Raw genomic sequence first — 144,179 nt, 5'->3', positions numbered from 1 at the left:
TTGTGGAAATTTTATTAAGGGCCTACTCATATATTGTATGTTGCCACACTTATACCTTAGTGATGATTGCAAGAAGTATGGGATGGTTGATTATCATTTTGATTGGTAGGGAACTAGAAAAAAGATGGGATCCATATTGTAGTATGGCAAACATTGAGATTGATTATTTTAATTGGTATATACTTCAAGGGTAAGTGTTCTAATTAATAAGAAAAATAGGTTTTAAGGACCTGAAACCTTTACATAGGAGAATAAGAGATCATCAAAAAGTAGCCAGATCTGTTAGGAACATCATACAAAAAGACTAGAAAAAACTAGTCAATAGAAAGAACAGCAAAAGAAAGGAACAACAGAGTAGAAAAAAACAAAGAAAACACAACACAACTAAAAAGACTTAAGGAGCTCCTCCGCCTTATTCACCAACTGATCATAGTTTTCCGCGATAGCTTTGAATTCTTCCAGGTCCTTGTTTTGCTTTTTCTCCTTCTTTTTACCTCTGGTCCTTGTTCTAGGTCCTTGCACTTCTACTGTGCCATCCATATTAGGATCAATTTCCAAGGAATCCTTCTCCTCTTCCATTTTGTTGATGAGGATTTTTATGTTGCCAGCTGAAGCCTTCAGAATATTTAAGCTTTGTTCTGCAATGCTTTTGAGGCTTTCTTCAATTTTGTTGACTTTTTTATCAGTATCCTCCATTCTTTGATCCATACCAATCTCATTATTTTTCCTCTCAGTCAAGTCTTTCTCGATTTGCTCAAACCTGGGGTTAAAGGAGTCTTTGATCTCTTCAGCTTTAGCAACTATTTTAGTCAGATCCTCAACCTATTCTGCCATTGACTTGCCTCCACCAAAACTAATAGTCTCCAGAATTTGGACTTTGTGATTGAGCTTCTTAATATCCTCCACAACTTTCTTGTAACTGGAAATTACCCACTCAATGGTGTCCATAAAGCCTTTCAAACCCTCCGCAAGAGGACATGAGGAGGGATATTTCTCACCAGCATTGTCTTTTTCCATATTGGGGGGGTCTCCAGCATTATCTTTACCAACTTTTATGATTCTCTGATCAGAACCTTCCCCAATGGTCTCCTCCTCCACATTCTGGTCGAGGTCTGGGTTCTTTCTCTGCACCTATTCCTTGAGCTCTGTAATGTTGGCATCTTGTTTCTTCTATTTGTTCCTTGTCTAAATAGAAATTTTCTTTTTCTTTTTCTGGGGAGACGGAGGTTCCTTCTCAGAATCCTCAGAGACCTCTTCCTCCGAGGAGGAGCTAATTTGGAGAATTTTATCCTTATATTTATTCTTGTTCTTCAAGGAGGAAGGCTTGGTTCTCACATGTTTTCTTTTCTTGCTAGTTTCCACTCCAGATTCATCCAAACTCTCTTCGGACTCACTCATCGAATCACTATCTGACTCTTCACCTAAAGAAAAAACAAAATCCGACCCTTCCTCCTCTGACTCTGAAATAGAAGGCTGAGGGCAGGCAATTTGGTTGGCTTTGTGGTGGTCATAAATCAAAACCATGAGGCCTTGATGCATGGCAGTATCACCCTTAGGGTTTTCTTTGTGGGTCTTGATGGTAGCATTCATGGAGCATAGCAGAAAATAAGGGATATTGACTTTTTCATCATACCTAAAATGGTTCAGCAAAACAAAATGGTAGCCATACACTTTTGTGAATCTACCATCCAAAGTTACATAGTGCATTATAGAAAATAAGACCTCCCTCCATGGTTTAACAAAATCCCTAGGAGGATAGTAAGTTTTACTTAGCTTAACCAGGCACTTTTTCTCCTTTGTCATTTCAAGATATCTTTCAATGGCCTCCTTGCTCAATTTCCTGTCTCTGTAGTAATTGCTTCCTTCCCTGCGGAGAACCGTAACCTGAGCAATGAGGTCCTCATCTATGGACATTGATTGATCTCCCATCTTCAGAGTACCCTTTCTCTAGTTTTTACAGAAGAACTTAGTAACTGTGGCATCGTGCCCATGGAGCCTCTCCATAAACTTTGAAAACCCACCCTTCTGCAAAATGTTCCAGACCACCTCCTTTTGCTTCCACTCCTTGCATTTTCTAGGTTTGTAACGACGTTGGTTTCCTCCCATTTTTTCACAAACCAGAATAGAAAGTCGAGAGTTGCAAAGAGCTTTAGGCAGATTTCTCAGAACTACCAAATATACCCAAAAAGCATGGGAAGTGGTAGCGTGAGTCTTGCAATAAACGATAGTAACCTTATTATTATTACTCATAGCACTCCTTTTAATCCATTTCATCATTACTTTGTCCTTTTATGATCTTTGGGGTACTATTGTATCGATCCTTAAAAATGATTGATCTGATGTCATCAGGGATTTGTTCTTCGCCCTTCCATGTAATCATTTTGTCTTGGATTACTGCCACATTGGCTGCCCAATCAACAGAACCATTAACTTCACGATAGATATGAGATATGAAGCATTTCTCAAAAGTGTTGATGAGGTCTCTAGCATCCTTAATTATGTTATTGATAGTCCATGAAGGCTTAGAGGTTCCCTTTAGGCATTTGATGATGTTATTAGAATCCCCTTCTATCCATAGAGTGGGACAATTCCATCTTTTGGCTAGGAGAATACCTTGGAGTGCCGCCATTGCTTCTACTTTGTGGTTAGTTTGAATCCCTATAGGAATATCAATCATTTCCTTACAGTTACCATTTTCATCTATGAGGATAGCACCACATCCTGCAGGACCAGGATTGCCTTTTGCAACACCATCAAAGTTGACTTTGAGCCAACCATGTGGGGGAGTGTGCCATCTAGCTTCGAGTCTTTTGTTTAGAGTGGGCTCAGGATTTCCAACATTCTTCAAATTCCAGGAACTTAATATGTGAGTTTCCATGGGGTTGGCAGAAATACAAGGATTCCCAATGAGACCAATGTTCTCCACAATAGCCCATTGAATTTTCTAGAAAACAACATCCTGGGTGAGAGAAGTGTCCCTGAAGATACGGTTGTTCCTTTCTTTCCATAAACCCCACAGAGTATGCGGGAGAGATAGCTACCACAAAGATCTCAGAAAGGGGTTAGCCCAGTGATAATTCCAAGAATGAAACAAATCACTGATAGTGTTAGGAAAAACCCAATCAATGCAAAAATTCTTAAGAAGTCTTTCCCAAATTGAAGCAGAAAAGGAACAGTGAATAGCCAAATGGTCCACAAACTCTTCCTCCTTGAGACGGAGAACACATCTATTGGGGAAGGAAAAGCCTCTACCCTTCAGATTGTCTAAGGTTGGGATTTTGTTTTGAAGGATAGTCCAAAAGAAAAAAATAATTTTAGGGATTAAACCCTTTATCCAAGCTTTAGACCAAAAAGGATTCTTAGAGAGGGTTGGAGAAAGAACACCATACATAGAAGAGATAGTGATGTTGCCTTTAGAATCAAATTTCCAAATAAGGGAGTCTTCCTCTTTATTCAGCCAAACAGAAGAAAGATGGTTCTTGAGATTGATAAGGCTTGGGTGAATACTTTCAATGTTCTTCCATTTATCACCTATCCAATACCCTTCAACTAGAGAGCCATAGATTCTAATACATGAGGGAGCAAAAGGGGCCCATTTAGGGATATCTACGAAAGGTTTATTGAAGAGCCAGGAATCTTCCCAAAATCTAACTTTCCTACCATTGCCAACATTCCATTTAACCCCTTTGGCAATTTTGTCTTTACATTTAGAGGCATGATTCCAGATATGGGACCCATTCATACTGAAATCAGAATTGATGAAAGCAGGAAGAGAAGAAGACAAAATAGAGTACTGACTTCTCCAGATTTTACACCATTCACTGTCAGAGTGGAACAATCTCCAAACTTGTTTAGACAAGAGAGCTTCATTAAGGGTCTGAATTCTTCTTAGGCCCAGGCCTCCATTACTTTTCGGTCTGCACACCTTTTCCCAAGCCACAAGAGACAATCTTTTCTTTTCCTCAACCACTGACCAAAGAAATTTTTTCTGAATTTTCTCAATTGCTTCAGCATACTTAATAGGAATTATGAAGAGGCTAAGGGCATAAATAGGAATTATTTGAAGGGAGGCTTTTAGAAGTTGAAGCTTTCCAGCCTGACTTAAAAGGGCACCTTTCCATCCAGCAAGTTTTTTTTGAAATTTGTCCACCAGAGAACTCCAAAAGGAATCAGGTGGTGCGATTCCTAGAGGGAGACCAAGGTAAGTGACCGGAAGATCAGCAATCCAACATTCTAGAATTTTGTTGATTCTATGTTGTCTCCTCTAAGGAGCATTGATGAAAAACACTTCGCTTTTAACCCAGTTGATGAGCTGGCCAGAAGCAGATGCAAACTTACACAGGATGTCCTTGAGAGTTCTGGCTTCTGAGATTCTTGAGTCCCCCATGATAATAGTATCATCCACAAATTTTTGGTGGGAGCATGTATTATCAACTGACAAAGGTTGGAGTCCCTTGAACATTCCTCTCATCACCATACTTTTCATAGATCTGCCAGAACATTCAGCCATAATAATGAAGAGGATAGCAGAAATGGGATCCCCTTGCCTCAATCCTCTAGAAACTTGAAAGAAGGTGGAGGGGGATCCATTGATGAGAATAACAAAGGAGGTAGTGGTAATAATCTGTTGGAAAAGATCCATACATTTGGTAGAGAAGCCAAAAGCCAAAAGAACCTTCACAAGGAAACACCAATCAACCCGATCATATGCCTTTGAGAGATCAAGCTTAAGGATAAAACCCTATTTCTTAGCCATAACTAGTGAATGAATATTCTCATGAACAATTATTGTGGAGTCAAGGATTTGTATTCCTGGCACAAAACCATTTTGTTGGTGCTAGATCAAAGGAGGAAGAACAGTCAAGAGTCTGGAAGTAAGGACCTTAGAAATAATTTTATAAAAAGAGTTGCATAAGCTTGTAGGCCTGAACTTATCCATGGAGTTAGCACCTTGAATTTTGGGGATTAAAGAAATGAAGGTACCATTGATCTCTTTCAAAAGTCTTCTAGCATCGAAAATTCTTTGACGCCATTGGAGACATCTTTTCCAACAATATCCCAAAATTATTGGAAGAAGAACATGGGGAAGCCATCAGGTCCGGGAGCTTTGTTACCATCAAAAGAAAAGACAGCATTCTTGATCTCCTAGTTCGAAGGTATAGAAGAAAGGGATGAATTAATCTGCTCATCAATGAGGAAAGGGATATTATTAAGAAAAGAGCTTTGAGCATCAACATCCAGTCTATGATCCCTACAAAGGAGATCGGCAAAGAATCTTTTGGCCTCTTTTCTTATCTCTTCCTCCATAACTAGCTCCCTGTTGTCCACAACCAGTTTAGTGATTTTGTTTGCCGCTTTATGTTTAATTGTCGACATGTGAAAGAATCTAGTGTTCTTGTCACCTTCCTTTAGCCAAGTACATCTTGATCTCTGTTTCCAAAATGTTTCTTCTTTAGAAATGATTTCATGGTATTTTTTGAGGATTTCATTTTCTTCAGCAAAATTGACATAGTAGAGAAACCATCCTTCTGAATTTGAGCCTGTATTTTTTTAAGATCTTCCTGAATTTTACCTTTGGCCGCAAAAATATTCCCAAATTTGGTTTTGTTCCATAACCTTATGTTGTCTTTGATACTTTTGAGTTTCTTCACTACTCTATGCATGGTGGTGCCCTCAACTTTGATGTTCCACCATTCCTAAATTTTAAGAGTGAGGTCAGAATGAAGTGTGCACATCTTTTCAAATCTAAAAGGAAATTTCCTTCTTCTATTTATAGATTTAGCTTAGAAAGTTATAGGATAATGGTTAGACCCAACCCGGATATGAGCAGACAGGGAACAGTATAATGTTTGTACTAATCATCAGAAATGAGAGCTCTATCAAGGCGGACTTGAATAAGGTTATTTCCAGTCCTCCTGTTAGTCCAAGTATAATTGCATCCCTGAATATCCACATCATTGAGAGCCTGAGAGTTTATAAAGTCCATGAGGGCCAGTCTACTTTCCAACTGAGAAGGGCTTCCTCCAAAATTTTCCTCCTCTCTCAAGGGAGTATTGAAGTCTCCCATGACCAACCAGCTTAAATTCTTTAAGCTATCCCTTATTTCCATTATTTTTTTCCAAAAATTGCTTTTGGCTTTCAAGGTGTTAGGAGTATAAATATTAGTGAGGATCCAAGATGTTCCATCTTTGAAATGCTCAAATTTTATGCAAGAGAAATTGTTTTCTTGGATTAGAACTTGACCTTTCACACTATTGAGATTCCAAATGCTAGCAATGCCTCCGAAGGCACCTTCTGAGCTACCACCACTAATGCTACCAAATTTAAAGAACTTCAAATATTCTACCTTATCTCTACTCATCTTAGTTTCTTGAATAAGAAAAATATTAGGTTTGCTATCCCTTATCATATTCCTAATAATATCATGCTTATGGGGATTATTTAGTCCCCTTATATCCAAGAGATGATCTTCATAGTTACTTACCAATTCCTAGCTCCTTTAGAGTCTTCTGAGTCCCATCTGCTATATTTTTGTTGGCCTCCTTGTCTCTGAATTTATGGTTCGAAGGTCATCCTCGAGAAGAAGAAACATACCCGACATAAGCTTGGGCAATTCTGCTAGAGTTCCTTACTTGGGAAGTCGAGGGGGTGGATCCTTTCTTATTCCTATGTTTTGGTATTTTCCAGTCAGCTTCTTTCTCAGGATCAGCTTCAGGGTTACTGAGAATTCTGGAAATTTCTTCTTCATCACCCCATTTAGGAAATCTAGAGTCTTATGAAGTGCTATTAACTGTTTTAGAAAATCCGAGAGATTCATTCCCAATATAGCACATTTCTGGGCTTCTTGCATTTTAGAGCTGATCAGAAGCGGGGAAGAGTCAGTCTTTTCTTCTTGAGAGCCAGTAATCTCCCCTTCCTCAGGTTGTTCCTCTCCGTTGGGCACTTCCTTGCTAGCCATAGTATCAACAATTACCATCTCATCTATTTCTTTTGAGGATTCTGGTTGTCCTTTTGATTCCTTTATTCCGATCTGCCATTCTAGGGGGTTGTTCACTTTCGTTAACTCCTTCCTTAGGACTTCCTGAATGGGGAGGTTAGAGACATGAGTTGAGGGTACCACTTCCTTGTTTTCCCCCAAGGGTCCAAAGTAGTTATTATCAACAAAGTCAATTTCCTTACTTTCTGAGTTTTTTACTTGCCATACCTTTTTTCAGGAGCCTTTTTACTTTCAGCCGAGGGTTTGGCTTGCTTGAGCTCCCCTTTAGGCTTGAGAGGACAAGATTTAGCCTAGTGACCTACTTTCTTGCAGTGTAAACAAGCAAAAGGGATAGATTCATATTCTATCAGTTGCTTCCACATTCCCAGTTTTGACACAATGTCTATCTCTTCCGACATATCTGCATCATGAGTTATCCCTACACAAAATCTAGCATGAGTAAGCCTCCTTTTTTAGGTTGTAACTGGGTCTATTAAGAGGAGCTCGCCAAAGGAGCTTGCTATTCCAGAGAAAATGCTTTCTGCCCAATATTCAAGAGGCAAACCTGGTAATTTTACCCAAACTGGGACCTGCGCTAGAAGGGAATCATTCATGTTAAGATTCGGATGCCATTTTCAGAGGACCAATGTTGTCTTTCCAACCATCCAGGGGCTACCACAGAGAATCCTTGTTTTATCTTCTTCACATGAGAAAGCAAAGGTAAGAAGGCCTTTGGGCAAGGCCGAAATTTCAACATTACCTTTCAAAGCCCATTTCCTTTTAACATAGGCCCTTACCACTTCGATGTTTGGGCACGAACCCATAAACTTGCCTACCAAGGAGTTCGACATATTGCTAACATTATGATCTAGAACCAAATTAGGGATAGAGATAGCGAACTTACCACCGATAGGGTCAGATATGTTCTTGATAGGAGGTAAAGAGGATTTTCTTGTTGGTCTTGTTCCAAAAAGGGATGACCATTTTCTAGATTCGAGTCCATTCTCCAAGACCTCTTCACATGGGCTAGACCCCCCACTGGACCCCCCCCCCGGTGATTTCGGAGACCACTTTCTTCTCTAGCAGAGTACCAACAACCTGCGGAGTCTCATCCACCTTCGGAATATCCAAAGGCTTATCCTTCTCCCCCATAGGACCAGCTCCATCATTCTGGCCACTCCCACCATTGGAACCAGAGTTCCCACCTTGCAAGGAATTTGAAATTTGAATGTTGCTCTTCTCCATCGTTATTACTTCAAGGGTAAGTGTTAGTGAACCAAGAAAAATAAAATATTCTTGCGATAAGATTGGAACTGCTTTATTCTTGATATTTGGTAATTATTTTTACTTGTGACAATGCTAATTTGTTCACATGGTATATGTCTTTTGTATGCATGAGATATTTACATTATGTATATGTTATGCATGCATAAGTTATTCACATTATGTATATGTGTTTGGTACATGAGCTAGTCACCCTATGTATATATGATCAACACATGTATTGTTGTAGATATGGAGTGGTATGTTTTCATTGATGTCAAGCCAAATGGAGAAGTATGTTATCATTGATTCCCTCTGAGTAGTCATTTATTGTTGTAGATATTGAAGGAACACAATGGATCACTGAGAGGGGGGGCTGAATTAGTGGTAATCAAAAACTTTGACTTCTAAATGATTTAAGCTTTAATAACAGTAATCATAAAACCTATGAGAATAGATATTAAACACAATAGGACACACACACATAGAGAAAATACATAACACAATAATATATGAGGAAAGCCCACGATGGGGAAAAACCTCGGTAAGAAATGTTGTTGGAGTCTACTTCTCCAATCCAGCCTCAGAAGTAAAACTTTGATTACAATGTTTATGGGAACCAACCCAAAGGAGCACCTACCCTTGCTCTAAATACCCACTCAAAGACTTACAATGAATAAACATTTAAAAATAATTTAAGCGCCTTGTTACAAATGAGGTTTTGTAACACCTTACTAATTATCTTCTGCTCACAAGCTTGATCTTGTACACTCTGATCTTTGCTCTTGTTCTCTGCTCTTTGCACTTGTCTTCATTTTATCTCTGAAAACAAAATGAAGACTACTATAACCCACTGTGTTATATGCCTCGTCTCTACACTCTCTAGTTGTTGGTCTTCTCTCTTCATGGTTGCAGTCTACTATCTCTTCCTTTACTTTTGGCTCCCACACAGCTACAAATCTTTGATCTGCACACACAATTCTACCTTAGCCCTGCAATTTTGTTGCTCTTCCACCTTTATACACTCTCTACTCTTCCCTTGTAGTTTTTATCTTTTTTTTTTGTAGAGCTTCTATATTTTTGCTCATCCACACCTCTCTATGTCTTTTTCTTTCTGTTCTCTATTCTCGGCTAGCTACTCTGCAACCTATCTACCTTTTTTTCTCTTTGCCCTTCACATACTCTATAGTTGCCCATGGTTGTTTTGATCATCATCAGCTTGTCTACTTCTGTTGTCAAATGTCATCACCTATCCTCTAATCGATCAACATTGAAACCCAATAATTTTCCCTCCAAGAATAGATTCAAAATCTGATCTCCTCGGCCTCTGAGAGATCATGTCTGCAAGATGATTAGATTCTCTATACACACCACTCGGATAGATAGCCATCATTAAATGAAATCTCTTGATATTCTTCTGCATTCAGATTATATATCAGAGCATAGATTAGTATACTTAGTAACCTTCAGCTTGATATATATCCTCGAACTTCAAAAAGGCTCAACAACTCCCTCTGCAACATGATCACATTAAATGTTGCTTCATTCTTCTCAGTCAATTGATTACTATCTTTAGTAATCTTCATATGTCTGATGAGATTTGATCATCTCTCTATAGATCACCTCAAGCCACACAAATAACCTGCAATTTGGTCGCCATTAATGCATTCTCCATCCTATGTCGACCTGCCTAGAAAAGTGACAATTGCCTCATTTAAATTCATCATCACTGACTTATGCATATCAAATTTCTTCTTCCACCAGCTTGGATGCCACATGTCTTCAAAATGGTCATCCAAGTTGATTAGTCAATGTCGGTCAACTTCCACGTGGACCCCTATGTCTATCGACATGCACCCGTGGTGTCAAAGTCATCACACAGGTCTTTAGGTCAGCCATAGTAAACCATTTGTATGGATAGTTCATCTATCAAGCTGCAAACGTGGCATCAAAAATTGTCTTCAAAGTCATACAGTCAACTGCAGTCAACCTGCCACATGAACCTCTATGTCAATTAGACTGCCAACATGTCCACGGATTCATCATGACTAAACATAGTGACCTTAGTCTCTTTCACTGCAGGATGGCAAGATGCACACAATCATCCATTTATCATATCCTACAGGGTCCTCTTTCCATCCTTCAACATGTTGTGGGATAACGGGGTGCTTCTCCCTTCTCAGCCTTTCTTTCCCTTCATTATCCCACACCATCATCTACGAGCCCATCTTACTCTGTGCGTGGTAAGCATCTTCATTTACTCTTGCTATCTTGCACAATCATTTATGAGATCATCTTACTAGTGTGGGGTAAGCATCTTCAAGAGACTTCATTCACTTTTTTTAGCCTGCACAACACCCTGTACAACTTTTGGACTTGTGTGGGGTAAGGACTCCCTTACCTCTTGTAGCATCCTTCTATCCTGCACTACTATTGCTTGTTCCTTTTCACCATCATGGGGTAGCAGGTGATGTCATAGTTTTCACTTTTGAGTTATCCCGCATCATTCTTTTCAAACTACTATCACCCATGTGGGGTAAGACTTTGTGTATGTTTAGGTTCCCCCGCACTACTCAGTACACAAGCTTTGAACTCATGCGGGGTAAGAGAACCATTATCTTCATGACACCACATTATCTCGTAGCGTTGATTCACCTCTGTCCTTCATCATGCAGGGTAGCAGGGACCTATTTTTTGCATTGAGCTCACTTAGCCCGCAATGCTTCTTTTATGTAGCTTGATATCCTTGCGGGGTAAACATTTTCTTTTGAAAAAACATGACTTCCCATTATCCTGCATAGCTTGAAATTGAAGTTGGTTACTATTGTGGAGTAACACCTTAGCGAGATGATGACAGTCAATAACACGATGTGTTGTGCACATTTCTTGTCCCCTATTTGCAGTATCGTGGATGCGATAACCTGCATGTTATTGATATCTTATGTTGCAAGACCAACACGACTAACTCATTGTGTTATTGAAATTTGCAGTCACATATCCATCCTGTTATTGACATTCGCATTTATATAACCCTCATATTATTAACAACTCAGTCACCTTCTGCAGCTTTGTAGATGGCAATAACTTGCATGTTATGCACAATTTCAGCTCTACTTTTTCTATGTCAAACCAACTCACCCAATATATTTCCAACTCAATTTCATGTGTCCTCCTTATCTATTTTCATGTCCCAATGACACACTTCATGCATTCCTCCTATATCTCCTTGTGCGTATAACATAGTGTGTTATATGATGTTGCAACAACACTTATGCTCTTGGTCAAACTTTTTTGCTCCATGCTATCATAGCTCTATGGCCTTGGTCCTTTAATCACCTGCAAGTACAATATCTGACTTCATGCAACCTTCATGCATAATCATATAACCTCCAAAACTCTACCATCTTGATGCAACACCATATTATCCAATCTAATCTTCCTCTAAGACCTCATAATCCTGCATCACTATAACCATTGCAACTTCTTAACTATTGACATCAATCAACTCTGCATGCCAGCTGCATCTTTATACAGTAGGTGTCTTGTATGTCTCTCTACAAATTCATCAACTTAGCCCTGTACACACATATGTTGACATCAATGACAATCTCAATGCCAACATATATGTAGTGTATTATCATTGATATCAGCCTATGATAATACATGTTCTTGTTGGGATATTTTAATGGGGAGATTGTTGTGATAAAGGAGATTGTTGTAGTTGAAAAAATAAATTGAAGAGTTGCAATGTTGTGTTGTATCAATGTTAGATGTCAAATGTATGATGTTATGAAGTATGCTATAATTGATATATTATTGCAATTAATGTAGTGCCAATTTTTGGTGTCTCTAGCTCAAAGCATTGTTTCACATTTCTCTACATATGAATATATGTTTTTGCAATTTGGAAGTAAGACAAAGTAGGATGTGTTGTTTGCATGTTTCCCATTTTAGGTCAAAAAAGTCAATACAATTATGTTCAGGGCATGCAAAGTAAAGACATTTTTGTTGCTAATCAAGATGGGTTAAATTAATGCTCCACACTTTTTGTTCAAGGCATGCAAAGTAAAGACATTTTTGTTGCTAATCAAGATGGGTTAAATTAATGCTCCACACTTCTCTACAATTTAATATTTTCTCTTGTGGTTTTTGAAAATTGATCATTAATGTTTTTACATTACTTCTCCTCAAGCTTTTGGTGTATCGCAAGCATGAACCTAATTGTTATATCTCAAGACTATGTTTTCTAGTTTAACTGTGCTATTGTGTTCAATTTAGATTTGTTTGCACTAGATTTATTGAACATGATAATTTGAAAGAATTTATAGAAATGATGTCAATACTCAAATGATACTCTCTTGTGCTCTGCATTGTGATTCCCGATCTCTTCCAAATTGTTTATGGTCTGGAGTGAATGTATGAAAGGTTAAATGATTGTCTGGTCAACCTAGAATATTTGTGCATATGCTTTGCAGTTTGTTGTAATGTCCCTAGTGGGGAGTTGTTTATTCGAAGCTTAAGACCTGCAAACAAACGTTAGTACTCCCAAAATATGCAAGATAAGTAAACATGTGTATTTAAGTGTGCTATTTATGCAAGTAGTAAAGACATGTTATTCTACATATTCAACAATTAAATGCTCATTGATTGATTGTTAACTATACAAAATGGAAACATTCCTTAGGTTGATTTTTACCTTGATTGACCCAACCCTCTATTGAGAACTCTTTCTCAGTTAGGACAACCCAGGTAATATCTGCCCAAGGTCTCTATGGGATCTCTATTAATGAGTGAACTCATTAATGCTCTCAAAACTTGGCGGAGATCCCACCCCTGTCCAAGCTTCCCTGTCTCTGACATATGCATATGGTTAACCTCTACAATATATATATTGCCTCTAAGAGATTCATTACGAATCTCCCTCTGGATTCCTGAATTGGAACCATGACAAATTATAATTATACTTGTGAGTAACAGTGATTTTGGGCAGGCGCTAATTATTACATAAATAATAGTATCCTGATTGTATTATTAATTCTAGCTCTGCATACCTATGAAGTGCTCAACGTAGCTACGGTAATCATGCTCTTCACATTTAATACATAAGTTACCTATTGGTCTTGTTGACTTAATTGTGGATCCTGGAGATTGTGTATATCCTCTATTCCTTCCCTTGTCACTATGCTCTGGGGCGTCCGCACTAGGGGTTCTTTCTCTGTAGTTTACTGGCAGTGGCAATGCGTAGAAATGGCGGCACTCTTCCTATGTATCCACCTGTATGTTGGGGCTACACGGGGCATACAAACCCGAGCTCTTGTCGCGTGACTGCTTGCTAGCAGTGTTGACGACCTCTTGCAGTATACGCACCTCCCACACCCTTCCACCCCTTTCCCCCTCTCCGTGTTTTCTAGATGCGTTATTCGTATGCACCGTGGGATGCTTCCTTTGCGGCCATGACTCATGGTCATGACCTTTGGATGTCACGATTTTGGTTTTAATTGATATGTTCATTTTAATCGATCTCTTACGCATCCTTTGCTATTCGTTTATACTCCTCTATTCATTTTTTAATAATTCAATTTATTATGATTGTTTATTTATTAATGTCTTTTTATAATTCATTGCTTTTATTATTTAACCATTTAACTTAATTTATATTTTAATATTTAATTTTAACTATTTTATTATTTCGTGTTATTATTAGTTACTCTTTATTTAAGAAAATCATGATTTATTGTTTATTGCAAATAATGATTTATTATTTAGTATTTACTTGATTTATAATAATTATTATTATTTATCATTTATTATTATTTACAAATAACAATTTATGATTTACTATTTTAATTGGCAATGATCAATGTGTCTTTGACAAATTTAAGTACCGGGATATATTTATTAATCGGGGGTCATTGCAGTACAGTGGTATTAGAGCATAATCCTGCCATCGTGTGGAGTTTATGTTAGTCTACCAAAGGAAGAAGAAACCCAACATGAACAAATTCGCCAATGAGATAAGATCTTGTTTGAAATAAACAAATCACACCCTGATTAAGGAGATGAAAGAATCTAATCAAGCCCTCCTACAAGCTTTGAAATCTATGGTGAACTCAACCAATAAAGGGCATACTACCAATAAAAGGGATACTAGCTCTAATCATTCAGAGAATAATAATGAATGCTCAATGTCCAGGGTGCCTCAACCCCAATTCTTACCTCACGATGAACCATCTCGGGAAGAGGAGGGAGTAGAACAACACACTGAGGACATTGCAAGAGCATATGTTGATCTAGACCCTCATATCAGGGAAGTGGTATCCTTTAGAGATTTATGTGAGGACAAGCGTAGGGAAGCACCCCGGAAGCATAAAAATAAAGAACTCCAACACAAAGTGAATAAAGTATCCCTTCCCAATTTTGACGGATCAGGGAAACTCACAGCCCATGCATGGTTACAAAAGCCGAATACCTATTTCACTCTAAGCCCCATGATAGAAGAGAACACCCTCCAATTTGTGATTCTCCATCTAGAAGGAGCAGCTGATGAATGGTGGCATAATGGACTTGTTTCCTAGGTCATCAAAGTATTAACTCCTATGGGGAATTCTCTCAAAAACTTACCAGCAGATTTGACGAAAAAGACTCCGAATGGTATTTTCAAGAATTAGTGCTCCTAAAACAAACTGGCACAGTGGATGAATTTATTAGCAAATTCCAAGAATTATCTGTCATGATTGCTGACCTATCCCAGAAGCGGCTAACTCATATGTTTATAGAGGGGCTCAAAGACCTAACCAAAAATGTAGTGAAACCATTCGAACCCCAAAATTTAGCTGAGGCTAACAGAAAGGCAAGGAGGGTTGAGTCTAACCAATCCAAAGAAAAGACAAAGATCTACCCCTCCAAATTATCCTACCGAAGAGATGATTCAAGGAAAAACAATTTGGAGAAACCATGTTATTTATGTATGGAGCCCTGGAGTGCAGGACATAGGTGCCAAAAGAGGGATGAATTAATGAAGAAAAATTTATGTTTCAAATGTAGAGAGCCTTGGGAAAGAGGGCATCAATGTAAGAGAGGCAGAGTAAACCAAATAGAAGAATTTAGCAAGAGGGCTAAGACCGACGAAATAGAGGGATCACTGGTAGTCATCACTCAGAACATGAATAGACCTTTTCGAATTAAGGGAACTCTTAAAGGACAGAAGGTGGTTGCCTTAGTAGACACAGGCGCTTCGCATAATTTCATTAGCTAACACTTGGTGGCAAAAAGAAGACTAAAAACCCACAACTTTTCAGGATTTAAGGTCGCCCTTGCAGATGGATCCATAAATCAATGTACAAAAATAGTCCCTCAAGTAGAAATCACTTTTGGGAAACATACAATCAAAAGAGATTTTTATGTAGCAAACATACAAAATGATGTTATCCTTGGAATGCCATGGATAAATTATTTGGGGTGGTTCGTTATGGATAGCCCTAATTTAGAGATATGTTTTGAGCATGAAGGGAAACAAGTAATCTTAAAAGGCATGCCGGATGGGTGTCCCAAGCTAGTGTCTTGTAATAAAATTGAACAAATCCTTAGACATGATCAAGGTGAATGGGTAGCTCAATGTATGATACTAGATAAAACTCCTTCAGATGAACAAAGAATTCATATAGATGTCCAACCCATCCTTGAAAGATACAAAAAGGTTTTTGGAGACATTCCACCCGATGTTCCCCCAAAAAGAGGTTTTGAACATTCTATTGAATTAGAAGAAGGAGCAAAACCAGTGATTACCACACCTTATAGACACCCCCACAAGTTTAAAGAGGAAAATGAGAAAACCATTAAGGAGCTATTGGAAATGGGTCACATTCAGCCCAGCAGTAGTCCTTTTGCCTCATCAGTGGTGTTAGTCAAAAAGAAAGATGGAACCATGAGAATGTGTATTGATTATAGAGCCTTAAATAAGAAAACCATAAAAAATAGATATCTTATCCCTAGGATCGACAAGCTGATGGATGAACTACATGGAGCTTGTTATTTTTCCAAGATTGATTTAAGGTCAGGATACCATCAAATCAGAATGAGGGAGGAAGATGTGCAAAAAATAGCCTTTAGATGTCATTATGGGCATTTCGAATTTTTAGTGCTTCCATTTGGACTTACGAACGCTCCAGCCACCTTTCAATCTTGTATGAATCACACCTTCAGGCAACAATTAAGGAAGTTTCTTCTCATATTTTTTGATGACATTCTCATTTACAGCAAAACATGGGAGGAACATCTCAAACACATTGAGGAAGTGTTGAATATACTAGAGACAAAGTCACTATATGCCAAAATCTCGAAATGTGAGTTTGGCCTTAAGGAAATAATCTACCTAGGGCATAAAATTAATGCAAAAGGGGTAAGTGTGGATGAAGAAAAAATTAGAGCCATCAAGGAATGGCCCAGTCCCAAAACTCTCACACAACTTAGAGGTTTTGTGGGGTTATGCAATTATTACCGACGATTCGTAAAAGGATTCTCCAAGATAGCGGCCCCGCTCATAGACTTGACCAAAAAGGGAGCTTTTTCATGGGGTGACAAAGCCCAACAAGCCTTTGAACAACTCAAGGAAGCCATGAGTTCATGCCCAGTATTGGCCATTCCTGACTTCTCCATACCATTTGAACTACAGTGTGATGCATTAGGGGAAGGTATCAGGGTTGTTCTTATGCAAAGGAAACACCCAATAGCCTTCAAAAGCCACAAGCTTATAGAAACAGAGAAACATTATTCTATCTATGATAAAGAAATGCTGGCCATAATGCACGCCTTAGCAAAGTTTCCGCAATACTTGGTATGTGGAAAGTTCCTGGTGAAAACAGACCATAATAGCTTGTGCTTCTTCCTGAGCCAAAGGGACCTAAATGATAGACAACAAAAATGGGTGAGTAGGGTCCAAGCATATGATTTTGATATAGATTATGTTAAAGGAGTGAATAACGGAGCCGTAGACGCCTTGTCCCGACGACCTCACATCAACACTATCACTAAAATTACAAAGGATTGGAAAAAAGATATAATAGCAGAATACGCCAAAGACCCCCTGACCGCCGAGATTATGGAAGGGAAGATGCCTAGTGAAGAATTTAGAGTTTGGGATGGTGTTATCCTCTACAAAGGTAGGGTATATCTAACCCCTCAATCTAAAATAAAAGACACCATTCTGAGGGAGTATCATGATAGCCCTCTAGCTGGACACCAAGGGTACTATAAAACATACAAACATATAAGAGAAAAATACTCATGGAAGGGACTAAAGAAGGATGTTTACAAATATGTACGGGAATGCATGACATGTCAATAGAATTATCACATCCGGCAGGACTATTACAACCACTCCCTATCCCAAGCCAGAAATGGGAAAGTATATCTATGGATTTTATAACAGGATTACCCAAAGTTCAGGGGAAAGACATCGTTTATGTAGTGGTGGATAGACTCACAAAATATGCTCATTTTTTCCCTACCTCCTTAGAGTTTAAAGCACAACAAATAGCAGAACTATTCTTTAGAGAAGTCTTCCACCTCCACGGGCTTCCCCAGAACATTGTAAGTGATAGAGATAGTAAATTCCTTAGCAAGTTCTGGCAAGAACTTTTCAGGTTAGCAGGAACAACATTAACACCAAGCACTAGTTAACACCCCCAGACTGACGGGCATACAAAAATAGTAAATAAATGGATAGAAGGGTACTTAAGGAACTATGTCACGAGCCAACAAACATTTTGGATTAGATGGTTGCATCTGGGAGAATATTGTTATAATACCACCCACCATTTGTCTATAGGGATGAGTCCATTCAAAGCACTATACAGTTATGAGGCCCCATTTTTTGGAGGATTGAACACCCAAGATAGCACAATACCTAGTTCTCAAGAGTTTATCCAAAAGAATATTGACCTCATGAAGGCAATCAAAAACAATTTACATCATGCCCAAAATCAGGAAAAATTCTATGCAGACAAGAAACGAGTGGAGAGATCATTTGAAATAGGGGATCTAGTCTTCTTGCGGTTGCAGCCATATAAACAGACATCCATAAAAAAGAATGGGACGGAGAAACTCAAACCCCGATTCTATGGACCGTACCGTGTAACACGGAAGGTAGGAGAAGTGGCCTATGAATTAGAGCTTCCCAAAGATAGCCAAATTCACAATGTATTTCATGTATCCAGATTAAAATGAGTTTTGGGACAACAAGTGGTACCATGTGAAACATTTCCCCCACTTGACAATGAGGGACAACTTATTCTAGAGCCAGAATTCATCATTGATACTAGAGAGAAAAAGTTGAGGAATCGAACTGTGAAAGAGGTCCTAATCAAATGGAAAGGACTACCCAATGAAGATGCTACTTGGGAGAAGGAAGAGGCTCTTAAAATGCTTGAGGACAAGCAAAGTCGAGAGGGAGGGACTGCAATGACCCCCGATTAATAAATATATCCCGGTACTTAAATTTGTCAAAGACACATTGATCATTGCCAATTAAAATAGTAAATCATAAATTGTTATTTGTAAATAATAATAAATGATAAATAATAATAATTATTATTATAAATCAAGTAAATAATAAATAATAAATCGTTAATCCTAAATTATTATTTGTAAATAATAATAAATGATAAATAATTATTATTATTATAAATCAAGTAAATAATAAATAATAAATCATTATTTGCAATAAACAATAAATCATGAATTTCTTAAATAAAGAGTAACTAATAATAACACGAAATAATAAAATAGTAAAAATTAAATATTAAAATATAAATTAAGTTAAATGGTTAAATAATAAAAGTAATGAATAATAAAAAGACATTAATAAATAAACAATCATAATAAATTGAATTATTAAAAAATGAATAGAGGAGTATAAACGAATAGCAAAGGATGCGTAAAAGATCGATTAAAATGAACATATCAATTAAAACCAAAATTGTGACATCCAAAGGTCACGACCATGAGTCATGGCCGCAGAGGAAGCATCCCACGGTGCATATGAATACCGCATCTAGAAAATACGGAGAGGGGGAAAGGGGCGAAAGGGTGTGGGAGGTGCGTATACTGCAAGAGGTCGTCAACACTGCCAGCAAGCAGTCACGCGACAAGAGCTTGGGTTTGTATGCCCCGTGTAGCCCCAACATACAGGCGGATACGTAGGAAGAGTGTCACCATTTCTACGCCTTTCCACTGCCAGTAAACTACAGAGAAAGAACCCCTAGTGCGAACGCCCCAGAGCATAGTGACAAGGGAAGGAATAGAGGGTATATGCAATCTCCAGGATCCGCAATTAAGTCAACAAGACCAACAGGTAACTTACGTATTAAATGTGAAGAGCATGATTACCGTAGCTACGTTGAGCACTTCATAGGTATGCAGAGCTAGAATTAATAATACAATCAGGATACTATTATTTATGTAATAATTAGCGCCTACCCAGAATCACTGTTACTCACAAGTATAATTATAATTTGTCATGGTTCCAATTCAGGAATCCAGAGGGAGATTCGTAATGAATCTCTTAGAGGCAATATATATATATATATATTGTAGAGGTTAACCATATGCATATGTCAGAGATAGGGAAGCTTGGATAGGGGTGGGATCTCTGCCAAGTTTTGAGAGCATTAATGAGTTCATTCATTAATAGAGATCCCATAGAGACCTTGGGCAGATATTACCTGGGTTGTCCTAACTGAGAAAGAGTTCTCAATAGAGGGTTGGGTCAATCAAGGTAAAAATCAACCTAAGGAATGTTTCCATTTTGTATAGTTAACAATCAATCAATGAGCATTTAATTGTTGAATATGTAGAATAACATGTCTTTACTACTTGCATAAATAGCACACTTAAATACACATGTTTACTTTCTTGCATATTTTGGGAGTACTAATGTTTGTTTGTAGGTCTTAAGCTTCAAATAGAAAACTCCCCACTAGGGACATTAGATTTGCACCAACATGGAGATGTGTGCTAAAGTGATTTGGATCATGTTTATCTTCTGGTTTGGGCCGCAGTTACTTCTCCTTCACCGTGGAAGTTATTAGGCAAGCCTTTTGGCTATTGCATGCTTCATGTCTACACATTTCAATTTTGTTGACTAGGAGAAGGTTTTTTATTTTTTTGCACCATAGTTCTATGTGTTTGTACTATTTTAGAAGATCTATTGTGATATAATTTGGGCCTAGTTTGAACCTTGCATTGATCTATAATCTGTTATTCTTCTTGGCTTATGTGTTTTGTGGTTGATTGGTGCAATGTTGCACATTTTATCTATATGCTTGTTGAACTCAACTTGATTAGTGTTTTTGAAATCTTGTGGAGGATATAAGTGAAAGATCAAATTATGGAAAATAGAGTGGTGGTTTTTTGTTGATTAGATGTGTGCAAAGAAATTCCTAATGCTTACAAAAGGCAATGAGCCAAAGGTAGCGACATTTGAATAGGCCTAGAAGTGTGCTAGAGGCAATGAGCCGAAAGTAGTTGATGTGGTCATACTAAGTTATTGTGGTGGAGGCCAATCGATTATTCATGCTAATCTAAGGTTGAAGTCTCTTTCTGTAAGTACTATAATCATTAGGGAGTAGTGAAATTCCTTTGGTTTAAGCCATAAAAATATTATTTAGGGAGTTGTTGCTTCCTTCGATTATAGCCATAAAAATAAAGTTGTAGTCCTATTTATATTATTATGAGGCTAGATTTAGACAGTAGATCCAAGTAGCTTGCTCATCACAGTTTTTCCCTTGTTGATCAATTTGTAAACAAGGATTTTAAGTTTATTTTGAAGGGTTTTTTTTATGTTTGATTGAATACAAATTCACCCCCGCCCTCCCCCCTTCCCTACCCCCTCCCCCCCTCCCCCTATTAGTATTTAGCTATATTTAACAATTGGTATTAAAGCCAAGTTACTTGGAAGAAGCCTAACAACTTGAGGAAAATTTGGGATGGTGGAAGAAGAATCACAAAAGGCACCTTGGTTTGATGAAACAAACTACTCTTTCTAGTGGGTAAGGATGGAATCCTATCTGACCTCAATAGGGTTTGGTATTTGGTAATCTATTAAGAATGATTATACCCCTCCTTCTACTCCTTCATCTGATCCTTCTGAGATCAAGGCATATGTAAACAATTCTAAATCAAAGAATGTTATTTTGAGCGGATTAACTAACATTGAGCTTATAAAGGTAATGCATTGCTACACTACTAGGGATGTCTGAGAGAAGCTTAGTGTTATTTATGAAGGGGACACAAAAGTCAAGCAAGCCAAGCTATAGGTCTATAGAAGTAAATTTGAAAATTGAAGAATGTCAGAAGATGACGATATTGCTAGCTATCTACTCTGAGTAGATGAAGGCATCAGTGCAGTCAGAGGACTTGGAGAGGAGTTGAAAGAACTAATTGTAGTGCAAAAGGTACTTAGGTCTCTTCCCAAAGCTTACAGTCCTATTAAAGTATCTTCTATTGAGGAAGATAGAGATTTAAATAAATTTTCAATGATCAACTATTTGGTGCTCTCACTACATTTAAAATGAGAGACTTTGAAAAGGAACTCCAAAAAGAGATGCAAATTTTAAGGTCAATAAGAAGGAGAATAATGAAACATTTGATCAAAGCAATAGCTTTGATGAAGAAGAATCAAACTTTTTTAGAAATCTGAAGAAGGGTACTAGTAAATACAAAGATAGGTTGTCTTTCAAATGTTTTAACTATGACAAAATCAGTCATTATGCTTCTAAATGTCCTTTTAAAGAATAAAAATAAAGCAATAAGAATTCTAAAAGAAACAATTTCAAAATAAGTCTATATTCCCAAGAGAACTACCACTCTTCAGATTATGAGAATTCTGGTGCTCTAGATGATGATAAAGAAGAAACCGTGCTCATGGCTTTGAATGTTGGAAACAATACTACTGACCCTAACGAATATGTGAAGAAAATTGCTCTTAAAAATTCTAATCCCACTGAGTAGTAATATGTCTTGCATTCATCAAGCTAATAATAATACTCAAAAATATAATATTGTGTAGACTGCCTTCCACGCAAAAGAAGAGACAAACTCTTGGGTGATAGACAATGGTTGTGATAACCAAATGGCAAGTGATAGAAGTAAGTTCATCAATTTAAAATGGAATGAAGGTGCAACCAGATTTGGAGATGAATCCTCTAAAATGATTTGTGGAAAGGGTAGAATAACTATTGATGGGAAGAACAAGATAGAATATGTTCCCTATGTTAAAGGTATTAAGCATAATCTTTTTAGTGTAAGTCAAATGTGAAACAAAGGTTACAATATCACTTTTCATGATAAAGGTTGTAAAATTAGGAAGGCAAGATATGGAAGATTGGTGGTAGAAGGAACTAGGACTAAAGGCAATGTGTACTGTCATAAATTATAACTAGTCCAATTTACACCTCATGTTTGTGATCCTACTTTAGTGTGTCCTATCCCTATCCCCTCTCTAGGTTTGATTTGACCCTATTCTCCAACTTTGATGTCATGAACACCCTTTGGCAAGTCCCATCATGGGATCCCCTCCCCCCTTTCTCTTTTTTTTGGTCCTATTTGTAGAAGGACCAGGGTGTGGGATACCCTATTTTGGACTAGGGTGCCCCAAACCACCTTGGTCCCCTTCAAACAAGCCCCAATTTGAAATGGGCCAGGTCCTATGTCTCCCTGATGACATTTGATCCTCGGGGCTACACATGACCATTGGAGGTCGGCCTAACCGATAATTTACCTAGGGAACCCTATATATATACATCCTATCAATTCATTTTAGATCTAAGAATCAATCTAAAATTCCATTTGTATCATTTGTGCATCTATGAAGCATTCATCATTGAGCATCTTCATAAATTCAAGGTTGCATATTCATCATTCAAGCATTATGGAGCAAACTTACATTAATCTGCATGCAAGCATGTGTGTGTGATTAGCGTTTTTCATGTGCATGTGTTTGTCATGCCATTACATTCAACATTTGTGATTACATTCAAACAATATTGCATCATCATCATCAACTGCAGAGCTGAGGTATATATCCTTAATATTTATTTCAATATTTGTATTATTTCATTCAAGATTAATTCCTAAACTAAGGTTTAACGTAGGCAAACCCCTATCCCCAACATCTTTCCTTTTCTTTCTGTGTGCAGTAAATAGGTCCAAGAGTTGTACTTAGGAATTTCAACAATGTCAGTAGTGATGAATAGGTTCAGCTTTTGACGACAGAAAATTTGGAGGACCAGGGTGGATTTATGCTACCTGGCCCCAAAAAACTAGGCCAAACTTTTGGGAACAGGTTTCAAACATCTTATTTTGCCCAGATTTTAGTTGGTGGATCCATGGAACATCTAAAAAATATGTTTTCAATGGTAGACTTCAATTATTCATGGTTTTGCTCTAATTTCACAATTACATGTCAAATTCAAATAAGAAAGAGGATAACCAATATTAACCAACTGAATCCAATCAAAATCTCAGCCTCTTTCCTTACTTGGATTGAGCGTAGATCTATAGGGTTCAACCCTCTTTCAATGTATGTTGTGTTAATTGGGTTATTTAGTGGATTTATACGGTGAAATCCTAATTCCCAATTTTTAGCATATTATATTTTGGTGGATCAAAATTTTGGTTTATCAATCTCTTTAGATCCTCCTTATTCTCCTAGAGTATCTTATTTGTCAAAATATTTACAATTAAGATGATGTTATGCATTTTATTCATGAACTATCTCCTCATATAACTTTAAGCAAAGATGAAGCCTTAGATGATAAGGACCTTCCTTCCTAGCCTATCAGAGAGGATAAGAATAATGATGATAGAAAGGAAAAATTCCTTACAAAAGATATTCCTTCTTCATCTAATTCTCCATTTGATCATTTCATGTGTCCTTACACTACAAATTTTAAACAAATTCATGGTAATGGTCCTTCTTCACAATTCAAAAGTTCTTACAATAGTGGTTATAGTGTAATCTCAAAACAAGGTTATACTGGACAAGGACTTGGAAAATATGAACAAGGAATCAAAGTCCCTATAAACCATCCTTCACAAGCTAGTATAGAAGGTATATGACATCTCATCATTCACCTATGGATGATCTCCTTAGAGTGTAAAAGCTTAAGGAGTATTTTGCAAAACATAAACTCTATCGTCCATCTAAAGATGCTTCTTCCTCAAACAATCCTTTTTGCTCATATCATCAAACCCCTGATCATCATGCCAATGATTGCCCTAATTTTTAAAATAGAATACAAGGACTCATTGATAATGGAACTATCAAAATCATAGAAGACAATCCTCCTCCTTATAGCGACCGTTGTTCTACATCTCAATACACAAGACCTGCTCCGTTTGATGATCAAGAAAAGTTAGCTACTATAATATTCTAGAGATTGAAGTATGATAAGAATGTTGTTTTTCCCTTTATTAAACTTAATCACAATTATAAAAATAAGGAAAGTGATGAGCATTGTCTTTTTCATTGTGGTTATTCTCATTCTCTTGGAAATTGTAAAGCCATTAAAACATTTGTTCAAGACCAACATGATCAAGCTCACATAACTCTTACAGCTGATCTTGCACTTTTTATTGGTGAAGAGGTGGTGCCTTAGCACTCTATTCACCATATCGTGTTGCTCCTCACCCTATAACACTAGTAGTTTACTACATTGGGGGCTCTTTGTCATGAGCGTTGATGCCTTTTCAATAACGATCATCATAGGGCAGAAAGATTAATTCTTCCTTGTTTCCTTGCTTGGGGGGCAAGGATAGTAGATTCAATTTTCTCTCATTTTTAAAGATGATCTCTTCTTTTGAGTTTCATTGTGCATATCGTGATGTCTTTTCTTGAATTAAATATCACTTCATGCAAGTACATGTGTGTTCCTTGTTTAGGACCTTTCTTTGCTTGAGTTAGTGCATTTTATTATGTATAATATCTCTTCGAAGGTTGTGTAATCCTTCTCATTGTCCCTATGCTTGGGGGCATTGATCTCTCTTATCCTTTCTAAGGATCCACTTTTCCTTCATTGAGTGGTGTTTGATTATGATAAAATGTCATTCCTTGTGTGAAGTTGTTTATGTGCTCAAGGATTCTCTCTTATGCAAGAGGTGTGTATCCTTGACTACAACCTCTTCTACATTTCGCAATGTGTGTCTATTATAAACAAATCCCTCACTTTGGGTTAAAAGTGTGTCATCCTTCATCAAGAATCCATTTCACCTAGAAATAGGGGGAAGGTATGCATTCTTGTTGTCCTTCCTCTCTTTTGGCCGATGATGTTATTTTTGTTTAGGAAATCCTCTTGGAGGTATATGTCTTCGAACAAAGATCTGTTCTCCTCCAAGGATTCCCTTTACACTTGTTGTGCAAGATATCTCTTTTTCAACTATCTTGTCTTTTCTTGTAAGAGTGATGCCTCTTTAGCTTGGATTTATGAACATTGTTGCCTAATAGGATATTTCCTTGGTGTTGAAGGTGTGTATCCTTGTTTCTAGCTTCCTTAAGATATCAACATAGGACTATGTTGACATTTTAAGGGGGGGCATTGCATATCACCCTCTTTGTACTATATCTTTGTACTATTTTCTGTGTGACTTATATGAGATGTTCAGACTCGAAACAGAAAAAGATAAAGTCTTATATGAGATGCTTCATGCCCGAAACCAGACACAACATTTTTATATGTCTTATACGAGGTGCATGTTAATCCTATGAGGATTCGGTTAATACTGAGAGGGAGATGAATCAGTATTAATACCAATTGTTAAGATTAAGCCAAAATCAAACTTATATCAGATCTAAAATCATTTATCAAATATCTCAACTTCTTTTATCAGATCTAACAACCTCTTTATCAAATTTGCTAACACATTAATCAGATCATTTACCACATCTATCAATTCTTTCACCACTTAAGCAACCATATAAATTTGATCATTTACCAGCTCATTATCCTCATCTATCAGATCAAACACTTTCTCTACCAACTCTTATCAGTATCGGTAACCTTTGATAAACCTCTGATAAAAAATCATAACCGGTGTACTTAGAAATAATGCATGAAATGTAACTTGAACAAGAACATCACATGAAAAGCACTCCACACATGAACACTATAATTTCTTGACATGGAAACCCAAATAGGGAAAAACCACAGTGGGAGTTGGTACCCACGTAATATTTGCACTCTTTTAAAGTACACCCTGTTAGGAGCAGACCCTGTTATGAGTCACCTGGTTAAGGGATTTGCCTAGCAGCCCGGTTAGGAGCTTGATGATCTATTAGGATCAACCTCTTGACAGGATTTACCACTCTTTTTGAGAGTTTCCCTGTTAGGGGATTTAAATGCTTAGGACCTATTAGGACCTACTCAGTTAAGGGATTTAACCTGTTGCAACTGTTAGGGAACAACAATGAAAAAGTGATATGTTACTTTCACTTCTCATCTTGCTAGATCAGATCCAATTATGCTCAACACTCTGCAACTCTCAGGAATATCTCACACTACTCTTGGACGGCTCAACACATTCTCTTAAGACCACCGACACAATAAACATCAACTGTGGCATCCTAATAGCCATCTCAAACTAGGTCGGCCACTAAACCCTACCTACATCATGAAATTATAATACAAATCATAAGAGATCATCTCAGATCAATATATAGATCATTTCATCAAATTACAATGCAATATCAACTATTGGTTGATCAAAACCCATCACACAAATCCGATATGTATCAAAGTCAAAACCTCAAAACACTCCACTAAGCGTTTCATTGTTTCCCAAGAAATTCTTCCTTGAATCGCGCCAAAACAACAAAAAAAAATTTCATGCGGGTTGTTTAGTGTTACCACCTTCATGTAGACTCGTCGTCGATCACTGCCATATCAAAAATCATTAGCAGTTTGATGATTTCTTCATCGGTCCTTAAACCTACTAAAACCCTAGCAAAACTTCATCAAAAATTCGAAACAAGCCTTCCGGTAGTCATCACAAGTTTCGGTTCTGGTCATATACTCCTTTCCATGATACAAGCTCACATTCCAAACCGCAAAACACCAATCATCATCGATCGTCCAATTCAACAAAAACATCTCTGCTTTACCGGTTAAAGTCCTAATTCACAATCTTTTGTTCTTTGTCGGTAAACCCTGTCTTCCGGTAAACTAAATCACTTAGATGACAAAACAAAACATCAAGAACATCAATAATCATAATTTGACATCAGTTGCCATGAATGACAACACAATTAATTGATCAAGTCATCTAATCACAAAATCTCAATCTCTTCATAAAAAATGGTCTTCTATCCTCTACTGGTGCAGTCATAAGTCTTTAACTGCATCACCTCATTTGTATCAGTTATGCCAATCATGCCAACAATCTCCCCCTTTGGCATTGATGACAACACCAACACAATCAGATATACCAATCAAAGTAACATCATAATCTGCAACTTGCTTGTTGGTATCACATCATCTACCAGTCCTCCTCCTTTTGTCTTCTCCCCCTTAAACAATGCTTCTCTCAATCTGATCTTCAACTTCTCCCATATCTGATTTATTTTCTTCTCCCTGTAAATGCATCACTTGTCTTCAGTTTTTCTACTGCCTCTTCCATCATCTCTGCTAATCAAATCAGAAAAATTATATCAGCATTAAATTAGAGCTTTACATTAGACTTTCTCCCCCAAAGGAGTAGCCTGCACCTTCATCAATCCTCAATGAAAGATAAACATGAAATCCACAAGATTGATGCATCTCCATCATTGTAGTTATTTCAGTGTAGGGGTCTAACCCCTAGTTTACCTCTAAGAAACTCAAAGGTAGCTTTCGGTAAGGGCTTAGTAAAGATATCAGCTAACTGATCTTTACTCTTCACAAATTCCATTTTCACCTATTTTCATGAACTCTTTCCTTTAGGAAATGATACTTCAATTCAATGTGCTTGGTTCTAGCATGAAGTACATGATTCTTAGAAATGTTTATTGCACTTGTATTTTCACAATAGATAGTCACCGGTTCAAACATATCTATCTTGAATCCTTCTAGCACATGTCTCATCCATATTGCCTGCATGCAATTCATGGATGCAACTACATACTCTGCTTCAGCTGTAGATTGAGAAATGCATGTTTTTTTCTTGCTCGTCCATGCCACTAATCTTCCACCAAGAAGAAAATCTCCATCGGTTGTGCTTTTCCAGTCATCCACATTACCTGCCCAATCAACATCAGTAAAGACATCCAAAGTAAAATCTCCTTTATAGGGATACCTTAAACCATAGTCTACCGTTCCTTTGAGATACCAAAAAATTCTCTTCACAGCCACCATGTGACTCTCCTTAGGCTCTTTTTGAAATCTAGCCACTAATCCAACAACATGAGCAATGTCCAGTTTACTGTGAATAACATAGTGTAGCTTGCCAATCATAGATCTGTACTCTTTTTCACTAACAACAGGGGAATCATCTTGCTTTGATAACTTGTAGCCTATTACCATCGATGTTCCTACTGGTTTGCAGTCTTCCATGCGAAAAGTCTTCAACACCTCTTTGATATACTTGGTCTTACAAATAAAAATACCACCATCGAGTTGTTGGACCTGTAAGCCAATAAAGAACTTTATTTCACCAATTAGAGACATTTCAAATTCCTTTTTCATTATATCGGTAAAATTCATACACATATCATCATTTCCACCAAAAAAATATGTCATCTACAAACACTTATGCTATCAACATCTTGTCTCCATCAGTCTTCAAATAAATGTTGTTGTCCTCACTGGTACGTTGGAATCCAATTTTGATCAAATAAGCATGTAATCTCTCATACCATGCTCTCGGTGCCTGCTTTAGATCATACAAGGCTTTATGCAATTTACACACCATGTCCTTATCATCAGTCAAGGAAAATCCATCTAGTCGTTCAATGTATAATTCTTCTTCTAGAATTCCATTCAGAAAGGCTGATTTGACATCCATTTGATAAACTTTGAATCCCTTATATGCAACAAATGCCAGCAATATCCTTACTCCTAATCTAGCAACCGGTGCAAATGTTTCACCATAATCCTTACCTTCTTCTTGAGCATACCCTTTGTAGACTAACCTCGCCTTGTTTCTTACAAATTTTCCTTCTTCATCCACCCATTTTGTTCCAATTACATTCTTATCCTCCAGTCTAGGAACAAGTGACCATGTTTGATTCTTCTCAATTTGATCTAATTCTTCATTCATTACATTGACCCAATCGTCATCCTTTAGTGCTTCCTTAACTGTCTTGGGTTCTATTGTATAAATCAAACATGAGTTCTCTCAGATCTTTCTCTTGGTTTGCACACTTGCATTCTTATCACCAATTATCTGCTCTTGTGAATGGTTCAATCTGACATATCTAGGTATTGCCTGTGTCGGCTCTGCATCTTTTGCATTAGGCTCTTCATTTTATTCCTCACTATCATCGCTTACCGGCTGAGCATCTAATTATGCATTTGTCGGTTCTTCATTATTTTGTGCCTCCGGTTGAATGATCACAAGTTTTTCCTCACTATCATCCTTTTCAGGTCCTGATCTGCTTGTACTTTCAAACTTATCAGATAGATCATCAACTTTTACATTAGCACTTTCAACAATTTTCTTAGTTCTCTTATTGTAACATTTATATGCCTTACTCTTAGAAGAGTAACCGAGAAAAAATCCTTCATCAGATTTTGCATCAAATTTCTCCTTGTAGTTATCTCACTTAATAAAACATTGACTTCCAATTTTTTTGAAATAACTTACACAAGGAGTTTTTCCATACCATAGCTCATAGGGTGTCTTATTGTTACCTCTCTTCACTGGTACCTGGTTTAAAGTGTATACAAAAGTACTGACCATTTCTCTCCAAAACATTTTGGATACATCACCTTATAATAACATGGTTCTAGCAACATCAATTATTGTTCTGTTCATCCTGTCTACTATGCCATTATGTTGTGGTGTCCTTGGAGCAGACATTTGTCTCTTGATACCCTATTCATCACAATACTTAACAAATTCATCAGATGTGAATTCACCTCCCCGGTTTGATCTTAAACACTTCAGGTTCTTACTGGTTTCATTCTTAACTAGAGCTTTAAATGATTTAAATTTACTAAATGCTTATGATTTCTCCTTTAAAAATGTCACCCACATCATTTTAGAATAGTCATCGATGAAAATCATGAAATACCTATCACCGTAATAACTCTTTGTTCTCATAGGGCCACAAAGATCAGTATGTACCAAATCTAAAATATTCTCAGAAGTACAATTCTTGCTCTTGAAAGAAATAGAGGTCATCTTACTGATTTGACAATCTTTGCATATCACATTATCCAGTTTGACAATTTGGGGTAATCCTCTTACAACACTTGACTTACTTACTTTAACCAAATTATCAAAATTAACATGACAACATCTTTTATGCCACAACCAACTGTCTTCCATTCTTGCAACCAGACAATTATTAATATTACTATTCAAATGGAATAAGTTACCTCTAGTTTGCTTCCCGGTAGCAATCAGTTCACCATTACCACCAAGAATTATGCAGATTCCACTTTTAAACTCAAGCAAATAACCTTTATCATTGAGCTGACCAACACTTAAAAGATTATGCTTTAGACCATCAACCCAAAACACATCATCAACATTACTCTTCCCATTTAGAGAAATTGAACCTTTACCTTTCACCATGCAGGGAGAGTTATTTCCAAATCTAACAACACCTCCATCAAATTCATCAAGGGTTATGAACTTACTTTTGTCTCCGGTCATCTGGTGTGAGCAGCCATTGTCTATAATCCATTCATCACTAGTCTCCATGTGAGATACCAATGCCTTTTCATCTATTAGTTCCTCCTTCACGACTACAAACACAATTTCCTCGTTGTCATCTCCATCTTTAGATTCTTCATTGGTCACACCTTTGTCTACCACAACATAATAATGTTTATTGCACTTTCCTTTAAATCTCCTAAACATCTCTTTCTTATTAGTGTTAGGGCAGTTAGCAGCAATATGACCAATTTTACTACAAGAGAAACACTTCAAAGGTAGCTTTCCTTTATACTTACTGATGCCTCTTGGAAATATTTTTGCTAACAGTGCCTCAAGTTTCATCACTTGATCTTCATTGTCTTCATTTCCCCGGTAACTTCCATGACTTGACCTGCACTCATGATTTTGACATATATCTTTTTCTTTTCTAGCAGATGAACTAGTAACAGAAGCTTTAAAGGCAGATTCAATAGATTTTGTCACACTATTGTCAAAACTATTTAACTCAAAAGCTGTAAGCTTACCAATCAATGAATCAAAGGGTACCTTATCCTTTGAAATAGATCCAAGTTCTTGGATTGCAGATACTCTTATAGGATATTGAGGTTGAAGAGTTCTAAGCATTTTACTTACTATTGCGTCATCATACATTTTACCTCCAGCACTCTTTATGCCACCAACAACTTCTTTGATTCTCTGACCATACTGTGCAATATTTTCTCCTTCAATCATTCTCATGTCATCGAACTTTCCTATCAACCTTTCCTCTTTGGCTCTTTGAACATGCTCATCTCCTCCATAGATTATATCTAACTTTTCCCAAATCTCACCTGCAGTTTCCAATCTTTCAAAATCAATATATTCTGCATCAGATAAGGTACCAACAATAGCTTCTAAGTCTTGCATGTTATCTTACTGCTCTTTGAGTTAATCTGGTGTCAAGGGAGTAGTAGTAGGAGCAACATATTTTGTTTCAACTTGCTTCCAATATTGTGCACCAAGACCTTTGATGTAGATCTTCATTCTGTCTTTCCAGATCTTGTAGTTATCCTTGTTGAACTTAGGACCCTCTTTCTTCATCATCTTGACTTCCTCATAATCTTTCCCTCAAGCGGTTAGGCTTTCTGCACACAGAGGACCAAACCTCTGATACCTATTATTAATCCTATGAGGATCCAGTTAATATTGAGAGGGGGGGGGGGTGAATTTGTATTAATACCACTTGTTAAGATTAAGCCAAAATCAAACTTATATCAGACCTGAAATCATTTATCAAATATCTCAACTTCTTTTATTAGATCTAACAATCTCTTTATCAGATTTGCTAACACATTAATCAGACCATTTACCACATCTATCAATAATTTCACCACTTAAGTAGTCATATAAATTTGATCATTTACCAACTCATTATCCCCATCTATCAGATCAAACACTTTCTCTACCAACTCTTATTAGTACCAGTAACCTTTGATAAACCTCTGATAAAACATCATAACCGGTGTACTAAAAAATAGTGCATGAAATATAACATAAACAAGAACATCACATGAAAAGCATTCCACACATGAACACCATAATTTATTGACGTGGAAACCCAAATAGGGAAAAACCATGGTGGGAGTTGGTATCCACAAATATTTGTACTCTTTTGAAGTACACCCTGTTAGGAGCTTACAATACACTCTGTTAGGAGTCACCCGGTTAAGGGATTTGCCTAGCAGCCCGGTTAGGAGCTTGATGATCTGTTAGGATCAACCTCGTGAGAGGATTTACCACTCTTTTTGAGAGCTGCCCTATTAGGGGACTTAAATGCTTAAGGCCTGTTAGGACCTACCTAGTTAAGGGATTTAACTTGCTGCAACTGTTTGGGAACAATAGTGAAAAAGTGACCTATTACTTGCACTTCTCAACTTTCTTGATCATATCCAATTATGCTCAACACTTTGCAACTCTCAAGTAGATCTCACACTACTCTTGGACGGCTCAACACATTCTCTTTAGACCATCGACACAATAAACATCAACTGTGCCATCCTAAACAACCATCTCAACTAGGTCGGCCACTAAACCCTAATCACATCATAAATTACAATTCAAATTCATAAGAGATCATCTCAGATCAATACACAGATCATTACATCAAATTACAATGCAATATATACCATTGGTTGATTGAAACCCATCACACAAATCCGATCTGTATAAAAGTCAAACCTCAAAACACTCCACTAAGCGTTTCGTTGTTTCCAATCATGCCAACAGTGCACATTCTCAAAACCAGACAAAACAAAGTCTTATATGAGATGTTCTCAAAACTAGGCATATATTTGTCTTATACATGGTACACATTCTCAAAACCAAACAAAATAAAATCTTATACGAGATGTTCTCAGAACCAAACATTTTCATTTTCATTTCATGTCTTATATAGGTTGTTGCATGCAAGAAACTAGATAAAACAAAGTCTTATACGAGATGCTTAACTCCTAAAATTAGAAAACAACATATGTAGCAGGATGAGTGGAACTAGCAAAACACAACTAGACTATTCTAACTCTCCTCCCCAACATGGATCACCTAGCATAACACAACTTGCTAGCTCGTGGAATCTATTTCCTCTCTCTTTTCTCTTCCCCATGAGCTCATAGATTTGTTATTTGTGGATCATGGTTCATCATTTGATGCATGCTCTTTCTCTTTTTATGTGATTGCTTGTGTTTTTGTGATAGCATTTTGAGTGATATTAGTGGTTGAGACATTTTTATTATCAAGGTCTCTTCAACTAATTGACTTGGAGCCTTTTTGTGTTTTGTTATGTGTCTTTTGTCTTTGTTTGCCTTTTTGTCTTTGTTTTTTGTTTGTTTTATGTGTCCTTGCATAACATTGTGTGAGTTAAGATCCTAAGATTGGGTGCTTGGTTCCTCAAAATTAGTGATGTCTTATCTCCTTGTGATCTCGCTTCTAATTTCTCCTCTCTCTCTTATCTTCCCACTTTACCACACGTATTTACATAGGCTCATACTCCCGTTAAAGTGGGGGCTAAATGTAGCGTCGTAAATTGTAACCGATCCAATTTACACCTCATGTTTGTGCTCCTACTTTAGTGTTTCCTATCGCCATCCCCTCTCTAGGTCCGATTTGACCCTATTCTCCAACTTTGATGCCATGAACACCCTTTGGTGGGTCCCATCATGGGATCCCATCCCACCTTTCTTTTTGTTTTGGTCCTATTTGTAGAAGGACCAAGGCACACACCCCAAAATGTCTTGGTTCTCCTCAAATGGGCCCCAATTTGAAATGGGGCAAGTCTTATATCTCCTCAATGGCATTTGATCCGCGGGGCTACACATGACTGTTGGAGGTCAGCTTAATCAGTAATTTACCTAGGAAAGCGTATATAAAGACATCTTATCAATTCATTTCATATCTAAGAAGCAATCTATTCCATCTATATCATTCATCGTGAAGCATCTTCAAAGATTCAAGGTTACATATCATCATTCAAGCATTGTGAAGTAAAGTTATATCAATCTTCATGCAGGCATGTGTGTGTGATTAGGGTTTTTCATGTCCATGTGTTTGTCATGCCATTACATTCAACATTTGTCCTTACATTCAAAGAGAATTGCATCATCATTAACAATTGTAGATTTGAGGTATATATCCTTAACATTTGTTTTAGTATTTGTATTATTTCATTCAAGGTCAATTCCTAAACAGGGGTTTGACTTAGGCAAGCTCGAGCTATTCCTAACATCTTTCCCTTTCTTCCAGTGTGCAGGAAATAGGTGTAGGAGCTGTACTCAGGAATTTCGGCATGAATTTCTTCTTATCTTCAGTGACATTCTTCTTTTCTTTGTCCTTTTATTCATTGATATTTGTGCATTCACCAAACTTTTCATTATTCTGAAACTACAAGACAGATTCCTGTATCTCTTTTCCACCTTTCATACTTAAGCCATTACTAATATGACCTTTAGCATCTTCAAGTTCCCTTTTTAGATTCATCACTTCTTTCTAATTTTGAACATTCTTTTGTCTTCTCACCAAGCTTTGTTTCATATTCATCAATAGCCTTTTTTCCTTTGTCCAATAGATCCCTTAAGAAAGAAATCTTCTCAATTGCCTTCTTATATTTGTCTTTGCACTCATCCATATCAACCAATGCAAATCTCAACTCACCTTCCATATTGACAACTGTTTCAACATCATCCCAATCACCTTGATCTAAAGCATCCATATTATTCAGCTCTTCTTCAAACATAGTGTTCAAAACTCTGGATCTACCTCAAGCATTTAAGCTTACTCAAGAGGAACCTTGTTCTAATACCAATTGCTGAACATACATTGGATGTTGAGAGTGGGGGGGGTAAATCAGTATAAACTAAAATTCCATACAAAAAACTTTCATCAACAGTTAAATGAAGACATTATAAGATCATTCATATCTATCACACATGAACACCAAAATTTTATACGTGGAAAACCCAAACTGGGAAAAACCACGGTGAGTGCCAACTCACAGAATCAATCCAAGTTATATAGAAATGTTTTACAAAAGAGGAAGCTCATTGCTCCGGACTTGTAGACCAAGGCTATTGGCTCTTGGGGCAAAATACAATAAAAATACATGCTCACTGAAGCTAACTACAACAGGGCAAGATACATAATTGCAACCTATAGAAAAATAATTGCATGAACAAAAGCATCTCATAATGCTAATTACAATCATTGTTATAGTACAATCTCTAACCTTATTAAAATATCTAGACCACCAAATCTTTGGATCATTGCTTCCATATCAACTATCACCTCTGCACTGTAATCCCTTATGATATAGCAACTACAATCACATCGACATCCTTACATCAAGTCGCGCACACTCATTGCTAAATTCCACACTCTCATATCTCATCTTTTCTTTTCAACAAATCATCACACATATACCAAACTGGAACAAAAACATCCTCACCAAGTCGGCCAAAAGAAAGATTGTAACATGTAAGCACATTTCTGACCCAAGATATACCACCAAACCAAAATATGAAACACATAGAACATAATCTGGACCAAACCAAATCAAACTTGCAACATTGGACCAAAAGAATACTTCACACGCAATCACCAGACCAAAAAATATATGTTACATTTAACTCCAATAACATAGCCCAAACACATGTACCAATCACATCATTTCACAATTGCAAAAGTCCGGATCACAAAGATCAAGTTTCCAACTGTCCTTACAATAAAAAACAAGTTGATATCAATTGGATCAACTGCCAACGCAACTTGTTCATGTCCAAACCATAGAAACAATCATAGTGACCTCTTGTCCAAAGAAATAACTGTAAATACTTCAACACTGTAGCTAACTTTGCTGATGTTCGGACCAGAACCCATTCAGACTACACAGTTTGACATCAATGACAACAAAGCATATATCTGTAATACTAGGACGAGAGAGAATGTTTAAGATATGGTATATGTGAAATGAATGCAATCAAATGCCTTTTAATATTAGCACATAACATCAAATTTGTAAAACTTGTGTTTATTTGACCTAGGATTAGAAAATAAAAGGGATTAGTTGACCAAAATTTGAATTCTGGATATTACAAGGTTAAGTTCATCACTATAAGGTCAATCTTACAAGTGTAAAAATAATTTAGATGGACAAATAGTTGACATTTAGGTGCACACCATATGAGATGAGCTCTATAGATAGGTGTCATAAATATGTGGTCTAGGTGAATGTATTAAAATACTATGCCTGGAAGATAAATATGTGAAAATAAAAAGATAAGAATAAATAAAAGTTAAACCCAGCTGCACACAAGAATACACATGTGAAAACTTTTCTTGTGAAAAAAAAACTTGTGCCATGGATTGGGTCCCTTGCATTGTTTTGGTGTGTCGGACGTTATTGGAATCTTCTATCCTGTTATATGCCTAAAGCCTACGTTCAAGAACTAATTCTTTCTTTATAAAACTCAAATCCCACGTTTTACCCGTGTAGAGACTGCCTGGGTTGGAGCTGGTCCAAGCAAAAGTTGGCGAAGGTTAAATTGGAAAAAGGAAGAGAGACAGAATGAAAAAGAGGCAGCGGGAAAACTGCAACGGATGACAAGAATATGAAGATCTCAACATCCTACTGCCAAAGCACAAAGGAATGTTTTTATGTTGTCTTCCAAAAAGATATAACAAGAAGACAAGTAGGAAAGAAAATGACAAGGCATTTATACCCCTGAAGGGAAATTTATACGGTCAGGGGAGTTGCAGATGACTTGCAAAGTTGGCAAACAAGGAGCCGTGGTGATGCTCCACAGCTGCAAAGGGCAGGGGAAGCACAACGAGCTTTCCTCAAGAATAATGCAGGATCATCTTATAAAGACCGTGGGAGCTCTGTGGAGCCTTACCTCAGAACACGCCCACTTTTCTATACTTCATTCTTTTTTCTTTTTTCCTTTGGGGAGTAATCTCCTTGAATTGGGCTTACCATGTTTGCTGCCCAAGCACTAGCAGGACAAGCCAAACCAGCTCCTTGGATCGCTGTTCATAGATCCAGTGGATATTCGCGCACACCCAATTCCAAAACTGCTACATTTAGGTCCCTCTGTTTCCGAGAATCATATAATAATTTGGGTTATGGTGCTTATCCCACGAGTATTGGAATTGGAGGGAAAACACTGCATAATGGCAGAGTTGTTTCTCCTAGGGCAGTGTCTGATTCCAGAAACTCTAAGCCTTGTCTTGATCCGGATGTCAGCCAGGTACATTCTTTTTTCCCTTTCTTATTTCATTTTATTAATTCAGCTATAAATTTTAATATCCACATGCCTTTCAAGAATCAATTACATTCAGCCTTGAGATCATTTAATACCTTTTGTTATTGGTTGGATTTAGTCTGTATGATTATAAAGAAAAGTATTGGAGCTAATGTATTTCTTAATTAGCATCGTCCAAATATGAGATAGAGAGTAACAGCCCTTTTGACAACCAAATGACCGAGGAAATCAGTGAATCAGGGAAAACAAAATGGAAGATATCTTAGAAATAGGATTTCAATACAAAATGACCAAGCTGAAACTACTAGCAAGCCCCAGAAGATTACCTAGGGTTTAGTGGAGTTTAGAAAAGAGTAAAGGTTAAAAAACTTGAACTAATATTGGTTGCTCATGCTTCCAATTCTATTCCTTTTCCTTTTAACCAAATATAAGAATTTGTATGTTAAAAAATTAATTTTTATAACTTTATTGCCCGTTTTTGTTCAAGAACAATGGGGTAATTACTGCCGTGTTTACAGGATAGATCATAATAAGCTTAATATTTAGATTTACCGCTTAGCATCAATACTAAACAATCTCTAGGTATGCAATGTCTCGTTCTCTTAATGCAATGTACCTTTCCATATGATTCTATAGCCATGCACATGGAAATGCAGTGTCATTCAATAATCTTAATGTTTTGGTTGTCTCTTTGATATGAATTAATTGGAAAAGCTTGGTTTATTTCAAGTAGGTCATACGGTAGAAACCCAAAGGGTGTAAAATTCAAAGAAAATAAATCTATTAATAAAGGGTATGTTGGATGACATCTTTTTTACTTGAGTACAAGTATGAGTTTGTATATATATATATTATGTCACAAGGTTCATCTTGTGTTCTACTTTGACAAGGAAAAAATTCAGAGTAAGTTCGGCAAGGTAAAAATAAAAAAAGTTGTGATTAAATTTGCCTAATACAAATTTGATTTTTTTAATATAAGAAATAAATCCACAAAATCGTCAATATAATTAGAAACTACTAAACTTATTTGAAATTTATATAAAACGATGTCACATTTATAAATCATGGTAAACTTATTAAAGCGAAATCATTGTTGCTAGATGCATTACTCAATTCATCATAAAAAAAAGCTAGGCTCATTTGCAATTGCTGTATTCAGGAATTTGCTGGATTTGTGAAGAGGTGGAATTTTTTACTGATTTGTTCATACACAATTGTAAATTACTGCAAATATAAATAAGATCTGCTAACTTTTCAGCCAACAACTTGTTCCTTTTTTAGGAATGAGTATTGTCAAAGCAGCTCCAATTCCTCACACAAGTTGATAAATTTGCTTCTTAATTCAATATTTCAATAGCAAGCATTGCAGTTTGGGGGTTTGTGCTCCATAGACCATCCGTCATCTGTACTCAAGGATATTAACTTGTGACATGTCATATTTGGTTACTGACATTCCAAACATCCATTCCGTTGTCTTGTATTTCTAACAATTATATTTAATTAGGCTTGTAGCTATTAGATTTGATTCAAATTTCTCAATGGTTTCATAAAGCCCTACTATAACTTCACAATCATTTTGTCTATCAATGTGAAATATCTTAAGCTTCAAATAACAAGTTGCTGCATGTATAAATGTGTGGATCATTCTTCATTTTCAATGTTACCAAGGTAAACAATTCAATTCAATATTTAAATTTGTTAATTTTTATATATTAATAATTTAAAATCTAATTTAAATATTTTAAAATATTAAATTTTTAATTTATTAAATCTTAATATGAAAAAATAAAAGTAAAAAAATATATCAAAATAGTATTTAATATTTAAAACTTTAAATATGTTAATTTCTTAAGTTTAAAAAAAATCTTTCTAAATAAAATAATATTTAATATATAAAATGTCTATTATTAAAAATTAAAAATTAAAAATGAATGTATAAAATAAAAAAAAAGGTAAAATAAATTAATGCCTAAATATGCCTAAATTAGAAAAACATTAGAACAATCACTGCTATGCATAGCTGTGAATCACAAACCTGCAGAAATCGACAGCGACCTAAGCTTAAGGTGCCTGCAACTTGTTGATTTGTAGCTCCTTTAGATTTTTTTAGTGCTCAACTCTTGACGAGAATTTTCCTACGATCTCTCAAGGCATAGATAGCTACAATCCACAACTACTCACCTGCAATTACTGGTTCTAACTCACTTTGCAACAACTAGATGTGACTCACTTTCAACATCACTTGGAGAGCATATCAACCTGAAACAAAATATGCTTCATAAAGAAGTCTTGCCTATCATTCTTTGCTTTTTGTTTGCAAATCGCGTTTCAACTCTTTTGGATGTTAATTTATAAGAAAAATATATCAAATCCTAATAAAAACGCTTTTAAAAAATGTATTTTAATAAAAATACCTTCACCTTTTTCTTTATGTATCTAAATATGTATTTTAACAATTTTTATACCTGCGCTAAATTTGATGTCAGCGCTTCTGAGCTTTTAGCCTTGAAGGCGAAGGTCTTAGACCTTGAAAAGAAGTTGGTGAATCTCTTGAGGTTCAGCTTGAAAGTGATGCACAGGTCAATCCTTTTTACATTACACTTTGTCTGCTGCAGAAGAAGGTGCTTGGGGAGGGTGGTGATGATGATGGAAACTACAAGGACTTGCTTAAATTCCTCACTGAGAATTGGGGTGGCCTATTTGCTTAGCCACTTGTTAGCTGCATTTTGGTTTTTTTGGTCGCTTAGTTTCGAAAACCTAAGACTTTAATTACTGCTGGTTTTATTACTCTAGATTGTTTTTTGATATTAAAGATTGGGCTACTGTTATTGTGTTGTTAATGTGTTGTTGAGGGCTTGCTAAAGCTGCCTATGGGCTGTTTTGTCTAAAGGGTCAGCACCCTAGTTTTGCTCTTAATTAATATCAAAAACAAAATGTAGTGAAGCGAGGCCTCTAATCATCCCCGAACTCCTCATCACTAGAACTACTGGACTCCACATGGTCAAGCTCTGCCAAACTAATATCAGCCAACCTTGCCTCTGTAACTGTAGCATCCTCATCAACCTGTGCTAGCTCCTATCTCTACATCCTACCGTGTTGCTATGTCATGCCCTTGCCACACTAGGCATAACAGCCTTAATAAAAACAGATTTGCAGCCATTATTATAGGAAACCTGGACGAACATATATTAGCAATTCAAGGGGGCCGACCTTATAATTGAGTCTAAGCAAAATATATAAAAATAATAACTGTTCAATGTTAAGGACTGACTAGATAATTTCAAAGGAGGCAGATTGGAATTAAATATTAAGAGGGTTGACTAAATATCAAGAGGGCTGACTAAATTTGGACAGTGTGACCAGGTAAAAAGCAGTTTATCAGTTTTAGTTGTTTTCTAAGAGAATTATCTAGAGTTACAGCAAGTTTTATGACTATGATCGATAGATATCTCTAAGACTGCACGCAAAAGATTTCTGAATTTTGTGTGTCAAATATTAGGATCCCAATGTTTTGAAACATGATTTTCAAATCCTAATCTTTAGGTTTTCTGTTCCTTACATATGAAATTTGAATTATGGGTTAAGTTCTTTTATGTTTAAACTTAGATTTTTGAAGTATTCTGCATTTGATTGTTCTTTTCATTAAACAAAATTCTTGATCTCTTTCTATTAAATAAAATGCTCTAACAAGGGAACTTGTTTTTCTCTATTGGCTATTGGCACATGGCACAATATATATAGATTCATAGAACCTTCTGAGAACCATTATATGTAGTCGTTCCCAGCTATCTATTTGCCTTTAGGGTAAAGCCTTTTTCTATACCATATCCTGGATATAGTGTTTCTTTTACCAGGTAGTGTTTTTAACTTTTCCTAGTTCTTTTCAAATAAGAGAAAGGTATCAAAGTTGTCTTATAATTTTGATTTCATTTTTAGATTACTTAGAGAAGTCAAGATTTTACTTTTACAAATATACACAGCTTTCAGAGGAATGCTTCAGCATTTGAAAGACAATCAGCTCTAGGAATTTTTAGCATTCAAAATTGCCATTGCTACAACTGGGCATGCTACTGAGAGTTTACTGGTTCAGATAATTTTCTTTCCTAGGGAGTCCCTTGCTAGAGGAATAATTTATTGGGGAGAGCAGCATCAATGACATACCATATAGACATAATGCATAATTGATGAAGAATTGTTAAAGAACCTTGAGCTGTGTGTTGTTGTTCATGGGCAATTATCCATATGTCATATTCAATGTAGAAAGTTAAATAATGCTCCTATAAATGAAATGAATGCTAAATTCTAATTTTTAATTTTCAAACAGAATGATAGAGAGCATGTGTTAACTTTTAAGTTCATTATGAATATACATAAATGCCACATTGTTCAATGATCTCACTTTGACCCTTTTATCAAGCATCATGAATATATTTTCATTTCCTCATAAGATAAAAATGCAGATGCTTTAAAATGATTATAAAGGTAACTAAGGGGAGTGTTTCGTTTCCTTCCATATAATTGTTTCCAAACAAATTGTGCTGTAGTTATGTATTTCTCACCTGGATTTGGCAATGTTCTGAAATTAAGGATGCACTATGAGAGGTTTGAAAGTGGTGCATTTTCGGTACTGATATGTTTTCTTCTTCATCTAAATAAGATACTATTGTAAAAGCTTGGAGTTATAAAATTTTCACCCACCTTGTGGTTGTTTACCAGAGTGTATTGGGCATCATTCTTGGAGGGGGTGCAGGAACTCGCCTGTATCCATTGACGAAGAATAGAGCAAAGCCTGCTGTACCTTTGGGTGCCAATTACAGACTGATTGATATTCCTGTCAGTAACTGCATCAACAGTAACATCACAAAAGTCTATGTTCTTACTCAGTTTAATTCTGCCTCTCTCAACCGCCATATTTCACAGGCGTATGATGGAAACACTGGTAACTACAGGAATGAGGGATTTGTGGAGGTACTTGCAGCTCAGCAGAGTCCTGAAAACCCCAACTGGTTCCAAGTAATATTCCATTTTGTTATTTTTTTTTTATGGTCATGTAGAGATAAAAGTTATGGGAGGCACTTGCTATGTATTTACTGACATCTATGTGGATCATTGTAAACTACTTTGTATGGCAATGTTGCATTCTATAAAAGTTTTTACTCAAGAAGCATACGAGGCTTTATATTTAAGCAACAATTATGTAACTTTCGTGAACAGAAAGAGTAATCAATAGAAAGCTTCTGTGGATCTTTTGCTATGTGCACATCTGAGAAGTAAACTCATCTGAGAACAACTTTTGTATTTTATTGAGATTGCATTAAATTGATCATTCATCTTTTGACTCCCAGCAAGACAACAGAAAATGGAACAGTATGTAAGGTGAAATCTTCCTTCCAATTGGAAGGGGAAGCTCCCATGTAACTAAAACAATCCTGAAAACCTACACTTTGGACAATCTACAAGTACTCACACTGTGCACACTAACTCTTTGGGAGTTTGGATTCAAATTGAGATAGGCTAAACTTAACCTACCCTATCTTTTAGGTGTAGGCTATGAGCACAAGACTGCAATTAGCTTCTCTCTCACATGGAATTTTATATATTATGACTCTAAATTGAATAAATTAGCAGCTAATCTAAACACAGCAGTCGCTTATTTTATTGGCATTACACCAAAAATATATTGGAGTAATAATGGAGACAATTTATTTTGCATCACCCCAAAAAATATCTCTCTTCACCAAATCCTTCACCCTCTTCCCCTACTCTATCTTGGACTTAGGTCACTGATTCGATTCTGCTGTCATAACCATTAGTTGCAATACCTCTTGCAACTCAAGAATCTTTTCGAAGAATGAAATATGATGCATATCTAGTCTCTACAAATTTCAAGAATTCCTTCTTGGAGAAGGTCCCGAAGAGTGCATGTAAACTGTGGTGGTTGTAGATAAACATCTGCGCATCTCTAGCATCATTGACAATTGTTTTGATCCATTCAATCTTTCCCATGTCCTTGAGTGCTTTATTCATAGCATGCAAACAAGAAGTGTTAGCAACAATCAAGAAGGAAGTCTGCGAGGGGGGGTGGGTAATGAATCAGTCTTCACTGGATCTCAGCAAAACTTCAAAACATAAACTGATAAACTGTAGCAATAACAGATAAGCAAATCAACAACACAACACACAACACCAAGATTTTGACGTGGAAAACCCGGTTAAGGGAAAAACCACGGTGGGAACCTATCCACAATAAGATGATACTCTGAAGTAGTATGTGAAAATATTACAATGGGGAATGCACATGCATTCAGGCACACTGCCTAGAGCTCACTGCTCAAAGATATATGCCTGAAAGGCTACAACCCTCAGGGATGTCTCACTGACTTACAATATGATTCAGACTACAATCCGGAAGGAATGAACTGCAATGATAGCATCTACAAATGCCTGATCATAGTTTTGGTTAAGCACAGTTGTCTGCTCTGCAACACCAATCTCACCACAACACTTCGCTGAATGATATATCCTTTTTCGCACAATCACCTCTCTTTGATAATGCAGACACAATACCGACACCTAAATTACATAAGCATCTCACCTATATATACAAGTCATCAACCTTGATAACAAGGTCGGCTAAACCCTCAACCCTCAACTCACAATTACAAAAATTACATTACACGATACAAAGATCGACCACCGGACCAATATTATGATTTACATTACATGGCATGGACCTAATTCAAATTCCCAAATGATTACATCCATTGGAAATCCCGCCAAGATCAACCGCAACACGCTACATCGCCATAAATACTGCATAACACGCAAATCATCACTGGTTCATAGAAATCACCAAAAACTCGCACAACGATCAATGCGGATCACCAAAACAAATAGGACATGACTAGGAAACACTGACAAGCACGTTATAATCATCCGGAATAGTTGCACGAACACCTCTTTTCAAATCTTCATCGGTCAACGTCTCAAAGCTTAAGAACACAGCCAATCAGCAACTGTCACGAGGAAAGATAACTTGCGGAGCACCAAATCACGAACCATCTGAAATGAAGATACACAAGATCATCCCAAACAATAATCCAAAGTCTCAGCACAAGATCTAATCACATCGGAATATACCGGAGAAAATACTGGATTGTGATCAGCAAAACCAAACTATAAAACCGGATCAAAAACTCTTCACCGGAATAACTCACATGAATACGTTGACATTAATGACAACAACATATCCTAGCAACAACAATGAACAACCAAATCTAACAATCTCCCCAATAATCCAACAATCTCCCCCTTTGACATTGATGGCAACATATGAATGTGAAAAATAGTCAATGCAAAGAAAGAAGACATCACCAGCAAAACTCCCCCTAAGATCAAGATAGATAAAGCAGTTTTTCACATGATCTCTCTCCCCCTTTGATAGCAATGCCAAAGATTTCCAAAACAGAAAATCAAACTCTCTCCCCCTAAAACACATAACCAAAAATATCAGAAATCTCTCTCCCAAAACACAGACTACTCCAGCAGAGGAGCAACACCAACTCATCAATCCGGATAAAAGAATAAGGCTCTAAATTCCATCAGATCGATGCAACTCAATGCATCTAATTCTCATCAGGAGGGGTGGATACCCCTAACTTGTCTCTCAAATAGACAAATGTATCTGCAGGCAAAGGCTTAGTGAAAATATCAACAATTTGCTCCTTTGTAGATACATATTCCAGCTTCACCTTCTATTCACTGACTTGCTCTCTCAAGTAATTATATTTGATTGATATATGCTTAGTCTTTGAATGTTGCACTGGATTCTTAGACATGTTTATAGCACTGAAATTATCACAGTATATAACAGTAGGTTCATCATAAATAACTCTGATATCTTTCAACATTTGCTTCATCCAAACTATTTGAGTGCAATTACTAGCAGCAACAATGTACTCAGCTTCAACAGTAGATAAAGATACTGAATGTTGTTTCTTGCTAGCCCATGAAACCAACTTCTTACCTAAAAAGAATGCTCCACCGGTAGTACTCTTCTGGTCATCAACATCATCAGCCCAATCTGCATCAGTGTAAGCACACAACATGAAGTCATCATTCTTTGGAAACCATAAACCATAATCCTCAGTTCCCTTTAGATATCTGAATATTCTTTTAACAACAGTGACATGACTCTCTTTCAGATCAACTTGATATCTAGCAGCCATATACACAACATGCATAATGTCAGGCCTAGTCTGAGTAAGATATAATAGTCCACCAACCATAGATCTGTACAAACTCTGATTAGTTTTAGGAGATTCATCATTTTTAGACAATTTACAACTAGTCACCATAGGAGTTCCAACCGGTTTGGAATTATCTAATCCAAACTTCTTTAGCAATTCCTTCACATACTTAGTTTGAGATATAAAGATACCTTTTTCTGTCTATGAAATCTGCAAACTGAAGAAAAATTTCATCTCACCAATCATAGACATCTCAAATTCTTTTTGCATATCATCGGCAAACTTCATACTCATATCATCATCACCACCAAAGATAATGCCATCAACAAAGACTTCAACAATCAAAATGTTATCATTTTCAATCTTAAAGTACAAATTACTATCAACAACACCTTTGATAAATCCCAATTTTAGCAAGTATTTGTCTAATCTAGCATACCAAGCTCTAGGAGCTTGTTTCAATCCATAAAGTGCTTTCTTCAACTTACATACCATGTCTCCATCATCTGACAGTGAAAATCCATCAGGCTGTTCAATGTAAACTTCTTCTTCTAGATCACCATTCAAAAATGCAGATTTGACATCCATTTGATATACCTTGAAATCTTTATAAACAACATAAGCAAGCAACAATCTAACAACTTCAATTCTGGCAACCGGAGCAAAAGTTTCTTCATAATCAATCCCTTGCTGTGAATAACCTTTGCAAACCAGTCTGGCTTTATTTTTGACTACTTCGCCGGCTTCATTCAATTTGTTTCTAAAAACCCATTTAGTACCAATAACATTTTTATCCCTAGGTCTATTGATGTATAGCTAGGTCGGATCCCTTGGGTGGGCCGACCTAGTCAACCAAATTACTAATGGGCCTTCGGCCTTAGCAATTCCCCTTTGTATTGGCCCCTATTTGAGCAGGTAAAGTAAATTCCTATAATTATAACATGTAAAGGACTTCATGTAACGTGTGGCCCTAATTGGGTGTATGGGTTAATGTAACTTGTAATTCAATAGGTCAGGACCTATTGAATGTGTAACTTGTAACTTGGGGCAAGACCTATGTAATTTAAATTATGTAACTTGGCGCCGATCTCTCCAAGGCCGACCTAGATCTTCAAGTGTTTGAAGGCATATAAAAGGGGAGCGACTTGAGGTCACAAAGATAATCAAGTCAAGCGTCACATCTATGCTACATATGCAAATTATGTAATTGTGATCTGCACAAGATAAGCAACGAATCTGATCTTCTTATATCAATGAATCTGATCTCCTTGGTGAAGCAAATCCCCTATGCATTGAGCGAAATTGTCTTCTAGCTGGGCGGACATCGTCCTAGGTCTACCAAACTTGCTCCTAGGTCTGCTGAGCTTGCCCCAAGGCTGCCAAACCTGCTCCAACGCTGCTGAACCTACTTTAGGCTATGCTACATCTGTTCTAGGGCAAGCAAACTCCCTCACATGATATGCAATCAACAATTTGGGCGATTGTTTCAAGTTTGACTTGAACTGTGATTCAGATAAGTTCTTTGTATGCCCTAGAAGGGCAGTATTGTAATTTGCTGCTATATCTAATCTAATCAGATCTGAGATCTTTCGTTGCTGGGTTTTTCTTCCAAGAGGGAGGTTTTCCCAGGGTACATGTGTGTTATGCATATGATTTACTTTGCATTCTGATTTTCTGTTCTATGCTGCTAATCTGATTGCTAAAACTAACATGGTATTAGAGCTTGGTTCGTACTAATTGTGATCAGATTATCAGAAGCCTTCATCCTCAGTCTATCCTTCCATTCTTCAGTCAGCAGGGCATCATACATTAGAGCTGAAGATAGATTGGATGGTGCATCCAATTTCACTTCATGGAAATTCAGAATCATGATGGCATTGAATGATCTCTCTAAGTACATCAGCAAAGAGTCTTTCGAGCCCTCAGCTGAAGAAGAAAAGGAAGCTTAGAGAAAGGAAGATTTTCAAGCTCAACGGATAATAGTGGATCACGTCAAGGATCATATCGTGCCTCTCATCGCCAAGCTAAAGACAACAAAAGAAATGTTCAACACCTTGGAGAAGATGTATGAGATCAACAACACCAGTCGCATCCTATCATTGAAGCAACAACTTCGCCACATCAAGATGGCAAAAGGAGAATGTGTACCTGCATACTTCAAGAGGATATCTGATCTGAAGGATCAACTCTCTTTCGTTGGGAAAGTTGTTGAAGATAGCAACCTATCCATGATGGCTCTCAATGGTCTTCCATCTTCTTGGGAAGCATTCATTCAAGGAATCAGTGCAAGGATTGAACTTCCACAGTTTGATCGCTTGAGGACAAATTGTTTACAAGAAGAGTCATGGCTAATTGCAAGAGGACTTGAGCGTGATCATTATGATGTGGAAAATCAAGTTCTTGCTTCGCATATGGAGAAAGGTAAAGGAAGAAAGTGGGATAGAGACAGAGGTTCTGATTTTGCTCCTAAAGCAAAAAGGAAGGACGACTTATCTCACATCCAGACACTTGGTCATTTTGCTCGGGATTGCAAAATCGGGTCTTCTCTTGCTTCCTCTGCAGAAGTTGGCATAGGAAATCCTTAGAAGGAACATAAGTCAAATGAAGACTTCCTTTTCTAAAAGGGAAGAAAATGTCAGAAGGAGCTTCAGAGGGAGCTTGTTGTTTTCAGCTTCAGAAGGAGCTTGTTTGTTGTTTCAGCTTCAAAGGAAGCCACATCCTTGGTTAAGGCAATCTTCCGGGAGAAGATTGAAGTGAAAGCCCTCGGTTAAGGCAATCTTCTGGGAGAAGGTTGAGGTGAAAGCCTTCGTTCCACCCTCTGCAAGTAGGCATGGTGTGAAAGATCCCTGATGGATCCCCTTGCCGATCTGCTGTAGTTTTTAAATTAATAAACTATATTTTCTTGTGTTTCCTTTAATGGTTTTAGAGAATAGACAAAAGTTGTAGAAGGTTTGTTTATTTTTGTGTTTTTGATAGTTTTTCAGCAAGTAATAATTGAAGAACAAGTACATGAAAAGAGTACTGGAAATAAATGTTCATACACAGCCAAATCAGAATCGTACCAAGCAGATTTCTGATTATTTAAATCAAATAATTATCCAAATAGTGATTCCAAACAATTCCAGGAAGATTACAATAACAATGATTCCAACCTGGATAAAGAGTGAATACTGCAATCAAGAATGAAGCTGCTGCAAATGTCCAACGCTCTTACATAGCTCCATGTGGGAAGAGAAATGGCTGCAAGGTACAGCCGTACGGTTGTTAGGTGATGCCAAGCTGGAAACCCCAACCTCCACGCTGAACCCTAACTCTGTCCACTGAATCCTCCAGAAAGATGTCGTACCAACTCCAAGGCACTGAAACTGAATGCTAGAACCAATAACCACTGTGCTGGGGGCTACGTCCTAGACAGGCAAGACCCAGGGGTTTTCGTCCCAGATGTTGAATCGCTCTCTAGAGCAAATTCTCCAAATCAAAGATGAAAATGTGTAAAAGATACGAAGAATTAGGTCTCAACTTCCTTATAACACCTTCCCACTTAGCTCGAACCCTAAAAGTGACTCAATGTGGCATTTAGGGTTAAAATGTTATATTTCTCATTTTAAGTTGCCAATTGCATAGAAAAACGAACCTTTTTCAAATATAAAGAAATCCATTCACCGAAAGGATCTGAGTCAAAAGAGAAATATTTAGAAAAGTCCAAGACCTTTCCAACGAGCTATTACACCAAGAGATACACATCCAGATGAGGCCAAAAACCCCTTATTATACCAAAATGGCTATAAACATAGCCTTATTTAAATAATAAACGCTAACTTAGGAAATATTAAAAATATAACCCAAATAGTTGCAAAATGCTCAAATGACACCACAAACCAGAAAGTCAACCTGCCACTTGTCTGTGATTGAAGTCGGAAATCAAGGATCCACTGGCAAATTAAACTTCAAAACATAAACTGCAGCGATAATAGATAAGCAAATCAACAACACAACACACAACACCAAGATTTTGACGTGGAAAACCCGATTAAGGGAAAAACCACGGTGGGAACCTACCCACAGTAAGATGATACTCTGCAGTAGTATGTGAAAATATTACAATGGGGAATGCACATGCATTCAGGTACACTGCCTAGAGCTCACTACCCAAAGGTATATGCCCGAAAGGCTACAACCCTCAGGGAAGTCTCATTGACTTACAATATGATTCGGACTATAATCCGGAAGGAATGAACCGGAATGATAGCATCTACAAATGCCTAATGACAGTTCCAGTTAAGCACAGTTGTCTGCTCTGCAATACCAATCTCACCACAACACTTTTTTGAATGATATATCCTTTTTCGCACAATTACCTCTCTCTGAATGTAGACATGATACCGACACCTAAATTACATAAGCATCTCACCTATATATACAAGTCATCAACCTTGATAACAAGGTCGGCTAAACCCTCAACCCTCAATTCACAATTACAAAAATTACATTACACGATACAAAGATCGACCATTGGACCAATATTATGATTTACATTACATAGCATGGACCTAATTCAAATTCCCAAACGATTACATCCATCGGAAATCCCGCCAAGATCAACCGCAACACGCTACACTGCCAGAAATATTGCATAACACGCAAATCATCACCGATTCATAGAAATCACCAAAAACTCGCACAACGATCAATGCGGATCGCCAAAACAAATAGGACACGACTAGGAAACACCAACAAGCACGTTAGAATCATCCGGAACAGTTGCACCAACACCTCTTTTCAAATCTTCATCGGTCAACGTCTGAAAGCTTAAGAACACAGCCAATCCGCAACTGTCATGAGGAAAGATAACTTGCGGAGCACCAAATCACGAACCATTTGAAATGAAGATACACAAGATCATCCCAAACAGTAATTCAAAGTCTCAGCACAAGATTTGATCACATCAGAATATATCGGAGGAAATACCGGATTCTGCAAAGCAGTGATTAGCAAAACCAAACTATGAAACCGGATTAAAAACTCTTCACCGGAATAGCTCACAGGAATATGTTGACATCAATGACAACAACATATCCTAGCAGTAGCAATGAACAACCAAATCTAACAATCTCCCCAATAATCCAACAAGAAGTCCACCACATCAGCTTCTTTGTAGTTTTGCACACATTGGTCTCATCTATCACTACTTTGACCATGTTTGTGGCCCAACCTCCTCAAATGCATCTTTGAGAATCTGAAATTGAAAATCGGCATCATTGCGATGCCTTGAACAATCAACAACCCTAAAAAAATAACAACCCTCTATACATGTAACCATGATATTAATGAGTGGACAATGCCTAATGTCCGTCCACCCATCCATGACTATGCTGCATCCGCTTGTGGCCCATTATTCTTTAATTTTCTCCATTAAAATAATAATCATACTACAATTGTTATGTTGAAATCAGGGATCACTGAGAGGGGGGGTGAATCAGTGATCTACCGGCAAATAAACTTCCAAACATATTCTCATACAACCGGAAGCAAATGCAAGGAAATAAAATGCACGAACACAAGATGATCAACCAAAAAATCATAACACCAAGATTTTTACGTGGAAACCCAAATGGGAAAGCCACGGTGGGATTTGAACCCACAATATTATTCCACTATGGCCAGTAGCTGTTGATGTTATAGCTAGGTCGGATCCCTTCTAGGGCCGACCTAGCATGGTTAGGTGACTAATTGGCCCTTGGCCTTAGTCACGTCTTATATGCATAATCACATCTTGTGTGAAACATGTTGGGGCTGACCTATATTAAGGTCACTTGTAACGTGTGGAGCTAATCTAGTTTTGGCGCTAATCTTAAAGGATTAAATTGTAATTAAACATGCTCTCCTTGCTAGCCGACGTAGGTGAATTTAGGAGGCTAAGTCTCCTATATATGCAAGGTATCAATCATTGTATACACACACAATTCAGTGAACATATTCATACAGCGAATATCTTCTATGATCAGCGAATTACAACATCCAGCAATTACACTCAACATTCATCATCGAACTGTCTTCTAAGTCAGCGAACTTCAATTCAAGGACAGCGAATCATCCTTGGAGGCAACAAACTATCTTTGAAGGCAGCGAACTTCATCCTAGAGACAGCGAACCTTCTTGTAGCTGTGAACATCTTGTATTACAGATAAGTTCATCATTGTTGTAGTGTGAAGACATTATTCTATTGTGCCCTAATTGTGATTCATCTCTCTGCTGCTATTCTGCTTGCTTCAAGTGTTGAAGCATATTGTAAAGATACTTCTGATTATTGCATAATAAGATCTGAAATTTATAGCTGGGTTTTTCACCTCCAAGAGGGAGGTTTTCCTACGGTATTCTTGGTGTTCCTTGTGCACATTGATTTGTTTTCTGTTATTGCTACTTATATTGCTACAGTCTGATCCAAAATTAACATGGTATCAAAGCTAAGGTTTACTTAGTTGTGATCAGACTTTATAGAAGCGCTCCTACTTCACATTCTTCACGCCATTTCCAGCACTAAAAATGGTGTATGGTCCGAAAGTTGAGGACAAACTTGAGGGAGCATCGAATTCCACCTCATTGAAATTCAGAATCCTTGTTACCCTAGAAGAAAATGATATTTTGGAGTTCATGCAAGGAAAGGAACTTTCTGAACCTGAAGATCAAGAAGAGAAGCTTCAGTTCAAGAAGAATGCAATCAAAGCCAAGAAGATCCTTATTGATTTTGTGAAAGATCATCTTGTTCTCATCATCTCCAAGATGTCTTCAGCTAGAGATATGTTCAAGACATTGGAGGGGATGTATGAAATCAACAACACAAGTAGAGTACTTGCATTGAGACATCAAATTCATCAAGTCAAGATGGCAAAGGGTGAATTAGTTATATCCTTCTTCATGAAGATTGCAGAATTGAGAGATCAGCTCAACACCATTGGAGATGAAGTTGTGGACAAGGACCTAGTCATGCTTGCATTGAATGGTCTTCCTCACTCATGGGAGCCATTTATCCAAGGCATAAGTGGGAGATCCGAATTTCCCAAGTTTGACCGCCTTCGTGTTGATTGCATTCAAGAGGAATCAAGATTGGCTGCAAGAGGAATCATCAAGAGCTCTCATGGTGAAGACTCTCATGTTCTTGCTACCCAACCTTTTTGAAGAAAGGAGGAAATTGGAAGAAAGGCAACTTTAAGAGGAATAGAGATCAAGGGTCAACATTTGCACCTGATTCTAAGAAGAAGAAGAAAGATCTCTCTCGCATCCAGTGTTTCAGATGTGACAAGTTTGGCCACTTCGCAAGAGATTGCTTGTCAAGGCCGATGCAACAAGGGGCCAACGCAACAAGGGGCCAACATTAATGAAGTTTCAAATCAGAAGGAAGCGGAAGACAACTCCAATGAATTCCTTTTCATTTCAGCCTTGTCAAACAATGTTACCACAGATAGTGATACCTGGCTGATTGACAGTGGAGCCTCTAGACACATCACCGGCTATCAGGAGCATCTTTCAGATTTGGTGGAGAGGGAGTCTAATCTCCAAGTGATCATTGGAGATGACACACGCTATTTTGTGAGAGGATTCAGTGTTACTTCCCTCAACCTTGATTTGGGAATCTCTCTTCATCTCAGTGATGTCCTGTTTGTGCCAGGAATCAGGAGGAACCTTATCTCCATTTCAACTTTGGAGGATAAAAAGTATCAAGTGGCATTCTCAGAAGGAAGAGTCCTCACATGGACAAAGAAATCCAACATCAAATTTGCTCGTGTGATTGGGAATCGGTATGAAAGTTTGTACAAACTCTCCACTCTTCCAGTTCAAGCTCTCCTTCATGACTCTTCTAGTTCAAGCGAGCTATGGCATAGAAGACTTGGACATCTTCACTTCCGAGCTCTTCCAACATTAGAGAAGATGGTTAAAGGTATGCCTAAACTCAATCATGTTCATGATGGTACTTGTAAAGGTTGTGCTATGGGTAAAAACACTAAGAGTCCATTTCATAGTAGTGAGAGTAGGTCAAAAGAAATATTAGCTCTTGTGCATTCTGATTTATGTGGACCTATGTCTGTTGCATCCCCTAGTGGATTTTTGTATTATGTAACCTTCATAGATGACTACTCTAGGAAGACTTGGATTTACTTCTTGAAGTCTAAAGAGTCTGATGTAGTCCTAGGTAGATTCAAAGAGTTTAAGGCCTTAGTAGAAAAATTATTTGGGAAAAGAATTAAAGTGGTAAGGTCTGACAATGGAGGTGAATACACCTCGAGTAGTTTTCATTATTTTTGTATTGAGGCAGGGATCAAGAGGGAGTTTTGTGTCCTTTATAACCCACAGCAAAATGGGGTTGCAGAAAGAAAGAACAGATCTATTGTTGAAGCTGCAAAAGCCATGATTCATGATCAGGATCTTCAGAGTCTCAGACTTTTCTATGGGCAGAAGCTTCTAGAGAAGCTATGTACATTGAGAACAGATGTCCTCATTGGATATTTTTGAATATGACTCTAGAAGAAGCCTTTTCAGGGTTCAAGCCTAATATCAGTCACTTGAGGATCTTTGGATGTCCAGTATATGTACATATGCCTAAAGACAAGAGGACCAAGTTGGAACTTTCTGGCAAGAGAGGAATATTTGTGGGCTACAACGAAACTTCCAAAGCCTACAAAATCTACATTCCAGGTCAGAGGTACATTGAGGTCAGTAGAGATGTTACATTCGAGGAGGATGTTGCATTCAGAAAATCCAAAGGTTCATGCGTGGAGATAGATGATGAAGCTCATCCTTAAGACATGGATACTGATCATGATCCTGAGATTCAGAGGGAGCCTTCAGAACCTGAGGTGCATGATGATCCAGTTGAGCCTATGGATCCTATTGATGGGCCTAGAGATATTGTTGTAACTCGGAAGAGACCTCTTTGGGCAAGGAACACTATGCAGGAGGCAACACAATTCGCGGCTCCTAGAGGTACATTTAGAGAAAGTAAAAGACCTCAAAAATTCTCTTGTTATGTTGCTTTGATTTGAGACTGAGCCTACCAGTGTTGAGGAAGCCACAAATCAGCAAGTATGGAAAGATGCCATGGACGAAGAATATCAATCCATCCTTAAGAATGATGTTTGGGACATTATGCCGAGATCTAAGGGCAAGTCAGTTGTATCTTCCAAGAGGCTATTCAAGATCAAGCATGCAGCTGATGGAAGCATTGATAAATACAAGGCTAGATTCGTGGCTCGTGGTTTCTCTCAAAAGGAAGGGATAGATTATGAAGAAACATTTGCTCTGGTTGCTTGATATACTTCCATCAGGACCATTGCCATTGCAGCAGCTAAGGGATGGAAGCTAAATCAGATGGATGTGAAGACAACCTTTCTCAATGGTGTGATTGAGGAAGAGGTCTACATTGAGCAACCTAAGGGTTTCGTGATTCATGGGAAAGAGTCTCATGTATGCAAATTGAAGAAAGCTTTATATGGCCTTAAGCAGGCTCCTCGTGCATGGTATGAAAGAATTGACAAATACTTAACAGGCTTGGGCTTCTGCAAGAATGATGCTGATCTAAACCTTTACTTCAAGGTATTTAATGGTGATATGTTGATCTTGGTATTATATGTTGATGACCTATTTGTTACAGGGGAAGATCATCCCATCCACAGGTGCAAGGAGTTGACTTCAGAATTTGAGATGAAAGACTTAGGACTCATGCACTTCTTTCTAGGGTTGGAAGTATGGTAGAGGCCTAATGAGATTATCCTAAGTCAAGGGAAATACACCATTGATATCTTGAAGAGGTTTGGAATGTTAGATTGCAAGTCCATGCCTACTCCGATGGAAACTAACTTGAAGAAATTAAGAGAATCTGCAGTTAGTTCAGATATTGTGGATCCTACTATGTACAGACAGTTGATTGGATCCTTGATGTATCTAGTTAACACTAGACCAGATATTTGCTATGCAAAGAGTGCACTTAGTCAATTCATGTGAACCAAGGCAGATACATCGAGTTGTAGCCAATCATATCTTGAGATACTTGCGTGGCACAGTTGGATATGGCTTGAAATATTCTTCCAGTGTAGACCTGAATCTACAAGGCTATTTTGATTCTGATTGGGCAGGGAGTGTTATTGATCGGAAGAGCACCTCCAGTTGTTGCTTCAGTTTGGGATTTGCTATGATTTCTTGGTGTAGCAAGAAACAGTCTTCAGTGGCACTGAGCACCGTAGAGGCAGAATACATTGCAGCATGTGTAGCAACTCGCGAAGCAGTGTGGCTTCAGAAGCTCCTTGCAGGATTGTTCGGTCAATCATTGGAGCCTACCACTATTCATTGTGATAACCAAATTTGTGTGAAGCTTTCGGTTAATCCAGTATTCCATGACAAATCAAAACATGTTGAGATTCAGTACCACTACATCAGGGATATGGTACAGAGGAATGCTGTTCATCTGAGATACATTTGCACCGAGGAGTAGACGACTGACATTCTCACCAAGCCCCTTGCCAAAGTGAAGTTTGCGCATTTTCGGGACAAGCTTGGAGTCGTCGAGAATGAAGCCCTTGTTGAGAGGGAGTCTCAACATCAGTGATACATTGAGATGAATCTTCCACCCTCTGTGAGTAGGCATGTGGAACCACCCTTTGCGAGTAGGCATGATGGTAATGCACTCTTCTTTGGGAGAAGTTTGAGGTGAAAGCCCTCTTCCACCCTCTACGAGTAGGCATGGTGGATCCACCCTTTGCGAGTAGGTATGGTGGATGTCATGGAAGAAATTCCATGATTTAGCACTTGTGCTTATTCACCCTTTGGGAGTAGCCATGGTGAATGTCATGTTGAGATGACGACATCACGATTGCATGATGGGCACTTGTGTTCATTTGTTTTCCCATCCATGGGTGTAGCCATGATGGATCCACCCTTGGGAGTAGCCATGGTGGTTGTCACTCTGTGACTCAGATCTTGAGAAGGTCTCTTCCATAGCTAAGAGGGAGTGTTGATGTTATAGCTAGGTCGGATCCCTTCTAGGGCCGACCTAGCACGGTTAGGTGACTAATTGGCCCTTGGCCTTAGTCACGTCTTACATGCATAATCACATCTTGTATGAAATGTGTTGGGGCTGACCTATATTAAGGTCACTTGTAACGTGTGGAGCTAATCTAGTTTTGGCGCTAATCTTAAAGGATTAAATTGTAATTAAACATGCTCTCCTTGTTAGCCAACTTAGGTGAATTCAGGAGGCAAAGTCTCCTATATATGCAAGGTATCAATCATTGTATACACACACAATTCAGCGAACATATTCATACAATGAATATCTTCTATGATCAGCGAATAACAACATCTAGTGATTACACTCAACATTCATCAACGAACTGTCTTCTAAGTCAGTGAACTTCAATTCAAGGACAACGAATCATCCTTGAAGGCAGTGAACTATCTTTGAAGGCAGCGAACTGCATCCTAAAGATAGCGAACCTTCTTGTAGCTGTGAACATCTTGTATTACAGATAAGTTCATCATTGTTGTAGTGTGAAGACATTATTCTGCTGTGCCCTAATTGTGATTCATCTCTCTGCTGCTATTCTGATTGCTTCAAGTGTTGAAGCATATTGTAAAGATACTTCTGATTATTGCATAATAAGATCTGAAATTCATAGCTGGGTTTTTCACCTCCAAGAGGGAGGTTTTCCTAGGGTATTCTTGGTGTTCCATGTGCACATTGATTTGTTTTCTGTTATTGCTACTAATATTGCTACAGTCTGATCCAAAATTAATAGTAGCAAAACAATATTACATAGAGGGGAATGCACTAGCATTCAGGCACACTGCCTAGAGCTTACAACTCAATTACAATAAGGGCTACAACTCCAGAAGGCTCACTGCCTTACAAATCATTTACAGTGATGAATTACAATGAATGAACTCCAAAATAGCATCTAACAATTCCTGGATTAGTTCTGGTTAAATGCAAAACTTTGACTATGTCTCCTCTGGAACCCTGCTTTGTTTTCTGTTCAGTCAGCTACCGGATCAAGAATGCGCACGCGAAACTGCGTTAAAAGGGATTCTCGATCACTACTTGCTCATACTACTTCATGCCATACATCAAAAAGATCTTTTGCACTAGTCTTATATATCCGCAATCACAAAATAAACAATTATCAAGTCGGCCTGTAGTGTAATGTGTAATCATGAGTCGGCTTGAAACAGATCATCAAAAACATATGCGGATCACCCAAATAATGATAAAATGATTTCTATAAGTCGGCTCTATCATTCCAAGAGTGAATCTGTCCATCGCAATCACCGAAAAGCTTCTGGACCAAAACTGCTCTGCTCAACCTGAATTACCGGAGCTAGATTATCGGTTACCAGACCACTTCTCCAAAAACTATAACTACCGGATAGGATTCTCATGAAGAGTTGCCATCAATGACAACCCTAAACCATTAATCAAGCATCGATATCCACTGGATGAGTGTCAATTGCCAACATGTTATCCAATATTGTGGCTCTCAATTTGTTACCTAGATGATACATATGATTGTTCTGCCCTTCTATCTTCGCCACCACCTCCCTATAATATGTAGAGTGAGCCACATGGAATAGAATGCCATTGACAAAGAAGTATTTGCCAATATATATTAATCAAGCATCGATATGCACCATCATTTGCCTCATCCTTAAATTGCACATTGAATAATAATGCTGGTGGGTTTGGAGCATCACTTGTCGTCTTGCTTTCCCCCTACCCTTTGCTGCCCTTGAAGTAGGAGAAATTGGCATATGTGCAATTGGCCTTTGCAAAGTAGGAGTAGAGCCCTATCCTTGATGACCCCTCAACCTTTGAGACAAAGAAGTAGATGCAGGTGCAATGTCTTCACTACCTGGACCTCCTCATAACTTGCTTATCTCAGCTCTATAGTTCAGTCTTTTGGTCAGTTTCTCACACACTTCTAAACCTTTCTTTTGGATATGAAGTAAGTGGGCATTAACTTGAGTAATACTGCTTTGAAATTCAAGATTACAAAAGTGGCACTTCCACAACTTAGTGCCCCAAGATGCCCTAGGTTATATTTATAATTTTGTTGCAAATTGTCTTCAAGGAGACTTAGGATCAATGGGATCCTTAGCATATTTTGCCACTACTATGAAAAGGGCATTTAATATTTGCAATAGGAACAAATCTATTGTTTTGGGGTTTATGGTCACCTCTCTCTGCTTCTAGACTTTCATTAGGTGCATAATCGGATTCATTTTCCCTTTCAGTTTCAACTTCTTGTTGAGGCTCAACCTCATCCTCACTCATGCCATGGGAACTCATAATGACACTATAATAAATAATATAACATTTTTAAGTTTATTATAGTTTTAAAATTAAACTCAAATTATGCATAATGCAAGGTTTTAAGACATTTTTTTTTGTTTTTCTTCATTTAGGTGACAAAAGTTATAATCCTACTATGACAAAATAAAAAATTTGAACATGTAAAAGACCAAAACTTAAATATTAAAATATGACAGTTTTCTATTTCATAAATAAAAAATCAAAATTTCATCATGATTCATTAATATTATTTATTTAATCATTTGCAAAATTGAAAACTAATAACTATTGAATTTAAAATTTGCAACTTGGTATATAAATTTTATCAATGTTGATGACAATATACAACTTGGTATATAAATTTTATCAATGTTGATGGCAATATACAACTTGGTATGTGAATGCTATCCATGCCATGAATTCTATCAACATAAATGACAACATACAATCATGTCTATGGATTCTATCAACATAAATCATCTAACCATTTAAAAAAAAAACAAGTCATAGAAGCCTACGTCTTGCTTGAAATTTTTTTGTTTCAATCCTTTGAGTTGGCAACTTGGCGTCACTCCTCTTTTTGCTCCCCCTAAACCCTCTTGCTCTTCACTCTCACTCTTTCACCTTGCACTTGCAGGCTTGTTGCTCTCACTCACACTCGTTGCTACTAACTTTTTGATTTTTTTTTGAGTTGAAATGAGGTTAGGAGGCAGATTTATAGATTTTTTGGGATTTGGGTGGGGCCCGTAGGCCATTAGGGTTCGGCCTTGGGCACGAGGTTCAAAAAATGATTTAAAAAAAATTGACTTTTTTGGCTAATTAGCCGTGGGAGACACTTGGGTATCCCTGAGACGAGTAGGAGACTTTTGGGAGTCTCTTGGACGTCTTGGCATCCCTTGGGTCTTGGAAATGTCACTTTTGAGAGGGAGATGTATTGAAGAATCCGGAGGACGACACAACATGTAGTGGGGTAGTGGGGGGACATCCCTTCCATGTGTGGTGTCCCTGTCTTGGAAACATGGGGATTTTTTGGGGGCATGTGTCTCTGTGGTACACTGATTGAAAGAAGCACAAAGAAGTTGTAAAACATTATTGAAGAACTGCTGTGTTGTTGGAACTGAATAGCTTGCAACGAAATCAATGTCAAAGAGACAAATCTACATGAGTGACAATTGACACTACTCAAACATTGCATGGATGTTGAATTCACACCAATGTATCACAATAAGGCAATGATTTGGTAGTCAAAGATGCAAGTACTAATAGTCTAAAAAACATTGATCCAAGGAAGCATCGACACAAGTACAAATGGTAAAACATCCTTCCCATAATGTTGATGGTGGAGAGAGGAGTGATAGGTCCACTAAAAAATTGTCTCAACAAAGTAATGCAAGAAGGTAAAGAAGTAACATCATAATACCCAATATGAAGTACTTGCAACTAGAAAAGGGCATCAACAATATGACACACATGCATGAAAGTGGACAAGGTTGTGATGGTGAAAACAAGGCAGCCACAACAAACTCCCATGACACCTTAAAAGACAGTGCGAGTACAATAATGACACAAAGAGATGTGCAAAATCCCTAAAAACCAAAGACAATGACTTGTTGAAAAGAAAGTAATGAATGAGGAAGAAAAGGCTTTTGAAGATGATCTCCAAAAGTGAAAATGCAATGGAGAGGGGTTTGTACCCTAGGTGGTGCCTTGATAGCTAGTTGGTAATGGATTAGTGGTGTTGCTAGAAAAAGTGGCATCCCTGGCAGAGCTTGAGTGGTACACTAGTGGTGATTGGGTAGAGAGTAGCAGATGGATAGTGGTGTCTCACAACTAGAGCACCAAAGTTATGCTGGGGGAAAGAAGGTGGTTAGCTAAGTAGTGGACTGCATAATTTTATGCTTTTATATTTTTAAAACATATATATATGGGGTGGGGGTCGGTGAATCTTGCTACGGGTTGGTGTGGGTGTGGTCCTCCATCAACACCCCTATCATGTTAGGGGTACTATTGTATTGAGAAGGGGTGCCTCCCCCCATGTGACCCACATAATTAATTCTTTTTTAACAAATATTTACTAATGCTTTATGTGCTTACACGACATAAAACATTTATTAATTAAAAAGATTCTAATTTAATTTAATTTTTTTGAATTGCATTGTGCAGGGAGATAGTATGACATACTTGTGCCAATCTTTTTAGCCTTTTCTACAAACTGCTTTATATTAGACGTTTTATATCAATCCACATGTTTGCATCCTTTTCAAACATGATGGTGCACTTTGTCTTGCGCCAAAGTACTCTAAAAAATGAGTTCTGAAAATATACTACAGATGCATACAACCAAATAATTTAAAAAGCTTTACTTCAAAATGTTCAAATTGGATAAAATAAAATTTAATTCTTACTTTTTTGGCTGCTCTAGACATGATGGTGGGTTTTGATCTAATTCAAGAAGCTATGCTTGATCATTGGCTTGTGGCACTCCAATTGATGTAGCTTGAGATTTATAATTGAACCTTTTGCAAATAAGATCTATGGAAAAACGTAACTAGAAATGGGAAGCTCACAATGGGAGTTGGTTTGAATAAATAAACTTCAATATGGTGTAGGAATAATGAAATATTCTATAGACATAAGAAACCATCAAACCAACAAAGCTTCCACAAGTAAATATAAACAAAGCTAGTGAAAGAGGGATAGAGAACTAAGCCAATAAATTGATTGTACTGAATACTATTTAATGGTTGAATAGATGTCATAATTACAAATAAGCCTTTTCTTATATAGAGAAAAATAATACATGAAAGGTGGAAACTAACGAAATGTAGACATCCATGATAGATGGATCTAACTAAACTACACATTCATAGTAAGTGGTTATAACTAGATGAACTAGCATGATAGAAGTGTAACGTAAATTGAACTAGATAAGAATCAATCAGGTGCATAAGATGAGGGCACATGAGTGATTGACACAATTACCTATGTTAGCTTATCCATCCTAAGAGCATATAATGCAATATAATAATAAACTAAATGCAAGTAAAATAAAATGCACCAACACTAGTTGCCTTGTAATTATTATCAACACAAATTAAAATGTCATTAGTGTAATGACTATTGGTGGAGTTTATGTTAATATGACTAAAATTACACATGGACTGAATTCTACAAAAAATAAAATTCTATCTAAAAATGCTCACGAAAAAATTTCAATACTCGAAATAAGTACATGATTTAGTTGTACTTGGGGGTTAATCCCAAACTGGTAAGAATTGTATGACAAGGGTGAATTATAAGGTATAATATGGTCCAAAATCTTTGTTAATGGGGTGTTAGGACTCAATTTGACAGTGCTATATTTTCCTTGAGTCCTAGCCCCTTTGTTCACTTAGGTCTCATTTAGCCCATTACATATACCTAATTGGAGAAATCTTTGTTGGGTCTCTATTTGTCAATTTTTCTGAAGTGTTGTTCTTTGGCATCCCTCATGTGCCTATTATATGTTAGAAGTTGCAAAGATCCTAAAAAGTTCTAAATGTGGTGTGTTTTTTTATATTCAAATTTCTAAGGATTGTGCTTTCGTTGGAGTTTTATGTTAGAAGTTGCAAATATCCTAAAAAGTTTTGGAGTTTCTCTTCGTGGTATGCCTTTCTGCCCAACTACACTGTTTCCTTTACACCTACTGGGATATTTGACTTTCCCATCTGGGAATATCTTTCATTCATTTCCCACCTTTGCCCCCTTTTCTTTTCGAGATATTGGAGTTATCCTTCTTGGCATCCCTTTTCTTCAATCTCCACTTTCCCTTTCTATTATCGTTGTTTCAAACTTTGTCTTACCGACATGTTTTTCTTTCGAATCTTGACTTTCCAATCATTCAAATAAGTTACTTTTCAGTGTCGCAGTTTTGGTCATCCCATGTGGGTACCTTTGCCTTAGTATCCCGATTCTTGATTTCTAATGCTTTCTTATATACAATTTTTGGAGTTGAAGATGCAGAAATGCTTTTAATGTGGTACAAAGTATGACGTATCCCCTAACTCTGACCTCCAACAGTTTTCACTATGTTATATTTTTAGGATTGTAAGTTCGGACTTACCGCAATTTGCATACCTTAAGGGATTAATTCCTTGGTATCTTTGGTCCTCGACTCTTGATAACTTCCTTCACTTACCTTTTAAGAATTAGAGATATGGGGATACCCTTATCTATTTCTTTGAGCATGAAGTATGCCATACACCTAATCTCTGACTCCCTAACAGTGATATGGTTCATGAGGTATCCTTGATCCTTAATCCCCAAAACAAACTCTTGCGTTTTGTATTGTTTACTGCTACCTACCTCCTTATTGACCCATAGTGCCATTATAGACCTGATTTGATGTTGCAATTGGTCTAGAAGGTTTTCCGCATAGAAAAATTTGTTCATTTCAAGGGTGTGGATTCACATGTACTTTCAATGATGGAAAAAAAGGCAATCCATGCAGCCATTAGTGTGGTGTTTGAAATTTTAACTTCTGATGGCTCTTACATCAACTCCTGGTAGTCAATCATGTGGATTGCCATAAATCTAGTGGGTGGATTTGAATATTTAAATCTCCTTTGGATTCCTGCATGGATTCAGAACATGAAATACAAAGTGTTATACATACAAGTTTTTCATGCATTCAAAGGGTTGGTTGTTGAGCCAATTTTCTGGTTTGCAAGTGCCTCCAGCTAGTTCTAGGGCATCAAACATTGTCTCTTTGAGTTGTAAATGCTAGAATGCATCCTGAAAATCATAGGAAGGGTTCGTAAAGCGCATCTGCATGTAATGGTATGTCTCCATGGCACTTTGTAATGACTTGGGAATATTGTAATTGCAGTTATGTATTTCCTCTTACCACATTTGTTGGTACAAATTTAATGAGGGTTTGATGTATATGTTAGAGCATCTAATGCATGACAAATGCTTTGCAATGGTCTTTTTTGTTGTTGCATATAGGTTATTGCAATTTTTAGATGGACTATTAAGTATGTCCATTGAGTAGGATGTGATCTTTGATTTGTATGTAAATACATCTTTGGTTCTGTTGATGTTTTGTTGGAAGTATCTCCTCCCTCTTTGCTGTTCATGACTCTATTGTACAATAGAGTAGGCACTGGTCCATATTGGTGCAAGATCAAACATTCATTATTCAAAACAACCTCCAACCTTGTTAGAAGTTGGAGTAGATTAGAATTTGCACCTGTTGTTCATGATTCATTGTTACAAACTAGGGAATAATCTTAAGCAAACTCCAAACTGTCAAATCTCAAGAGAATCATGGCATCCATGTTTACACCTTACCAACTTGTCTGCAATGTCAAATGAAATTTATCTAAAAGGATTAAAATACTGCTGTTATCTATAGATGCATATGCAAGGTGTTTAATCAACTTTATAAGAGGTTTTATGCAACTAGTTGTCTTGACTTAGTGACAAATATAGGGCTCAAGTTGTTAGGATTCCCAAAGATACTGAGAGGGGGGGTGAATCAGTATCTAACCGGTTAATGGATTTTCTGAACTTATTAAATGAATTGCATTCCAAAACAATGTACCGGTAAACCAGAAATAATGCAGTAAATAAGATTAGTAATCACAACATAGAAAGCACACCATAACACAATATTTTTAACGAGGAAACCCGGTGTGGGAAAAAAACCTCGGTGGGATTTGTGACCCACAATATTCACTCACTGGCCAATAAGTGAATATTATTGATACGATAGGGGCCTGCACATGCAGGAAGGCCAACTGCCTAAGACTCACTGCTTATATACAAAAAGGAAGTCTCACTGACTTACAAAAGTGGATTATATAAATCCAATGTCATGTACTGCTTCGGATCAGCATCTACTATGCCAGGTTCAGTACCGGTTTAAGCTCTTACAATAATCATAAACCTTATTCCACAATTTGCCTTAATATTTGCACATAATATCCTTCTCTTCATAGTCCTATTTTTTTTTTAAATGTTCTATAAGATCTCATACTTATATATGAGCCTTATTACAATTCGCCTTGTCGGCTTACAAAAAGATTTTACAAATAAATACAAAATACAATAAACAAAATCTTGTCGGCCAGGGTGCCGGTGAACATCTTTGCTGCTGTCGGTGCCAGTGTTTGTGCCTGTGCTGGTGTCTGCCGGTGCCATAGGATTGTAAGGTTGCCATCAATGACAATACCTTCAATCACCTACAATTTCTCATTAGAGTGTGCATTTGCCAACGCAAGTGTACATTGGGTATAGCTGCTGATCGTCGCAATCATGCGCTATTAAAATAATATCTCTGGGAATACCCTCTTGGGCCTAGCTGAGCCCAAATTTCAGGCGAGACTACCCACTTTCATTAATTGGCATTTAATCCTCCTCAGTCTATTAATGAACCTTTGATTTACCTTCTTGATGACAAATATTTGGCTTTAAAGGAAGAAGAGTGCTAGGATTGTGGAGCAGTGGTTTTGGGACCCAACATGAGGATAAAAACTAGAGGGTGAAATGCCCAGAGTAGTGGATTACATTAACCACTCTTCACCCATTAACAAATGCTTAGAGGTGCTTTTGTTATAAGTTGTCATGTCCCCTCCTTGATCATTATATATATATATATATATCCTAAATGAAACAATTATTATTATTAATTAATATAATAATTAACAACGAATGATTATTTGAATTTTATTTATTTATTAAATATTATTTTTAATTAATATTTATTAATATTCTTGAAATATTCAAATAAAAATAAATTAATATTTTATTATAAACATAATTTATATATTATAAATTATAAACATGATTTACATATTCTTAATTGTAAACACAATTTATATTTAAAATAATTAAATAAAATAATAAATTAATTCAATATAAATACACTATTAACAGTAATCATTTATTTAATAATTTTATATTAATCAAGTAAGAATAATTATTATCAGTTATTGTTATATATATGATATATTATATAGACTCATGTTAAGTTGCCGGTTCGGGTTCGAAGAACCGGTACTGCAAAATTTTGAAAAGGGGTTTGGGTTCGTTAGCGCACACACACACACACACATGTATATATACATAGCATCATATAAACAACAAAACCAACATAAACTTGTAATCATAGCATCATGATCATACCATAACAGCATCATATACATCAAGTTTAATATCAAAATGATAAAATATTCAAGTATCGTTGTTTCAACTTTCAACAATTTAAAGTTTGATCATCAAATGCATTCTCTAATTCATCATTCCCATTCTCCTCCTCCTCATCATTGACATTGACATTAGATGAATCAATGCCAATGCTAATGCCACTTACACTTGCACTTGCACTTTAAGTTTGCTCGCTATCTGAGTCATCAAATGCAACAAGCTGAGAAGTGAAAGCATCCAAATCAGTATGTTCTGGCTCTATATCCCACATCTTCGTTTCCCCTTGCTTGTAGTCATGTTGCTTGTGTGAAATGAGCCAAGTTAATGTTTTAAAATTCACTTTTAGGGTTATATTTTAATTTTTTATGTGGTGGAATTAAAAAAAAAAATTTTGCAAAAAAAAAAAACCATTTTTGGGCTGTCAGACCCCTAGGTTCGACCTGGGTTCTCTTGGGTTTGACCTGGTTCGAACCAGGCCTGTGAATCACGGACCCTATCGGGACCACAGGCGGACTGGACTAGAACACCAGACCAGAACCGGACCGGACCAGTACTAGGGGTCGAGGGAGCCAAACCCGGTAACCTAGGTCACTCACGGATTGAAATAAACTAATTTATTAAGAAGTAAAGACAATACAAAGTATGATTTATTTACTTACAAGAACGTATATATAACAAACCCATATAATAATTATTATCTCAATTTCCATTTTTATATTGTTATTATTATTAAACCCATAAATAATTATTCAATTAATAATGGTATCTAGATATGGCTTGATGTAAGCATTACATTTGGATGTTTCAAATCAGCGAAATTCTGTGTAGGAGATTGAAAGATGCCGACTAGGAGAATGGTTCAATTCTGATTTGCTTTGTTTCAAAATGAATCTTTGACCAGCGTTTTGTAGCTTGGAGTTTTTGAGGAAGTTTTGAGTTTTAATGCGTTTTTGGGGTTTTTGGATGATAGAAAGAATAATGCAATTTGGAATTCAAGACAAGAACAAATTACAACTACTGAAACTAAATTTCAAAATATCTGATTTATTATCAGCAATTAATAAATGCAAAGAATTGAAGAATTTCAACACTAACATGCCAAATTGGCCTACCAGGGGTCCACCGCCTTGCCTGGAGGGCTTCTTTATTGACTTAATTGAAGAGAAATGCTGCTACAGGAGCTTCCAATGTGTTCCAACTGCTCCAAAGGGTTTTATTCTTCAAAACAATAATTATCAAAAACAATTGAATGGATAGCTAAGAATTCTGAAGCTTATTATGAAACCTTGCGAAGAGAGATCACCCAAATTGACCCTATTTACCCTCTAATTTGCTGATATCATCCAAATGTGTACTGAATTCACTGAAAAGATCATTGGTATGCCCTTAGTGATCTCCCAACAATGATTTTCGTACCAAAAGTTGCTGCTTATTCCCCTTTATTTATTTATTTGCATCCCACAGGCTGACTGGGATGGTACGGCTGGCATAAACAATCAGTAACTTGCAAAAAGAGCCAACCCAAATGCTCAGATCTGATTATCCCTATTGACCTTACAATCTGATACAGAAATCCGCACAATTCAACCCTTAAATGGCTTGGAATGAGATCTTACCTGAGTGCTGAAGAAGGAACATTGGTTGGGGTATCGTCCAACCTGCCTGAATCAAGGGTTTTTGTCCTCAATCTGGGCCTCCACACTGCTGTACCTGCTATGGCAGAATATTGCAGAGAAGAATGAAAAATAATCACCAACTTGCACGTACAACCTTCTTTAAGCCTCCAATTTCTAATTTGACCTCATTTGGCATCTTTTGAAAATCCCAATGGAATCTTTTCTCCCTCCAAGAGTTCGATGGGTATGAGGGTCAGCTCTTCATTAAGTTTGGCCACCTTTTTATTATAATATAATCTTTTAGGGAGATGTGCAAGGTAACTTTTAAAATAAAGTTATAACTTATAAAGTTACTTTTCTTATTTTTTTGTATAATAAATTTATAATTTCGTAAAGTTACTTTTATTAAAATTTTCTTTTAATAGAGAAAAGTAACTTATCAGGTCTTATAAGCTTTTATTATAAACTTTATTGAATAATTTCCCACCAAGGTCCAAAATTTGCTAAGTATAGCTCCTCCTGGTGAACCAAACATCTCCTAACCCCATCATTTGCCTGCGGAGACGGCTAATAGGCAAATCTAAGATTCTTGAGTGATAACTGAAAAAAATGGGGACATTACATTCCCCCCTTCTCGGGATTGCTTTCCCTCAAGCAACACCAAGCGACCCGCTGCTCTACTCTGATAAAATTTCCCGAGCAAGTCAATACCCGGATCCCATACCCAAATGAAAAATCCACAGTAGGAGCTGAAGTAGGAGAATGCGACAGCACATAAGTTATCAAACATACTGTCAAACCAACATCAATCAATGTAATACACCCCTGACTCTGTCTCTATCTCCAAAATACACCTCGAAACATTTCCATACTGCTAAAAATCTGGTGTAGTCCTTGCCAAGTCCCAAGGTGTCAAATGATCTTTACTAGAACAGTCACTAATCTCTCTGAAACCAGGGAAGGTATAATCAACAATCAGCAAGTATAACTGCTGTCATGTTAAGTGGAATCGATGACCAATCCATAGGTGAGTGATGGATACCTTCTACTATCATCAAGGGCACCTTTTGAGAAGCTAGCTCACTAAAAGTATTACCAATCACAACTTCATTCTCATTAAAAGAGTAATCAGCAATTGAGTTTTCAGAATTAGACAAACCTTGTCCATCCTTCAATATAGGATAGTGAAGGTCATGAATATGCAGGAGATTCTGATTCAATTAATAATTATTCAATTAATAATGGTATCTAGATATGGCTCGATGTAAGCATTACATTTGGATGTTTGAAGTCAGCGAAATTCTGTGTAGGAGATTGAAAGATGCCGACTAGGAGATGGTTCAATTCTGATTTGCTTTGTTTCAAAATCAATCTTTGACCAGCATATTGTAGCTTGGAGTTTTTGAGGAAGTTTTGAGTTTTAATGCGTTTTTGGGGTTTTTGGATGATAGAAAGAATAATGCAATTTGGAATTCAAGACAAGAACAAATTACAACTACCGAAACTAAATTTCAGGATATCTGATTTATTATTAGCAATTAATAAATGCAAAGAATTGAAGAATTTCAACACTAACATGCCAAATTGGCCCACCAGGGGTCCAACGCCTTGCTTGGAGGGCTTCTTTATTGACTTAATTGAAGAGAAATGCTGCTACAGGAGCTTCCAATGTGTTCCAACAGCTCCAAAGGGTTTTATTCTTCAAAACAATAATTATCAAAAACAATTGAATGGATAGCTAGGAATTCTGAAGCATATTATGAAACCTTGCGAAGAGAGATCACTCAAATTGACCCTCTTTCCCCTCTAATTTGCTGATATCATCCAAATGTGTATTGAATTCACTGAAAAGATCATTGGTCTGCCCTTAGTGATCTCCCAACAATGATTTTCCTACCAAAAGTTGCTGCTTATTAGTTATTCCCCTTTATTTATTTATTTGCTTCCCACAGGCTGACTGGGATGGTACGGCTGGCATAAACAATCAATAACTTGCAAAAAGAGCCACCCAAATGCTTAGATCTGATTATCCCTGTTGACCTTACAATCTGATACAGAAATCTGCACAATTCGACCCTTAAATGGCTTGGAATGAGATCTTTCCTGAGTGCTGAAGAAGGAACATTGGCTGGGGTATCGTCCAACCTGCCTGAATCAAGGGTTTTCGTCCTCAATCTGGGCCTCCACACTGCTGTACCTGCTATGGCAGAATATTGCAGAGAAGAATGAAAAATAATCACCAAATAACATAATCCCCAATTTGCACATACAACCTTCTTTAAGCCTCCAATCCCTAATTTGACTTCATTTGGCACCTTTTGAAGATTCCAATGGAATCTCTTCTCCCACCAAGAGTTCGATGGCTATGAGGGTCAGCTCTTCATTAAGTTTGGCCACCTTTTTATTATAATATAATCTCCTAGGGAGATGTGCAAGGTAACTTTTTAAATAAAGTTACTTATTAAGTCATAAAGTAACTTATAAAGTTACTTTTATTATTTTTTGTATAATAAAGTTATAATTTCATAAAGTTACTTTTATTAAAATTTTCTATTAATAGAGAAAAGTAACTTATAAGGTCTTATAAGCTTTTATTATAAACTTTATTGAATAATTTCCCACCAATCTCCAAAATTGGCTAAGTATAGCTCCTCCTGGTGAACCAAACATCTTTTAACCCCATAATTTGCCTGCGGAGACGGCTAACAGGCAAATCTAAGATTCTTGAGTGATCACTGAAAAAAATGGGGACATTACAGAGATACGGCTGTGTTCTAATGAATATGTTAGAAGGAACAACAAAGGTGTCATATTAATAATAGAGCCTATTATAAGCAGCAATTAATAAGAAGCTATAACTAATTTGTGAAGGCAACTTGGGAATAAAAGACAATTGTGATTACTAGGATTAAACATTTGTTTTACAGCAGGAATTTGTATTATATTAGGTGCCCTTGTAAAGCATTGGATGCACATAGTAAAAAGGCAGTAATACAATTTGTATTGAGGCATTAGGACAATGGATCGGGCAATACCAACCATTGGTATTATAACAGCAAATAAAGTTCGATTCATAATGCAAACCGATTCCTATTCAATAAGATGGTTAATATGGAGTAATACAAAGGAGTGATTTACAAAATGGCAGTTCAATTAATAAGCGAGGGTTGTCTAAAGCATAGTTGGACTAATCGCGACTCGGCTCGACTCGCCAAGCCCCTGAGATAAAATCTCGGCAAAAACTCGGCGAAAAACTCGGCAACGTAAAAACACGCTTAATTTTAAATAAAAATGCATTTTTTTTGCAAAATTTAATGAGAAGATGCATCCAATGAGTCAATAAATGATAACACAAAAGAAACAAGCTGATTCTAGATATATTTAAATACAAAGTGTCTACAAAATCGCATCCTCATGAGGAATGCTAATGGCTGGAAGCAAAATAGTAAATAGTTTTTGTAAAACCAAAAGTAAATACATCATTACAAATTACAATTACAACTTCCCCTTCCCAGCGCTAGCTAAAACTAGGGGAGAGGTAAAACTAGAGGGTCTAGTCCTAGAAGTCTGTAGTGGGCGTGACTATGCCTCCTCGCTCGGTATGGCTGGCTCATCCTCCATCCTAGATGAAGCTATGTCTCCACTTGCTTGTGGCACTGGCAATGACTCCTCATCCTCATCCTCTTCCTCCTCAATGTCATCCAGCGTGAAACCAAATCCACCCCCCTCCTCCTCCATAGCTTGCCTCTCCAAATCAGTGTTGTCATCCTCAGAAAACAATGGAGGTTGCTCCTGTGATGTCCAATCACTGTAAGGATCTATATCATCCAAGTCAAGTGGACCACCTGCTACTTCCTCTACCTTCCTTATGCGCAATCGAAGATTATATTGCACAAAGACAAGGTCATTGAGGTGTTTTTGAGCTAGCTTGCTCCTCTTCTTCGTGTCAATGGCTTCAAACAAGCTCTAATTGTGCTCACAACTGGATGAACTACAAGGTTGACATAAGATTCTGAGGGCAAATTTTTTGAGATTTGGGGTATTTCCACCCCAACTTTGCCACCAAGCATTTGCAAATTAAAATTAGGTTGAAAGTAGCACCCCTCGCCGGGGTCTGAGGGTGAGAAAAAGAGGGGTAGAGAGATAGGTCTAGATCTTGGTGGAGATCTACAAACGCGCAATATTTAAAATTTCATCATTCATACTCATAGTTTCAAACTTTCAACTCTAAAATGTATAATACCAGGATTTCTTCAAAGATAATTATGTTGTTATATGGAGCCTAATCAGACTCGGAGGTTAAATTTTCCCTACTTCCATCAGCGTAGTTTCCCCCTATATTTTTCGATGGGGGTTTGGGGGTAGCGCCCCCAAGTTGGGGTCAAGAGGCATCGCCCCTTGCGGGTGTTATAAAGTATAAGAAAGGAAAAAGACATATTGAAATGCCACTTATACTTAAATGTTATATTCTTTTTTTAGTCTAGCTGAGTTTTTAAAAGAAACTTGGCGAGTTTTTGCAAAAAACTCGGCGATTACTCAGCGAGTTTTTTGTAAAAACTTGGCGAGTTTTTGCTGCAAGTTAAAGTTGTAAAAACTCGCAGAGCTCAAAAACTCGGCGAGTTTTTGAAACTCACCGAGTACTCTGCGAGTGTTCCATCTATGGTCTAAAGAAATCTTTATAGACAATTACGGGTATATTTTTAGATTATAATATTAGTGAGAAATCATTAATAATAAACAAGCAGTTTATATCTAAAAGGATGTAAATCTAAGAAGAGTCTCAACTGGTGCAATCTGTATTTACGAACAAGTGATTACATTGTTCTAAACAATAGACCATAAAAGGCAGCAAACTTTTGCAAAAGAGGAGACACGCTTTGTTAAGCAGCAATTATCATGAAGAAAACCAAAGCATGTGATTGGTTAAGAAGAAAATAATAATTCTCTAAATGGTGTGACTTAGGATGGGGTATGATTTATTAAAAGGTGTGATAAAGAGTTATGTTATTGTGATAGGGCATGTCCTCTTGATAGGAGGCTGATACAAATAGAGATTTGGAAGATGGAATGGGAGGAGGAAATGAATCAAACAGCAGAATAAAAAGACAAAAGAACTATACAGATCAGATCAGAACTGTTATTAATTACAGGCAGTAACATCCTTGTGCTTGGTGGTATGCATGGGGTGTGCTTAATATGTTTGCTTAATATATGAAGTCCAATAATATTCTTATTAATCTAATAGTTATAAATATAGATATTACTATAATAATTATAATTATTATAATATTTTTTAGAAATTAATCTGCAGTAATGCATAATAATTCATACAATTAGTAATTAATAAATATATCAGAATAAAATTAATAATCTAGTATGATAGAGTTAATTATCCGTTGGGGTAGATGAACAATTTACTTAGAAGCGAATTGATCGATTGAACTATGGAATATCATCGATTTGATTCACGTTAAGATAGATATGTCTTGTAATCAACTTAGTTTAAGTCATAAGTATATTGAAATAGCTTAATTATGGTTAAAACAAGCTTAAACCCAGTAGGGGACATTACATAAGTGAGTCCCCTTGCCTTGTAATCGTTACGAACGTGAAGAAAAATGTTATCTGTGTAATGATTACTCATGGAGATCATCTTAGGATGAGCAGAAAATAAAAAATACACATAATTCAAGTCCAAAAAAAATTAAAACTGTTGTGTATTTGTTTTATTGGCTATAAAGTAAGTAGGTATTAAAAATTGATTTCTTAGTTTATTAATCAAGAAGGATGAGCGGTAAGCATCAATGAATACAACGACAATTTTAAAGGTAGGTATAGGGTTTAAGTATTTAGTGGTTTAAAATAAACTAAAGAGAACATTATGCTTAAAACTGATAGTTTTATGTTGTAAGATGATGTAATAAAATTAGACGTGTTATGATTTTCTGATAAGTGATGTTACTATATCCTCCTTTATTGAACTTGAAACTCTGTATTGCTTTTCATATACAAGCTTTTTTATGTCTCTATGAACATTCAGTTGATGGCTATAATATATAGTGTAGGCCTATCCTTGGTCCTAACTCAAACATGACTATACTTGGTAGTCACATTTCATAGTTTGAGTGGACCGGCATGAACACTAACACTAAGGCCTTGTGACCTAGCACTTGTATTCCTTGTTTTGCTTCAGTTTCTCACAACAAAATAACACCCTTGTCCATCAATGATAGGATATTTGTTCTTTGTTTTTGCCACTCAAGCGAAGTTTTTAGGAAAAAGCAAATACATGCGAAGCAATGCATATGGACTCAAACTCACATAAACCCATGAGGCTAGTGTCACTCATGGTTTCACATCTTATCTCATAAGTTTGATTCTGTCAATACTCATTTAACCAAAGCTACCAGTTTCAAAAGAAACAGAGAATGCATAAGGCATCATGTGTGATTTAATTTCTTCTAGATGGTGTTCGGTATCTTCTAAATACAAAATAAAACTTATTTAGGGTAAGTAAAATCTGAGAATTTTCTTGCCTGAGGTGGGGTTTAAAGTTAAAAATTGTTTTCATATGCAACAGCCTATCTATTTGGAAATGCTAAAAACTTGTTTGAAAATTGTAAATAGCAAAGTGTAAGGTGTTAGGTCCTATTCCTAACATTAAAGTTCTTTTAAATAAAGTTGATCTTAGGTGTATAAGAAATTCTCTCTCTAGAGTTTATCAGATCAAAAACTCAAATAAATAGAACATGCTAGATTCTTTATATATGATATTTTGCATATGCTTGAAATGATAGCCTGTATTACATGGTTTTATTAGGGAACAGCCGATGCTGTGAGACAATACTTATGGCTACTTGATGAACATCCTGTGATGGAATTTCTAATATTGGCTGGAGACCATCTTTATCGAATGGATTATCAGAACTTTATTCGAACTCATCGCGAAAGCCATGCAGACATTACTGTTGCAGCTTTGCCTGTGGATGAGAAGAGAGCAGGATCCTTAGGTTTGATGAAGATTGATAATGAAGGTCGTATTATTGAATTTGTAGAGAAACCCAAGGGAGAAAAACTGAAGGCTATGGGAGTATGTATTTGTTCTAACATTGTGGTAGCAAAACAAGTCTTGTCTTCTTATTTTGGTTGCTGCTGTACAAATGGTGCACCTATTTTTCTTAAATATCAGATTCATAAGGCCTGTGCAAATCTATTGATTTTTTCCTTCATTTTTTACCGTAAGGCTTTGGTCCTAATAGATATTACTAATCTTTGAACCTTATTCTCTCTACTTGATTATTGTGAATTGAACTCAGGTGGAAACCTCAGTTGTAGGTCTCAATGACAATCATCAAAAGGAAATTCATTATATTGCAAGCATGGGCATTTATGTAATTAGCAAAGAAGTAATGAAGAGGTTACTGAATGAAGAGTTTCTCCAAGCCAATGACTTTGGAAGTGAAATAATACCCAATGCTACTTCGATCGGGATGCGGGTGTGTTAGAAAACTTATTTATTGATTACTTGGGAGATTTTTTCATTTATAGATATTAGAACAATATATTAGATGATGCTACCATATTGTTTACATTCCACTTTTTTTCTATTTTGTATTGGCAATAAACTCATTAGGTTACTGCATGAAAAGTTGTTTGCTGACATACCACAATACCAAATCGTTGCTCATTTAAAGGCATGCATTTATGTTACTTTCATGTAGTTCATTTATTTTAACTTTTATGAAGAATCTTTGCAATTAATGTTTCAACAAAATAGGCATTTTAGAATATGAAAGTGGTTATTGGTCTTCAATGATAAATGGATCTGTTGTACCCGACCCAAAATTTGATTGTATTCCATGAATTTTTTGTGTTATATAATAAAAAGTAATTAATTCTCTCGATCAAGTCAAATTGTCATGTCAAAGTTTAAAAATGTTGAATTGCCAAATATGAGTAATTTGCCCATCAGTTTTAATTTTAAATTATTAATTAATAATTTTAAAATTGATATTATTATTGTTTAAAAATTAATAATGATTTTTTTTAATTTTAGTAATATTGATTATTTTTTAATTAATAAAATATTATTATTAAAAATAAAAGGGTTAAATTTAAATTAGAAAAATAGAAAATCAAAGAAAGAAATAAATAAAAGTGATAAAAAGGCAGCCATACCAAAGACTAATCTCTTTTTATAAAAGAAAAGATAGCATAATAAACAAATCACATCCAAAAGCTAAGCGCCCTTTTTATTTTTCTTGAGCATTTTTAGAAAAGCTGCAATATAAGAAGGAAAAGCATGCCTGTATAAGGTGTAATGTTCTGACCTAAAAATTTTACCACAATTTGCAGTTTTCACACTTTTTATACTGCAAACATATCATCAAACAGTTTGCTTGTAACAAGATTGAGGAAAATTTTTAAGACCAAAAATCATAAACAAACGTCATAGAACTAATTTCTCAATCTCAAACGTTGATAACATTTTCCTTCTCAATTAAATTACTGGAAATTGTGTACATCAAATATTACCTGATAAATATGTAAGCTGCTATATCAAACTGGTATATACAAAAATAACATATAGAGCTTTCATACCAACAAATTGCAGATATATTAATTGCTGACCTCTTTTGCAAACCTCATAGCAATCCAATCAGCAACTATTAATGTTTTAGACTCCTAAAAGCTGTACAACACCCAAGGGTTGGTACGGCAGCTAGTAAAAGCTGTGACTTCCTTTTTGATAGGCAGTTGCAGGTATGGTAAAGCCTTTAGAGGCTGCTTTGACTATTGACAAGGCTTTGAAAGCCAAGGTGCATCGCTCACTCCTTATGATGTGTACGATACCTTTTTGGGGGTCCTTACTATGTTATGGCTGGGTATAACCCAGCTCCAATAAAATATAATTTAAATTTTTTAATTCTTCTTTCATTTCACACACTTGTAATTTTTGCTCTTTCCAACATTCCCACACACCACAATGAAAAATTTACTATTTGCTAGTGAATGCCAATAAATTTGTACCTATAATTCTGAAACTTGTAGCTGGCAACAAAATCTCTTTTTCTCTATTTAAATGAGTCCTGTTTGAGTTCACCTCTGATTTGACTAGGAAGAAATCTTTCATCTCCGAAGCCACATGCCTGTAGGGTTTTCACCTTGGGATTTAAGTTGAACATGCAGTCCAAACTTTCCACAACATTAACTTAAGTAGCTAAATTATTCCCTTTCCAATTCCTCAAATTAACCTACTGGAATAAAATAGGCTAATGGAACTTATCTAAATGCCTAGGTCAAAGAAAGGGAAATTACAGTCCTCCCTTCCCAAAACTACTTATCCTCAATCAATTGGAGATTTGGATGTTGAAGAATCTGCTCTCCTTCGCATGTGGCATTTTTGGTAGGAAAATCCTTCCAACATACCAAGTTTCTTCTCCTTGACATCAATGATGGCTTTCGGAATCAATACCAATTTGCCCTTTTCATCCAACGGTGGTAACTTTGCAGAGGTATAATGTGCTGCCCCAACACCTTTTTAAGGCAAGAAACATGGAATACATTGTGAATCTTATTGTGCTATGGTAGCTTCATCTCATAGGAAACTTTCCCAATCCTCTATATAATCCTGCAGGGATCATAAAACTTGGGGTTTAATTTTTCTGCACCACTCCTCTTAAGTGAGGACTCTTTATAAGGTAGGAATTGTAAGTATACCATATCACCAGCCTCAATTGTCCTCTTTGCCCTATGCCTATTGGCATACACCTTTTGTTGGTTTTTGAGCTTGCTGAATAGTTTTCTTTAGAGCCTTCATAATATTATGATGTTCCTGCGTCTAGTCTCTAGCCTGAGGTGCTTTGCTATCTGCAATTACCAAGTCTATAAAAGAGGTGGTGTCACAGCCATACAAAGCCCTGAAGGGTGTCATGCCTATACTCATCACCAAGTGGTGTTGTAGTAATATTCTCTCAAATACAACCACTTGACCCAAGACTTTTGATGACCTGCCACATAATTCCTTAAGTACCCTTCAACCCACTTGTTTATTATTTTTGTGTATCCATCTGTCTATGGGTGATAACTTGTGCTTGGTGTCAACTCTATACCTGCTAATCTGAAGAGCTCATGCCAAAACACATTGAGGAATTTGTTGTCCTGATCACTAACAAAGTTTCTAGGCAATCCATGGAGGTTAAACACATCTCTAAAGAACAAATTTGCCACTTGTGGTGCCATCAGAGGATATGGAATAGAAGTGTGCATACTTGGTTAGTCTATCCATGACCACATAAATGCTATCTCTACCTCACACCTTGGGTAGCCTTGTGATAAAGTCCATTGATATACTCTCCCATTTTTTATTAGAGATAGGCAGGGGCTGCAATAAACCTTTTGGTAAATGGTGTTCGGATTTATTTCTGTTGGCATACAACACACTCCTAAATGTGTTTGAGTACATCATCCTTCAATCCTTTCTAGGAAAACCTCTCTCACTTGCCTACAAGTTTTAAAGTAGGTCTCACGACCTACTAGAGGTATGGCATGAACAACTTCGAGAATCTTGTCCATCATTATTTATTCAGACACCAAATAGATTCTGTACTTATAATAGATAATGTCACCAATCACCTTGTATTAGTCATCCTAAATCTTCCATCCATAATCTCACAAGAAAAAGTGTTCTTAGAGTGCTAAACTAGAAGATGGGATCTCCAACCCATTGAAATCTTTGACATGGCACAAAAAGTGGGTAGCTTGGATAAAGCATTTGCTACATTTTTTTTCTCTCTAACATACTCAATATCAAAATCATAAGCTTGTAACTTGGTTACCCACTTTTGTTGTCATTCATTCAAGTCCTTTTGCCCAAGTAAGTATTTCAAGCTGTTCGATCAATTCTCACCACAAACTTCCCTCCAACTAGATTGTATTGATTTGGCCAAGGCATGCATAATCACAAGCATCTCCTTGTCATAGGTAGAAAAATGTCTCTCAACATCTTTGAATTTTTTGCTTTCATAGGCTATAGGATGCTTATTATGCATAAGCACTGCTCCAATCTCCTCTCCTAAAGCATTATACTCTAGCACAAATGGTTGAGAGAAATTAGGGAGTGCTAATAGAGGACAAGTGCTCATTATCTCCTTAAGGTGATTAAATACCTATTGTGTTGAATTTGACCAAGAGAATGATCCCTTCTTAGTTAGATTGATGAGGGGTGTGGCCAGTTGTGAAAACCCCTTCATGAACCTTTAGTAGTAATTGCACAACCCAAGGAATCCTCTCAGATGTGACATGGTCTTCGGTGGGGGCCAATCAAGGATAGCGTAAGTTAAATACGGTCTTTGATAGAATAATGCCTCTCAACTTCTTTGAGTTTTTTGCTTTCATAGGTTATGGGATGCTTATTATGCATAAGAACAACTCCAATACCCTCTCCTAAAGCATTATACTCCAGCACAAAGGGTTCAGAGAAATCAGGAAGTGTTAATAGAGGACAAGTGCTCATTACCTTCTTAAGGCGATCAAATACTTGTTGTGCTGAATTTGACCAAGAGAATGGCCCCTTCTTAGCTAGATTAGTGAGGGGTGTGGTCAATTGTGAAAACCCCTTCATAAACCTTCAATAGTAATTGCACAACCCAAGGAATCCTCACAGATGTGACATGGTCTTTGGTGGGGGCCAATCAAGGATAGCTTGAATCTTTTGTTGGTCTACCTTAACTCAATCAACACCACTTACATGTCCCAAGTATAGAGTATTTGGTATTTTGAATTCACACTTCGATGCCTTAGCAAATAATGATTATGCCTCCATAATATGCCAAACCTCATCAATACGAAGGTGATCTTTACATGTTTTACTATAGATTAAGATATCATTAAAGAACACAAGCACAAACTTCCATAATTGTTGGTAAAAGACATGGTTCATGCAGAATTGGAATGTGGCAAGATCGTTGGTTAATCCAAAGGGCATGACCAAGAATTCATAGTGCCCATAATGGCACTTGAAGGCTATCTTATGTATGTCTTCCTCGCCTAGTTTGATCTATTGATGCCTAGATTGAAGATCAATCTTAGAGAAATAGACTACCCCATGAAGTTTGTCAATGCACTCAATTGATCTTGGGAATTGGATATTGGTTCTTAATTGTCTTCTTATTGAGTGCCTAATAGTTATGCACATTCTCATTGTTCAATCTGTCTTTTTGACCAGCACTACAAAAGAAGCAAAGGGACTCAAACTGGGCCTAATATGCCCATGTCTAACAATTCTTGGATGGCCTTCTCTATTTCCTCTTTGTGCCTTTTTGGGTGATGGTAGGGAGTGGTAATCACTGGCTTAGCTCCCTCCTCAAGCTCTATCACATGCTCAAATCCTCCCTCTGGAGGTTTTCTTTGAAGAATATTATTGAAAACCATATTGTTTTTATCCAATATAGATAGAATATCTACATGATGTGCCTCCTTTTTATTAGAAGAGTCCTTAGTAAAAATGAAATAATGGGCTGCCCAAGCTACATCTCGTTGATGTGTTTTTATGCACATGCGAACATAGAATAAAATACCAGGGTATCTTATCCTCTCTTGAACAAAGTTATTCGAATGCTGAAGATTTGCCTAAGGATCAATCGAAATAACTCCAAGGTTCTGGTATGTAGGGTCTCTACGTGTGGATAAGCTCTGTTGGTGTGATGTGATTTTGCTGGATTCACAAGGGGACTTACATTTGATTGCCTGAATGCTTTGATATGCTGGAACTTGAGTCCTAACTACTTACTAGGAAATAAAGAAATAGAAAAAGGTGTAGGGTTTAGAGAGTCTAATCTAAGACCTAGAATGGAAGAAGATAGATGAACGACTAGGTGGAGTCCTACTGGGCTAGGTCTCACCATCAAACTGAACAATTCGACACGAGCTCAGTGCAATCTTCTAAGGAAATTTTGAATGTTCAAATCATCACCATCAAATGCTGATCACCATTCAAGTTAATGTATGAACAATAGACGCATAACAATTCGAGATTAAGGTCATTCAATGCCAGTTGACCACGCAGGGCACCCTTACAATCAGTAAGAGGCTAGTGTTATGGACTAGGTGGATTCCACACGACTGCATTAACAATTTTCTCCATTCAATCTAATCATCTATCATCAAACTTGAAGATCCAACAAGAAACCATGCATATTGCAAGAAACAACACATTTCACCATAACTTCAATGAAAAATGAAGTTTATTTACAATTTTGGGCAACAATCTCTTGCCTTCTCCTCCCACTTTACTCTAATTGCTATTTTATTCTTTTTAGACTATCTATTAACTACTGCTATTAGCTATTCACTATTAACTATTAACCAACTATTAACCTTTACAAATGAAGAGCCAAAGCTTTATATAGAGAGCTCTTTACATTTCAATGGCTTTGATTGATTTACAATCAATGGCTAGGATTTCAGGATGAAAACCCTAATTAGGGTTTGTTATAACAAACTCCTTTAGCCAATGATAAAATTACATTCAATGCTTGTGAACCAATAAGAAACCAGGGTAGGGACATCGGAGTTTGTGCCTTCATGTATAAGCGTGGTTCATTGAATTTGGACATGCTGATGTGGACCTTTCTGACTGGAGGAATAGTGACTGGGATGCCACCTTGTCTGGTAGTTGCTTAATCAAGGAATGTTGTATCTCTTGATATTCAATATGATGATCATGAGAAGCTAATTTTGATTAACTCTTCTGAAACTATCTGCTTCTTCAACGTACCCTTGCACTGACCTTGGTTGATCCTCTTCCGTCCTTGATGTACTTGATGAATGATGTACCTCTCCTTAACTCTTTTGTGCTTGATGAGGCCTCTTCATGGTCAAGTCACTCCTCCTTTGGTAGCTCACCTCACCTTGAAGTGTTTATAAGATCTTTCTTCTTTGCCATCTTGTGATTTCTCCATGTGATAGAATGAGGTCCTTGAGGATGGTTAGCTCCATTGCTTGCAACTATTAAACACTTGAAGTCTTTAGCACTTTGAGTCTTCTTTTATGCTCTTAAGGGGCCCCTTGAGGATGATGAAGCTTCCTAATGACGTCCTCCTTGTCTTTGTCTGTTCTTCCTTCTAGCCCGACCTTCTTGATCTACAAAGAAAACAAAAGATGATTAAGAATACATGATATATATTCTAACATGGCATTTCTTACCTTAAATCATCAACAAGAAAATATTTGAATCGGTTTCCCTTGAAGCTAGGAGGAAAAGACACTCTTAGAAGAAATTCGCTCCTGTACCTTAGAGAGGGTCAGGAGTGAAATCCTTCCTTTGATGCCATTCATCTTCCATTCGTCATTACTTTGCCTTGAACTTAACTTTTCCAACCCTCCTCTTATCATGATTATGCAACTTGCCTCTATCTTAGCTTAAAATAGGGTGAAATAGGGAGTCCAAAGGGTCCAGAGCGAAATTCTATTTGCACTCAAACTCTCATCATTTCCTTCAACTTTGCTCTTAGACTTAGCTTTTGGGTCCTTCCTCCATCTCAATCGTCCATTTGCCCTCAAATCGATGTCCACTCAATACTTTTGGTGAGAAATTAGGCCTTTCTAAGGATTTCGCTCTGGACCCTTTGGAAGGGTCAGGAGCGAATTTGATCCTCTAGATTCTATTCATACTCAACTTGCCTTGGAATTGTCTTTTCCACCCTTCTTCTATCACAATCAAGTCAATTCGCCCTCAAATTTGCTCGAAATGGAATTCATTCAATTGTTTGAGTGAGATATGAGGTCCCTTGAAGAATTTCGCTCTGGACCCTTTGGAAGGACATGACCTATAATGGAAAATTTCGCTTTGGACCCTTTGGAAGGGTCAGGAGCGAAATTGGCATTTTGCTCGATTTTCCTTCATAGAAATTCATTTCTCGTCCTTTTCTCATAAAAAACAAGTCTTTTGCCTTAAAAAATGCTTAGGAATAGGTTTCGCTCAAGGGCTTAGGCAAGGTACAAGACCTCCTAGGAATTTCACTTTGGATCCTTTGGAAGGGTCAGGACCCTCCAAGAAAATTCGCTCTGGATCCTTTGGAAGGGTCAGGACCCTCCAAGAAAATTCGCTCTGGACCCTTTGGAAGGGTCAGGAGCAAATTTTGCATTTTTGCACAAATTCTTCACACTGTGACCACAACTCACTCAAATGCATGTCTAAGGATGCCTCTAAGTTCAATCAACCTCAATCAACTCTAGGCTTGATGTAAATTGGGAGCAAAAGGAAGTTTCAAGAGAATTTGCTCTTGGACCCTATGGAAAGTACAGGGGCTTAGGTGAAATTCGCTCCTGTCCCTTTGGAAGGTATAGGAGCGAAATTTATATTTTCACTCAATTTTCACATCATTGCTCATGAATTTTAACAAGTTCAAACCTTTTAAGAGAGCTTAAGCGGAGACTCCTTCAAATTTTCTTGTAAGATTCATGTCTCACCTTGATTCGCTCGAGACCCTCAGCAAGGTACTCAAGCTAAGAGAAATTCACTTTGGACCCTTTGAGAGGGCGAGGAGTGAAATTTGACAAAGTTCCTCAATTCCTCCATACTTTATCTTTTAACTTGGTTTAATTTTACTCCAAAGGTATGTATGAATCAACCTTGCCTCAATCACGCCAAAGATTTTGACCCAAACAAGGAGCAAAAAGGTAGATCTAAGGAAATTCGCTCCTATCCCTTTGGAAGGGTTAGGAGCGAATTTGGCCATCTTGGTCAAATTCGTAACATTTTCATCATCAAATCTTGTTTGAATTTGCTCACAAGGCATAGATACGTCACTCCTTCCTCAATTAGGGCTGAGAAGCAAGGGTAATGGTCTAAAGCTAAGACCAAGGGAGGAGATCTAAGGAAATTCGCTCTAGACCCTTTGGAAGGGTCAGGAGCGAATTTGAGGTTCTAGCTCAAATTCTTGACTTTCTCTCCAAATTTCCAAGTCTAAGTTTGTCCAAGGCATCTCCAAGGGTGAATTCAAGCTAGTCTCTCCCCATTTAATCATTCTAGAGTGAGATTTCATCCAAATTAGGAGGGCAAAGGGAGTTTAGGAGGAATTCGCTTTGGACCCTTTGGAAGGGTCAAGAATGAATTTGGCCTTTTAGCACAAATTCCTCTTCATCTTGTCCATCTTTCAAGTCGAGACTTGATCACTAGGCATTTTCTAAGGGTAAATAGGTCAATCTCACACCAATCAAAGCCTAGGAGTAAAAGAATTTCATCAAACTAAGTGTAGAAATCTTTAACTCCCTCCATTCTCTCCTTCACAATGGCACTTGATCTTTGCTTCATGATCCTAATTAAGACTTAACCCTAAAACTAGACCAAGGCTAGACCTAAAGAGGGCTTTCAAAGAGACCTTGACTTGGGCCACCCATTGGTTCATCTCAACCTAACGAGAGCATCCTATTCAAATAAGCTTTCTGGCAACTTTAATGCAAAGATCAATAGCCAAGACCTAAACAACTATGCTAGGAAGACTAACCTAGAAAGCAAAGAAAGGAGGGGTCCCCATTTGCAATGGGGAATGTGTGAATATGTCACAACACATCCCCATGACAAAAAACACTCCATCCTATTTGTAGTGATGATCCTGGGTGCACCATTAGACATTCTATGAAGAACGACTTTCTTCCCATGTGCTTTGACCTTCAACTCCATGGTCTAAAAGTTTTGTAAATACTTCCATAATAAATGCAACCATTGGACTCCTAAAAATACATTAGTTTCTCCCCTACCACATAAAAGTCATTTGTTAGTATAATTACCCAAAGCAATGCTCAATGAGGGAACCCTCTTGGTATAGGTCATGGTAAACCCATCTGCTACCACCGCAATAAATCCTTTGAAATCCTCTACTTGTAGGTCCCTCTTGGCCACCAAAGCCTCATCTATGAAATTGTGGGTTGCCCCACTGTCTATCAATATTGTAACTTGCTGCCCTTGCAAAACTCCTCTTACCTTAAAGGAATTATATTTGGTGTACCTAAAAGTGTAGCAATGGTACCTCCCTTAGCTTCGCCCTAAAGTGTGCTCTTTGGACTCAACGTGTTCTTCATTTGAGTCACTTTGTTCACTGCTTGACCTATTTCTTATTTTCTCTTCCTCACTATCAGAAATTACCTCAATATAATGTACCTTGCCTTTTTCTAGGCACCCATGTCCGGATTCCCATGGTTTCTTATAGGAAAAGCACAACTTCTTTCTTCTTGACTCATTCTTGGCCTCATCCGACAAACTTGGTTTCTTGGGCCACTTCTTTTGAAAGGGTCTTTTGTCCTTTGATGGAGGAAACTTAGACTAAATTTTTTCTTGTAGGGTAGGAAACTCCATGTTTCTAGCTCTCCTAATGGCATCTTGAAGTGTTGGAGAATCAAAAGCCTTAACCCTAACCCTACCACGAAGAGTTTCCGATAACCCCTCAATGAAGAGAAATATCAACCTCCTGTCAGATACATTCGGAACCATAACAGCTAGTCTCTGGAACTTTGAAATGTATGCATCAATGGTGCCACTCTCTTTCAATTGTGCGATCTCCCGAAAATGCAGCTTTGGATCTTTCTTATCAAATTTGCCTGAGTTTCTGGCTGAACTTAGCATAAGAGTTAATGAGATTATGTTCCTATGTCACTAGACCCTAAGACCAACATTCATGAACCTCTCCTTCTAAGTGCAATGTGACATACTTGATGGCTTCATTCTTGAACATGGGATAAAAAACAAGTATGTATCCAATTTCTGAATCCACGATCTAGCGGTGCATTTGCTTGAAACATCAAAAGTGGGAATGCACAACTTACCCAACCTTCTTTTTGAGTCCTAGCTGGCCTTTGTCTCTCCTGGGCAAAAGCACTATATAAGACTGAATATTAAACCAAAAGCTAAAATGCTAATAGCCCAGCTAAGAACTAGTTCACACCATCTTAGGTGTGAAACGGGGAGGTGGAAAACACCCAAAGAGGAGTGGGCTGATAGGATTTGTTGTTTTTGCTCATCAGGATCAGTGGAAACAAAATGGCATTACACCATGGATTGTATGACATATGAGGACATACAAATCAATTTTGCTAATACTCTATAACTAGAGTCTTTAACAACTTTGTTCAAGGAGGAATGGATAGCAAAATGCCAAAAACAATAGATTACGTGATCAAAATTCATAGCAAAAGATATAGCTATGATCAGCTACAACATTGGGGATAGTTAGAATGAGGTGTTGTGGTTTGTTGGTTGGGATTTTGTTTTGTCTTGGTCAGTTTAGCTCTTGGGTCTCATAGGCTGCTTGGTCTTGTGGATGTCATTAAAAAAATTTATTCATTCATTTAACAATCTTAAAAAGTGTGTGAAGGTTGTAAAAATTGCACCTTGTATTAGGTGCACAAATTAGAGGCATTTGCATTTAAAAAAAACAAAAACAAATTGCATAAGTTCTCAAAAAGGTGCACTTGTGTTAACACGTGAACTAAATATAATATGCCTATTTTTAATGCTTGAAGGTTTTAAAAATAAACAAAAATAAAGGAAGCTATTTTCAGAAATGTCTATCACTTAAAAGGTGACTACAAATGGAAGAGATTCAATGTGAAGAGGATTATCATTCTTCCAAAATTCATTTAATCTTACCTCTTGTTGTTCATAGTTCATACAATAATTATGGTGTATTTTCTGATTTTTAAAAGTTTCAAGGATTGATTTCAACATTAGAATAAAGATTTTTGAGTTCACATCTAGTTTGCATCATTCATTGTATATTTTTGTTGATCAATCAGATTTCTGGATTCAAAATTTTTTATTTTCACCAAAGAAGTGTTCACACTTTTGTGTTTTTCGAAGATTTGAGCAATCAACAAGATTAATTTCAGGGATGGAGTTGCAAAAAGGGGTGATGGAACCCAAAACAACATTGTCAAGTTCACATAAAGTTATAAATACTCTTCTTGAATACAACAATATCGTTGATTTAAAGAATGGAGAAAAAAATACAGTAGGAATTGATTTGGCCAGCAAGTTGGTTGACCCAATCAACTTCATTTCCAGTCATTTCAGCAATGGAGCGCAAAAAAAACTTGTCAAGTTCATCACATAAAGATATAGATACTCTTCTTGGGTACATCAATATTGTTGTTTTAAAGATTGGAGAAAAAATGAAAGTAGGAAGTAATTTGGCGAGCAAGCTGGTTGACCCAACCAACTTCATTTGCAGTCATTTTTCAATCCTTGGAGTTGGTAATAATGTGCACTCAACATTATGAATCAAGTGCTAGGTGGATTATGTCTTTAGATAATTGAGCTTGGATGTAGATATTTTTGATTTGATGTTAGAGTTGCAACCTTTTGAAGAGACCTGGTTAAACGATTTGGACGAATGTTTAGAATAATATAATAATAACTTATAGCATTATTGAAAGGAGATTGTTGGAAAATGAATGATTGAATCCAAAGGACCTTCATAGTTGCCCGAGTACTTGCATCAAAATGTTTTTGATAAGGAGCTTGGAACAGTCGCAATGTTGAACAAGGTGATTGGGCAAGTTGAAGCACAAATTTTAAAAAATGGTTCTATTTATAATCTCATTTGCCAAGGAAAAAGACACATTGATTGAGATTCTTTCATTAACAATTTCATCCATGTTTAGTTGGTTACTCTTACTCAGTTCAGATTGATAAATTCATATAGCATATTTGTGATGGTCATAAGTGTTTAATTGATGATTATTCAACTTATTTGGAGTGTACACATGAAACTTACTTTTACTTGGAAATAGGCCTAACGAGTTCATAATAAAGCATTCTTTCTAACTCCAAATGAGACAACTATTTAGAGCATGTTTGGGTTCAAAAGGACAACACAACATCAAAACCATTACATGCACTTTGAATGGAAGATGTAAATACCAGACAAGTATCCTTAGATGAAGTGCTACATTAATGCAAGAAATGTGGGTAAGAATTGATATACACGTAATCCAAAAAAAAAAAGAGAGGTATTTGCAAGGACAAGTATGGAATGATGAGAAAATTGTGAGCACTCATCTTTGAATCTAAACTAGGAAGTATATTAGGAGATTCATCATTGTTCATGTTTCAATTGCAAACATCTTATGAATGATTAATGGAATCTTGTGTACTAAAAGAATTTTCCCTATATCAAATTATTTGTAATGTGCTATGAGTCTAAGTCATAAAAGGCATGTATGCTTTGTATTGGCTATGTAAGAAAGTAAGAGTTATTATATAAAACCAATAGACAAAAGTTAAAGTCTAGTTAATATTGTGTCTTAGCAAAGCTACGCATAGGTGGTTCGTGAAACAATGTGGGTCTCAATATGTGAAAGTGTGAAAGGATGATCATTCAATCAATCCAACAGTTTCCTCCATTGTACAGTCTATTTGCTACTAAATTTTACACTACTAGATAATAGCAATTCATATGATATCAGAAGTATCTATATGCTATGAACATAGAATAAGCAAATATGTCATATAGGTAGTGTTTGATACAATTGATCAATAGAGGGAGGACACAAAGAATAATGCACCTCTCCTGTCATAAGACTTACAGTTATTTGTTACACAATTGCCAATAATTGAATCACAAACAAGTACATCACTAATAGATTAACTCATAAGTTAGCTTATAAATAAAACACTGTTTATTGCTACAGTCTACATTATCACCTTTTAAAAAAAATTAGACTCCTTTCTTACAACAAAAATAACAAAAGATAAAAGTTGGGAAGAGGTGGGAGAGTAGAGGACATCTTTGAAGCTCTAAGATTTGGTGAACCAGATAACCTTGTGCCTTATGCCTTGTATTACATGTTAGCCTTTTAATTTGCACCAAAATGGAATAGATGTGCAGTATAACTTTGCTTCAAATTTGAAGGGGAAGCTCCCTTGAAACCTAAAATAAACCTAAAGCCCTAATCCAAATAATACGTACTTGCTATTTACAATTTGTATAAGTATGTTTTCTGGCGTAGTTCACACATAGCAAACAAAACTAAAGGCGTGTCATTAAATATGCAATACAAACAAACATAAAATAAAAACTATTTTTTTGGTTATTAGGCTATGGCAAACGGCTGACTCTCTTCAAAAATGGTGATGACCAAAAATAGCATAAGCTGTAAATAGCTTAGGCAAAAAATAGCCAATCTAACAACTGATAGCTGGCAATGATTTGGATGAAGTTCTTTTGTTCTGACCGTCACAATTCTTCTGGATTCTTTTGAAATCTTAAGCCATTCATGGTGCTTTGACTTTGATTTCCCTTTCCTTTGTTGATCTCCACACCAAGCCCTAGCTGAAAATATGCAACTTTGAATGCTTTGAAAACCTAGAGCGCATGAAAATACTGCTTTAAAAACACACCAATATTATGAAGCTAACCTCTTTCTTTTGGTCATTCAACTCCTATTGAAACAATGACAAACTATAATCAGCACCAAAATGATCAACAATGGTATGCTTAATGTTGAAGTTCTTAATAGTTCAAGGCATTCACTGTTCACAAGTTGATATGTTCTCACAAACCTGGCTCATGATATGACTAAAACTTTGGAGAGGAAGTGCAACTTACCCCATGTCCCCATGCGGCTGCTTAAGACTATTTTCTGCTTATTTTTAAGCATGAAAGTGTTCCCATGCAATTTTTTAATTAGAGGGAAAGGAAAATTTGGAATCTTTTCCTAGTTTTGTGGAGCAGCTGTTGCTTAATAATAAAAAATAAGCTGGAAAAAAAGGAGGGGCTAGAAATAAGCAACAACTGCTTATTAAAAAAAATGACACATGGCTTCACCAATTTTTTTTCTTTCCTTTTTGTTTGCCTTAAATTTTGCTTTTAAATTTTATATGTAAAAAATATTATTAAAAATTTCATTTAAAAATTAAAAGTGTCATTTAAGAAGGCTGCTTAAAATTAAGCACAATTTTTTTATGCATGGGGTCACCAGCTCCACAAATTGTTGCACAAAAAGTGGAGCAGCAACTGCTAGCCAAAATAAGCCAAGGAGCCGCATGGGGACGTGCCCTTAGTGTTTAAATGGAGAAAAGAGCCAAAAACCCTTGGTGAGTTTGAAAATCTGAATTTTGAAAAATGAAACTCTTGCTGAAAATAAAACTAACCTCATTTGGAATTGAAGGTGGATTGGCTAAAATGAGGAATCCTTTGTTAAGAATTGATCAAGAAACATTTGAAAGATAAGCCTCTCTGCCAAGGATTGACAATGAAAACTATTGAAATTCGGCACCTATGATAATCTGGAAATATGACTGAATTTGATCACAAAAACCCCCTTCACATGAAAAGGAAATATGGAAATTAGGCACCTATTATGAAGACCACTGCTGTAGGTTGCTGGGATCCAATGAAGGCTTCTCATAAATCTGGAAATACAAATGAATTTGATCACAAAAAACGCTTTCACATAACAATGATCATTGTTGGTAATAGATATGATGAGAACTATTAAAATTAGGCACCTGAAGACCACTGCGGCAGCTTGCTGGGAACCAATGAAGACTTATCAGAAATCTTGAAATACAACTGAATTTGATCATAGAAACCCGTTTCACATGAAAGATCATTGTTGATAATAGATATGACAAAAACTGTTGCTGCTCTGTTCCACCAAACCAAAAAATGAATGAAGATGGAAGGATGAAATTAACTTATGCTTTCAAAAACGTTATTTCAGCCTCTGATTGCTCTACCAAATGAACAAATGGATGAAGATGGAAGGATGAAAGTTAACTTATGCTTTCAAAACAAGTTTTCTCAGCCTCCGATCCCCCAATGTGAAGAGCAAGCTATTTCTACTTTTGTTTTCAAATTAAAAACTGAACTGCCTCCACCATGACCACTCCTATAATAGCAGATTTCTTTGGATTTGATTTGTAATGTTTCATGATAGAGAAGTGTGCTTTCATATAGATAGGAAACATACTTATTTCGAAAACCTAGTTGGCTCCTAATCAAGTGTGTGACTATACATATACTTGTGACTTTTGTCTTGAACATTCACAATTGGCCTTTATATAGGTGCGCTTTAGCATATGTCAGTGCAAATTTTGATTTCAAAACTGTGTTACTTGTAATAGGCATGTGCTGGATGATACACATGCAACTTTTTGAAACTTGAAACATGTCTTCATGTTTTTGGGAATGCCTATACATATGATTCCAAAGTTTATGTCCAAAATCTGCTTCGTTGCTTTTCTAAGTGGTGTGTGCCATTTAACTGTCATTGTGAATTTCATATTTTAAAACCTACTTCTATGTCTATAGGTGTGCACTCATATGACAGTAACAAATCTTGACAAGAACAAAACCTCTTCTATCCTTTTGTTTGGTGCACACTTTTCTTCATGACTTGTTAATTTATTTATCAAAAATTACCTCGATGCTCTTAGATGCACACTTAATTTTTTTGCAGAGTCAATTTGAAAACATTAGTTTATATCTGTTTTGGGTGCATGCTAGTAAACTACACCACAAATTTTGAAGTAATTGCAAAAACTTGCTTCCTAGACCAATGGTGCTCGCTTTTGTATGCCTGTGCAAACTCTTGTTTTAAAAATTCAACACCTCGTTTATATAGTGTGCACTTGATTGTTGTTTAGCATTGTTTCATTTTTGCAGAATTTTTCTACCCATTCAAGGGTGTGCACCTTTCCATTGTTATGTACATTTTCCAACCACTGAAAGCTACTTCTTCATTGTTGTGGTGAACTCCAGTATATGTTCATTTTCTATCCACTTCTCATAGGCACTTCACTTAATTTGAAATGAAAATTCTCAATTCAATTGTCATAGCAAACTTCCACTGCGTCAATTGAACTCCATCCTCTACCATGATGAATGTGTTTGAGAATCCCTTTTTTGACCGTGCAAAGACATGAACAAGAGAGACAACAAAAACAACATAGATGACCATGAAGCTTTGAAATATGACTCTTGGCTTAATGAAAAGAAAATGATGTAGCTTGTAGTTTGACAAAATACAGTTTTTTTGTATGGGTACAACAATTAGCTCTACTTGGGGACCACAACATATACTTGGGGAATTGCTGTTGGCATAGTGTGAACTGTGATGGTTAAATTGTGGTGTTGTGGTTCTTGCCACCAAGGTTCAAACTGCACTAGGGTGTTGTTGTTGAGTTCTTATGTTGGCGATGAGGTTCTCCGTTTGTTTCATAGCTAAGGGATAACCCTTTAAAAAGGACATATGCTTGGGGAATTATAGAAACTCAAAATCTCTAGTTTTATAGTATATCGGTGCTTTATCAGTTGGTTATACAGTCACATTATTTTTGAACCACCTAAAAGAAGATCATCCTAGAAACAAAACCATGTTACGAATGGTGAAAAACATCACTATATAACTATCACATTACAAAAGGGGAAATATGGTACAACACAACATGAAAACAAAAACACTCTTTTACGAGTGTGACTGCAGAGAAACAAAATAGGCTATAGAAAACCATTTACAAGTTGAGAAAAATAGCAACCTCCCCTTGTAAGTTGAGAATCCAATTGTGGTAGCACATAGCTTTGCAAACTTTTCAAAATATCTATTGTGAAGAATGGCTCAGGAAGTCTTTGAAGTTCTTGCAGAGAAAACACAAATGAGAATCCATCATGCTTGTGATTTAAGATGGTCTTCCATCTCATTAAAATTTATCGACATTTGTCAGAGAGTTTATTTCCTTTTTGATATATATTTCAAAATCTTCTTGTTGTAGCACATCCTCAATGTAAACGTTATTGCAATTTCCAATTTAATAAACAAGTTATATGTTTGATGGTGTATTTAAAGTTTTGGTATTATGACTAGGACAATAATATTTTCCTTTGTTTGCTGCAGGTATGGAGGATGAACATGTATCGATTTCAATGTCATCTCCTTTCTTTTGAATGATGTATATATAGCAAGGTAGTCACGATCAAGTGGCACCTTGATCGGACATGTCCGACCAAGATGTCACTTGGTCGTGACTCTTACAAACATCAACCGATCCACTCAGTGATAACTAATCGGTGCTAGTGTAAATGATAACAGATCTATAAACATACCTGATATTGAATCGGTATCATTGTAAATGATAACAAATCTATAAACATACCCGATAATGAATCGGTATCATTGTAAATGATAACAGATCAATAAACACACCCGATAGTGAATCGGTGTCAAAGTAAACAAGCCCGATAACTAATTGCATTTCATATGCAATCGGATTAATATCCCGATAGTATATTAATGCCGATTCATTAATGAATCAACATTAATATGCTATCGGGTTACTAGCCCGATAGCATTTAGATCGACGCTTAACTATGTTAAGCAAGTCGTCGATCTAATCCATCTTTATCCAATGTCAATATCATAGTTATGATCAACGTTATATTCTGATAAACATAAAGCATGAATCAGATAATCTAATAACATAGATGAGTAAGGCAATAACAGAATAGAGGAGATTAATGAGTTAGGAGAGTCTTATCTTGCAAAAGCTACTAATGCATTAACACTCCCTCTTAGCTTTGGAAGATAGATAAAGTAACCTGCATCACATTTCTTTTCCATAATGTCAGTCTCCAAGAATATATATCATCTATACATATGATATGAAGTACCATCAGGACATAAGATACAAATATAAAACATCACTCTAAGTATGTGACATAGAGTATCACCTATCCATGTGATATAAAAGATTCATCATTTTATTATGACAAGATATCACCTGAACACGTGATATCAGTATTGCCTAAACACGCAATACTAAGGATAAACATATGAGGATGGTTAAATTCTCATCTTATCCAAGTTGTTGTATGTGCACAAACATTTTATACAAATGTTTTATCACAACACCATCATGGCACATCCATGACATACCAGAGATCCAACATGATAATTGGTTTGAGAATCATAAGATCGTCACCTTATGATGTCTGCATACAAGTGTTCACAATCTGAGAGATCGTCACCTCTTAGATATGAACACAGGGGGTAAAACCCAAAATATCTCAACATGACAAAAGAAGTTTACACATTAAACATCTTATTTACAAAACAGATTACCTTTCTATCATACCTAAACCCTTTCTGAAGTGATCAACCTTCACTCTGGAAAGTGGTTTGGTCAGAATATCTGCAGTCTGATCTCCTATACTAACATATTCCAATTTGATCACATTTTTGTTTACCATGTCTCGTACATAATGGTATGGGATCTCAATATGTTTGGATCTATCATGGAACATTGGATTCATTGAAAGTTTTATGCAGCTTTGATTGTCGCAATGGATGATAGTAGGTTTCATAGGATCACCAAACAATCCCACAAGTAACTTTTTAAGCCACACTGCTTCTTGGGCAGCCATGGAGGTTGCAATGTATTTGGCCTCGGTGGAACTTTGCGCTACAAAAGACTGCTTTCTGTTGATCTAGGATATCATGGCTGATCCCAAACTGAAGCAGCACCCAGAGGTGCTTTTCTGGTCAGTCACACTTCCAGCCCAATTTGAATCTGTGAATCCGTGTAGATTAAGATCAACCTTCTCGTACTTGAGACCAAGATTTAAGGTGCCTTGTAAATATCTCATAATGTGTTTTACTGCAACCAGGTGTATCTCCTTTGGCTCACACATAAACTGACTCAAAGCATTTACTGCATAGCAGATATCTGGCCTTGTATTTTCCAGATACATAAGAGACCCAATCATTTGCCTGTATAGAGTGGGGTCAGTAGAAGGTGATTCTGCTGCTTCTTCTTTAAGTTTATGAAGATTGGTTTCCATTGGAGCGGTCATGGGTCTGCAGTTTAGCATTCCAAATCTCTTCAGGATGTCCAAGGTATACTTGCCTTGGTTTAGAACAATGTTATCAGAATTATGCCATACTTCCAACCCTAGGAAATAATGAAGGAATCCCAAGTCCTTCATATCAAATTCTTTGGATAGCTCTTTCTTGCATTGATCTATAAGGTGATCTTCTCTTGTGATTAATAAGTCATCAACATATAAAATCAATATTAGCATATCACCTTTATTCTGTTTGTAGTAGAGATTAGGATCTGCATCATTTTTAGAGAAGCCTAGTTTTGATAGATATTTGTCAATTCTTTCATACCAGGCCCTGGGAGCCTGTTTAAGCCCATATAGAGCTTTCTTGAGTCTACACACATGAGACTCTGCATGATGAATCTCAAACCCTTTAGGTTGCTCTAGGTATACTTCTTTAAATATCTCTCCATTAAGAAAAGCTGTCTTTACATCCATTTGATGTACCTTCCATCCCTTTGCTGCTACAATGGCTAGCACAGTCCTTACTGAAGTATATCTGGCTACAGGAGCAAATGTTTCTTCATAGTCTATTCCTTCCTTTTGAGAGAACCCTCTGGCTACAAATCTTGCCTTTTGTTTTTCAATACTGCCATCTGTTGCATGTTTGATCTTAAAAAGCCATTTAGAAGAAACAACAGATTTCTTAGTTGGCCTAGGAACAATCTCCCATACATCATTTTTCATTATGGATTGATGCTCTTCAGACATAGCATCCTTCCATACTTGATGTTTAAGGGCATCTGTTACATTGTCAGGTTCGTTTTTAGATAGATCATTCATAAGAGCAACATAGCTAGTAAATTTATTAGGCTTTTTGTTTTCTCTGAAGGTTCCTAAAGGAGCAGCAAACCTCTGAGCTTCTTCTATTGTTTTGGTGGCCCATAGTGGTCTTTTCTTGAGATTTCTAGGTGAGTGTTCATTTTCATTTTCAGTTTCATCTAGATTCTCCCTCTAAAACTCAGGAGCAGGATCTTCATCTAAGTTAGAGGTAGGGACATAGATTTCAGGTTCTATGAAGCTCTGAGCTCTTTTGAAGGCTAGGTCCTTCTCAAAGATTACATCCCTACGTAGTTCAATATTTCTTTGACTAGGTACATAGATTTTGTAGGCTTTGGAGGTTTCACTATATCCTACAAGCAATCCTCTTTTTCCAGAAGGCTCTAGTTTTAGTCTTTTTTCTTTAGGTACATGGATATAGACAGGACATCCAAATATCCTAAGGTGGCTGATATCTGGCTTAATTTTAGTGAATACTTCCTCAGGAGTTTTGTCTTCAAGATGGGAGTGAGGGCATCTGTTCTGTATATATACAGCGGTGCTGGATGCTTCTGCCCAGAGATTTGTGTTAAGGTTTTGATCTAGAATCATGGCCTTGGCAGCTTCGACTATAGTCCTATTTTTCCTTTCAGCTACCCCATTTTGTTGGGGGTTATAAGGTATAGTGAGCTCCCTCTTAATCCCATTATCTCTACAAAATTCTTTAAACGAATCTGATGTGTATTCTCCCCCATTGTCGGTTCTTAGGGTTTTAACTTTGTTTCCTGAGTGGTTTTCAGTTAGTGATTTAAATTCTTTAAACTTAGAGAGGATCTCTTCTGATTCTTTACTTTTCAGAAAGTAGATCCAAGTCTTCCTAGAGTAGTCATCAACAAATATTACATAATACAAGAATCCCCCTAGAGAGGATACGGACATAGGTCCGCATACATCAGAATGAACTAACTCTAGAATTTTACTAGTTTTCCTAGTACTATTTTGGAATGTACCTTTGGTATTTTTACCTAGGGCACATCCTTTGCATGCCCCTGAATGATCTTGCTTTAACTTGGGTAGACCTGTGACAAGGTTTCCCATTGAAGATAGAGCCCTAAAATTCAGATGGCCTAATCTTCTATGCCAAACTTCATTTGCATTAGTGGCTTCGTGGATTAGGGCTAGGTTGGGTTCCATGCACAGCTCATACAAATAGCCCTATCTCTGTCCAATGGTTTTTGCCTTCTTGATGGAAGAATTCTTTGGCCAAGCCAATACTCTGTTGTCCATGAATGTCACTCTGTATCCGTTATCTTCCAGTGCCGATATAGAGACTAGATTCCTTTTGATGCCGGGGACATATAGTACTCCTTCGAGCCGCAAGGATATGCCTGTCTTCAATTTGATGGTGCAGGTTCCTATTCCTCTGACTGGATGTGTGGAGTCATCTCCGATGGTTACGTCCTCATCACTCTCCTCTGTCATGGAGTCAAGTACTTCTCTAAACCCTGTGATGTGCCTGGATGAACCACTGTCAATCACCCATGAGTTGATCTTGTTAGAAGCTTGGCTTGTGAGTGCTGAGTAGAATACATATTTTCCGGAGTCATCTTCGCCTTTAGTCTTTCCTACTTTGGCAAATGTAGCATGTTTCTTGGTTCTTTCTGGGCACTTTGCAACAAAGTGTCCGAACTGATCACATCTGTAACATTGAATGTGAGATAAGTCCTTCTTTGAAGCATTCTTGCCTTGACGACCTTTTCTCTTTCTAAACTGGCTTTTCTTGTTTTGCTTGGTGGAGTTAGTGTTTAGGACTTGTAGGTCTTCATCTATATTCTTATGTTTCATTCCCATTTTGTTCAATCTTGATTCTTCTTGGAGACAATCATCCCTTAATCTTTCAAACTTAGGATACTTGGACCTTGCAGTGATGCCTTGGATGAATGTGCTCCATCCACTAGGCAACCCATCTAGAGCAATGAGTGTTAACTCTTTGCTTTGGATCTCGTAATCCAGAGTTGCTAGTTCATCTCTTAGAATTGATATCTGCATAAAGTAGGCATTGATTGTCTCCCCCTTGTTCATGGTGATATGATTTATTTCTCGTTTTAATGCTAGAGTTCGACTTGCATTTGATATCTCAAATGTGCTTTCAAGTGCTTTGAACATTTTATAGGCTGTCTGATGTTTTCTTATGATGGGCATTATGTTTTTTCTCACCCCATCAACTATTATTTTTATTGCCTTTTCATTTCCCTCAATCCATGCTGTTTTGTCAGGTTCATTTTCAGGTTGGTCATTTTTAGTTTGAACAAATGAATCCACTTTGTTCTCCTTTAAGATCATCTGAATTATGAATTTCCAGGCTGAAAAATCATCGCCACCTCCGAGTCTGTCTTCGAATCTGATAGCGCTAACCATTGGAGAAATATGATGTAGTATATAACCTTGTTCTTAAATTTGTTTCACAAAATTGAATAGCCTCAAGTTCGATCAACGTGGCTCTGATACCATGTAAACGTTATTGCAATTTCCAATTTAATAAACAAGTTATATGTTTGATGGTGTATTTAAAGTTTTGGTATTATGACTATGACAATAATATTTTCCTTTGTTCGCTGCAGGTATGGAGGATGAACATGTATCGATTTCAATGTCATCTCCTTTCTTTTGAATGATGTATATATAGTAAGGTAGTCATGATCAAGTGGCACCTTGATCGGACATGTCCGACCAAGATGTCACTTGGTCGTGACTCTTACAAACATCAACCGATCCACTCGGTGATAACTAATCGGTGCTAGTGTAAATGATAACAGATCTATAAACATACCCGATATTGAATCGGTATCATTGTAAATGATAACAGATCTATAAACATACCCGATAATGAATCGGTATCATTGTAAATGATAACAGATTGATAAACACACCCGATAGTGAATCGGTGTCAAAGTAAACAAGCCCGATAACTAATTGCATTTCATATGCTATCGGATTAATACCCCGATAGTATATTAATGCCAATTCATAAATGAATTGACATTAATATGCTATCGGGTTACTAGCCCGATAGCATTTAGATCGACGCTTAACTATGTTAAGCAAGTCGTCGATCTAATCCATCTTTATCCAATGTCAATATCATAATTATGATCAATGTTATATTCTGATAAACATAAAGCATGAATCAGATAATCTAATAGCATAGATGAGTAAGTCAATAACAGAATAGAGGAGATTAATGAGTTAGGAGAGTCTTATCTTGCAGAAGCTACTAATGCATTAACACTCAAGAATGATGATCACCTCATGCTCTATTTCCTTCTCACCCTTGTAATTTTTCATCCTTTATAGGAACCCTTTTTAGTATAGGCTCATTGATAATTGCTAAATGTTCGACATCTACTTCTACAATGTCTACATCTTTTTTTTCTTGTTTTTCTGACTAGTGGGTCATAGCTATGCCTTGCTGTCTCACCTATTCCTTAACATTTCCAAACCATTATCATTTATTTACCAGTACAGGGACAGCCCTGGGGATGTTTCCTAGCCATCACCCTATCCCTAAAATGTCATGGTACAAGAATGACTAGATTTCCCTAGGGAACACATCTTCTTGTAACATAGGAAAATAGATGGTATCTTAGAGGTTTGGTCTTCTTGGCTTGTCCTTGTAACCTCTCTTTACTTAGAGTTAACCATACGTTATCTTTGATTTTTATGTACCCTTTGGTGCTGCGTTCATGCCTACTCTTATACTTTACTTGTGACATCTCAAGTTGCTTTTTCACCTTGAGCTGAATTTGCCAAATCCACTCAATGAACTTGGTTGCCTTTGCTACTTTTGAATCTTGCCCATCTTTTTCTTTTTTGTATTATAATGCAATATCAAGTGGATTTGAAGGATGACAACCCAAACAAGCCTCAAGTAGTGGCTGATTTATTGAAGAATCAATTACTCTATTATAGGAGTCCCAAATATAGGGCAAAGATTCATCTCAAGTCGTAGGACAAATGTTACCTAGAATAAGTAACATCTTGTTAACCACTTCCATCTGCCCATCTATTTGTGGATGGAAAGCCATATTTTTCTGGAGTTTGGTATCCATCTTTTCCACAAAGTAGACCAAAATTTTCCAATGAACTTATTGTCTCTATTTAAAACAATGGACTTAGAAGCCCAAAGTACACTTACACAAGAACAGAAAATAATTAAACTGCTTCTAATTCTTGTAATTGTCCTTTTGCCTAGAATTGTTACACACCTAGGTAATTCTCCTACAAAATCTATGGATGTACTTTCCCTGGTCTTGTTGGCACATGAAGAGGCAAATGTAGTCCTTTTTTATGCTTTAGATTTATTAGTGCTTGCAATTGTTTAAGCTTTTCCCCAAAAGTTGCATCCCAGGCATATTATTTCTCATAGACTTCTTTGGTGAAAGGCTCAAGTTGATTCACCATGGCCAAGGTTGAAATTGGTTGATTTGATAACATTTTGCCATCACATTTGAGCTTCCCTCTTTTGTATTTGGTCACTAAATGAGCTGTTATAAAAACACCGTCCGTTTGCAGTGTCTGGTTTGTTTTAATGTACTTTTAGGTTGCAAGTATTGTAGAGGTTGGTGGCCAGTGTGCACAATCGTTTCTTTTCCTGACAGATAATGTTTCCTTTTCTTAATTGCTTGAACTAATGCATGTAACTCCTTATCATCAGTTGGATGATCCATAGCTGCTGAAGTAAAAGCCTATGAATGATAACTAACATGTTACCTCCTTGTAACAAGATGGAATCCATTTTATATTCACTTACATTGGTCTCCACTTCAAAAGGCTGCTGCAAATTAGGAAGAACAAGTGTAGGAGACTGGCTGATTTTGTATTTCAACAACCCAAAAGTCTTTCCCATTGCTGCAACTGAATGTAGTGGTATGGCTATAGATGAGAAGACTGGAATAAATTACCATGTCCCTAAACCATGTTTAAAAAAAGTTCTTATTTTGGTGGCAGTTTTGGGGGTAGGCCAATCAGTGATGCCTTACAAATTTGGTGGGATCTACTCTCAACTTACCTACTCCAACCACATTCTGAATACACTAGTGATTGTTTGATCAACTTAAATTTCTTCACAATATGCAAAAGTTGTTTTGTCTGTTGCTTGAAATGAATTAGGCGTTCTTTCCCTATTGCACAAAAAATTAGAAGATCATCTAGAGACACAATCATGCATGTATCTATGAAATCTATGAATATATCTTTCATCAATCTCATAAAAGTAGTTGAAGCATCACATAAACCAAAGGGAAGAACTAATCATCCGCAGAGACCATGCTTGCTTTTGAAAGTCGCGTTCCATGCATTCTCTTTCATGTAATGATACTTAGATTTGAAACCAACCTTGTGAAAAGCTTCCATGTTTAAGATAATCCAACAAATCATCTACTCCATGGAGGGTATAGTGATTCTTTATAGTTATCTTGTTCAGTGCCATGTAATCAATGCCCCATCCTCCAAGAGCCATCTTTCTTCAATACCATGACTCTAGTTCACATGCTTGGCCTTGGCAGACCAAAAAGTTTCAGACTCAGCAAAAGTTATCAAAGTAAAAAAAACAATTGATTTCTTATTTTCTTTTAATGCAAATTATAATTACAAAATGTATCACATGAGTCTAGTGGGGTTAGTGCCCCTTGTAGGATCGAAAAAAAGCACCCCTCATGGGATATGCAGGCATGCCATTTTCAAAATTTTTAGTAAGGAAAAAAATCATGTTTTTAAATTGTGAAAATTACATTTTTTAGTGTTTTACCCATGTTTTCTATGCATGGGCAAGTTGCTGGCATGGGTTTGCTGATTTTCAACAAGTACTGGTTGTTTTCAACAGTGACTCGTTAAGTACTCAGCCCACATAGATAGTGAGTTCTCAATTGAGATTATTCAGCCAGCAAAAGGTTTTAGAAGTACTTGGTGAATTTGTATGCTATGACCATGACAATAGGCAAACCACATGGTGTAAAGCTTTGGCTGAATGACCCCTTGATCAATTAAATCTTGAAGATGTTTTTTTGACCTTATTGCTCTACATAAGTGATTTCCTATACAAGTCAATGTTAAGTAAAGGAGATTTAGGAAGCAATTTTATGTCATGCACTAACTCCCTTTTTGGTGGCAACCCCTTAGGCTCAAAGAACAATTGCTGAAAATGTTCTTAAAATCCATCCAAATCCTTCATTCACTTGTTAGTGTTAGACAATACAGAAATCCCTCGTCCACTCTCTTGCTTATCCTTAAATAAAAGTAAAACAAAATTGCCTGGTCTTTGGAATGATTTTAACATTGGCTTGGTTGGAACTTACCATTGCAACTTTGTCTTTGCTTTTGTGTCCCCTTATGATGCTTTTAGGTCCGTCCTTGAACCATTGGTATTTCATATCCCTCACAAAAATAGCTTCTCTATCATACAAGGGCTACCAAGCAATATATAAAAAGCATCAGGAGTAAGCACATCTGCATCCGCTTCATCAATGTGCAATGAGTTATATCAAACTAAAATTTATACTTCTTTGCAACTTGAATTTCCACACCATTTTTCACCGAACCTGATGGATATGGGCGAGGATGATCTTATGTTTCTTAACCATTCTCTTTAACGATGTTGGTTGAATTTGAATTTCATTGTGAACTAGGATCTACAAGTCCATTCTCCCTTGTTTTTTTGCTTGTATTTTGAAGGAAAAGTTTTTTCATTTCTTCATGCTCCTTTTTTGTATTCATTATCTTGGTGGCTATGCACCTGTTGTGACCATTTCACACATCGCCCCATTAAAATGGGGACCCCCTCTTTTTGCTTTTGTTTTGCCTGTTCTTCTCTCTGCTTTTAGGGTTTTTTGGTTAAGAGAGTGAGTTGTCTGGACTAGGGTTAAGCCTTAGGGGTTTCTTTTGGATATTTTCAAGCCGAGTCCAGTCAAATTTTGAAGATTATTATGCATCCTCCCGAGGCTTGCAATTTTGAAATAGGATGAGCCTGTCAGGAAGTCAGGTATGTCTCAGGTTAGGTCCAGTCAGGGTTTTTTGAGGGCAAATTCAAGCTATGTCTAAGTGCTAGCATTTTGAGGATGGAATTGTGCATTTTTGTCCGGGTAAATTTTGACCAAATTTTTGAAGGCTTGATAACTGGTTCCCGGCCTTGGAGATGACCTAATTATGCCTTGTCAAATGATTGAAGACCTAAATTGTGGATATTTTGGCTTATAGAGATGATATCGCTCCTGTCCCTCTCCCAGGGACCAAGGCGAAAATGTTATTTAGTGCATATTTGTCTCTAACTTCCTTTAATTGTTTTGTGCAGGGTCTCCAGGGGAGATAATTGGACGTGAATTGAAGATTTTAAGGATTTTGAAGATTTGAAAATAATGAAATTTGAAGGATTAAGACAAATCGCTCCTGTCCTCCACTGAAGGACCAGGGCGAAATGGTTTATTAGGGTCATTCTTGGCCTTGATTGGTCAAATTGAAGCATCAAGGGTGCAAGGAAGAATGAAACGAGCATAATAGAGCATCCAGACTCAGTTAAAGGCAATGAAAGGTTGAACTTTTTGTCTAGCAAGATGAATTCGCTCCTGTCCCTCACCAAGGGACTAGAGCGATTTTCTTTGTACACACCTTCTTGGACCTTTTTTGGATTTGGGCTCTCGTTCATGGATTGTAAAAAGATGATATCTTCCCTAGCAAAGGAAATTTGAGATGAAAAGTGAAGGGATTTGGCCTTGAGGACAAAAGTCGCTCCTGTCCCTCACTGAAGGACCGGAGCTTGAATTCCAAATTTGCATTATCCTTGCAAGATTTAAGTGATTTCGCGATTTGAAGAGGTCAAGGGAAGTATGTTTTGCCCGCTGAATATAACTTGAGTAGGTCACAAAGAAGAGAATCAACCCAAATGGCCATAGGCGCTCCTGTCCCTCTCCAAGGGACCAGAGCGATTTTCTCACAAGACAAATTTCTGGCAAAGGTAAAGCAAGTTTCATGTTTGAGATGAATGAAGGGAGGCATAATCGGTCCATTGAAGATAATTTTGAAAGTTAGCAAAACACAAGTGAGCTTATAATTGCAAAAGCGCTCCTGTCCCTCACCAAGGGACCAGGGCGAAAAACACATTAACAAGCCTTCCTCCCCAAATTGGGACGAATCCAAGTCGAGGCACAAGATTGGAGTGATATTTAAAAGTGCTTCAAGGAGGAATGAAGTTGCAAAGACCATAAAATTCGATGAAAATGGGCTAGGGCGCTCCTGTCCCTCACCAAGGGACTAGAGTGAAATCTTCAAGTATGCCTAAACACTTAACGTTTGAAATACTATTTCTTGTTTCAGGACTCAAGATAGAATGGAGAATCATATTTTATGCCTTGAGGGTAATTGGAGGTTGATGTGGTCGAGAATTTGTACAATAAACTAAAAGGCGCTCCTGTCCTTCACTAAAGGACCAAGGCGATTTTCATAAAATCAACAAATCCCCTCCAGGATCACGCCAAGACAAGGTTGTGCAAAGTGAGAAACATCTTTCGAAAGATGATGAACAAGGAATTGCCCCCAAGAATCAACAATCTTAGGCTCAAATGTAAAAATCGCTCCTGTCCTTCACTGGAGGACCAGGGCGAAAATCTTTGGAGAGTCTATTTTGCCTTGAGAAAACGAGTTGAACATACACTGAAGGGACGAATGAAGATCATTGTTTACCTCCAAACTTGAATTGGCGATTTGAAAGACAAAGACCAAGGACAACGGGTGAGATCGCTCCTGTCCCTCACCAAGGGACCAGGGCGAAAATGCTTTAAGGCAAGCTCCTTCCAAAGAACGAACGAATTGAACTCAAAGTTCCCAATAAAATGCCATTTTAAACACCAAAGGTGAGGTTTTGAATGTGAAAATAAGAGATGCAAGGTCTAAAATGCATGGGCGCTCCTGTCCCTCTCCAAGGGACCAGAGCGATGTTATTGATATCCATTATTTTCCCCAGGCTTGAGCGCTTACTTCAAACAAATCGCATTAATTGCCAAATTCACTAAAACCTTGAAATATTTTAATTAAATTGGCATTTAATAAGGGTGCGTTGGTATTTAATAATTAATTTAAGCCTTGGAAAATCGTTTTTTATTATTATTAAGGCATTCGAAATTAATTATTATTAAATAAAAAATTAAAAACAAGCGCTTAAGGTATCATTTTAATGTTTTGGGGCAAGTCGGCCTTCTCCTTTTATATATTTTTATTTATTTTTGGCCTATTTTCCAAGTCGGCCTATGGGAAAAGGAAGTGGTGAGTGCCTATATAAGAGAGGTGTGTTGAGCGATTTTAATCCATCATTCAATCATTCATTCAAGTGCTATTTGGAGAAGCAATAGAAGATGCGAAATCTGGTCTAAGTTGGAGCGAATTTTGTTGAAGGCTAGAGGTGGTGGAGTTGATAAAGGAAGCGCATTTTGAGAACTTCGATCTACCTTTTCCCTAGCGAATTTTCCTAATTTTGCATCATTTCTTAGAATTAATCCTCAAGTGGAGGTATGGCGAGATCTTCCTAGTCCAATGTTGAAATTTTGAATTTTGAATTTCAAATTGCGTAGTTAAATTTAGGAAATGATAATTCAAAGATTTATCATGAAGTTTCCTAAATTAAATGCTTCAATCTTCCTTTCTACTCTATATGTTTGAATTGCAAGATATATTACTCATTATGAAATGTTGTGTAGGTGTCAAGATGGCGACCCCAAAGGCAGGAGCATCCACTAGTCGTCCAACTCTCATGAAGGAAGATCAGAGGAATGAAGAATTGGAGACCAAGATCGTGTCAAAGTGGAGCAACATTGGAGATACCAACTTGGGGAACTTAAGTGTGAAGAAGTTTCGAGAGGTCCCTTATATTGGAAAACCATCACCTGTCGCAAAGAGAATAATTGAAAGTGGCATCATCAAGGCGGCCGGTTTAGTGCCATGAGTTGATGATCGAGTGTGCCCGCCATTATGACCCACAATCAAGATCAATCGTATCCAAGGAAGGGAACACTTTGGCTTACCTTTCAGAAGAGGCTATCAGTGAGGTTCTCCATCTGCCAGAACATAAAGATATGATTTACAAAAGCTTGGAAGGAGCTAGGTCCATCTACGAAGATGATCCAGACACTTGCTTGAGCATCATCAATAAGAATTGGTTACTCAAAAGTCGTCCTCGCCTAAGCAAGATTCCCAACACACCACATAGGATCGACTTCTAGGAGGAATACAGAGATTTGATAACTTTGCTCAATCGAGTTACAGGGGCTTCTCAAGCCTTCTATTTTGAGAAGTGGATGTTCTACTTCATCCAAGTGATAGTTCAAGGGAAAGGAACAATTCATTGGGCTAGAATTATTAGCCATTGCTTGGACGTGCAGTTGAGAAGACTGAAGGCTACCAAGTCCTTCCACATGAGCTCGTACATCATATATGCCTTGATCAGGAGTTTTGAATATGCAGGACTACCTCACAGAGGAGTGATCGGAAGAGGGCCTGGGGAAGTCAGAGTTTGTGAATCTTATGTTCATTTGCATCACCCACCTGGAAGTAACTACAAGTTAGTTAATGATCCCTTCACGATGAACATCACCAGGATGTTGCAAGGTGGGATTCACAATCGGATATCTCAAGATGCACAAGAGCTTGTAAAGAGGTATGGTGCTTGGTTTATCCAATTCCAGAAGTTTACATATATTAGAGTTCATGGGTGTCCTTCACCTCCATATATGTTGCCAAGATATCCGACAGACAGGATAGTGTTACTGGAGGTGACTAGGCAGTTGGCGGCTTATGCGAAGGCATTCAGACACAGGCATGGAAATGGAATTCTGGTGCCTATCATACTAGGGAATTCAGTTGAGGTATGTCCTAATGCTTTAGCCTTGGATGATGTAGAGAAAGAGTTGGCCTTATATTCATTTTCATTCTTTGCCTTGAGAGAGAATTTTGATCCTTATGGATATATAGAAGAGACAGTCGGTAGAAAGTACAAGCATGAATTTCAGATAGAGGACTTTTGGATGAATCTCTCAAGTGATCTAGAAGTAAAAAGAAAGATGCATTCTAGATTGCCTTTAGATCTCATCAGGAAATGCAAAGTTTACAAAGTGGCCGATCAAGCCCAGGACAGTGGCAGACATCTCCAATCATCTTATGACCGAGAGGACAAAGCAGTGAGGATAGATTGGAATGAACCTGAGATTGTGGACTTAAAAACTTTGATGGCTCCGGTTTTGTCATGTACTCGCAGATGGGTGGATATACAACATCAAAAGTTGAGAGAACAGAACACACCGATAACTTTTACTTTGGAGGAAAGGCCAGGGGAAGGAGGAGCAAGCACAAGTGAAGGCAATCCTCATCCTAGGAGCACAAGTGAAGACAATCCTCACCCTAGATGCGTAAGTGAAGGCAATCCTCATCCTAGAAGCGCGAAGAGGAAAGAAAGACCTGAGAAAAGGGAACCCTCCAAGAAGAAGCAAGAGGCCCATCAAGATCACTCATCTGGCACATCTTCTCGACATGAAAAAAGGACAAGTCAAGGACAAGAGAAGAGGGTACTTGAAGTTGATGAACCTATGGAATCAATGGTCCAGAATGATAAACATGAAGAAAGGCAAGCACCTCAACGTTCATCAAGTCAATCTCCCCAAGTCAATGAGCTACATGAAGACAAGAATGATGATGAAGTGACATCTCCTCTCCGAGAAGAGGGATTAGTGCCTAAAGAAATACAAGTTAGAGAGACAAGGTCCGCCATTCCAGATTGGTTAAAGGAGAGGCTAACAAGGGCGATTGTGATCGAAGATGAAGATAATGTAATTGATTTAGAAAGCCTTGTTGGAAATTCTCAGGAAGTGACAGAGAGGAGGAAGGCTACCAAGATGTCCAAGATGATCAGAGATGAGACAGGGTCCAGGAAGTTGCAGATAGCTACACCAGCAGTGGACAAATATGAAGGTGAGATCCTGACAGAGGAGTATGATGTAGAGACCTTTGAGCTTGGTCCACTCACAGCCGAGCAAACACTGGATGAGGCAGCTGATTCATTTGAGGCACTTAAAGACAAGCTTAAAGAAGAAATGGAAAAGAATAGAAAGCTTGAGCGAGAGGTCGGTGCTTGGAGAGGCTACTTTAGCCATCTCAATCAGCCTTTGGGACGTTATGATCCAGCAGTGTCTCCCGTGCAAGCACTTCCCCTTGAATCAGTTGGCGAGGCAGAAAGAGTCAAGAGCTTGGTTCAGCTTATGAGCTCTTGGATTGACAAATCCCATACCGTTGCCATTGAGTTCGCAACAAGAATGATGCAGACCACCCATCGAGCTATCCAGGTCCTTGAGATCATTCACAACCTAATGATAACAGTAGCCGCCTTTGCCCACACTAGAGATGTTATCATTCCTGTTCTGCAAGTAATCAGGCAAACACCAAGGAAGATCCTAGCACAAGAAAAGATAAGGGATGGAGGAGCTCATAATTTACTCCAGTGGTCAACTCTACTCCAAATGAAGGAAGTTCTTTTCGAAGACATCAGCACCAAATGCAATCAAGTTGAGGAGGTCATCCATCCAATTCAGGACAAGATATTTGGGGTGTTATGTTCTATTCTTGGTAGAAGGATTGAAGATGAGACAAATGTGAATCTTCAAGAGTTGGAAGAGAAGGTTAAGGTGGTCATCTTTTGCAAAGATGAAAATATTATCACAGATGAGCAAAGGGATCAAATGTTCGCTATTATGCTCCTGATTGAGAAAATCAAGGAACTCGAACCTGGATGGGATGTAGCTCTTCTCAAAGCCTTCGATCAAGTTATCCACTTGGAGGAACGAATGAGGAATCTTCCCGAGATTCCTATTGCTGAGATTGAAGAAATTGTGTCCAGATTCATTGCATATGCCAAGAAGGAGCATTGGAAAGGGAACAAGGTTCTAGAAGAGAGGTTGTTGTAGATAATGTGGCACCTTAATTATCATTGGTCTATGTTTCCTAGATTTTTGTGCCAATTAAATATTTGGCTATGCATTTAATATTGTTCAATAAAGGGAAACTTTTTGTAATAAACCCTAATTAGGGTTTAGGTGTCAAAATCTCAGCCGTTGATCTTCTTTTGATCTGGGCCGTTCATTGTAATTGAGGATGCTATATATACCCTCACTCATTTTCATTTTGACATATAGAGAATAGCAGAATAGAATTAGAGATTGAGAGGAGAAATAGATATTAGAGTCAGACAGTTAGGAGTTATTTTGTAGTAAGATTGAGCATTGAAGAGAGAATTTCAAGCAATTGTTGTCTATTTTGGCTTTGAGATCAATAAAATATTGAAGTTATGGTGTTTTATTGCAATTCTTGTGGCTACTTTCATGGTTGCTTACTTTCTTGAATCATTCTTGGTTGAAGGAGTGTTTAAATTTGAAGGACTAAGTGTTGGGCTTGATCTTTGGTGAGATTCACGTTCCAAACCACTAGCTTCTTGCTGATTGTAAGGACGCCTTGCGTGGTCAACTGGAGATATTTGGATTGCTTAAACCTTCAGTCATTATTGAACTATTGATATGTACCTTCATGGTAGTGTCTATGATTCTTGATGAATTGAAAAATCATTAGTCACCTTAGAAGATCGCATCAACTTCAGTAGAGTTGTTATTCCTTGGCAATACTGAAATTGGTAGAATCTTACCAAGTCTAGCCTACATTGAGTCATTCCTAGGATTAGATTAGAATTCATCTCTTGCAAACCCTACCTCTTGATCCTTTTTGAGAACTTGTTAGTTTTAGGAAATTCTGTTCCTGTACGGAAATGTAAGGCCCCTTGATGAAACAACATTCACAACGACCACTGGTGCTTATCCACACGTAGAGACCCTACATCAAAGAACCTTGGAGTCATCCTGATTGATCCTTTTTCGCGACATCTTCAGCAATCAGAGGCTTTATTCAAGAGAGGATAAGGTACCCTTGGGTATTTTATTCTGTGTTTGATTGTGTACAAAATACACGTCAACAGCACCCTAGCCTCTTTTTTACATCCAAAGTGTCCTGGACTTCCTCCTCTTCTTAGGAGTACCCATGGACTTCTTTGAGTCCTCTTTGGCCCTATTCTTTTGGTGTACTTCTGGATGCAATTACTTTTGGTGTTAGTATACCCATAAATATTGTAATGACTACAATGATCTTTTGGATCTTTACAATGGTGCACAATAACAGTAATCTCAATACCCTTCCTATAACTCTCCTGAGGAACTTGTCCTTATCCTTCTTGGACTGATTATTGCTTTGCCATTGTTGGGAAGGTTCTCCCTCACCTTTCCTCTTCTCCTCTTCTACATGGTATGCTTGGGCACATGCCTTTAAGGCTCTAAGTACTTTGGATTTGCATTGTTTACCTCGGTATGGATATGAGTGTGGAGATCTCCAAAATATTTGGTGAGTATATTCTCCTCCTATTGATCTATGCTGAACAATATATCTTGTTTGAATTTTGTGGTATAATCTTGTACAAATTGGTCACTACCTTGTCTGAAATGAAATAACTTGATCTTTCAGTCATTTTTATGCCAATTTGGATAAAAATTCCTACACAACAATTCTTTGAACTCTTCCCAACTAAGCACAATTGTTTTCCTCTACTTTTTAGAAGATGCCAAATAACTCTCTGACCATACAGTGGCACGACAAAACATCTTGAGGCATGCAAAAGAAATCTTTTGTGTCCCACTCAAATTATTCACACTAAAATAAACCTCCATTTGTTTTATCCATGCATCTAGAAATTCAGAGTTTACTTAAAAAGATTTAATTTCAATTTTTGCTTTAAGTCTATATGAAGTTTCCTTAGATTTGACCTAAACCTTTTCTGTTTGTCGTATCTCTGTCAAATGTGTTTCCCCAATAACCAAATTTCTTGGACCATGTACATATTTTGGTGCTCATAGAGTTGCTTTATCCAATCTCGTTGGTAATGCATATGCTCTTGTTGCTAGCTAACCCAATTATGATTTTGCATGACATTCTCCATGTTGCTTTCCAAGGCCAGCCACTTTTGTGTTTAAATTATCCATTTTCACCTCTCTATTCCACTCCTAAAGTAGAGATTGCTGGGTTGCAAGGAAGTAATTCTTTGTTCTCCAAAGGCCGAGTCACTATCATATGCCTTTCCACGATTCCAATGATTAGAAACCTGGCTCTGACACCAAAATGATTCATGATTTCCTCAAATTGCTTGTAGAATTTAACAAATCACACAATTAAACTGTTGTTCTACTTGAATTACTCATATGATAGCTCAAGAGGATTGAATATTATGAAAACATAAATAAAATGCTGAAACAACTAGAAATTTAACTAAAAAGCACTAAATTTTAATCTGGAAAATCTTGAAATAGGGAAAAACCAGTTGTTAGCAGCAATTACACATCTACCCGATCTTTCATCAGAAACAATCAAGTACATAGTAGATATAAGTTACAACAATTAGTTGTTTTTTGTTCACTGTAAAGTCGCTAATCCCTCTTACAACCAGGTTGTCCTCAAGTTGATCAGTACAACACCCTGCAAGCCTCTGATGATGTATTTACCTTTCCATGTCTTCTTATAGATATTTTATAATTCTAACAGTGCACTGAAAAGTCTTGTTGACCAGAATTTGAAGAGAAAGGGTCGTTCTGGTTGTTCCAAATTCTTGTTTCTGCTGTTATATAAAACCACCCATTTCAGATAACCAACAGTTGTGAAACTGCCCCTATAGGGGGCCCAGCAGTTCCTAAACCACCCCTTGATGGAATTGGTGGTTTTGTTCCACTGGTTCTTAAGGTGTGTTTCAAAACTGGAAACTTGAGAAAAACTTTATTTTGTTGAGGAATATTCTTCTTCAGATCCTAATAAATCAGACTTGGTTTGAAACACTACACACATGGATAAGAACCATCTTTGCTTTTGTATGCGTTGTGCTATTTTATAGTTTGGTTATATGTTTGCATTGTATCGAATTTCAACATTGGTACCTTTCATAATGCTGGAAAAAGAGAGAAGGAAATATTCCCTTGGCAAGTTCATTACAATTTCAAATTAACATTTTTATGAGGAGCTTTTTCTCTTTGATGCAATTTTCTTCATGTTTGTGTCTTTTGCCATTTTTCCATAAAGATTAGGAATATGATACTATTATATTTGCATCTAGGTTCAAGCTTATCTATTTGATGGATACTGGGAAGACATAGGTACCATTGATGCTTTCTACAATGCAAACTTAAGGCTCACCATGAGGCCAGTCCCTGATTTCAGGTATTTATTATTGATTGAAACCATTTACATTAAAAATGTTATCATTTTTTATAGTTTTATCATGATATTCATTCTTCTTGAGTACAGAGGCTTTTGGTTTCCCTTTTTCTTAGATGTAGGAGTAAGATGACTGAGATATGCCCCTGGCTCGAGTCTCATCTGAAATTTAAAATGCTGTCAATTTTGCAGTTTCTATGACAGTCTTTCTCCAATCTATACTAAAAAGCGATTCTTGCCACCTTCAAAGGTGCTCGATGCAGAGTTGACTGACTGTCTCATTGGTGAAGGATGCATCTTGAAGGTAATGCTGCTTGTCGTAATTGATCTCAGAATTTTGCATTCGCAGATGATGTAGTAACAGTATCTGTCATGCAAAGTGCATCGTGTTAAGGCTCCTAGTTTACATTTTATTTACAGAAATGTATTTGTATTAAATCCATTGTACAGTTTCGGACCAGATATCCTGCTCTGGTAGACAATATATTGTAGTCTTTGGCATTGCTCATGATCAATAAGATCTGAGCTCTCTGATTGTTGATACACTCAGTCAAAAATTTATTTCCCTAACTACTGGATTCTCAATAATGCAGAATTGTAAAATTATCCACTCAGTTGTTGGGTTACGTTCTTGGATTGAAGATGGTGCAATCATAGAAGATTCTCTACTTATGGGTGCTGATTACTACGAAGTATGTCATTCTATACTGTTCATTGCATGGCTCTATTTATCTATTTCTTAACAAGAAATGTAGGCGGGAAACAAATTAAAATTGGCACAAGAATATGAGAGGACTCATTTTAATATCCATGTTGGACCCAAATTTGCATGTCTTACCTTTATATTTTAAAAATTCAAGTATGTTGAAATGGCTCTTTTCTGTCAAGACTGATGAAGAGAGAAGTGCAATAGTGGCAAAAAATGGTGTCCAAATCGGCATTGGAAGAAATACACATGTAAGAAGAGCAATAATTGACAAAAATGTTCGTATTGGAGACAATGTTAAGGTAATGTCACACAACCCAAAGTGACAGGGATTCTCTGATAAATATCAGTTTGTTTTCCTTCAAATACTAATTACAATTGATGTATTGGTTCAGATAATAAATGCTGACAACGTGCAAGAAGCAGATAGAGAGATTGATGGATACTTTATAAAGAGTGGCATTGTCACTGTAATAAAAAATGCTTTAATTCCTAGCGGAACAATTATTTAGGATGAGTATAGGTATATGCAGGAACTATTTTTAAGCCTAAAATTATTCTTTCTTATTTCATTCTTTGAATTTGTGTATATTTCACATAGCATGTCCAGGCATTAGATCATTTTAAATGTACGGATTTCTCAATACTTGAATTACTACCAAGGAGAGTTCAGAGCAGAGAAACCTTCAGTTTGTACTTTTTTTTAATTGAGGTCATTCTATGGGAAATAATGCTCATTCCCATGGTTTAATGCATCTGATATATCTGGTTAAAATTAAAACAACTTTAAGAAAAACCTTTCCAGATTCTTACTATGCAATTATTGTGTTTGTCACTCTTGAACTGTTTCTTTTGTCGTTGAATGTAAATTTGATTGCTTTGGGTGAGCATTACAGAATCAAGTTCAAGAATCCAAATTTGTATATGGCTCATGCTATGTAAAGAATCTGCTATATTGAAACAAGTACATGAGGCCATAAAAGATGTATTTTTAAATGGTTTAAAAAAAATATATATGAATTATGAAATTTGCATATTTGAATAGAGGAAAACATCATTCCATTTTAAACATTTATAGTAAAAGTATAAATAGAATTCAATTTTTTGGGTTTAAGATATGATTTGAGAAATTTAAAAATAATGTAATATTCTAAAAAAAATATGGAGAAATGTATTTGATTGATAAACAGTGATACAAAGATCTTAGTCCCTTACAAAACCAAAGAGTTTAAGAACAACAAAACAAAATACCCTGTTGCAAGTAGCAGTACACAAATAGCACAAGGAACAATGAAAAAACCAACAGTAGATAAAAAGGTCATAACAATAACCAGTTAATTAAATATTGAATAATCTAAGCTTTTTGGGATTATTCGTATTTAATTAATTAAGTGCTGAACCATGGTTTTAATAAAGTGCAATGGAAATTATAAGAGGGTCACTTTATTAGGGAGAAAAATGGAATAAAAGTTTCATAGGGCTTTATAAGGAGATTTGAGAGCTCACTTGCATTATACAATATTTATAAGAAGAGCTCTGAGAGTTCTACTTCCTTTTCAAGAAGCCCTAGAATAGTAACCCTTGGGTTTTGGTGGATTAGACTGAAATTCAATTCCATCTTTGGAGTGGATTTATTTCATGATTCACAGTTGCACTTCATTGTTCATTTTGGAGTTGAAGGTTTTATCGTTTTCATAGTTTTGCCAAGTTTGTACGTACAGTTTGTGAAAGATTTGCATACAATAAATGTTTTATTAACTGTATATGCAATTGATTTGGAATAAGAAGTTTGTGCAGTGCCTGTGATAAAGGAAAATAATAAAATAAATATTTAATAATTGCTAGAAATACCCAGCTGTATCTCTTATTTTGGCTCCAAGAGGTTGAACTACTTTCTAAGGGAGTATTAATGGTTCATAGCTTGTATAAGGCTCTAAAGCTTTGAGGAGAGCCTAATGCGGCTTTGGGAGGCCTAACGTGGCATTACAAGAGAGTCCAAGCTTGTTTGAAAGGCTTGAAAGCCTTCGGAAATCTGGCGTAGCCTTTAAGGCTTCACAAAATCCAAACGCAACACCAAAGGAATTGATAAATAAACTTCAACGCAGAAAAAGAAAAGGCCAACTCAACAATTAGAAAAGAGACGCAAGCTATAAGGAGGTGTTGTAATATTTTATTTAATATATCAGCAGGGTATCTAAGTCTGGAAATTAATCATTGGCCAGTCAACAGCAGATTGCCAAGCACGCCAAGCATCTCAAGCACGTCAAGTATGTGAAAGCTATTGGGAATATAAAAATATTGATATCATGTGATCTAATGACTGTTATTTTTCGTATGTGCCTTGTGGAGCTATTGTTTGTATCTGGAATTTTTCCATTGGAATTATATTGCATTAAATTTGGTGAAGAAATGTCAATGTTTGGAGAATTGGAATTCAATACTACGATTCTTAATGTTTGAAAGCGAAATAACAATCCAGAATAACTTAATGTAAGTTGTATGATGAAATACTAATGTAAGTTGTATGATGAAATACTTGCGTAGTTAATTGTGGAAATATTGAAAAAAATAAAATAATAATAATAAGGGTGGCCTCTTACAGTGATATCAGAGCTAAAATCCCGCCAGCGTATTGAAAAGAAATTTTTTGTTGCATATATTCAGTGATCTTATCACGGAAGGCAGAAATTCAACAAACTTTTGACTAGAATCTATCAGACAAATTTGTGCTGAAATTGAAAGGAAGTTGAAATTATGAAGTCACCGAAGGAAGAAAAGGATGATAGGAATAGACTTATTACAATTAGTGCTTCTAAAAAGAATCAAATGAAGGAAGAGCAACATTCCAACACAGGTTTAACTCAACAGGGTGATAATTTGAAAAAAGACGTTTATCTCACGTGATACATCTACAGTGAGGTGACACGAGTCTCTATTTTGGTGATGTAGATATTGTTATTGACAAGTCATATGAAGAGATGGATTCTCTTGGTATCATAAAGCTGACCTACCATTCACACACAAGGATTGCAAGGCATCGTCAACTAGCAAGTTAGTTGATTGTGATGGTGAAATGATTCCTATAAATAAAGGCAAAATGAAAAATCTGTTGTATGATAGGTTAAGTCTGTGTGACCAAATCGTGGGATGAATGAATAAATGTTTTTAATGAAAAGACTGCACACTCAAATCACATCTAAATTTCGTTTTTCTTTTGCATTTTGGATTTTGTATCGTGTGATCAAGAAATTTGCAACTCTTATTATCTTCTTTTCTTCAAACAAATTATCCAAGTTGTTCACTTTTAGTTTCTCAATATAATTGATCTCGATATCTTTATAAGCTGAACATTTCATGATGTAATGTCATTTTGTCTTTACCACTTCTTGAGTGCAATAACTAAACCTTCTGTCTGCCTACTCCTCTTTAGGTATAATCCATCTTCTGGTCTCACATCTAAGTCATGTTTGAAAATACTAATAATTTTTTTAAGTGATATTTGAATGGTATAATTAAAATTTTTGAAACAAATTTCTTATGTAGATAATTTTAATCTATTATTATTAGAAAATTGTAAGACCATAAGATAAGAATACATTATATCAACATAAAAAAAAAAACTTCCAAAAATCTACATCCATTTTCTGAGTCTACTATATCCAATATTTACAATAGTATCAAAATCCATTTAACACAAATATTTTCTTGATTGAAATATTTTATCAATTCAGTCTCTTATTTAAAATTAAAGGCAAACATTTCTTCCAAAGGGTTAAGAAGATGATAATGAGTTAGGACCCTTGGTTTCTTCCTAGTATAAAAAGGCATGACAATTGATAACAAATCATTAAAATTGATCTAAAACATTATGCATCAGACAAGTATGGTTTAAACAAAATTCTAAAAGGTTTTGTTTGTATTTTTTTCTTCTTCATAATTTCACTGGTACTTTGGAATGAATACAAATAGTTGGTGAACTAAGACGATAAATTACCTTTTTATTTAATTCCTCAAATTATATAAAAGATTTGGTAGAAATTGTTAAGATTATCATGATATTCATTTGGCATATTGATTTTGAATTTTTATAGTTGTGTGTTTTTTTTAATTATAAATAGTTCTGTTGTAAATTAATGGAGTCATGATTGGGTTGCCTAGCCAACCGATGCTAAGCCCATCGGATCTTACTAACGTGGTGTGGGTCTTATTCCCCTAATCATACTTTGTTGGGAAATGGAGTCATGACAAGGTTGCCAACCAACCCATCTTAAGCCCACTGGGTCTTACTAACATGGTGTGGGTCTTATTCCCTGTATCACACTCTCTTCCCTTCCTACTGGGTCTTACTAACATGGTGTGGGTCTTATTCCCTGTATCACACTCTCTTCCCTTCCCAGTTTATTATATTCCATTAGATATTTCATTAAATAATACCATTAACTGTATTACCATTTCTTGATTATATATATAGATATTTAGTATGTTATTTGTTACCATTACTTATTTAACATATTGCACTGTGTATGTTCCCTAACATTGATATCTTATTGAATTATTATTAGTGTTGCAATTATATATAATTTATGCCCATTATTCCAGTTTAACAAAGTGTGTATTCAACATGATTATGCATTGTAGTGTAGTATATTTTATTTCTTTATTATTAAATTAATACCATTAGTTTTACACTATATAACTCAGTTTTTATGAACAAATTGATAGCCTGACATGATTTGTATGTAAACAGAGAATTACCAGATTATTCATTATTACTATTACTGTATACGTCATTGATTGTTATGTAATTTATTCTATTCAATTCTTAGAGCGATCAATTACATACCCGGTTGGTTCTCTGTTGAATACCCCTTTGACTGCTAGATATTTTGTTGCTTTGTAGAGAGTGCTGACGTGGCCTTAGGAAGCTTGACCGGTCTGCCACTTAATGATTCTTTTCCTCTTTTTTTTCTATCCGCCTCCCCCAATGCCCGTGTAACCCACAAGCACTTTAGGGGAAGGGTACCAATAGTGGACATAGTTCCAATAGTGGACACCTTTTTGTCAACCCAACCCCCCAGTACTAGATTGCAAAGGAGCCTAACAAATTGATAATGGAAAGTTCATTAATGAATATCACATGTACCAATAGTGGATAATTTTGCACAAATGTCCCAACAGTGGTGCACAAATGGGATAATTATAGTAAAAAAAAGTCAAAAAAGGTGATCTACTATTGGGGCATTTGTCCACTACTACTGCAAATTTTGAGTTATCTACTTTTGGTGCAAAGGAGTTCATGTATGTAGACACTTTGAAATGACCACTTTCTGACCTTTCGGCACAACGATTTCCACAGCGTGCATCGTCACTACCTAGAAGCTGGATCCTTAGTTATAAGCAGTTAAGTAGTATATGAAGACAACCCAAAAAAATAAATTGAAATCCGATGTACGGTTTGAGAGTTCTATGTACGCGAAGTTAGCTATGTCCACTACTAGTACCCTTCCCCTATACCCTCATAACATATAAATCATGTCTCTTCTAAGGAGTTGTGACTTGTTTATGGTCATGTCTCTCCAAACTAGGTATCGCTTGGGGGTTACGTCTTTTGGATAAATAGTAACTCCCAAAGCGATATTTTATGAATTTCAAATATTAATAAATCTATGATTATTTTTTGATATTTGTTATTAAAACAATAGTTAACAATAATGCACATTACATAGAGTTGTAATGAACATTAGTTATAATTAGATTAATACAATAATAACTGGAATTAGCATTCATAAGTAATAAATGAAAGAAGAATTGTTCAACTAATATTAGAATTTTGAACAAAATTGTAGTACATGGATATTTAATATATTTATTATTGGAACATGATAGTCCTCCCCTCCCGAATTTTCTTGTCCTCAAGCAACTTGAGTTGGGGATGGTTAAAAATTTCCTCCCCTTCCCAAGTAGCATCTTCTCAAGTAATCCTTTCCACTTAACCAAAAATTCTAGGATGGTTTGTTTCTTGATCTCTTTTCTCTCATATTCAAAATAATCTCAGGTTCCAAAATTAGTTTACTTTCATCATCAGAAGGAGGCAATTTTGTACAAGGAGTAACCTATTAGCCCAAAACCTTTTTAAGTTTGGAGACATGAAAAATGTTGTGGATCCTGCAATTCTCTGGTAGTTCAAGCTCATAATCTACCTCTCCTACCTTTCGTAATATCTAGTATGGACCATAAAATTGTGGTTTGAGCTTTTCTGCTCCACTGGCTTTGAGTGAGGACTGCCTATAGGGATGAAGCCTTAAGAAAACCAAGTCTCCCACCTCAAAAACTCTTTCTTCCCAATTTCGATCTGCATACTTTTTTTTGCTGATTTTGGGCATGGTGCAAGTTGTCCTTAGCACCAGGCACTCTGCTTCCCTGGATGGCCAAGTCTCCAAAAGTCATTTCATCATATCCGTAGAGGGCCTTAAAAGGGCTCATGCCAATGGACATATGATGGATTATATTGTAACAATACTCCCCTAAGTGCAACCATCTAATCCATGGAAATTGTTGATTTGTGACATAATTTATCAAATACCCTTCTAGCCATTTATTCATTATCTCTGTCTGACCGTTAGTCTGAGGATGATAGCTAGTGCTAGGAGTGAGATCTGTAACTGCTAGTCTAAATAGTTCTTGCCAAAACAAGCTAAGAAAGCGTCTATCCCGATCACTAAAAATACTCTTTGGTAGCCCATGCAAACATAATACTTCTCTAAAGAAAACCTCAACCACTTGGTGTGCTCTATATTCAGTGGATATTGCAAAGAAATGAACATACTTGGTCAGGCAGTCTACCACAACATAAATTCAATCTTTGCCTTGGACCTTGGGTAGATTGGTAATGAAATCCATAGAGAGACTCTCCCATTTTTTGTCCGGAATGGGTAGTGGTTGTAGAAGCCCAACCAAATGGGTCTGTTCAACCCTATTTTTTTGACATGTCATACATTCTTGAACATACCTTCAAAACATCTCTTTTGAGGCCCTTCCATGAAATTTCTCCCTTATTTGTTTGTATGTTTTATGATACCCCTAATGTCCTACCAAGGGGTTATCATGGTATTCTTTCATAATTGTACCCTTAAATTTGGAGTTAGGCACAAGAAAAATTCTATCCTTATATAGGACAAGTTCCTCCATAACCTTATAGTCTTCACTTGGCAAATTTCCTTCCATTATTTCAGTGGCTAAAGAGTCCTTGGCATATTCTGCTGTGATTTGTGCCTTCTAATCCCTGGTAATGCTGGTTATAGAATTCAAACAAGACCACCTGGATAAAGCATCAACTACCACATTTTTTGTCCCCTTAACATATTCTATATCAAAATCATAAGCTTGGATTTCGCTCACCCATTTCTGCTGGCAGTCATCAAGATCTTTTTGATTCATTTAAAATCTAAGGCTGTTGTGATTCGTCTTTACATTAAATTTTTCACAAACTAGGTACTATCTAAACTTGGTAAATGCATGCATGATGGCTAACATTTCCTTATCATAAATGGAGTAGTGTTTCTCAGTTGTTGTTAATTTATGGCTTTCAAAAGCTATTGGGTGCTTGTTTTGCATGAGGACTACACCTATTCCATCTCCTGAAGCATCACCTTGTAACTCAAAAGGCTGTGTAAAATCCTGAATTGCGAGGACTGGGTATGAGCTCATTGCCTCCTTCATTTTTTCAAATGTTTGTTGTGATGCCTCACTTCATATAAAGGCTCCAATCTTTGTCAAATCTGTGAGAGGGGTTGCTATTTTGGAGAACCCCTTAACAAATCGCCTGTAGTAGTTGCAAGACCGTACAAACCCTCTTAGCTGAGTCAAATTTCTTGGTCTTGACCACTCTTTGATGGCTTTGATCTTCTCTTCATCTACACTAACTCCTTGAGAATTAATTTTGTGGCCAAGGTAAAGAATTTAGCAAATTCACACTTAGAGGCTTTAGCAAATAGTGATTCTGATTCAAGGATACTTAATACTTCATCAATATGTTGGAGGTGTTCCTCCCAAGTTCTATCGTAAATAAGGAGATCATCAAAAAACACAAGTAAACATTTCCTGAGGTGTTTGCGTAAAATGTGATTCATACATGATTGGAATGTGGCCGGAGCATTGGTGAGGCCAAATGGTAAAACTAAAAATTCAAAATGCCCATAGTTACAACAAAATGCAGTTTTTGGCACATCCTCTTTCCTCATCCTTATTTGATGATACCTTGACCTTAAATCAATCTTAGAAAAATATCTGGCACCATGAAGCTCATCAAGAAGTTCATCAATTCGTGGAATATGATATCTATTTTTTATGATCTTTTTATTCAATGCCCTGTAGTCAATTCACATTCTCGTTGTCCCATCTTTCTTTTTAACCAAGACCATTGAAGATGCAAATGAACTTGAACTAGGTTGTATGTGCCCCATTTCTAACATCTCTTTAATGGTTTTCTTAATTTCCTCCTTGAATTTATGAGGGTGCCTATAAGGAGTGGTAATCACAAGCTTAGCTCCTTCCTCTAATTCAATTGAGTGTTCAAAACCTCGACTGGGAGGAAGACCTACTGGAATGTCTTCAAAAACCTTTTTGTGTTTCCTTAAAATCGGTTGAATATCAATATGGATTTCCCTTTCATGTGGGGTTGACTCATCTAAAACCATATATCGGGCAATCCATTCACCTTGCCCATGTCTAAGAATCCTTTCCATCTTTTTACATGATACTACCTTTGTTGCTCCATCAGGTAGTCCTTTTAGTGTAACCTCCTTTCCATTGTACAGGAAACAAATCTCCTTATTTGGGAGATCCATAGCGAAGCGGCCTAATGAATGGATCCATGGGGTGCCTAAAATGACATCATTGTCAAGAGTCACCACATAGAAGTCACCTTTGATCGTGTGGTTTCCCATGTTGAGCTCCAATTGTGGAATGAGCTAGTTGCAAGGGGCTATGAATCCATTTGCTAATGCTACCTTGAACCCTCCAAATTCTTGGGTCTTTAACTTCCTCCAAGCCATTATTTCTTTGTTGATAAAATTGTGGGAGGCCCCACTATCGACCAAAGCAAATACTCTTTGTCCTTTAAGGGTGCCTTTAAGCCCGAGGGATCTATGCTCAGAGTTTTGAGAGATGGTTGCTAGAGTAACTGGTTCATTGCATTTTGCTTTTTTCCTCTAATATTCCTCAATTTCATCAATGAGCTTCTGTTCTAAGTGATGCACTTGTACCTTTTTACATTGGTGACTTCTTCCCAAGGTTCTTTACACTTAAAACATAAATTCTTCCTTCTCAACTCATCATGTTGTTTCTTAAATTCCATTTCTTTGCATGTATGACTATGCTTCCATGGTCCCCCACAATAATGGCATTTCCTTCCTTCCTAGGGATCCCTTTTTCTACTTGTCTTCCCTATAGGAGTTCTTTAGGGAGGAGCTTGATGTATAGTTTTTGGGCTTATATTTGGTAGACTAGTTATCGAATTTGATTGCTTTTTGGATTGCTTCTTCTAAGTTCATGGGTTCCATGATGCTTACTATATTGCAGTTGATTCTTGTAACCCCTCCACAAAGAGATAAGTGAGCCTTTCTTGAGAAATTTTGGGTACCATTATAGCAAGTTGTTGGAAGGTTGTGGCAAACTCTTCTACCGAACCGGTTTAAGTTGAGTTAATTCTTTGAAGTACCATTGTGGGTGTCTCTGATCAAATCTCTTGATGAGTGTGAACCCATCATAGCGGGTTATGTGTTGATGGCCTTGGGTGATAATGTCATGGTGCCACCACTCATGGGGTGTCCCTGTTAAATGTAGTACTGCAAATTTGATTGCATTTTCCTCTGTCATAGGGCTTAGGGATAGATAAGTGTCCAACTTTTGAATCCATGAATGTGCTGAAAATTTGCCCGATCCATCAAAACTTGGGAGGGTAATTCTGTTTATTCTTTCCCTAAGGTCCCTGTCAATTTGCTTTCTTTTTATGGGGTTAGGGACAACTTTCCTTTTTGCATCATAAAAGTCTTTGAAAGGTACATCCCTTTTCAATTCAGGGTCAAGCTCGGAACAGGCTTCCAAGATTGCATCCACATCAATCAAGGGTAGAGCGTTTGCTTCCTCACCTTCTTCCTCTTGAATTTCATTGGGTAGGAAGGGGGGTCTAGTAGGCCTCATATTGAGAGTGCTATGGTTATGATTATTTTCTGAGTGGTTGGAAATATTGTCCCTTCCATTATTTTGGTGGGGTCTAGTCTGATTGTTACTTATTGATTGTATGGCTTGAAGGTGAAACTGATTAGTTCTCTCATTTTGTTTGATCAGTTGTTGGGTGGTTTGGGCTGTTTTCTCCACGAAGGTTATTAGATCATTGCTTAGTTTCTCACCCATCTTGTTTCCCCTTCTTTGCATTAAGTAATATTCCACAAAATGGCAGGAATGTTTTCTCTGGTACCACTTGTGATGTTCCCTACCTAGTACCTGGAATGAATACAAATAGTTGGTGAACAAAGACAAGACAAATTACCTTTTTATTTTATACCTCTAAAATTATATAAAATATTTGGTAGAAATTATTAAGATTATCATGATATAATTTGGCATATTGATTTTGAATTTTTATAGTTGTGTTTTTTTATTATAAATAGTTATGTTGCAAATTAATGGAGTCATGATTGGGTTGCCCAACCAACCCATGCTAAGCCCATCGTGTCTTACTAACATGGTGTGGGTCTTATTTCACTAATCATACTCTGTTGGGAAATTGAGTCATGACCAGGTTGCCCAACCAACCCATGCTAAGCCCACTGGGTCTTACTAACATGGTGTGGCTCTTATTCCCCGTATCACGCTCTGTTCCCTTCCTAGTTTATTATATTCCATTAGATATTCATTAAATAATACCATTAATTGTATTACCATTTCTTGATTATATATACATATATTCAGTATGTTATTTGTTACCATTACTTATCTAATAGATTGCACTGTTTATGTTCCTTAACATTGATATCTTATTGAATGATTATTACTGTTGCAACTATACATAATTTATACCCCTTATTCCATTTTAACAGAGTGTGTATTCAACATAATTATGCATTGTAGTGTAGTATATTTGATTTCCTTATTATTAAATTAATACCATTAGTTTTACACTATATAACTTAGAAATTATGGACAAATGGATAGCCTGACACAATTTGTATGTAAACATAGAATTATCAGATTATTCATTATTACTAATACTATATACGTCATTGATTGTGATGTTTGATAAACTTATAAGGCATTGAGAAGGGGGGGGGGGGTGAATCAGTGCAAGTAAAAACAATACAAATCTTATTATGAATTTTACCAACTTAAAACTCAATAGGCATATAAGAAATATCACCACATATGCAATCACCCAATAAAGCAAATTCCACATAACACAAGAAATTTATACGTGGAAAAACCAAAAGGGAAAAACCACGGTGGGAGTTAGTACCCACAAGATCACTATCTGCAGAATAAAAATCTTGACCGGTTGAGGTCTTACAAGTATGATGCCCTGTTAGGAGTAGACCCGATTAAGAGTCACCCGGTTAAGGGATTTCAAAGATAAGCCCTATTACGAGATAAGACCTATTAGGATCTACCTTGTGAGAGGATTTACCACTATGTTTGAGAGCTACCCTGTTAGGGTATTTACAAGTTCAAGGCCTGTTAGGACGTACCCGGTTAGGGTATTTTACTGCTGCAACTGTTAGGATAACAACAGTCAAAAGATCTTCATGTAACACCTTCAGTGTCTAATAAGATCCACTTCCGATCCTCAAAACATCACCAATACTTCATCATAGAACTTCTCTGATTACCGCACAATCAAAAAATACAAAATTCGCTAATGATTTCTCGCACACATTCATTCATACTCTCTCCTTTTTTTTCATACCTCATCACACATCTTATAAACAACATTTAGTCGGCTACAACCTTGGAACAATTTCCCAGGTTCAATGAATCTAGACAAACTTGTATTGCACGCCTTGCATAAGTCGTCCACCGACATAACAAGTCAAATCCTATGTCGGTTTACTGATCTAAGTGATTTTCATCACTACTGGTTTAAGTGTCCATTAGAATATATGTTCTATGAATCAAATCTTGTTCATCTGATTGAATCAACTCATGCGATCATGAACATAAGTCAATCTACCAGTCTTCATTATTGTTGCAAAACCACACCATCCACTTCTTCATGAATTTCTTGTACCGGTTGTCAGAATATAACACTGTCTGCAATTTACCGATTAAAGTCCTAATTACTGATTTTGTGATAGACTGTCTCTACTACCAGTCAAACCTTACCGGTTGGACTTCTAGACTTCGATGACTGTAAAAATATAGTTGCCATCAATGACAACATAAAACTAAGTCATCACTCAAGAATCTCATCATTTTACAAATCAGACATGTACCAGTTGCATTAAGCAAACAATCATTACCGGTTCAGTTCAAATGCCAACATTCTCCCCCTTTGGCATTGACAACTAAGTGTGCAAAACAAAAAGTGTCTTAATGAAATAGACTCATACTCCATACTCCCCCTTAGCAATTGCATGCTATTACAAAAATGAAAGACACTACTCCCCCTTAACATTACATACAATATTTTGACTCTTAAACTACTACTCCCCCTTTGACAACAATGCCAAATAAAGAAGTAAAATACATGAAAGATATATACATTGTACATCAAAATTTGCATTAAAATAAAGTTATAAAGTCTATTACAATGCAATTTTGGAAAATGCATCACTGGAATTAGACTTCAATTATTTTAGATCATTATCCCATGTCTGTAATAGTGTGCCGGTAATCTCTACACCTGTCTTGATTTGCGCTACTAACTCTTCCGTGGTGTCAACTGTACTCATCTCAGGTGTAACTAAGATTGCCTCTGACTCCTTGTATTCTCACTGTAGAATTTCAACTTTGGGAATTAATTGAATTTGGAGCTCCTGCAAAGATCTTACCCGTTTAACCCTCTCATGTTCATACATCTCAAGTTTATGTTGTAAATCTACAATAGATCGACCAAAAAGCATCGTTGAGTCATTCACCGGTTTGAATCCTTCACTTAGCACTTCAAGCTCTTTCTCAGCATCATCTCTTTTCTTTCTTAAGTCAGCACAAAATAGTGAAAATTTGGAAACAGTAGCCAAAATCTTTCCTCCGGTTTCCATTCCGGTCTTCAAAAGGTCTTTATTAACTGTGAGAGCTACCTTACCTTTATCTATCTCAAACATCATTTGTTCTATCCTTTTCTTCTTGTAGTCATTTTCCACTGATATGTATGTTGCATCTTCAAAAGTCTTCAGTTGATCTCCAACATCGGTAACTAATTGACCAAGCTTATCAATAGGGGTAGCAAAATGTTTTGTATTGGTCTCCGATAGGAGACTTGACAAAATATCAACAACAGTCCTTATAGTCTCTGCTTCTCTTTGTTGTTCCTTCATTCTTTTCTTTTGTGCACAGGATTGCATTACAGTAGCAATCTCCATTAGCTCAGAAGAACTCAAATTGTCCATATCTATTGGACCTTTGATGCTAACATCATCATCATCATCATCATCTATAATTTTCTTTTTGAAACCAGGAGATAGGATTGTCTTTTTCTCCTCTATTTTCCTCTTCTCTTCTTCCTTCTTTGCTTCCTTCTCTTTTTCCGTTTTCTCTTCTTCTGTATTGGTTATGACAGGTGGCGGTTGAATTTCAACAGTTTGCTCATGTGTTGGTGCTTCATCCTTCTTTTCATATGTTTTCTCCTTTTGACTATCATAAACATTTACATTTACACTTACCGGTGGTGTTTGAGTATCGGTAGGCTGTGTACTCATCGGTTTCTCATTAGAGCTCTTATCTTTTGCTTACTCTTCAACTTGTTCTTGTTCTTGCTGTTGATGAGCCATCTCTGTGTCCACATCTTGTACATCAACATCTTGAATGTCATTAATTTTATCAGTGGCATTATTGTCAGCATTACTTGCATCATTATCATCTTCTATAATTACCGGTTAAGTGTTAACAGGATCATCTTGCATATACTTGTTATCTAGTTCAAAATCTATGATCTTAACACCCTTAGGAGATTCTTTTGCCTTTAGCCTTTCAGAACTATCTTCCTCATCTTGTTCATCTTTTTCCTCTTCTTCATTCGGGATGAGACCTAAAGCTATTTTGATCAAAATCTCAGTCTCATTCTGGACTGATTCGGTCTCTCCTATTAACATTCTTGTTAATCTCTTTTTAGATCTAAAAGATAATTTTGCATTAACCCTTATTGCTTCAATCTCCTCTTCAATGGATTTCGGTTGAAGGTGCTTAAGGGTATAATCAATAAATTATTTGTCTTGGCTGATAGCAGCCTGCCACCTTGCATCAATTAAATTATATAAAGTGTTGGGAATCTGCCCTTGTAACTCAATGAGGGCTCTACTAAATTTGTTCATACTGAAAATAATTGCATCTTCAATTTCTCTCTACTGATTTTTAGTTAAATGAATAAATAACGTGTTTAATCCTTTGTATACCCCATAATCCTTAATTGTTTTAATCATTCTGTTAAAAGAATCTTCTAGAGTTAACGGTTTCTTTTGATTTTTTGCCTTACCGGTTGCCTTAGGCTTTTTAGCACTAGCTCTAAGTGCTTTCTTATCTTCATCAGATTTAGTTGCTTCTTCGTCTCTCAGTTTGTGGGCTTGTTCCTTCTTCCTCTTTCCGGTTTGTACCAGTGCAGCAGGTGGATCCACTATCTTCTGTTTTCTCCAGAACTAAATTTTGGGCGGTTTACCTCTTTGAGATTCAGCCGGTTTGACTTTTGTCTCTTCTTGCTTCTTCATTTCTGTAGCTTTACCTTTTGTTGCTCTTGTCTTACTGGTAGGGGTACCGGTTGGTACATTGGATGCACCACCTTTCTCTGTTGCATGTTTTTCCCTTGCTGTTGCTATCTTCTCTTTTGAAAATCTTGCATGTTCAGTGAAGGCTTCAACCTAGACCTTACCTTCTTGGCTATCATCGGTCTCTGCAGCTCAAAGTGCACTTGTAGTGACTTCTCTTTATATGTCCCAAATCTTTCTGCAGTTGTATGTACTGGTTTCCCTAGTAGATGTTCAACATATGCAATGAGTAGATCTTTGTCTACCTCATATCCCATGGGCATTACCCATGTGGTCCTAGGAATAACTGCTTCCATCATATAGGTGTCAGTGTCTACCATGAAGCAGATTGAATCCTCATACCGGTTCACCACTTCTGCTGGTATTCGCTCTCTAGCATGTATTTTCTTTTGAAATTATTTAAAGTATCCCCATGAAATGTTATCAAAACTCTTTCCTAGCATCTTGATGCTATTCTTCATCTACATTAAAGCTAAGGTACGACAATCCATTGCACATCTCCTATACTGGGGAAATAATTTTGAAAATTAAAGAACAAACCAAGAATGAGTTGTCCAAATTTAAATTTTAGCTTCTTATCTTTCTTGATTGCCTCGAGATTCACCATCATTTGGCTCCTCAAAGCTTCTGCCAGGTCATAGTCAACATCTTCTTTGATCATTCGGTATGCAGTGTGAATGACAGCTGCAAGGACACTGTTCATCCTACTGGAATAGTAAATCCGATAACTAATAACCATTGATGCATACTTTACTGTCAGATCATTGATGTTATTGACTGTCATAGATCTACCATCCCACTTGAAACCTATCAAACTGGTTACATCATCCTTTGGCACTGATATGAGAACAAGGACCTCACCGGTGGCATAAAATCCGGTGACAACGTGAATAGCCTCCTTAGAAATTTTATGTGGTCAGTCAAGCCACATAAATTAGTCATGGATTCTGCTCAACAAAAATCTAACCAGTTCATCATCAAATTCATCAATGAAGTTAATTGCATAATGAAACCCTTTCTCGGTGAATTTCTTATATTGATCCTTCAACATGCCTTTATCATCACATAATGATCTATATTGGTCAAGGATAACAACCAAACCCATATCCTCCAATTTTCAATGATAAAAAGATCTGAGATGCTCAACATGTAAAATACCATAGGGTACACCAGATAGGGCACCGACAGGATCAATTTCTTTTGACTTAAATGGATGCCGCTTGAACTCAGGTCATGGCTTCTCAGTTACATCAACTAGGTGAGGAGTATCCATTTCCAACTATGCAGATTTCAAAAACAGAAAGTAATATTTCCAAGAAAATACCTTTTCCCGCTTCTGCACTAGGGTTTCAAACACCAACAAAGTTCTCAACATCGATCACCGATTCTCAAACTACTCCCGATCACTTCAGATTGGTGCCAAATAATTTGAATGTTTCTCACACAATGATTTCTCTACTCTATTCACTCGCCAGTTCTCTCAAGATCGCAAAGTGAGAAATGAAATTGAAAATTTGTTCCTTTTATTTGCACTTTAGCTACCGTATTAAATGCATTAACCAACAAAACCCTAAAACTCCTTTAAATAGACTAAAACATATTATCAGTTGTTGAAACTATATGATATTTACCGGTTATGATTAAAAAACACATCTAAACATCAAAATGTATCTGAATATACAAATTTAACTTATATTACTTCATCCAGGGGTTCATCTGAAGATTTGACAAGCTCTTCCCTAAGTTGTAGAAATGATTTAGTTTTTCGGAGATGGGTTCTCCACGCTAGGTGAAGAATTTGATTTCTTAGAAGGTTTGTCATCACTCTTCTTCTTCCAAATTCTATTCATCTCAACTCTAGTTTATTCAATATCAACTTTTTCTTTCCTTTCCAGTCTACAGAATAATTTACCAGTTGATTTCTCTGTGCTTTAAAAAACTTAGCAATGTGTCCCAGTTTATGACAGTGATAGCAAGCCATTCCAGATGCTCTCCATGGTCCTGCATTGCCTTTGTTTGTCCTTCTTCTGCAGTTCATTGTCACATGTCCAAAGTTGTTGCAGATAGAACAAATTACATTAATTCTCTTCTCCATCTCATAGGGACTAGAGCGGTTAACATAAGGTCTTTTCAAGTTTGTGCTTCTCCAGTCATTGGAATTCCTTCTCCAATCACCAGCAGATCTCTGATTCAGGTGAGGTGTTGGATTATTTGCTCCATACCTGTATTCAATAGATCTATTCGCATACATGTTGCAAGTATAGCAATAACCTTCAAATCTTCTAGGCACATATCTATGATAAGCATTATGTCTATAACCAGTACTAACATCAGATCTGCTTCTATAAATATTAGCAGTATGTCCTGGTTTGTGACAATTAAAACATACAGGTCTGTAAGGTTTCTTACCGATGGATTTCTAAATCTTAGGAGCAGGTTTACCTTCATGCATGTTGTTTTTGGTGTCGAAAGGTTCACCCTCTTCAAATGTAGAGTATCCCAATCCGGTTGTATCACCTTTCATCTTCTGAGATTGGATCTTCTCATCAAGCATAGAAGAACTCTTGTTGAATTTTGCAAGCTTCTCATTTGTATCTACAAGTTCCTTTGTAAGGTCTTCATTTCTTTTCTTAAGGGCCTCTCTAACAGACATTGCCATATCAAGTTCAGTTTTGTTTTCTTCTTTTTCCTCTTTCTCCTCTTGAAGGTAAGCAGTTAGGGTTCCAACCTCTTGATTCAGTTTGAAAATATCTTGTTCTTTTTCTTTACTCTTGTCTTCTGCAGTCCTCCTTGCTTCAAGTTCTTGACTCATCCGAATAGTTAGGGTTTCAAGCTCTCTCCTTAGGTTAGCATTTTCTTAATTTAGCTTCTCAACCTCATCAACCAATGCATCAATGTTAGCCTCATTTGAATAGCTTCTTTCAGAGACTTCCATCAATTGTTCAACAAGTTCTTTCCTTTTAGCAACTGAGTATTTATATTTTCCTCTCAATATTTCTACATCCTTAGTTTCTGCTAGTGCCCTAGCCATCTCTATATAGCTCATTCCTTCCCCCATATATCCCTTAGGAATCCCTTCCAAGCAGTTAGGACTTAAGGAAGTTAGGTTATAATACCAATTGATAAACTTATAAGGCATTAAGAGGGGGGGGGGTGGTGAATCAGTGCAAGTAAAAACAATACAAATCTGATTATCAATTTTATCAACATAAAACTCAATAGACGTATAGAAATATCACCACATATACAATCACCCAATAAAGAAAATTCCACATAACACAAGAAATTTATACGTGGAAAACCCAAAAGGGAAAAACCACGGTGGGAGTTAGTACCCACAAGATCACTATCCGCAGGGTAGAAATCTTGACCGGTTAAGGTCTTACAAGTATGATGCCCTGTTAGGAGTAGACCCGGTTAAGGGATTTCAAAGATAATCCCTATTAGGAGATAAGGCCTATTAGGATCTACCTCATGAGAGGATTTACCACTATTTTTTAGAGCTACCCTGTTAGGGTATTTACAAGTTTAAGGCCTATTAGGACCTACCTAGTTAGGGTATTTTACTGCTGCAACTATTAGGATAACAACAATCAAAAGATCTTCATGTAACACCTTCAGTGTTTGATAAGATCCACTTTCGATCCTCAAAACATCACCAATACTTCATCACAAAACACCTCTGATCACTGCACAATCAGAAAATAAAATATTCGCTAATGATTTCTCACATACATCCATTCGTACTCTCTCCTTTTTTTATTAATACCTCATCACACATCTTATAAACAACATTTAGTCGGCTACAACCCTGGAACAATATCCTAGGTTCAATGAATCTAGATAAACTTGCATTGCACACCTTGCATAAGTCGTCCACCGACATAACAAGTCAAATCCTATGCCGGTTTACTGATCTAAGTGATTTTAATCACTACCGGTTTAAGTGTCCATCAAAATATCTGTTCTGTAAATCAAATCTCATTCATTCGATCGAATTAGCTCATGTGATTACGAACATAAGTCAATCTACCAGTCTTCATTATTGCTAAAAAACCACATCATCCAATTCTTCATGAATTTCCTGTACCGGTTGTCAGAATATAACATTGTCTGTAATTTATCGGTTAAAGTCCTAATTACTGATTTTGTGATAGACTGTCTCTGCTACCGGTCAAACCTTACCGGTTGGACTTCTAGACTCCGATGACTGTAAAAACATAGTTGCCATCAATGACAATAGAAAACTAAGTCATCACTCAATAATCTCATCATTTTACAAATCAGACATGTACCGGTTGCATTAAGCATACAATCACTACTGGTTCAATTCAAATGCTAACAATGTTATTTATTCTATTAAATTCTTAGAGGGGTCGATTACATACTTGGTCGGTTCTCTGTTGAATACCCTTTTGACTACTAGATCTTTTGTTGCTTTGTAGAGAGTGTAGACGTGGCCTTAGGAAGCCTGATAGATCTGCCACTTAACGATTATTTTCCTCCTTTTCTTTTTCTATCTATCTCCCCCAATGCTCATGTAGCCCACAAGCACTTTATACCCTCATAAGATATAAATCACGTCTCCTCTAAGGAGTCGTGACTTGTTTATGGTCATGTCTCTCCAAACTGGGTATCACCTGGGGGTTACATCTTTTGGAGAAATAGTAACTCCTAGAGTGATTATTTTATGAATTTCAAATATTAATAAATCTATGATTATTTTTTGATATTCGTTATTAAAATAATAGTTAACAATAATACATATTAAATAGAGTTGTAATGAACAATAGTTATAATCATATTAATACAATAATAACTGGAATTAACATTCATAAGTAATAAATGAAGGAAAAACTGTTCAACTAATATCAGAATTTTGAACAAAATTGGAGTATTTGGATATTTAATATATTTATTATTGGAACATGACATTCACACAAGAAATTTGCAAAGACTTTTCATTAAACTAAACATGATGATGAAGTGGGTGGTGTTGATCTAGGGACATGAAGGGGAAAATTCTATAGTGAGAGTATCTCAAGCATCAAAAATAGTCTACAAATCATAAGACCATATTTCTATAGCTTGCATAGACCCTATATTATATTATTTCTCATTTGGATACATATTTACGGGGATATTTTAAACATCAAATAATTTTAATCTCATTTAAAAATATTTTTTAATTCTTTATTTCTTGCTTTTGTTACCCCATTTTGTTTGCATGCTTACAAAGATTATTATAAACCAAATAGTAATACATTGGCTAAAGACATTTTTGTGCATGCTTATCATGATACATCTTTGTATCTACAATTTTCATATAAATAAATCAATGCCATTCACACTAAAATATATTAGTAATCCCCTGTCTCACTAATGTCTCCTAATGAAAAATAAATTTTTATAATGAAAATTAATTAACAGAAACCTCACATGGAGGGGTTGTAGTAGTTAAGATTCCTTTTCCAATTTATAATCCAAACTATATTTAAATATATTTCCTAGTTAAAGGGTGTGGATGCAGTTATTTATAAAACTAATATGATCATTGACATAATAATTGAAAGGCCCAAATTGGTTAAGGAGTTTCAATCTTGTGTATATTATGCTCACTGCTATAGAGGATGAAATTTCCTACCCTCAGAGTGATGAACTTCAGGGAACAAATTGACCTTTTCTCTACCTCACTTATACTGGCGCTAAAGGTGAGTTAGAGGATGCAAAATATAAAACTAAGAAAATAAACTATAGACAATACTCCTGTATGACTCTACTAAGCTTATGTCTTTGGGACAAATGCACAGAATTGGGACACTACTCAGTGCACTACAATCATGTACGAATAGAGTACATAGACCGTACAAAAGACACAAATGCGATCATATGACAAAACACATAATATTATAATAAGCAAACTAATAAACATAGAATGCATAAAGCTAAAAGAAAGTAAGAAAAGGTGAAGGAAGCTTACAACCGGTCCACGATTGAAGCCTCCCACAAGATAAATGTCTGCCCTTCATCACAAACTTGCACACAAATAAGAAAGGAAAATGTTGGGGGTTATGTTTAAGGGCCTACCTTAGTCAGACCCCCATTTTGATGTTTCCACCTCCATGTAGCAACACTGATAATAGAAATGATAGAAATTGAAATGATAAAGATAAAAGATGGATAATTAAGATAATGGTTAAGATAGATGAAAGATAATGGATAAGTAAACTAAGAAAAGAGAGTGAACTCCCCTCCAACACTTGTGAAAAAAACACAACAAGTTCTCCAAGAAGCTGCAAAAATGGTGGTCTTTAGATGCTAGAAAACCTGTGTGAGATAAGGAAAAATGGATACCAAGAGCTCAAGAAACTTGAAAATGATCAAGAATCCTCAAGAAAGTCTTGAAATGGAAGATATATAGGCATTGGAAGGAATCCCAACATTGATGGCCACAAATAGAGGCATTACAAACTCTTCCAGGAGTAGGAATAACACTCAAATGGCCACTTGCAGACTAATAGATTCACGGGATGCTAGTGTGGTGCGTGGATTTGTTTGCGGCGGGCCAGAGTCCATCGGTTAGCTGGTCAGCATGGTCGCTAGAAGCCAAGTTCTAAGCTGACAAGACAATCCATGTGGACAAGAGGACAAATGAGGTGATGCATGATTCCAATTGGCTTGAAGCGAAGGCACTTACGTGACGTGGAATTGCATAGGGTGCAATTTATGGCGTTACAAATCCAATGACATATAAACATAAAATCAGCAGGAGTAGAAATTTTTGTAAATTTTATTTGATCTAAATTTACCCTTAGGCTAGGTAGATGCTTCAAAAGATTATTGTTATTCTTGATATTTATTTGTAGATATGTTTATTCACTTTAATTGGTCTCTTAAATAGAAGCTTTAATTTATCTTTGAGTTTTCTTTTAGTATTCTTTCATTTTATATATGGAGCTTTTATGTTAGTTCAAGGATTGAGAATGTATGCTTGTTTTTTGACCATTTCAATATATTTTAATAGGTATATAATTAGAATTATGTATGCTTAAATGTAATTTTAGTTTCTTTGATCTATTTTTAATTATTCATTATGTTTATTAGGTGAAAGGTTAACTATGTATGAGGGCTTGGTAATGAAAATTTGACCTTTGCACTCAACTAAAAATCAATGCACTCATATTCTTACAACAACTTCACTTAGTACACCACTCTAGTATTTATTCTTATTTACATTTTTTTTAACTAGCATAACACAATGATCTTTATTTGGAACCATAATATGCAAAGTAATAATAGAAAAACCTATATAAGATTACATTATGTTGTTTATTGGATTTTGTATCTAGAGTGAACTATGATCTTTCAATTACATACCTTTTTAGGGTTAAATGTGGATTTACAAATATTTGCATGCATCTCATACCTCAAGGAAAGATATAGATGACTTGTAAGGCTGAGACACACTACCTCAAAGAAAGATACAAAAATATGCCAAGAGACTCATTGTCTTCCGATAAACAAAGGAATAGTTGAATTGAAAGAAACAAAGATGTCTTGATCATGTAATTGTCTTGCATCATTGATTCAAGCAACCGAGATCATTGTTTATATATCTGACTTTAAACTCTATCTCAAAACTCTATTATTCAAAATATAATATCATCAAAGCTCTTCACAACTGACCTGCACAAAAACCTCAATAACAAATTTGCTTGCAAAAAACCAATGTATGTTGCTACTTGCTTGTCAATTTTCACACCTTCAACGAAATCAACACCATCACTCATACATCCACATTCCTTTATATACAAGATTAATCATTAAAACCCTTAACTAGGTTGAGCACAAATAGAATAAATAATATTACATAAATTTGGCCACTCGAACTAATAACAACCATTGTGGTCCACTCTAGGAGATAAAGAGGACCCAAAACAATCATAACACATCCCTTTCCAACAATTCCAATGAACCACACACGTGAATACATCTTCCAAAGTCGACATCAAATTAAGTGTGTAGATAAACATTAAAACACGTTATCTAGTTAGCCTAAAAGCAAGTCTCCCATGCAAATTTCACAATGCTAATCTATACACACCATGGTGAGACCTAAAACACTAACCAAACTTATCCTTCATAGAAAACCCAGACCAAAAGGATACGATCCAAGTAGGATACAATACCACAACTAACTAGAAACCAGACTAGCTAACACCATAGAGCTTAGAACATCAAAACTCCATTTTCCAATAAAACCATCATCTAAAAATTGAACCAGAACACTACACAGACCATATGAACATGTCCTCCAAACTACAACACTTGAATCCACATATTCGGAAGCCATTAAGCATTCTGTAGACCTGTTCTTATAGATAGCCTTACCATAAAAAAACATCAACAACCAACTCAACCATTTGAGCAATAAAGGACCTACAAATTTGATAGTGCAATATGCACAAAACATAAGCATTGTAATAAGAACAATAACACAATATTCACATACCAAAGGAATCTTCCACTAAGACATTAAAAACTCTTTCCTGCTGTGTGATGAAGTATGTGTGCAAATACTAAAGACTAAAAAGCAATCTAATTAACCAAGCAAACACAAGACAAAATACACCTCAAGATGAGAACGATAAAATGAAAATGGAATTAAACATGAAATAGAAAATGCAAACCAAAATCTCGCTTAGATTTGATAGCTCCTCAATATTATGTGTGCTCGATGACGTCTTCAAATACTCGATTGTGCTCCATGACTATTGAAGCAATGATGGTTGATGAAAAATGAAGTGTGCAATGGGTAGTGATTTTAGAAACATAACGATATGATTTTATGAAAGTGGATGAAATACATAGAAAAAGGATTGTTTAAATATGAATGGAGAGGAAAGAGAGGGGGTGGGAAATGCAACACTTGTCCTCAAGTGGCACTCCAAAGGAAGCCACTTGGAGGGAGAATCTACACTTTTGGCTCAAAGGGGATAGACAAGTGTCCCAAGGGAGGGACACATGTCTAGGAGAGGAATGTGACATGTGTCCTCATGTCCATTTGGGGAGTAACCACCCAAATTGGAATATTTTCCAAAATTAGGAAAATAAGGAGGAATGTGCACACATGTGAGGGGAGTTTAGGATAAGGTGGTTAGAAGTGGATAGTGTTGGTTAGAACCCAAGGATAAGGATATGGGTTAGGTTAGGTGGTTAGAAATTAGGAGGAAAGGGACATATTTAAATTATTTAAATGAGGGGAGGAATTAATTAATTTAGAATTGATTAATTAAAGGGATTGGAAAGGGGGATTAATTAATTAAAATTAATTAATGGGATAGGAGAGAAGGATAATGAATAAAATAAAATAAAGTAAATTTATTTTATTTAATAGAGGAAGGGTAAAACAAGGGTTTTAATTAATTAAATGGTTTTAGGTTGTCCATCAATTAATCAAATAAGACTATAGCATAATTAATAAAATTAATTAGCTAGAAGGGGAAGAACACTAATTAATTAAATAATGTGTAATTATTTAATTTAAAAGCACTAAGGATATAATTTTTTTATTAATTAGATTAATCAAATTTTAGGTGTCTACATTTTGCCCCTCTTTGTAGTGGCGCTAAAATAATGTCAGTGCAAAGAAAAAATAAAACACTTGTGACTCGCAGAAAAGAGAGCGAAGAAAAAATACCCTAGACTGGACTAACAAAAGGATGAAGGACGAGGGAAGGGATGCCCCCTCAAGAGGGTGCACGGGAAATAGGGCCTGAGTGGCGTCTTGAAAGAAACATTGCCCCAACGGACAAAAGTGAAGGGGATGAAAAATAGAAGCAAGAGGTGAAAACGACATCCGAAAAGGAGATCCTAGGAAGAAGATATGCTAAAAAAGGTCCGAGAGGGTCCGGGACAATAAAAATGAGCATTTTGGGTACCTTATATTCTCATTTGCGCATGTTGATTGTGAGAATTGAGAGCTATGTGAGAGATTTCTATTACTTTTATTGAATTTCTAAGCTCATTACGTGTACGAACAAGATGATTAAGTAGGCGAGACTGAGGCACCGGGTGGATGTGGTGCAGAGCGTCAGACGACATCAAGCTCCGGATCATGAGGTAGGCCCCAAAACTTGACTTGTGTTTTCATTTTGTTTATGTTATTAGCATTTATTAGTTTAGGAAATCCATTCCCATTGGATCGTATTCGATAGGCTCATGGTAGGTAACTGTGGAAATGCGATCTTGTGATAGGGGGATCACACTAGGGGGCAAGAAAGAGAAGGAACACGAGATCATGATCTCGCTTGAGCGGGTTTGCATTCCCGCTAGGGAAAGAGGGTTTGAGAGGATAGGTGCTCAGGAGAGTGATCTTGTTGTAGCGGGTTCACTCAAGAAGTGGCGAGAATGCGTTCCCGCCAAGGAAGAACTGATGGGTTTGTGAACCCACTAGTAAGGGGCAGGGAAAAGGGAAACAAAGGAGAGAAAAAGACAAGGTGAATTGATGAAAGGTGAATGGGGAAGGAAAGAAGAATAGGGGACCAATAAACTGACTAGCTATTGTGTGTCGTGTGCAGTGGAGCGTTGAAATACTTGTGAGCCAATAGAGATGATCAACTGTCTTGTGACTTGGTTCAAAGATGAGTGTAGCGGATTGGACAAAAATCAATGTGATTGGGTTGGGCTACATGGCACAGATGCCCCACGTTAGGTCACACATGACTATGCTCACAACGTTGATCAAGCAATGGAGGAGCAAGACTGTTATATTCCACATGCCTACAAGAGAGATCATAGTCACTCTAGAGGATGTGTATCGCATGTACAGGTTGTTGATATGAGGTGTACGAGGCATTTTTTGAAGGGTAGAGCATGCTAAGACTGTGAGACTAATGGTTGGCATAGACATGTCATTACAATATGGACAATTGTCTTTGGAGCAGGCACTAGCACACATGCCATCGATGAGGCGTATTTATTTCTTTGTCTGCACATTAGTTAGTAAATACATATTGCCAAATAACAAAGGAAGATCGATCGTACTTGGTATGATCCCCATGGTGATAGAGGCGTTCAACAATGGATGACCTATGGCTTGGGGGACCTTGGCATTGGTGAAGTTGTACAAAGAGCTCCATGATATAGTCTACCATCCTGGCTGGAGCTTCGAATTTGTTACTCTTACAGGTATGGGTGTGGGAGCATATTGCTATCACGCGACTAGTGGGCAGACATGATAGGGATCCATCATAACCAGTGGTATTTAGCTAGAGCGGGGGTCTCATGTATGAGGTGACAAATAATATAGATTATTGGAGAGTCACATTTGACAGGCTGATAGCAGAGGTGATCACATGGAGGCCATATATGCTGATTGCAGCATGGCCAAAGGACCCTAGGAATATCCCATATATGAGGACTACGGGATACATCATTGGTCGATGGGAGTATGTTATTGAGATGTATCAGCTAGATATGGTGCAAAGGTAATTCAGTTGGGTACAGGGTGTGTAGACACCCAAAATTGTCCAGTCTAATTAAATAAATATTTTATTTATTTAATTATCTAAGCTTAATTCTTCTATTAATTAAATAAATCTTTATTTATTTAATTAATTCATTTATCCTCTTCTAGCCTTATTTCTCATTTAAATAAATACATTTATTTATTTAAATTATCCTTTTCCTAAATTAAATAAATATTTTATTTATTTAATTGATCCCACTTCTTCTATTAATTAAATAAATCTTTATTTATTTAATTAATTCATTAGCCTTTTCTACCCATGACACATGTCATTCATCTCTTAATTCATACACTACCTACCCCTTTCATTATTTTATTATTTCTTTTACCTACCCTCTAATCATAGCCGACCTCCTTTTACACCTCTCAATCTTATCCCTCCATTTCATATAGTGTCTTCTATATAAGGAGATACTTCCTTCATTATCAAACCCTAATCAATCATTCTAATCAATCTATGCAAACCCCCCGTGGACAACTCGACTACACTACACTTTTGAACATAGGCGATCCTACTTGCAACCACATTCCGTTCTTTGTTGAGCTCTTGTGCACATAAAATCTGAGAGCAAATACATCAAGCAAGATCAATGGAGATAGGAAGAATGGAGATTCAAACCCTATTGGACATGTGATGGTATAATCTTTGTGATTTCATTTGATTTGCATTGTCTTAGGTAATCTTCATATGTTATGGTGGATCTTTGTTGTTGTTAGGCTAGGGTTTTTGTGGTTGAATTCATTTAGCATTTCAATATCATTATTATTATTGTTATCCATTTTCACCATAAACAGGGTGTACTCAAGGCAACACATAGATTTTGACGGGTTATGAGAGAGAGAGTAGCAGAGTTTGGGCCCTCTCTATAGGACAGGGTAGGGATCATCGATGGGTGGACTTTTTTGGCTCCAGTGTAGTGGGATTTGCGAGGTGGGATAGCAAATATAAGAGTCACAACAACATATGAGGCTTGGTGGGAAGAGGCTAGACCTAGGCCAGTTGGCAGGGCAAGGTTGGCACCCCTCAGTGTTAGGAGGGTACAAATCCGGGTGAGAGGAGGTAGGGTTAGACTATATCAGCTAGCCTGACGATCGACAAATAGGGTTGTAGAGGCAATGACTTGGACAAGGTCTCAATCAATAGCAAGGAGGCAGGGACAAAGAGGAGGGGATGGGGGAGAGGAGGAGGAGAGAGGAGAGGGAGGAGATGGAGGAGAGGAGGGAGATGGAGAAGAGGCCATGGAGTTAGACCCACTAGCACATGGATCTACTCCAGGGTAGGAGGAGGGATAGGGCTGAGGCCGAACAAAACTAAGGCTGATACCAATGAGGTGAGCTAGGAGGGAGGCGAGGGAAGATGGATTAACAGTGCCTCTAGATCTAGTACCACAGATCTGATCTCTTGAGGTGGTGACTAGGACAGAGCAAAGGTTATAGGAGGTCACAATGGAGAGAGACTGCCCATGGAGGGATAGGGATGGAACAAAGGGGCCCATGGCATAGCTATAGGTAGAGAGAGACAAGCTCCTTCATGAGTGAGACACAACAGGGGCATCCAAGGATGTCATGGAGCATGCACAATGGAGGACAAAGGAGATAATGACCGAGTATCAGAGAGAGAGAGATGAGGCCATGAGGTAGGTAGATATTGGCAGGGATGTTGGAGAGGTAGATGGCAGAGATAGAGGCCCTATCTCATCAGGCAGGGTGGTATCAGGCTCAGTATGAGCAAGAAGTACCAGCTAATCAGAGGGAGCTTTATGTTGCACCTCCGATGGCTATGTCAGCTAGTTCCTCACATAGCGGAGGATCCAGTGGGGGCATAGGGACATGGAGATCTAGTCATAGTACAAGTGGATAAAGCAGGTGGAATCGCATTGAGGCAAGTACATGGTTAGCTTTAGGATCCGCATAGGGATCCCAAGGATAGGGACCAACCTAGTCATCCTATAGCATTTTGAGAGGCTTGATGTAGACTATGCGGAGATGCATTTTTTTGATGGACCATATACCAGATGTAGAGATGTATGGATTCTTTGTATTCATTGTTGGCACCCCGTGCGGTTTTTTATGAGCATGTAATTCATGTGTGTATATAAATATACATTTTACTTGACATACATTTGAGACCTTGATGATATATCTGATATACACTCTATTTTGGTTTGGATATATGGTACTTTGTGTTTATGATGCATGGATGATTTATGATTTATGGATGCATGATATGAGCCTAACATGTTTGTGATGCAGGCTATGATGATTTATGCTATGGGTATGATGATATATTGTGATATATGCGATATGTGATGGACTATATGATTTTTGATGCAGGATGCGATTATGTTGTGCATGTATGACATGAGATGATTATATGATATGATATGATGTGATGTATGGATTATGCGCTAACCCAAATGTGATGCAGGATATGATGGATAATGCAATGCATGTGAAATATGTATGATGAATATGGATTATGCGATAACCCATATGTGATGTAGGATATCATGGATAATGAAATGTATGTGAAATATGTATGATAAATATGGATTATGTGCTAACCCATATGTGATGTAGGATGAGATGGTTAATGCTCTAGGAAGACCAGGAAAGGATGGCGAGAAAGAGGATCAGGCTAGGGGACATGTATGTACATTCCAGAGAGGACGAGCGAATGAAAAGAAATGAGATGAAAAAAATGCAATGGAGATGGAGATGTCATGTAGTGCAAGCATTCGTGTGAAACGAGATGCCATGTAGTGAGAATTTATTTGATTTAGCAGTGTTTGTGAGTCACCAAGGTATGAGGAACCAGGGTGGAATTTCACATCCAATGCATGGACTGACACATATAAACAGACACGTAGGATGACCTAGCAGCACACAAAGTTATAGAGACCCTACAAGAAGCGATGCTATAACAACCACAAGCAAAAGACATTCCCTAGTGTAACATGAGATAGCCGAGACCTCTTGAGGTTACAACAAGCGACACATAAAAAAGACATGTCAGGCAAAACAAAAAGCAACAAGATCACATCCCGAGCCTTATTATTCCAAGCACACCATGGTATAAAATATTGTGGCGACCAATTGGAAATAGGACCCAAGGAGCTTAAGAAGATAAAGAAAGATACAAAAGAATAAAAGCCAACATGAGGGCCTCAAATATATTTTTCCAAAAGGATGATTGATTAGAGAAGGATTTGATGATATCTCTGGTATCAGGAAGGACACATCCTGTATAAGACAAAGATGGTTTCAAGAAGGATACATCATGTATATGATAAATAATATATGAAAACGGATGGATAAGAAAAAAGGTACCTAATATGATCATACTAATAGAGATGCTCAAAGATGATTGTTGAAGAATTAGATGATAGGATCTGAAGGACACAACCAACAAAAAGGATGAGACCTAAGGACACCTATATACAGGCAAACCCAGATGGAGACTCATGACCGACGCTATGTACAAGACACTATTGACAAAATTTACAAGAGACTATGGATGATGGAGAAAAACCCAGGGATATATAGGATGTTTCCCCAATAAAGATGAAAAGCCATGAGAGATTGATGATTCATTAGAGGATGCATCCTGATGATGATGATTGGATTGAGATCAAGGCTTGCAGCAAGGTAGGGAACAAGACTAGGGTAACGATTGTATGAGTTGATTGATGATTGACATTGGATAGAAGAGGGATATGGATAATATTTACACACAATGGCGGATAGTGAGGAGCAGAGAGATTGATTGGATGGAAGTTATTGGATTGCGTGGAGATAGCCTAGGGATACATACCAATGACAAGGGATGCAAGAGGCAATGATTACTGATTTACTTCTTTGATCTGTCTTATGATTCTTGAAGATAAGTGCCCCTTTGTGATTGTTGTCCCTTTGTGAGGGAAGGTAGATGGATGGATGGAGGTAGATGAGGATTGGGAGAGGAATGGGTGATGGATGAAGGGATGGAGGAACAAGGAGATAAGGATAGGTGGATGGTTTAGGTTATGGATGAAGTGATGGAGGAACTAGGAGATAAGGCTTGGTGGATGGATGGATATGATAAGATGACTGACATAGGGATAGAAAGCTGAGGGAAGTGGATGGAAGATAGGGTGATGGGTGGATAGTAAGGCGAATGGATGAAAAGAGATATAGAAATGGATGCCGAGGGGTGCCAAAAGCATGTATACATTGGGGCCTTTTATTTTTTTATCAAGATCCAGGAGAGGATGGAGGAAGTGAACTAGATATGATATGATGGGTATGGTACGTAGATGGAGATGGAGGATGAAATAGCTAGATGGCCAGAAGAACTTACCCCCAAGTACAGAGAGCAAAAGGATGAGGGGAATTATGCATGATGCCTATCTGCCAAGTTTTCATCATGGTACTTGTCCAAGACACCTGTTTGCCAATTTTTCACCATTGGACAATTTTTTTTCTTTATTTTTGGGAGGAAATTTATGGGTGGAGCTAGATGAGGATAGGATTTGGAGGATAAGATGGACAGAGGACTCAAGCATGAAGTTCCATATCAAGGTAGTAAAAGACCATTTGGAGACGATCATTAGATGTTTGTACAACTTTATTAGGAATGAGAGAATTATGCAAAGACTTGGATTGGATAGTTTTGATGGGGAATATAAGGGATGTGGTAGTGCTAAGTGTTCTAATGGAACGAGGGAAAGTGAGTGTGATGGGGAGATGTTATCAGGACCAACA

At 36.9% G+C, this 144,179-nt stretch overlaps 1 protein-coding gene across 2 annotated transcripts; it reads left to right on the top strand.

Moving 5' to 3' along the window:
• The first annotated feature begins 37,071 nt into the window (after positions 1-37,071).
• Positions 37,072-113,973, top strand: LOC131037477 (glucose-1-phosphate adenylyltransferase small subunit, chloroplastic/amyloplastic). 2 transcript variants are annotated; one of them, XM_057972951.2, is made up of 9 exons: positions 37,074-37,866; positions 42,598-42,894; positions 75,091-75,360; positions 75,587-75,766; positions 112,131-112,234; positions 112,424-112,535; positions 112,825-112,923; positions 113,120-113,239; positions 113,333-113,973. In XM_057972951.2, the coding sequence occupies exons 1-9, from the start codon at positions 37,594-37,596 to the stop codon at positions 113,447-113,449; spliced, it is 1,572 nt and encodes a 523-aa protein (XP_057828934.2). In that variant the 5' UTR covers positions 37,074-37,593; the 3' UTR covers positions 113,450-113,973. The 2 variants fall into 2 exon arrangements, with proteins under 2 accessions (XP_057835267.2, XP_057828934.2); XM_057979284.2 differs by lacking the exon at positions 75,587-75,766 and having other exon boundaries at positions 37,072-37,866.
• Positions 113,974-144,179: the final 30,206 nt, after the last annotated feature.

Source organism: Cryptomeria japonica, chromosome 3 (assembly GCF_030272615.1).
Source record: "Cryptomeria japonica chromosome 3, Sugi_1.0, whole genome shotgun sequence".
Lineage (NCBI taxonomy): Eukaryota > Viridiplantae > Streptophyta > Pinopsida > Cupressales > Cupressaceae > Cryptomeria > Cryptomeria japonica.
The sequence above is the reverse complement of the archived record's forward strand: the minus strand, read 5'-3'. Positions and strand labels throughout refer to the sequence as shown.

Excerpts from the sequence above, each read along its gene's own strand:
- LOC131037477 (XM_057972951.2), top strand. The coding sequence starts at position 37,594 with ATGTTTGCTGCCCAAGCACTAGCAGGACAAGCCAAACCAGCTCCTTGG. Across the intron at positions 75,361-75,586 it reads AAAAACTGAAGGCTATGGGA|GTGGAAACCTCAGTTGTAGG; the intron begins GTATGTATTTGT and ends AATTGAACTCAG. Across the intron at positions 75,767-112,130 it reads CTACTTCGATCGGGATGCGG|GTTCAAGCTTATCTATTTGA; the intron begins GTGTGTTAGAAA and ends ATTTGCATCTAG.